Raw genomic sequence first — 144,179 nt, 5'->3', positions numbered from 1 at the left:
TGAATCTAGCAAAGCTAATCCTTTTTGGCCTATTGCAGAGTGTGTTAGTCAGTGGAGTAGCCTATCTGTGTTGCAAGATATACCACCTGTGTATAGAATACCAATTTTTTTACTGCACCTAGTGAAGTAAAATCTTTTGGGCATAGCATCATTCTATTAGTCCATCTATACTGACCTCCATCAGGTTGCAAGCTGAATATATTTTTTTCTGCATCTACCTCTGAAAAAATATTGGGCTTCTAGCTGTGTGTGGGACTTGTTCTATTAATCCATCTATACAGACCTCCATCAGGTTGCAAACTGAATATATTTTTTTCTGCATCTACCTCTGAAAAAATATTGGGCTTCTAGCTGTGTGTGGGACTTGTTGTATTAGTCCATCTATACTGACCTCCATCAGGTTGCAAACTGAATATATTTTTTTCTGCATCTACCTCTGAAAAAATATTGGGCTTCTAGCTGTGTGTGGGACTTGTTGTATTAGTCCATCTATACAGACCTCCATCAGGTTGCAAACTGAATATATTTTTTTCTGCATCTACCTCTGAAAAAATATTGGGCTTCTAGCTGTGTGTGGGGCTTGTTGTATTAGTCCATCTATACTGACCTCCATCAGGTTGCAAACTGAAAATATTTTTTTCTGCATCTACCTCTGAAAAAATATTGGGCTTCTAGCTGTGTGTGGGACTTGTTCTATTAATCCATCTATACAGACCTCCATCAGGTTGCAAACTGAATATATTTTTTTCTGCATCTACCTCTGAAAAAATATTGGGCTTCTAGCTGTGTGTGGGACTTGTTGTATTAGTCCATCTATACTGACCTCCATCAGGTTGCAAACTGAATATATTTTTTTCTGCATCTACCTCTGAAAAAATATTGGGCTTCTAGCTGTGTGTGGGACTTGTTCTATTAATCCATCTATACAGACCTCCATCAGGTTGCAAACTGAATATATTTTTTTCTGCATCTACCTCTGAAAAAATATTGGGCTTCTAGCTGTGTGTGGGACTTGTTGTATTAGTCCATCTATGCTGACCTCCATCAGGTTGCAAACTGAATATATTTTTTTCTGCATCTACCTCTGAAAAAATATTGGGCTTCTAGCTGTGTGTGGGACTTGTTGTATTAGTCCATCTATACTGACCTCCATCAGGTTGCAAACTGAATATATTTTTTTCTGCATCTACCTCTGAAAAAATATTGGGCTTCTAGCTGTGTGTGGGACTTGTTGTATTTGTCCATCTATACTGACCTCCATCAGGTTGCAAACTGAATATATTTTTTTCTGCATCTACCTCTGAAAAAATATTGGGCTTCTAGCTATGTGTGGGACTTTTTCTATTAATCCATCTATACAGACCTCCATCAGGTTGCAAACTGAATATATTTTTTCTGCATCTACCTCTGAAAAAATATTGGGCTTCTAGCTGTGTGTGGGACTTGTTGTATTAGTCCATCTATACTGACCTCCAACAGGTTGCAAACTGAATATATTTTCTTCTGCATCTACCTCTGAAAAAATATTGGGCTTCCAGCTGTGTGTGGGACTTGTTCTATTAATCCATCTATACAGACCTCCATCAGGTTGCAAACTGAATATATTTTTTTCTGCATCTACCTCTGAAAAAATATTGGGCTTCTAGCTGTGTGTGGGACTTGTTGTATTAGTCCATCTATACTGACCTCCATCAGGTTGCAAACTGAATATATTTTTTTCTGCATCTACCTCTGAAAAAATATTGGGCTTCTAGCTGTGTGTGGGACTTGTTCTATTAATCCATCTATACAGACCTCCATCAGGTTGCAAACTGAATATATTTTTTTCTGCATCTACCTCTGAAAAAATATTGGGCTTGTAGCTGTGTGTGGGACTTGTTGTATTAGTCCATCTATACTGACCTCCATCAGGTTGCAAACTGAATATATTTTTTTCTGCATCTACCTCTGAAAAAATATTGGGCTTCTAGCTGTGTGTGGGAATTGTTCTATTAATCCATCTATACAGACCTCCATCAGGTTGCAAACTGAATATATTTTTTTCTGCATCTACCTCTGAAAAAATATTGGGCTTCTAGCTGTGTGTGGGACTTGTTGTATTAGTCCATCTATACTGACCTCCATCAGGTTGCAAACTGAATATATTTTTTTCTGCATCTACCTCTGAAAAAATATTGGGCTTCTAGCTGTGTGTGGGAATTGTTCTATTAATCCATCTATACAGACCTCCATCAGGTTGCAAACTGAATATATTTTTTTCTGCATCTACCTCTGAAAAAATATTGGGCTTCTAGCTGTGTGTGGGACTTGTTGTATTAGTCCATCTATACTGACCTCCATCAGGTTGCAAACTGAATATATTTTTTTCTGCATCTACCTCTGAAAAAATATTGGGCTTCTAGCTGTGTGTGGGACTTGTTCTATTAATCCATCTATACAGACCTCCATCAGGTTGCAAACTGAATATATTTTTTTCTGCATCTACCTCTGAAAAAATATTTGGCCTTCTAGCAGTGTGTGTGACTTTCTCTATTAGTCCATCTATACTGACCTCCATCAGATTGCAAATTAAAAATAATTTTTATCTGCATCTAGCTCTGAAAAAATATTTGGCCTTCTAGCAGTGTGTGGGACTTTCTCTATTAGTCCATCTATACTGACTTCCATCAGGTTGCAAATTGAATATAATTTGTTTCTGCATCTAACCCAGCCAATAGTTTTGGCCTAATACCACAGTTTGGCCACTCAGCTCTGCTCGGTTCCCATCCATTGTTTTTTTGTGCAAACAACTCCAGAGTTGTTAATTAGTTAACCACCAAAATGAGTGGAAAAAGGCCTGCTGCTGGTGGAAAGGGGAATAGGCGTGTTGGGAAGGGGAAAAAAGGTTGTGTCCGTGGGGTAGGTGTTAAAGCAACAGTAACATCTGCAGAAGAAAGACCATCTTCCAGCCAAACTAAAATGTCTACTTCTTTTAGCGGACAATGTGATAAGATCCCTTTCTTACGGCCACGCCAATCGCTATAAATTCCAGATGAGGCACAAAAACAGCAGGTGCTTCAACGGATATCAAGTGCTCCTTTAAGTGGGCTCTCCTCCACATCAACTTCAACATCACAAATACTCCAGTCCTCAAAGGTGTCACCCCAATCGCACTTGCTTCCTCACAGCTCCCAAATCTCCAGCTGCCCGTCTGAGTATGAGGTAGAACAGATGGTTGAGTCTGCAGAGCTGTTTACTCATACTATAGCCTGGGAATCAGAGGTCGACTCCAGCGCTTCTGTGAATCCAGACGAGGAAATGATCTGCACTGATGCCCAGAATCTTTATGAGTCGGATCCAGGACCAGACGCAGAAGGTTCTGACCATAATGTAGACCCTCATTCCCAAACTGTAACTCCTGTTGGTGGAGACAATGAGGAAGACGATGATAAGACTCAAATACCTGATTGGAGCGACAACTTTAGTTTTTTGTCAGGGCAGGAACAGGTTGGCTCTGAGGACGACGGGTGTGATAACGCACAGGGTGATGATGATGAGGTTGGAGATCCCACTTACTGTCAACCCACAGTCAGCCAAGAGATGAGGTCAGCAGAGGAGGTGGAGGAAGATGCTAGTGACGACGAGGTCAGGTTGCGCCTTCCTGGACAGAGACGTAGTACTGGAAGCACGTCAACAACTGCATCCTCAAACACAACTCTGCCTCTCACCACAAGTCGTGGTGGCTCTTCAGGTCGCATGGGTGCTAAGCCTTGCATAGCCTGGGCATTTTTTCAGATCGATAAAGATGACCCAACTCGTGTTATCTGTAACATTTGTCAGCAAAAGCTAAGTAGAGGCCAAAAAATACATAGTTTGAGTACTTCATGCATGAACCGGCACATGGACATGAAGCATAAGTTGCAGTGGGAAGCTCAGTGTGCTACAATGCGGCCTAGCCGGCCGGGCCAACCACCGTCTGCCATATCTTGTGCATCCGCGGCCTCTTCATCCTCTGTGACTGGGGGGACAGCATTTTTTTGGAGGTGGTAATGACGCGCCCCCTGGGCCAGTGTTGTTGGGGATACCCGGAGCCGGATCAGATGGGGGTTGTAGTCTCCGAGTGGCTGTGACCCGGTCCGTGCCCAGGGTGTCAAGCTCAGTGTGTGGCAGTCCTTATGATGTTACTAGATGTTCTTTTGTGTCGACTACGCCACCCGTTGAATTGCGGTCAGTACGGCCGCCGCTGCAGCAGGGTCCACTGAGGCTGATGATGTGAGTGCAGCTTAGGTAGTATAACCCCCAACGGGAGGGGTATAGCCTCAGGGGGTCAGTTGCAGAGGATGGGGGTTGTGGTGGTGCAGCGAGGATGGAAATGAGAGTCAGAGTCGGGCTGTGCAGTTCAGGGTTTGTTTACTTACTGCAGTTGTTCTGATCACTCCGGCCTTAAGTGACCACCCGAGCCGTGCTGCGTCCACCAGGTCCTGGACTCGGCCAACCCCCAGGTGATTCTGGAGCGTGGTCCTGAGCTCCCTTTCTGTCCTGTCCTCTTCTCTGGCCTTCCCCACCAGGGATCCACCTATGTCCGGCTCCCTCGGGCCTCTTGGTGGTAAACCCTTGTCTCTGGGTTCCCTGACCCTATTCCTGGTCTGCCTTCTGGGTGGATTTAGTGGGTGATCGTGGCAGATCGATCCTGCCCACGACCTCCGGTTCCTGGCTAAGGTGTGCTGTAGCCTCTGCCAGCTTGGGATCCGGTACCCTGTTGCCAACTCTTCACCCTCTGGTCTAATTTGGGCTCTTGGAGTTCCTTCTTTCTCCCCCTCTGGGTCTTTCTTTCTCCTCTCTCTCTCTGGGCCTTGGAGCTGCTCTTCTCCTCTGCTCTCTTCCTCTGCAAAGACTGACGTCTCACTGACTGACCCTGATCTAAGATGGTTCCCACCTTATATACTCCCTCTATGTGTGAGCTCAGGTGACCAGCACCCAATGAGCTCCTAGCTTTACCCAGGCTGCTGCCCCTACACTACTGGGATGTTCCACCCCCCTCCCACTCCAGCCAGGAACAGACACTGTCGTACCTGCACATTTCTCTAGTGGGAGTACCATCGGTCTGTTCCTCGGAAATGGGATGTGTGTAGTGCATGCAGCTAACTGAGCTCAGTTCCACACTCCATCCTTACCCGGGAGTGGAATACCACACCTCTGGCTGAGGTGCAATACCCCTGTAGCAGCCGAATCCTCAGGGTGCTACAGTAACACCAGCTGGTGTTGAGCGCTGTCCGACATCGATAGCACCACCTTTGGATCAAGGCAACCTAACATGTCCGCCTGCATCTTCCTCACAGACCGGCAGTTTGCCGGGGACACCCTTATCAACCCCGTCTAAGCACAATAGCCAGCCCTCGGTCCCTCAGATGTGGACAAGTAAAAGACCATTTCCTCCTAGCCATGAGAAAGCTAAGAGGTTGAATTTCACCATCTGCAAGTTCTTGGCTACAGAAATGCTGCCTTTCCGCCTGGTGGACACAGAGGATTTTCGAGACCTTATGTCCGTCGCAGTGCCCCAGTACCAGATGCCCAGTCGGCACTACTTCTCAAAGAAAGGTGTGCCTGCGCTCCACCAGCATGTCGCACACAACATCACCGCTTCTTTGAGAAACTCTGTGTGTGACAGGGTGCATTTCACCACAGACACTTGGACGAGTAGGCATGGACAGGGGCGTTACATGTCGCTGACTGGGCACTGGGTAACTATGGTGACAGCAGGACAAGGGGCTGCTGTCCAAGTCTTGCCGTCCCCACGAGTTGTGCGTCAATCCTCTTTATGTCAAAGTTCCTCCACTGCTTCTGCCTCCTCAACCTCCTCTCGGTCTTCCACCTGCACCCAAAGCCTGTCTGGTCATGCCACAAGCTTTCTAACTGCGCAGAAGGGATCCTGCACACCTCCTTACTATGCTGGCAGTAGGGCTCAACGTCATCAGGCGGTTTTTACATTGAAATGTCTGGGAAATGTGAGTCACACAGCTGAGGAGTTGTGGTCAGCTCTGGAGAACCAATTTCATGAATGGTTGTCTCCACTGGACCTGAAACCAGGGAAGGCCGTGTGTGACAATGCTGCAAACCTGGGTGCGGCCCTTCGCCGGGGCAATGTCACACACATGCCTTGTATGGCTCACATGTTGAACCTGGTTGTCCAGCAATTTTTAGCCCACTATCCCAGACTAGATGGCCTTCTGCAGAGGGCACGGTCGCTGTGTGCTCACTTTCGCCGTTCGCATCCCGCAGCTCAGCGACTTACATCTCTACAGAAGTCGTTGGGCCTGCCACTTCACCGGCTAAAATGCGATGTGCCTACCCGATGGAATTCAACTCTGCACATGTTGCAGCGACTGTGGCAGCACGAGATCCAGAGGTGGGGCAAATCACGCTGGAGGAGTGGTCTCAGATCAGGGACCTATGCACCCTTCTGCACAGTTTTGAAATGGCGACGAAGATGTTTAGTGCTGACGATGCCATTATCAGCATGACTATTCCGGTGATTTACATGCTGGAGCACATGTTAAACAGAATTCGGAGTCAGGTGGTGGCACAAGAGGAGGTGGAGGAAGTAGAGGAGGAGGAGTTGTATGCGGAAGGGCTAACATCTGCAAGGTCCAGACGGTCGGCAGCACCAAGGCGGCAGGCATGTGAGGGTGGGGGAGATGGTTTTACCAGGGCGCATGGTAGCAGCCAAACTAGAGAGGAAGGTGCAGGAGCCCAGGAAGAAGTGGAGGACGAACTGATGGAAGACTCATCAGATGAGGGAGACCTTGATCACATTTCTGCTGTGCGAGGTTGGGGGGAGAGGACAGAGGAAGGAAGCATGATTGTTACCTCGCCACCAACACAACAGGGACTAGATGCTCCTGGATGCGCAACACACATGAGTGCCTTCTTGCTGCACTACCTGCAACATGACCCTCGAATTGTGAGAATTAGAAATAATCCTGACTACTGGGTTGCCACACTGTTAGATCCCCGGTACAAAAGTAAATTTGCAGAAATTATTCCTGCCATAGAAAGGGATGCACGCATGCAGGAGTATCAGCAGAGACTGTTGCAGAATCTTACATGTGCTTTTCCACAAAATACCAGTGGTGCACGTAGTGAATCTCACAGTTCCAACTTGCCAACCGTGGGACCGTCAAGTGTTCAGCACTCAAACCGTAACAGAACCACAGTATCTGCTGGTAACATCAATTTTGCGGAATCATTTCACCACTTTTTTAGCCCATCCTTTGCAAGGCCACAGGAGACAAGAAGTCTGACACATAGTCAACGCCTAGAGACGATGGTACAGGAGTATCTCCAAGTAAACATTGAAGCCACGACTGTGTCACTGGACGCTTGCTCTTTTTGGGCTTCCAATCTGGATAAATGGACGGAGCTAGCCACTTACGCCTTGGAGATCTTGTCATGCCCCGCAGCCAGCGTTCTGTCTGAACGTGTGTTCAGCGCTGCTGGTGGTGTGCTGACAGATAAGCGCACGCGGCTCTCCACTGATAATGTAGACAGACTCACGTTCATAAAGATGAACAAATCATGGATCCGAAACGACTTTTCTACCCCTGTGTCATCCTGGGGAGAGTAAAAGCTTGATGATTGGTTAAAATCACCCTACCAACCGTTTTAAGCTTTCAAATTACTAATCATGTTTATCTGTATCTTGGCTGGAAAATAATTTGGGCTTTGTAGCAGTGTGTAGCACTGATTCTATTAGGCCATCTATAATAAGCTCCACCAGATTTAAAATTACTAATCATGTTTATCTGTATCTTGACTGGAAAAAAATTTGGGCTTTGTAGCAGTGTGCAGCACTGATCCTATTAGGCCATCTATACTAAAGCTTCACCAGATTTAAAATTAATAATAATTTTTAGCTGCATCTAGCCCGGAAAATAATTTTGGGCTCCGAGATGCGCAAGACACATAAGTGCCTTCTTGCTGCACTACCTGCAGCATGACCCTCATATTGTCAGAATTCGAAGTAATCATGACTACTGGGTTGCCACACTCTTAGATCCCCCAAACTTTTCGATCAACCTTTTCATTTTAATAAAGACCAAAAAAATGGTCATTTTTGAAATTATAAGCATTAGCAGGTTGTTAGAAACTGAAATCAAACAGTTTTCAACTCAAAGCTTTATTCTAGGTGATGTTACATTTTCACATAGGACCCCTTGTTCGAAAGGAGCTTCTGAACTCTCTCGTCCATTGAATTTGTCAGGTTTTGGATGGTTTCTGCTTCAATTGTTTTGCATGAGGACAGAATACCCTCCCAGAGCTGTTGCTTAGATGTGAACTGCCTCCCGCCATCATAGACACTCCTTTTAATGATGCTCCAAAGGTTCTGAATGGGGTAGAGGTCAGGGGAGCATGGGGGTCACACCATAAGTTTGTCCCCTTTTATGCCCATATCAGCCAGAGATGCAGATGTTTTATGTGCAGCATGAGATGGTGCATTATCATGCAAAAAAATGATCTTGCTGTGAAATACACGGTTCTTCTTCTTGAACCATGGCAGGAAGTGCTGTTTGAGAAAATCCACATACATTATGGAGTTCATCTTTAGCGCCTTCAGGGATCCTAAAGGGGCCAACAATCTCTCTCCCCATGATTCCAGCCCAAAACATTACTCCACCTCCTCCTTGTTGGCGCTGTAGCCGTGTTTGCGTGGGGTGTCCATCAACCAGCCATCCTCCACTCCATCCATCTGGACCATCGAGCGCTGCACGGCACTCATCCGTGAACAAAACAGTTTTGAAATCAGTCTTCATGTAATGTTAGGCCCACTGGAGCCGTTTCTGCTTGTGTGAAGTGGATAGAGGAGGTCGACAGGATGGCGTATGCACAGCTGCAAACCTCTGAAGGACCCTGCATCTTGTTGTTCGGGGGACGTTGGAGGCACAGGCAGCTTCAAAAACTTGTCTGCTGCTATGACAAGGCTTTTTTGCCGCTGCTCTTTCAACCTGACGTAATTGCCTGTAGGAAAGAGTCCTCAATTTGCCCTTATCAGCACGCACACGTGTGTACTGTGAATCAGCTACATACTTCTTGATTGCCAAGACACTTCATCCTGATCATCGCACAATGTTGATTGTAGTCATGCCTTGACCTAAACACTCCACAATTTGTTGCTTCTCAGCAGCCGACACATCCTTTTTCTTTCCCATTTTGGCAGAAAATGTAGGCTGCTTAATAATGTGAGACAGCCTTCTTAAGTAGTCTTGCCTTTCATTGGACACACCTACCAAACTAATTAGCACAGGTGTCTGCAATTGCTTACAGTGATATAAAGAGCCCTGACACACATCACCATCAATGAGTTTAACTGACAAACAAACAAATTCTTCCCTTATCACTCCTAAACACTTTTTGCATAATAATTTGGAACACAGTGTACATGTGCTTTTCCACAAAACACCAGTGGTTCACGTAGTGAATCTTACAGTTCTAACTTGCCAACCGTGGTCTGTATGGAGTTGTTCAATAAAGGGCCCAAAATTAAGATAACATAGATGGGAGAGGACTCTATGAATAGGAATTCCTAAGTATTTGATACCCTGTGAGGGCTAGGCAAAGGGAAAGTTGGACTGGATGGAATCCTATATGGATTTGGGGAGGGAGACATCGAGGGCCTCAGACTTCGCTGCATTGATTTTAAAATTTGACCATGTAACAAAGTGATCTATTTCAGCCATAACAGCATGGATGGATATATGTGATTGAGTGATATATACTAGGACATCATCAGCAAATAGAAAGCACTTGTACTCGTTGCCTCCCACCTCAATCCACCTAATATTGGGGTTATGGCGAATTGATGAGAGCAGGTGCTCCGTCACTAGGATGTATAAGAGAGGGGACAGAGAACATCCCTGCCTTGTCCCATTGGTGATTGTGAAAGGTGATGAAAATGTTCTGACGCGCCCCCTGGGCCTTGGGACACCCGGAGCCGGACCCTTTTTGGTGGATGCTGGTGGTTGTAGTCTCCGTGGCGGCAACCCGGTTCCGTGGCTCAGGGCGGTCAAACCAGTGGCGGAACTATTTATGTGGTTTTGTTGTTTAAATGTCCGACTACGCCACCCGTGGATTGCGGTCAGAGTGAACCGCCGCTCCAGGGCAGACCGCTGAGGCTGGTGTTGTGGGTGCAGCAGAGCGTAGCATAACTCCCCACGGGAGGAGTATAGCCTCAGGGCAGTGTATGCGGAGGATGGAGGTGATGGTGCAGGGCAGCAGCAGTAACGACACGGAGTCAGTGATGCAGTCCAGGGCCTTTACTCACAGTTCTTATTATCCAGACCACGTCTGCAGGTAACGGCTGCCCACGTCGTACTGTGCTCACCAGGTGAGGGGCTCAGACAACTTTCAGATAACTTTGGAGTGCTTCACAGGACCCCATTTGTGTGTCCTTTGTCTGGCCTTTCTTACCAACCCTTCTGTCCGGCTGCCTCGGGCCTCCTCTTGGTAAACTTGGCGCCAGTTTCCCTGACCCTATGTGGTGCCTTCCTAGCGGGTGTAGCGAGGGGCTGCGCCACATAAAATGTCACAGCCTTCTGTTTCTAGCTGAGGGTCCTTTCCTGCCTCCACTAGTTTCGGGGTCCGGTCTCCCCCTTTGGCCTGACCCCTCCACGCAGGTGGATTCGGGCGTGCGGTGGCGACTCGCCCGTCCGCACCCCTGAGATCCCTTCGTTCCTCATTCCTGGAGCCTTCTCCGCTCCTCTTCCTTCCTTCTCCCTCTTCCAGGCCTGGGCCTCTGTTACTAGGCCCGCCTCCGGAGCAGAGCTCATGCAGAGCCCCTGCTCCCTGCCACTTCTGCTCAGACTTCTCTGCACTGAACTAAGATGGTGCCCACCTTTTATACTCCCTTCTCAATGCACCCAGGAACTGCTTCCTCCCTGCTCCTGCACTACAGGGTTCCCCTTCCTCAGTGTTCCCTCCCCCCACTCTAGCCAGGGACAGGGACTGTCGTGCCCATCTCAGGGGCATATTGGTCGCCCTGCCCCACGGCAATGTGGTGTAATGCATGCAGGTGTCGGGTCCTGATCCACACTACATCATTACCTGAGAGTGAGATATCACACCTCTGGGTGAGGTGCAATACCTCTGTAGCAACCGAGCCCTCAGGGTGCTACAGTTCCATTTATCTTCAGCCTAGGTGACGTATTGCGATACAGGGCTGTGATTTTGGCTATAAAAGGGTCCCCTAGACCCTACCCCAAGCTTTTTAAGAGAATCATATATGGCGTGCCAGGAGACTCTATGGAATGCTTTCTCAGCATCCAACGAGAGTATCTAATTACAAATTTTTAACTGCATCTAGCCCAGGAAATACTTTGTGCCTAGTAGCAGGGTCTGCTAGTCAGTGGATTATCCCGGCTGTTAAGCAAGCTACACCACCTGTAGTTTGGACACTTAATTTTTTCAAAGGAAATGCTTCGGGACCACGGGATACTCAGTGAAGAGCATCAGGAGGCACCCCAAGGCATAGGGGCTCGGACTGGCAGTAGGATGCCTTGCGGTGGACAGCCGAGCTCGATCCTTATAAAAGCTTTTTAACTGCAGCAGCTTTAGTGGACGCTACTGGAGCTGGAATTACGCGGCTGCTGGCATGAGACTTGCCCTCCAATAGATCCTTGTAAATGGATTTAAAGTGTATTTATTCAAATTAGAGAGACAATTTAAATTAAAAAGCTTAGAGCTGCCTCCACCACAGGGGGGCTCGCTCGACCCACCAGCGGACAGGCACCAGTATTGGGAGAGGGGGGCTGTCCGTCAGGGTTCACCGCGGCTCTGGTACAAACCCGGCGACACGGAGGTGGCACGGGCAGGAGCGGACTGAGCGTGTCGGCTTCTCACTTTTTGGATTTTAGAAGGGCATGACATGCCTATATCTGTGTCTTCCCCTCCTTTTACTCCTCCACCTCTTTTCTTTTCGCATGACTATATGTACTTGTCACTTTTCCATGTGTTAGTTGTGTCTTGTGAGCAGTTTGTCAGCTTTTGGACACCTTTGATGGTGTTTTCTATGTGTTTCTATGTGTTTTTGTTTGCCTGCCATTGGTTTTAACGGTGTTCGAAGGTGTTCGATGAACAGTTCGACGAACAGTTCGGCGAACACACGGGTGTTCGACGAACCGAACCGAACTCGAACACTACGGGGGTGGCTCAACACTAATAAGGATCGAGCTCGGCTGTCCTCCGCAAGGCGTCCTACCGCCAGTCCCAGTCCCTATGCCTTAGGGTGCCTCCCCGATGCTCTTCACTGAGTGCTCCGGGGGCCCGAACCATTTCCTTTGAAAAAATTAAGTGTCCAAACTACAGGTGGTGTAGCATGCTTAACAGCTGGGATAATCCGCTGACTAGCAGACACTGCTACTAGCCACAAAGTATTTCCTGGGCTAGATGCAGTTAAAAATTTGGAATTAGATACTCTCGTTGGATGCTGAGAAAGCATTCCATAGAGTCTCCTGGCACAACATATATTATTCTCTTAAAAAGCTAGGGGTAGGGGTCTAGGGGACCCTTTTATAGCCAAAATCACGGCCCTGTATCGCAATACGTCACCTAGGCTGAAGATAAATGGAACATTTACATCACCTTTCATAATCACCAATGGGACAAGGCAGGGATGTCCTCTGTCCCCTCTCTTATACATCCTAGTGATGGAGCATCTGCTCTCATCAATTCGCCATAACCCCAATATTAGGTGGATTGAGGTGTGGAGACACCGAGTACAAGTGCTCTGCATTTGCTGATGATGTCCTAGTATATATCACTCAATCACATATATCCATCCCTGCTATTATGGCTGAAATAGATCACTTTGTTACATGGTCAAATTTTAAAATCAATGCAGCGAAGTCTGAGGCCCTCGATGTCTCCCTCCCCAAATCCATACAGGATTCCATCCAGTCCAACTTTCCCTTTGCCTGGCCCTCACAGGGTATCAAATACTTAGGAATTCGTATTCATAGAGTCCTCTCCCGTCTATGTTATCTTAATTTTGGGCCCTTTATTGAACAACTCCATACAGACCACGGTTGGCAAGTTAGAACTGTAAGATTCACTACGTGAACCACTGGTGTTTTGTGGAAAAGCACATGTACAGTACACTGTGTTCCAAATTATTATGCAAAAAGTGTTTAGGAGTGATAAGGGAAGAATTTTTTGTTTGTCAGTTAAACTCATTGATGGTGATGTGTGTCAGGGCTCTTTATATCACTGTAAGCAATTGCAGACACCTGTGCTAATTAGTTTGGCAGGTGTGTCCAATGAAAGGCAAGACTACTTAAGGAGGCTGTACCACATTATTAAGCAGACTACATTTTCTGCCAAAATGGGAAAGAAAAAGGATGTGTCGGCTGCTGAGAAGCAACAAATTGTGGAGTGTTTAGGTCAAGGCATGACTACAATCAACATTGCCAAGACACTTCATCCTGATCATCGCACAATCAAGAAGTATGTAGCTAATTCACAGTACACACGTGTGCATGCTGATAAGGGCAAATTGAGGATTCTTTCCTACAGGCAATTACGTCAGGTTAAAAGAGCAGCGGCAAAAAAGCCTTGTCATAGCAGCAGACAAGTTTTTGAAGCTGCTGGTGCCTCCAACGTCCCGCGAACAACAAGATGCAGAGTCCTTCAGAGGTTTGCAGCTGTGCGTAAGCCATCCTGTCGACCTCCTCTATCCACTGCACACAAGCAGAAACGGCTCCAGTGGGCCAAACAATACATGAAGACTGACTTCAAAACTGTTTTGTTCACCGATGAGTGCCGTGCAACGCTCGATGGTCCAGATGGATAGAGTGGAGGATGGCTGGTTGATGGACACCCCATGCAAACATGGCTACAGCGCCAACAAGGAGGAGGTGGAGTAATGTTTTGGGCTGGAATCATGGGGAGAGAGATTGTCGGCCCCTTTAGGATCCCTGAAGGGGTAAAGATGAACTCCATAATTTATGTGGAGTTTCTCAAACAGCACTTCCTGCCATGGTTCAAGAAGAAGAACCGTGTATTCCGCAGCAAGATCATTTTCATGCATGATAATGCACCATCTCATGCTGCACATAACACATCTGCATCTCTGGCTGATATGGGCATAAAAGGGGGCAAACTTATGGTGTGACCCCCATGCTCCCCTGACCTCAACCCCATTCAGAACCTCTGGAGCATCATCAAAAGGAGTGTCTATGATGGCGGGAGGCAGTTCACATCTAAGCAACAGCTCTGGGAGGGTATTCTGTCCTCATGCAAAACAATTGTAACAGAAACCATCCAAAACCTGACAAATTCAATGGACGAGAGAGTTCAGAAGCTCCTTTCGAACAAGGGGTCCTATGTGCAAATGTAACATCACCTAGAATAAAGTTTTGAGTTGAAAACTGTTTGATTTCAGTTTGTAATAACATGCTAATGCTTATAATTTCAAAAATGACCATTTTTTTGTTCTTTATTAAAATGAAAAGGTTGATCGAAGAGTGTGGGGGATCTAAGAGTGTGGCAACCCAGTAGTCAGGATTACTTCGAATTCTGACAATCTGAGGGTCATTTGCAGGTAGTGCAGCAAGAAGGCACTCATGTGTCTTGCGCATCTCGAAGCCCCAAAATTATTTTCCGGGCTAGATGCAGCTAAAAATTATTATTAATTTGAAAGCTGGTGGAGCTTAGTATAGATGGCCTAATAGAATCAGTACTGCAAACTGCTACAAAGCCCAAATTATTTTCCAGCCAAGATACAGATAAGCATGATTAGTAATTTTAAATCTGGGGGAGTTTAGTATAGATGGCCTAATAGAATCAGTACTGCACACTGCTACAAGGCCCAAAATATTTTCCAGCCAAGATACAGATGAACATGATTAGTAATTTTAAATCTGGTTGAGTTTAGTATAGATGGCCTAATAGAATCAGTACTGCACACTGCTACCAGGCCCAAATTATTTTCCAGCCAAGATACAGATAAACATGATTAGTAATTTTAAAGCCTAAAACGGTTGGTGAGGTGATTTTAGCAAATCATCAAGCTTTTACTCTCCCCAGGATGACACAGGGGTAGAAAAGTCATTTTGGATCCATGATTTGTTCATCTTTATGAACGTGAGTCTGTCTACATTCTCAGTGGACAGCCGCGTGCGCTTATCTGTCAGCACACCACCAGCAGCGCTGAACACACATTCAGACAGAACGCTGGCTGCGGGGCATGACAAGATCTCCAAGGCGTAAGTGGCAAGCTCCGGCCATTTATCTAGATTGCAAGCCCAAAAAGAGCAAGGGTCCAGTGACACAGTCATGGCTTCAATGTTTACTTGGAGATACTCCTGTATCATCATCTCTATGCGTTGACTATGTGTCAGACTTCTTGTCTCCTGTGGCCTTGCAAAGGATAGGCTAAAAAGGTGGTGAAATGATTCCGCAAAATTGCTATTACCAGCAGATACTGTGTTTCTGTTACGTTTTGAGTGCTGAACACTCGACGGTCCCACGGTTGGCAAGTTGGAACTGTGAGATTCACTACGTGCACCACTAGTGTTTTGGGGAAAAGCACATGTAAGATTCTGCAACAGTCTCTGCTGATAATCCTGCATGTGTGTGTAGCACCCTGAGGATTCGGCTGCTACAGGGGTATTGCACCTCAACCCAGAGGTGTGATATTCCACTCCCGGGTAAGGATGGAGTGTGGGACTGAGCTCAGAAGGCTGCATGCACTACACACATCCCATTTCCGGAGGGCAGACCAACGGTACTCCCACTTAGAAATGTGCAGGTACGACCGAGTCTGTCCTTGGCTGGAGTGGGAGGGGGGTGGACCATCCCAGTAGTGTAGGGGCAGATAGGGGGAGCAGTCTGGGTAAAGATAGGAGCTCATTGGGTGCTGGTCACCTGAGCTCACACATAGAGGGAGTATATAAGGTGGGCACCATCTAAGATCAGGGTCAGTCAGCCACAGTCAGACAGGCAGACAGCAACCAGTCAGCCTGTTGTAGTGAAGACTTTGCAGAGCAGTGGAAGAAAGCAGAGGAGCAGAGCAGCCCCAGGCCCAGAGTGAGAGAGGAGAGAACGAAAGATCCAGAGGGGGAGAAAGAAGGAACTCTGAGAGCCCAAATACAACCACAGGGTGAAGAGTTGGCAACAGGGTACCGGATCCCAAACTGGTGGGGGCTACAGCATACCTCAGCCAGAGACCGGAGGCCGTGGGCAGCATCTGCCACGGCCACCCACCATATCCACCCGGAAGGCAGACCACGCGAAGGGTCAGGGAACCCAGAGTCAAGGGTTTTACCAACAGAAGGCCCGAGGGAGCCGGACTTAGGTGGATCCCTGGTGGGGAAGGCCAGAGACGAGGACAGGACAGAACGGGAGCTCAGAACCACGCTCCAGAACTACTTGGGGGTTGGCCGAGTCCAGGACCTGGTGGACGCAGCACGGCTCGGGTGATCACTCAAGGCCGGAGTGACCGGAACATCTGCAGTAAGTAAAAACCCTGAACTGCACAACCCGACTCTGTCTCTGATTACCATCCTCCCTGCACCTCCACAACCACCATCCTCTGCACCTGACCCCCTGAGGCTATACCCCTCCCGTTGGGGGTTATTCTACCTGGGCTGCACAAACACCATCAGCCTCAGCGGACCCTGCTGCAGCGGCGGCCGTAGTGACCGCAAGTCAACGGGTGGCGTAGTCGACATAAAGAACTTTAGTAACATCAGTAAGGACTGCCACACACTGAGCTTGACACCCTGGGCACGGACCGGGTCACAGCCACTCGGAGACTACAACCCCCATCTGATCCGGCTCCGGGTATTCCCCTAAAGAATATGGCCCAGGGGGTGCATCAACTTTGGCGTAGTCGGCAGGATTACGTGCCCGCAACAACCGGGTACTGCGTGCCTGAAGAAAAGTACACCGTTACCTTAAAAAGAAGTCTCCCGCCGGTTCCGGAGGGTCCCCGCCAACGGACCCCATCACAGGTCGTTTCCCGCCGGTTGTCCGCCATTTGCAGCTTTTTCCCGCCATCCATGGAGTTTCCCGCCACTGGGAGACGATTCCCGCCATTTCCAAAGATTTCCCGCCTTGGAAGAGCGGACGCCATTATGGGCGTGCCAGAGGGTGGCAAGAGGTCACCTCCCATCGTGGGCCAGGTCGAAGAATGGCGCCAAAAGCGGAAACCGCGCCCACCAACAGAGACTGTGATGCTGGAAGTGTCCATCAGCGTGAGAGAACTGCCCCTGGAACTGAAGTTGCCCCGGGACCACCCTCGATGTGGGCGGAGACAGAAGAAGAGAACAAAGATGAGTGTCGCTTGGAGCAGTCTGGAGAGAGCGCACCCGGAGACAAGACGTCTGGAGGGAGAGTCAGGCAGCACCGACCCAGTGGTCAGGAGCCTGATGCGGGCCGCCACTCCAGGCAGCACCGACCCAGTGGTCAGGAGCCTGTTGCCGGTCGCCACTCCAGAAGGCCTGCTGGAGATCCTAGCACAGCTCCCCCGAGACCGGGAGTGTGCACAGACTGCGCTGGAGGGCCTCGCACAGAGGTTGGCCCGGGTACAGCGAGAGACGTTAGCGGAGTGGAGCCGAGAGATGGCCCAGCAGACCGAAACCCGACAGCGGAGCACGCCACCCGAGACGAGGAGACAGACCGCCTCTGAGGATGGCGCAGGAGGACTGAAGGCCGGAGACGGCGCCGAGAAGGGAGCCGAACGAATGGAGGCAGGTAAAGGGGACGTCTCTACCCCAAACCGGGAAACCGCGTACCTGCCCCAGCTCCCCGTCGCAGAGCCCGAAGTATCCCCTGCCGTGCCCGTCGCTGCAACGTCACCGCCGCAGACTAGGCCTCAAACGGGAGCCGCGACCCCTGTGACGTCACACGCCTCGACCCCGAGCGTGACCAAGCAGGAAGTACCATCGGCCTGGTCGCAAGGCCTAGTACCCCCGGGCGCCGCAATACCAACAGCGTCCCCTACCTCCGCGGAGCCACCGGCCTGGTCGCAGGGCCAAGTAACACAGGGCGCCGCCGTCCTTACGGTGCCCTTTACTTTCAAAGTGCCCCAAGCCTGGTCGCAAGGCCTGGGCAACCCGGGCGCCGCTACCACCACAGCGCCCGTAACATCAAGAGTGCCGCACCTGGGTGAAAATCTGTTCGCCCAACATACCTGGCCGGATGGGCAGCCCTTCATCTGGCCCCAGGAGTACTACGAACTAGAACTCCAGAGGGCAAGGCCCATGTGTGAACCCCTGATCCCGGCTCCAAAGCCCGTAAAGAGGATCTCGCCCCCGCTAGCAGAAGCGCAGTTTGAGTGGGACCCCACCGGAGAAGACCTCATGGGGTTCACTCAGGAGACTCGGGCAGCTGCAGCGGAGCGTGCAGAGTGCTGCCGGCAGCAGCTTGAGGTCTTTGAGAGGGAGCGGAGAGAGAGGCGGGTCCGGGAACAGCAAGCCCAAGTCAGGAGCGCGGAGCAGAAGAGCCGGACCAGGAGAGACCCCCGTGCAGCGCATAGTCCCCGAACCATCGGGACTGTAATAAAATTTAATCTGCAGCATGGGTGGGGTTTCATCAGGGATCACCGCACCCCAGGCGACGTCTTCGTGACAAGAAGAGACGTTGAGTCCCACCTACCGGAGGGACACAGAGGTCGTGACCTGTATTTAGGGGACGAGGTCACCTTCACCCGGCACAAGTGTGCCAAAGGACCCTACGCCCTCCATGTGCATCGCCTGACGGAGGAGGAGCTGCGGTGTGAGGAGGAGCAAGAGGACCCGGACGGGTCTGAACCAGAACCTGGAACCAATCACAAAGAAAGAGCAGGAGGACGCCGTCGTTGAGTACGGCAGAGTAGAGACTGTATATAGTTGCCCGTCGGGGCGCAGTGAACCGTTGCTGCTAATATAGTCCCCGTTGGGACCAGAGAACTGAACTGTTAACCCGTGTGTCCCTTAACCCCACTGACCGAGGACTGAGAGCGGTCATTCCTTCCTGATACCTGGCCGAGGACTGAGAGCGGTCATTCCTTCCTGATACCTGGCCGAGGACTGAGAGCGGCCACCTACCCTTTGTATATAGTTGCGCGTCCTAAAGCGCCCCCTACTGGTTTATTAGGAAAGCCGTATTTAATCTGAAAGAGACTGTCGCGCTTTGCCCGGTCACCAGTTGCACAGTGACCGGAGGAGCTAGAAGCAAGAAACGACTACGAGAAAGTTTTATATGAAAAGTTTTATGATGCTGCTAATATATGTTGTTTTATATGTTTTATTATGTTTATATGAAAAAAAAATTGTATGTTTTGGTGTTTTATCTCTTACAGCCCGAGGACGTGCTGTGGTTTACCAGGGGGGAATGTAGCACCCTGAGGATTCGGCTGCTACAGGGGTATTGCACCTCAACCCAGAGGTGTGATATTCCACTCCCGGGTAAGGATGGAGTGTGGGACTGAGCTCAGAAGGCTGCATGCACTACACACATCCCATTTCCGGAGGGCAGACCAACGGTACTCCCACTTAGAAATGTGCAGGTACGACCGAGTCTGTCCTTGGCTGGAGTGGGAGGGGGGTGGACCATCCCAGTAGTGTAGGGGCAGATAGGGGGAGCAGTCTGGGTAAAGATAGGAGCTCATTGGGTGCTGGTCACCTGAGCTCACACATAGAGGGAGTATATAAGGTGGGCACCATCTAAGATCAGGGTCAGTCAGCCACAGTCAGACAGGCAGACAGCAACCAGTCAGCCTGTTGTAGTGAAGACTTTGCAGAGCAGTGGAAGAAAGCAGAGGAGCAGAGCAGCCCCAGGCCCAGAGTGAGAGAGGAGAGAACGAAAGACCCAGAGGGGGAGAAAGAAGGAACTCTGAGAGCCCAAATACAACCACAGGGTGAAGAGTTGGCAACAGGGTACCGGATCCCAAACTGGTGGGGGCTACAGCATACCTCAGCCAGAGACCGGAGGCCGTGGGCAGCATCTGCCACGGCCACCCACCATATCCACCCGGAAGGCAGACCACGCGAAGGGTCAGGGAACCCAGAGTCAAGGGTTTTACCAACAGAAGGCCCGAGGGAGCCGGACTTAGGTGGATCCCTGGTGGGGAAGGCCAGAGACGAGGACAGGACAGAACGGGAGCTCAGAACCACGCTCCAGAACTACTTGGGGGTTGGCCGAGTCCAGGACCTGGTGGACGCAGCACGACTCGGGTGGTCACTCAAGGCCGGAGTGACCGGAACATCTGCAGTAAGTAAAAACCCTGAACTGCACAACCCGACTCTGTCTCTGATTACCATCCTCCCTGCACCTCCACAACCACCATCCTCTGCACCTGACCCCCTGAGGCTATACCCCTCCCGTTGGGGGTTATTCTACCTGGGCTGCACAAACACCATCAGCCTCAGCGGACCCTGCTGCAGCGGCGGCCGTAGTGACCGCAAGTCAACGGGTGGCGTAGTCGACATAAAGAACTTTAGTAACATCAGTAAGGACTGCCACACACTGAGCTTGACACCCTGGGCACGGACCGGGTCACAGCCACTCGGAGACTACAACCCCCATCTGATCCGGCTCCGGGTATTCCCCTAAAGAATATGGCCCAGGGGGTGCGTCATGTGCATCTCTTTCTATGGCAGGAATAATTTCTGCAAATTTACTTTTGTACCGGGGATCTAACAGTGTGGCAACATAGTAGTCAGGATTATTTCTAATTCTCACAATTCGAGGGTCATGTTGCAGGTAGTGCAGCAAGAAGGCACTCATGTGTCTTGCGCATCCAGGAGCACCAAGTCCCTGTTGTGTTGGTGGCAAGGTAACAATCATGCTTCCTTCCTCTGCCCTCTCCCCCCAACCTCGCACAACAGAAATGTGATCAAGGTCTCCCTCATCTGATGAGTCTTCCATCAGTTCGTCCTCCACTTCTTCCTGGGCTCCTGCACCTTCCTCACTAGCTTTGCTGCTACCATGCGCCCTGGTAAAACCATCTCCCCCACCCTCACATGCCTGCCGCCTTGGTGCTGCCGACCGTCTGGACCTTGCAGATGTTACCCCTTACGCATACAACTCCTCCTCCTCTACTTCCTCCACCTCCTCTTGTGCCACCACCTGACTCCGAATTCTGTTTAACATGTGCTCCAGCATGTAAATCACTGGAATAGTCATGCTGATAATGGCATCGTCAGCACTAAACATCTTCGTCGCCATTTCAAAACTGTGCAGAAGGGTGCCTAGGTCCTGATCTGAGACCACTCCTCCAGCGTGATTTGCCCCACCTCTGGATCTCGTTGGCCCAGGCAATACGTCACAACATATTGCACAAGGGCTTGTTGGTGCTGTCACAGTCGCTGCAACATGTGCAGAGTTGAATTCCACCGGGTAGGCACATCGCATTTTAGCCGGTGAAGTGGCAGGCCCAATGACTTCTGTAGAGATGTAAGTTGCTGAGCTGCGGGATGCGAGCGGCGGAAGTGAGCACACAGTGACCGTGCCCTCTGCAGAAGGCCATCTAGTCCAGGATAGTGGGCTAAAAATTGCTGGACAACCAGGTTCAACACGTGAGCCATACAAGGCACGTGTGTGACATTGCCCCGGCGACGGGCCGCACCGAGGTTTGCAGCATTGTCGCACACGGCCTTCCCTGATTTCAGGTCCAGTGGAGACAACCATTCATGAAACTGGTTCTCCAGAGCTGACCACAACTCCTCAGCTGTGTGACATTTCCCAGACATTTCAAAGTAAACAACGCCTGATGCCGTTGAGCCCTGCTGCCAGCATAGCAAGGAGGTGTGCAGGATCCCTTCTGCACAGTTAGAAAGCTTGTGGCATGACCAGACAGGCTTTGGGTGCAGGAGGAGGACCGAGAGGAGGTTGAGGAGGCAGAAGCAGTGGAGGAACTTTGAGATAAAGAGGATTTACGCACAACTCGTGGGGACGGCAAGACGTGGACAGCAGCCCCTTGTCCTGCTGTCACCATAGTTACCCAGTGCCCAGTCAGCGACATGTAACGCTCCTGTCCATGCCTACTCGTCCAAGTGTCTGTGGTGAAATGCACCCTGTCACACACAGAGTTTCTCAAAGAAGCGGTGATGTTGTGTGCGACATGCTGGTGGAGCGCAGGCACACCTTTCTTTGAGAAGTAGTGCCGACTGGGCATCTGGTACTGGGGCACTGCGACGGACATAAGGTCTCGAAAATCCTCTGTGTCCACCAGGCGGAAAGGAAGCATTTCTGTAGCCAAGAGCTTGCAGATGGTGAAATTCAACCTCTTAGCTTTCTCATGGCTAGGAGGAAATCGTCTTTTACTTGTCCACATCTGAGGGAACGAGGGCTGGCTGTTGTGCTTAGACGGGGTTGAGAAGGGTGTCCCCGGCAAACCGCCGGTCTGTGAGAAAGATGCAGGCGGACATGTTAGGTTGCCTTGATCCAAAGGTGGTGCTATCGATGTCGGACAGCGCTGAACACCAGCTGGTGTTTCCACCTACAAACAAAATGATGACCTGCCAATCACGCTGGCTGTTGCGGGTAAAGAGGTGGCAGGTCTGCGTCCCAAAACAGGTGCGACTGCTGTCCCCCCAGTCACAGAGGATGAAGAGGCCACGGATGCACAAGATGTGGCAGACGACGGTTGGCCCGGCCGGCTAGGCCGCATTGTAGCACAGTAAGCTTCCCACTGCAACTTATGCTTCATATCCATGTGCCGGTTCATGCATGAAGTACTCAAACTATGTATTTTTTGGCCTCTACTTAGCTTTTGCTGACAAATGTTACAGATAACACGAGTTATCGATCTTTATCGATCTGAAAAAATGCCCAGGCTATGCAAGGCTTAGCACCCATGCGACCTGAAGAGCCACCACGACTTGTGGTCAGAGGCAGAGTTGTGTTTGAGGATGCAGTTGTTGATGTGCTTCCAGTACTACGTCTCTGTCCAGGAAGGCGCAACCTGACCTCGTCGTCACTAGCATCCTCCTCCACCTCCTCTGCTGACCTCATCTCTTGGCTGACTTTGGGTTGACAGTAAGTGGGATCTCCAACCTCGTCATCATCACCCTGTGTGTTATCACACCCGTCGTCCTCAGAGCCAACCTTTTCCTGCCCTGACAAAAAACTAAAGTTGTCGCTCCAATCAGGTATTTGAGTCTCATCATCATCTTCCTCATTGTCTCTACCAACAGGAGTCACACTTTGGGAACGAGAGTCTACATTATGGTCAGAACCTTCTGCGTCTGGTCCTGTATCCGACTCATAAAGATTCTGGGCATCAGTGCAGATCATTTCCTCGTCTGGATTCACAGAAGCTCTGGAGCCGACCTCTGATTCCCAGGCTATAGTATGAGTAAACAGCTCTGCAGACTCAACCTTCTGTTCTACCCCATACTCAGCTGTGAGACTTGGGAGCTGTGAGGAAGCAAGTGCGATTGGGGTGACACCTCTGAGGACTGGAGTATTTGTGATGTTGAAGTTGAGGTGGAGGAGAGCCCACTTAAAGGAGCACTTGATATCCGTTGAAGCACCTGCTGTTTTTGTGCCTCATCTGGAATTTATAACGATTGGCGTGGCCGTAAGAAAGGGATCTTATCACATTGTCCGCTAAAAGAAGTAGACATTTTAGTTTGGCTGGAAGATGGTCTTTCTTCTGCAGATGTTACTGTTGCTTTAACACCTACCCCACGGACACAACCTTTTTTTCCCTTCCCAACACGCCTATTCCCCTTTCCAACAGCAGCAGGCCTTTTTCCACTCATTTTGGTGGTTAACTAATTCACAACTCTGGAGTTGTTTGCACAAAAAACAGTGGATGGGAACGGAGCAGAGCTGAGTGGCCAAACTGTGGTATTAGCCCAAAAGTACTGGCTGTGTTAGATGCAGATAAAAATTATATTGAATTTGCAACCTGGTGGAGGTCAGTATAGATGGACTAATAGAACAAGTCCCACACACTGCTACAAGCCAAAATATTTTTTCAGAGCTAGATGCAGAAAAAAATTATATTGAATTTGCAACCTGATGGAGGTTAGTATAGATGGACTAATAGAACAAGTCCCACACACTGCTACAAGCCGAAGCTCAAATATTTTTTCAGAGCTAGATGCAGATAAAAATTATTTTGAATTTGCAACCTCGTGGAGGTTAGTATAGATGGACTAATAGAATGATGTTATGCCCAAAAGGTTTTACTTCACTAGGTGCAGTAAAAAAATTTGTATTCTATACACAGGTGGTGTAGCTTGCAACACAGATAGGCTACTCCACTGACTAACCCACACTGCAAGAGGCCAAAAAGTATTTGCTTTGCTAGATTTAGCCAAATGCTGTGAAAAAAACTTGCACAGCACTAAAACAGACCTGCCTGGCAAAAAGTTATAGGAACTGATGTAACCTAGCCCTGAAAAGGACTGCAATTGTAGTGAGCTGGCAGGCTCTGGCTGTTCTGTGATAATTGAAATAGAGCCTGTGACAGAAATGATTACGCAGGATGGTGCTGCCACCTTGTGGCCAGAGGTTGCACCTGCGCAGGGTGTGATGACAGAGAAAAAGACTGAGTCTCCTGTGTCCCACCCTAGAGAGTCACGTGACCAGAGTGAGAAGCAGGAAAAAGCACACGGAGAGTCTGAGAGAGTCTGTGAAAAGAACCAGGATGGTGTGCAGGTCCTCGTGTGTGCCTTAGTGGATACTCTCAACTTGGCTGCGGTTATCTGACATCTTTTCCTCAGAGCTTTCCGCAGCTTCCGCACTGCTGAAGGATTCAGCTGTTACACTCCCCACTACTGGAGTGTGGACTACACAAGGGAATCCTCAGGAGCTGCTATCCGGATCAGAGAGACTGTAAGCGGTACCTCTGGCGAGAGGCCGAAGTATTCCCTCCTTTCAGCGAAATTTGTTGTTCCTGTTTTTTTTTCTTCGGCTGGGACGCCTTCCTGCAGAGACAGACAGGCCTGCGACGGGGGACACATCCTTCTGGAGTAAAGGACTGGTAACGTGTGAGCAGGGAGAAGTGAGGGTCAGCTTATAAGTACACATTATTGCTGTGAACATTTACGGTTGTCATTTATTGTGTTCTGCTGTGTTAAAAATGTATACAAGTAAAGATACGGTTATCAAGATAGAGTCTGTGTGTGGGGATCTTGCTGGGCCAGATCATAGATACCAACGCGCGGCCTTGCCCGCGGTCACTTCACAATTATAATTAGTCTTTACTCCCAACCTATCTATTTAAGAGCACAGACCTGGCTGATAAAAGTCGTAGGAAATGATGTAACCTAGTCCTTAAAAGGACTGCAATCACAACTATTCCCTACTCCCAAGCTATCTGTAGATTTGTGCGAAAATTGACTTCAAATTAACAAAGTATAGTGCACACCGCAACAGCGGTGCCGTCTAACACGCAGCTGCAGCAGTGAGAAAATGGTGGCGACGGGGAAAATGGCTGGGTCTTATAGGGCAAGGACATGTGACATACACTGCCAATGACACATGCCCTTGCTTGTGTGAAAAAAAGCAGTTCGCTCCGTGTGGGCGCTGCTGATAGGCTGACAGATTGCACCACCCCACTGTAAATGCGGGAAAGAGAAAAAAAATGGAGATCTTCATTATTTCTGCAGAGATCCACCCCCTGCCCCTCCCCCCGCCCCGCTGTACACTCAAACTGCGTATTAACATTAAGTTTCATCATTACTGAGAAAAAATCCAGTTATGATTTTGGTGCACGAACAGTTATCGAACATAACCTCGAACAGCCGAATTTTTTTCAAATCGTTCGGGTTCGCCGAACGGCTCAAACACCACTCAAAACAGCTCGAATTTGAGATTGGCGAACTGTTTGACTCGAACACCGCTCATCTCTAGCCCCTGCTGGTCCTCGTCTTTGTCAGACCAGTCGAAGGTGGTACGTCCGTACACCCACTCGAGTGCAGGGGCAGGTGGCTCTGGAAGGGGGCCGAGCAGCAGGTCTGCGGCATGGGAGCCCGGAGTTACAGGTTCTGGGCCCAAGAGCTGCTCTAGGGCGAACGCGCCCGGGGAAGGAGGATTCTGCAGGAGGCCCAGGAGCAGGTCAGCGCTTTCAGCACCCGGGACAGGGAGACTCTTCTTACCTCCTCCCGCGGCCGCTCCTGTGCTGCACGCTGCCTCCTAGCGCTCATCAGACTCCACCGGGGCTGGAACACTGCTGGTGTCACACAACGCTCTCTGCTGCCGAGCAGCAATCTTCTTTAGCAACTCCTCCTTCCATCTCGCGACTGCTGCCTGCTGGGCCTCCTCCATTCTGCAGCTCAGCTCGTGCACCTCAGCTTGGAGGAACTCGGTGTCCTCCGGGGACAGCTTAGAGATCACCCCCTGCAGGGTAAAGGGAGTCTCGGGCTGCTGCAGGCCATGGGCGGGAGCTCGGTCCTGACCTCCGTCCATGTCGGCTTCCGGGTGCGGTCTGTCTGGTCTGCTGGAGACCACACCCTGTCTCCCCTGTTTCTCTCCTCCTCATCTCTCCTTTTGGGGGCGGTTCCATGGCAGCTTGCTGTCGGTCACTCCTAGGGGCGGTCCCCCAACTTTGATGGACATATCTATAGACATGGCCACTGCTGCTTGGGGCGGGTCCCGCTTTTGGCGCCATTCTGGAACCCGGCCCACGATGGGAGGTTCTTTGTTGTCCTTGATCAAGCACATAATGGCGCCCGTTCTTCTGGGGCGGGCGCCACATTCAGTATCAAACACAGTCTCTAGGCGCGCAATACCCGGTGATAATGGGTGGGTTCATATCCTGTTTGTGACGCCAAGCATGACGCGCCCCCTTGGCCGTGTGGTACTCGGTGCCGGGCCGTTCGTTGCTAGGGGAGATGTCACAGTGGTGGTGACCCGGTCCGTGACCCAGGGCGGTCATTCAAAAGGGGATTTTTATAGGGGATTTATGTACAAAGTTTGTGACGCCACCTGTGGTATGCGGCTAAAGGGAGCCGCCGCTGCGGAGCAGGTCCTCTAGAGCTGATGTTAGTGCAGCAAAGCTGGTGTGGCTCTCCACAGGTAGAGCTTAGCTCCAGGGCAGTGTAGATGTTATAGGGTTATAGGTGATGCTGGGCGTTGTAGTGCAGGGGGTGATGGCGCAGACAATAATCACAGAGACAGTGGGGTGCAGTCTTCCAAGTTTACTCACAGTTGTTAAGTTCCTCAGGTTACAGGTTCCGGACTACAACCTCCCACGTCATGCTGCGTTCACCAGGCCGGTGTTCAGCAATCCCTCAGGTATTGCAAGAGTGTCGGACAGGACCCCTTTCTATGTGCCTTTCTCAGTCGTCTTCCTGCGCTGGCTCTCGCCCTCCTGCCCTGTGCCTCACAATCAGTGTCCCAATCCGGTAGCCTCGGGCCTTGTCGGGCGACCTGCAGCCCCCTGGACCCTCTGTGGCCACCTTCTCGGCGATATAATTGTGGTTGTGGCCACTGCACCTTGCAAGTACAGCAGCCTCCGGTTCCTAGCTTAGCCTTGTAGTTCTCCACTAGTTTAGGGGCCGGTCCCCTCTGCGGCTCGATCCCTCCACCGCCGGGCAGATTCGGGTGAACGGGTGGCCTCCAGCACTGCCCGTAACCCTAGGATCTCTTCTGTTCCTGAAGCCTTTCTCCTGCTTCCTCTCCTCTTCCTTCAGTCCTGGGCCTCTCCCCAGGCCCGCTCTGGAGCAGAGCTCGTGCAGAGCCTCTGCTCCCCTCACTTTCCTCCTCTGACTGACTTGTCTTTCTCTCCCCACTTCCCAAGATGGTTCCCTCTTTTATATCACTCCCTCACAAGTGCTCCCTTGATCTACATCCTCCACCCACACCCACTACATGGTTCCCCCTCACTCGGTTCTCCTCCACTCCAGCCAGGGACCAGGGACTGTGCTCTCCCGTAGGAGCAATCTCACCCTGTCCTACTGAAGTGGACGTGTTAGATGCAGGTGTTAGGGTCCCAGGCAGCACTCTATCCTTACCTGAGAGTGGGATACCACACTTCTGGGTGAAATGCAGTACCTCTGTGGTGACTGAACCCGCAGGGGCGCCACATACCCCCAGTAGAATGTAAGCTCTTATGGTCAGCAGAGTTCTCTCTCTCTCACTCTCTCATAGAGCATAAGCTCTTATGGTAAGGAATGTCCTCTCTATCCCCTGTTGAGTGTAAGCTCGTATGATCAGTGAGGTTCTCTCTCTCCTGTAAAGTGTAAGCTCTTATGGTCAGCGGTGTCCTCTCTCCTGCAGAGTGTAAGGTCTTATGGTTAGCGGGTCCTCTCTCCCTCTCTCCTGTAGAGTGTAAGCTCTTATAGTCAGAAGGGTCCTACCCTTCTCTCTCCTGTAGAGTGTAAGCTCTTATGGTCAGAAGTGTTCTCTCCTTCTCTCTCTTGCAGAGTGTAAGCTCTTATGGTCAGCAGAGTTCTCTCTCTCACTCTCCCATAGAGCATAAGCTCTTATGGTCAGGAAGGTCCTCTCTGCCTTTCTCCTGTGGAGTATAAGGTCTTATGATCAGCGGGGTCCTCTCTCTCTCCTGTAGAGTGTAAGCTCTTATGGTCAGCGAGGGTCCTCTCTCGTTTTCTCCGGTAGAGTGTAAGGTCTTATGGTCAACGGGGTCTTCTCTCTCTCCTGTAGAGTATAAGTTCTTATGGTCAGGAGAGTCCTCTCTCTCTCCTGTAGAGTGTAAGCTCTTATGGTCAGCGGGGACCTCTCTCTCTCCTGTAGAATGTAAGCTCTTATGGTCACCTGGTCCTCTCTCCCTCTCTCCTGTAGAGTGTAAGCTCTTAAGGTCAGCAGGGTCCTCTCTCTCTTCTGTAGAGTATAAGCTCTTATGGTCAGCGGAGTCCTCTCTCTCCCATAGAGTATAAGCTCTTATGGTCAGAAGGGTCCTCTCCTTCTCTCTCCTGTAGAGTGTAAGCTCTTATGGTCAGAAGGGTCCTCTCCTTCTCTCTCCTGTAGAGTGTAAGCTCTTATGGTCAGTGGGGTCCTCTCCTTTTCTCTCCTGTAGAGTGTAAGCTCTTATGGTCAGCAAGGTTCTCTCTCTCTCACTCTCCCATAGAGCATAAGCTCTTATGGTCAGGAAGGTCCTCTCTATCTCCTGTTGAGTGAAAGGTCTTATGGTCAGCGGAGTCCTCTCTCTCCTGTAGAGTATAAGCTCTTATGGTCAGGAGGGTCCTCTATCTCCTGTAGAGTGTAAGCTCTTATGGTCAGCGGGTCCTCTCTCCCTCTCTCCTGTAGAGTGTAAGCTTTTATGTTCAGCGAGGTTCTCTCTCTCTCCTGTAGAGTGTAAGCTCTTATGGTCAGTGGGGTCCTCTCTATCTCCTGTAGAGTGTAAGCTCTTATGATTTGCAAAGTAGTAACTAGAGCTATGGCTGTAGGGAGAAAGTGAAATGATATTCTCCCTGCAGCCGCTCGCTTCCAGTTACTGTCATAATTTTAATCAAAATAATGCAAAAGCCATCCCACCACATCATGGTGACCCTATTTGGGACAGTCCTAACTCTAATATTTAAAACATTACCGTTTGTCAAGTGACATGCATGTGGATAAAGGCTAAGAAAGACTGAGCCCAGCTAGTAGACACACTGACAGGATGAATAGAGTTTCCAGCTCAAAGAAAAGGCAGCCACACCTTTATATGTACAGCGTACACACTAACTGAAAAAATAAATAAATAAATAAACTGGGATATAAATTGGTGTGCATGCGGCATGTAATTGCATGTTCACACATAGCCACTAAACAGAAAAAAACAAAGACAGAAACAAATACCCTGAAATAAATAAACAGCAATACTGCATGAAAATAATAAAGGGTACTTAGTTAACATAATTTTGATCAAAATAATGCTAAAGATTTTTTTTGTTTATTTGCCATGTGTGAACATGCACTTACATGCCGCATGCACACCAATTTATATCCCAGTTCATTTTTTTAGTTTTTTTTCAGTTAGTGTGTACTCTGTACATATGTTCCCCATGTCTGTGTGTCTACTAGCTGGGCTCAGTCTTTCTTAGCCCTTGTCCACATGCATGTCACTTGACAAACAGTAAGGTTTTAAATATTAGAGTTAGGACTGTCCCAAATAGGGTCACCATGAAGTGGTGGGAAGCCTTTTCATTATTTTGATCAAAATTATGTTAACTAAGTACGGTATGTTATTTTCATGCACTATTGCGGTTTATTTATTTATTTCAGGGTATTTGCGTATTATGTTTCTGTCTTTGTTTCTTTCTGTTTAGTGGCCATGTGTGAACATGCACACCAATTTATATCCCAGTTAATTTTTTTAGGTTTATATCTGCAGGTAAGTAGCGTTTCTGGAGGTAACAGGTACACCTTTAAAGGGGGTCTGTCAACAGGTTTTTGCCACCTAGAGAGCAGACCCTGATTCCAGCGATATGTCACTTACTGGGCTGTCTTGCTGTAGTTTTAATAAAATCACTTTTTTATCAGCTGAAGATTATTGCTAGTTTTCTGCCTGCTCTGACATTTTGCTTATAATCTTCTCTATCTGTCCCTGAATTTGGACTGTGGACTACACTTTGCATGCTACATATTTCTAAACAGTTATTGACTATGGAGAATAGATATTGACCGTCACTTCATCCACCTAGTCATCACTCAGCTAAAGTACAACATGAATGGCAGGCAGCCAAGGAAAGCAAAACAAACCCCAAGAAAGTCTAAGAAAGTCTGATCACAGCAATCCAGGGATCCACTACCTTACACATCAGACTTCACACTCTTGTCCCCACACCCATCATTACATCATATTTCTGTGTCCTATTCTTTGCTTGCTCCACGATCCAGAATTGGGCGCTGAGCACTTTCGTTTCCAGTTTTAGCGTTGCGCATGAACACTTGGTACAATTACTTCTACTCAATGTATCGTGATCAAAGTTTGTCTTACTATGCAGTGGACCAAAAATATTCATGCTCATCTTAAAAGCTATTGCTTAGAAACCATTGATTAGGGATGGCATCCCTTTAAACATGGTTTGCTGAATGCTATTTTGATCGTCCAAGTTTGGAATTTTTTTTATGACTTTCTCATTTGCAGTTTAAAAATGTAAGATTTGATAGAAATGACTCCATTCCATTTCCAGAGTCAGTGCAGCGATGCGGCATGGTGGGTGATCCTGAACTTATGTGACAGATCTGTCAGCTGAGTTTAGGTAGATATGTTCACTGAGCGAAGTGGAAATCCTACTGTAAAGATGAATCCAAACTGCTTGTCTAAATCCTTATATCACATGTATGTACTGTAGAATTAAATGGTAACTCTACCTCTTCCTTTGCCATTCCAATATTAACGTGCACCTTTTTCTGTTTACACAACTTTTTGGGCCAAAAAAAGATAAAGACTAGGTTTTAGTTAGGGGGCGCCCATGGACTGTAACCCCCAACTACTAACTAGAAAAAAATGGGCACCTGGCCTTTTTGGTTCTTTTTAATCTCTGTAGGTTTCAATTGTAGAAATGATGATATGCCATAGCATGGTGACTTTTCAGATCCTATTAGAGTTTATCAACTTTACCAAGGAGAAAAAGACATTGTCCATACGTAATGTATTTGGCCCAATCATTGTGTTTCCAATGGTCGACAAAAAAAAAAAAAAGGTCATAGTGCTCCAAAGAATAGATTATATTGGAGCCAAAAATTGTTTGGAATAATGGAAATTAAATTTGTACGTTCAATTTAAACAAGAAAAATCCACTTTAAAACTTAGTGTACACCTACCCAAAAGTGTATGGATAGCTGTAAACGGTGCTATGACAGTTGATCTCCCACAATCAGTTGAATAACAAGTAAACATGGGTCGCACCTAACTATGACCACCATCAGCAATATGAAAATCTTCATTTGGTCTCTAATTATCCTCTACTCTTCCATTTGGTCTCCTGGAGAGCTGAAATTGTAACTGACCCTTTCCCTTCCATCATCCATTGGACTCCTGAGATGAAGTGGCCCTGAAGCTCTCGCCAAGCCTCATAAGTGCTATTATGCCAGCTATCCTGATAGTTGTGTGTCAGTTCACCAGAGTGATATGATTGTGTAAATCTGCATCCACACCAGTATAACACTGTACTTGTTGAAAGACTGTACATATATATTTTGATGTAAGGTTTTAACTCTGTGAATGATTTAAAATGCATTGTATTACATTGATTATATAAGGAGAATAAGCAGTTAATGTATTGATAAGAAGTTCAGTGCACGGTGCTAAGGGGTAGTGACTGCAGCAGAGTGAAGGATGAAGTTTGCCCAGCAACCAACGGAGATAGTTGGCGATTGGTCTAGCTCCAGTGTGGGAGGGGCTTAGTTACTGTGCTCAGGGGAATTCCCAGTGGGCAGTTGAAAAGTATATGACAGGAATAAGTGGAGCGGCCATCTTGGGGGTAGTCTGGAATATGTCCTGAACAGAAGAGGATTCGCTGTAAGGGAATTCAGCAGCATCTGCTTGTGAGAACACCCCATTGACACCAAGAGAAGCGTCATATTAGAGCTGAACTTGCTCACGACCGGAATCTGTCCAAGTTTTAGGAAAATCCTGTCAGAAATGCTGTCCAGAGACGATAAGGGCCGGGACCTACAGTGAAGAAGTGTTGAACACCACTGAGAAATTAAGCTACAAGCATCAATGATACCGCTCATCTAACAGTGAGTAACTGTTCACGCATAACATGACATTTTGGCTTGAAAATATTCAAGGCTAAGATATAACCTGTAGTTAGTTAGTTATTTAGGTATATTAACTGCTTCACACAACGTTTGTTGCTAATACTAGCGTCCAGAAGTTTCAGACTCGCTGCCACGGTATATGTTGGTTTAATAGCTAAGAAAATCCCAATCCACTATGAGGTGCCGACACGGCACGCAACGGACTCCGGACCACACAAGAACTCCATTTTGTTACAGGAGAAAGTTTCTGCACAACATTTTAGTACTGGACAGTTATTCAACTGCGTACGACTATGTTTACGGCTAAACGTTTGTTTTGGGTATTTTCGATACAGTTGAGGACGGACTGTTCCTCTGTAAACACCACGGGAAGGGAAAGGGAAATTTGGTTAGGAAAATAGAGGAAATATTTGTAAGATTGTAAAACCTCAGTGTTGTACCGCAGGATAGCCTGTACGTTACATGCAGAAAATTAATTCAATTCTTAAGGTGTAAAACGGTAATTGGCGGCCAGTTTAGACCGGTACACCAGCAGGCAAATCTATAAAAAAAATTGTAAATACAGATTGCTTAGGTGCCACACTGTATAGCACAGAGGTTCTAACTGTTGACTAATGTTTGCATAATATTTAAATGTTTTTGTATTGTCCGGGTGAAAATATACACTTAAATAAGTAAAATAGTTATTTTGGGATCAAACTGTGAAAGAGTTGGTTTTCTCACCCGTGCTTCCGCCGTGTCCTGAAGAACACTCCCGGTACACTACTTACAGTTGCATCATTACTCACAATATGCTGCTTTCCAGGAACAAGAAGCGTAGAAGGATCTTGAGGTATAGATGGCACTGCATGCTTGCAAACTTTAAAAAATTGTTTTCTGCAAGACGTGAGAATAGCCCAAAATTTTTTTTGCTTGACGCAAACCCACTGCTTTTTCAAAGACCGCACCTCCTTCACACAGGTCAACTACAACTGTCAGTTTGCAGTGAAACACTTAAACTTTACTTGCACAGGAAGAATGGATCACTTTTTACCACTTTGCTTATCTTCCCACTGTGCTTGTTAAGGTCTCCATTAGTGTTGAGTAGAGATGAGCGTTGTTCTACTCGAACTGTTCGCCAATCTCAAATTCGAGCTGTTTTGGGCGGTGTTCGAGCCGTTCGGCGAACACGAACAATTTGAGAAAAATTCGGCTGTTCGAGGTTATGTTCGATAACTGTTCGTGCACCAAAATCATAACTGGATTTTTTCTCAGTAATGATGAAAATTAATGTTAATACGCAGTTTGAGTGTACAGCGGGGTGGGGGGAGGGGCAGGGGATGGATCTCTGCAGGAACAATGAAGATCTCCATTTTTTTTTTTCTCTTTCCCGCATTTGCAGTGGAGAGGTGCAGTCTGTCAGCCTATCAGTAGTGCACACACGGAGCGAAGTGCTTTTTTTCACACAAGCAAGGGCATGTGTCATTGGCAGTGTATGTCACATGTCCTTGCCCTATAAGACCAAGCCATTTTCCCCGTCGCCACCATTTTCTCACTGCTGCAGCTGCGTGTTAGACGGCACCGCTGTTGCTGTGTGCGCTATACCTTGTTAATTTCAAGCCAATTTTCGCACAAATCTACAGATAGCTTGGGAGTAGGGAATAGTTGTGATTGCAGTCCTTTTAAGGACTAGGTTACAGCATTTCCTACGACTTTTATCAGGCAGGTCTGTGCTCTTAAATAGATAGATTGTGGGAGTAAAGACTAATTGTAATTGGAGTCCTTTTCAGGACTAGGTTACATCAGTTCCTATCAGTTTTTGCCAGGCAGGTCTGTGCCAGTGCTGTGCAAGTTTTTTTCACAGCATTTGGCTGAATCTAGCAAAGCTAATCCTTTTTGGCCTATTGCAGAGTGTGTTAGTCAGTGGAGTAGCCTATCTGTGTTGCAAGATATACCACCTGTGTATAGAATACCAATTTTTTTACTGCACCTAGTGAAGTAAAATCTTTTGGGCATAGCATCATTCTATTAGTCCATCTATACTGACCTCCATCAGGTTGCAAATTGAATATAATTTTTTTCTACATCTACCTCTGAAAAAATATTGGGCTTCTAGCTGTGTATGGGACTTGTTCTATTAATCCATCTATACTGACCTCCATCAGGTTGCAAACTGAATGTATTTTTTTCTGCATCTACCTCTGAAAAAATATTGGGCTTCTAGCTGTGTGTGGGACTTGTTGTATTAGTCCATCTATACTGACCTCCATCAGGTTGCAAACTGAATATATTTTTTTCTGCATCTACCTCTGAAAAAATTTTGGGCTTCTAGCTGTGTGTGGGACTTGTTCTATTAATCCATCTATACAGACCTCCATCAGGTTGCAAACTGAATATATTTTTTTCTCCATCTACCTCTGAAAAAATATTGGGCTTCTAGCTGTGTGTGGGACTTGTTGTATTAGTCCATCTATACTGACCTCCATCAGGTTGCAAACTGAATATATTTTTTTCTGCATCTACCTCTGAAAAAATATTGGGCTTCTAGCTGTGTGTGGGACTTGTTCTATTAATCCATCTATACAGACCTCCATCAGGTTGCAAACTGAATATATTTTTTTCTGCATCTACCTCTGAAAAAATATGTGGCCTTCTAGCAGTGTGTGGGACTTTCTCTATTAGTCCATCTATACTGACCTCCATCAGGTTGCAAACTGAATATAATTTTTTTCTGCATCTAGCTCTGAAAACATATTTGGCCTTCTAGCAGTGTGTGGGACTTTCTCTATAAGTCCATCTATACTGATCTCCATCAGGTTGCAAATTAAAAATAATTTTTATCTGCATCTACAGTACCTCTGAAAAAATATTTGGGCTTCTAGCTGTGTGTGGGACTTGTTCTATTAGTCCATCTATACTGACCTCCATCAGGTTGCAAATTGAATATAATTTTTATCTGCATCTAGCTCTGAAAAAATATTTGGCCTTCTAGCAATGTGTGGGACTTTCTCTATTAGTCCATCTATACTGACCTCCATCAGGTTGCAAATTAAAAATAATTTTTATCTGCATCTAGCTCTGAAAAAATATTTGGCCTTCTAGCAGTGTGTGGGACTTTCTCTATTAGTCCATCTATACTGACCTCCATCAGGTTGCAAATTAAAAATAATTTTTATCTGCATCTACCTCTGAAAAAATATTTGGGCTTCTAGCTGTGTGTGGGACTTGTTCTATTAATCCATCTATACAGACCTCCATCAGGTTGCAAACTGAATATAATTTTTTTCTGCATCTAGCTCTGAAAAAATATTTGGCCTTCTAGCAGTGTGTGGGACTTGTTCTATTAGTCCACCTATACTGACCTCCATCAGGTTGCAAATTCAAAATAATTTTTTGTCTGCATCTAGCTCTGAAAAAATATTTGGCCTTCTAACAGTGTGTGGGACTTTCTCTATTAGTCCATCTATACTGACCTCCATCAGGTTGCAAACTGAATATATTTTTTTCTGCATCTACCTCTGAAAAAATATTGGGCTTGTAGCTGTGTGTGGGACTTGTTCTATTAATCCATCTATACAGACCTCCATCAGGTTGCAAACTGAATAAAAAATTTTTCTGCATCTACCTCTGAAAAAATATTTGGGCTTCTAGCTGTGTGTGGGACTTGTTCTATTAGTCCATCTATACAGACCTCCATCAGGTTGCAAATTGAATATAATTTTTTTCTGCATCTAACCCAGCCAATAGTTTTGGCCTAATACCACAGTTTGGCCACTCAGCTCTGCTCGGTTCCCATCCATTGTTTTTTTGTGCAAACAACTCCAGAGTTGTGAATTAGTTAACCACCAAAATGAGTGGAAAAAGGCCTGCTGCTGGTGGAAAAGAGAATAGGCGTGTTGGGAAGGGGAAAAAAGGTTGTGTCCGTGGGGTAGGTGTTAAAGCAACAGTAACATCTGCAGAAGAAAGACCATCTTCCAGCCAAACTAAAATGTCTACTTCTTTTAGCGGACAATGTGATAAGATCCCTTTCTTACGGCCACGCCAATCGCTACAAATTCCAGATGAGGCACAAAAACAGCAGGTGCTTCAACGGATATCAAGTGCTCCTTTAAGTGGGCTCTCCTCCACATCAACTTCAACATCACAAATACTCCAGTCCTCAAAGGTGTCACCCCAATCGCACTTGCTTCCTCACAGCTCCCAAATCTCCAGCTGCCCGTCTGAGTATGAGGTAGAACAGATGGTTGAGTCTGCAGAGCTGTTTACTCATACTATAGCCTGGGAATCAGAGGTCGACTCCAGCGCTTCTGTGAATCCAGACGAGGAAATGATCTGCACTGATGCCCAGAATCTTTATGAGTCGGATCCAGGACCAGACGCAGAAGGTTCTGACCATAATGTAGACCCTCATTCCCAAACTGTAACTCCTGTTGGTGGAGACAATCAGGAAGACGATGATAAGACTCAAATACCTGATTGGAGCGACAACTTTAGTTTTTTGTCAGGGCAGGAACAGGTTGGCTCTGAGGACGACGGGTGTGATAACGCACAGGGTGATGATGATGAGGTTGGAGATCCCACTTACTGTCAACCCACAGTCAGCCAAGAGATGAGGTCAGCAGAGGAGGTGGAGGAAGATGCTAGTGACGACGAGGTCAGGTTGCGCCTTCCTGGACAGAGACGTAGTACTGGAAGCACGTCAACAACTGCATCCTCAAACACAACTCTGCCTCTCACCACAAGTCGTGGTGGCTCTTCAGGTCGCATGGGTGCTAAGCCTTGCATAGCCTGGGCATTTTTTCAGATCGATAAAGATGACCCAACTCGTGTTATCTGTAACATTTGTCAGCAAAAGCTAAGTAGAGGCCAAAAAATACATAGTTTGAGTACTTCATGCATGAACCGGCACATGGACATGAAGCATAAGTTGCAGTGGGAAGCTCAGTGTGCTACAATGCGGCCTAGCCGGCCGGGCCAACCACCGTCTGCCATATCTTGTGCATCTGCGGCCTCTTCATCCTCTGTGACTGGGGGGACAGCAGTCACACCTGGTTTGGGGCGCAGACCTGCCACCTCTTTACCCGCAACAGCCAGCGTGACTGGCAGGTCATCATTTTCTTTGGAGGTGGTAACACCAGCTGGTGTTGAGCGCTGTCCGACATCGATAGCACCACCTTTGGATCAAGGCAACCTAACATGTCCGCCTGCATCTTCCTCACAGACCGGCAGTTTGCCGGGGACACCCTTATCAACCCCGTCTAAGCACAATAGCCAGCCCTCGGTCCCTCAGATGTGGACAAGTAAAAGACCATTTCCTCCTAGCCATGAGAAAGCTAAGAGGTTGAATTTCACCATCTGCAAGCTCTTGGCTACAGAAATGCTGCCTTTCCGCCTGGTGGACACAGAGGATTTTCGAGACCTTATGTCCGTCGCAGTGCCCCAGTACCAGATGCCCAGTCGGCACTACTTCTCAAAGAAAGGTGTGCCTGCGCTCCACCAGCATGTCGCACACAACATCACCGCTTCTTTGAGAAACTCTGTGTGTGACAGGGTGCATTTCACCACAGACACTTGGACGAGTAGGCATGGACAGGGGCGTTACATGTCGCTGACTGGGCACTGGGTAACTATGGTGACAGCAGGACAAGGGGCTGCTGTGCAAGTCTTGCCGTCCCCACGAGTTGTGCGTCAATCCTCTTTATGTCAAAGTTCCTCCACTGCTTCTGCCTCCTCAACCTCCTCTCGGTCTTCCACCTGCACCCAAAGCCTGTCTGGTCATGCCACAAGCTTTCTAACTGCGCAGAAGGGATCCTGCACACCTCCTTACTATGCTGGCAGTAGGGCTCAACGTCATCAGGCGGTTTTTACATTGAAATGTCTGGGAAATGTGAGTCACACAGCTGAGGAGTTGTGGTCAGCTCTGGAGAACCAATTTCATGAATGGTTGTCTCCACTGGACCTAAAACCAGGGAAGGCCGTGTGCGACAATGCTGCAAACCTGGGTGCGGCCCTTCGCCGGGGCAATGTCACACACGTGCCTTGTATGGCTCACGTGTTGAACCTGGTTGTCCAGCAATTTTTAGCCCACTATCCCAGACTAGATGGCCTTCTGCAGAGGGCACGGTCGCTGTGTGCTCACTTCCGCCGTTCGCATCCCGCAGCTCAGCGACTTACATCTCTACAGAAGTCGTTGGGCCTGCCACTTCACCGGCTAAAATGCAATGTGCCTACCCGGTGGAATTCAACTCTGCACATGTTGCAGCGACTGTGGCAGCACCGACAAGCCCTGGTGCAATACGTTCTGACGTATAGCCTGGGCCAACGAGATTCAGAGGTGGGGCAAATCACGCTGGAGGAGTGGTCTCAGATCAGGGACCTATGCACCCTTCTGCACAGTTTTGAAATGGCGACGAAGATGTTTAGTGCTGACGATGCCATTATCAGCATGACTATTCCGGTGATTTACATACTGGAGCACATGTTAAACAGAATTCGGAGTCAGGTGGTGGCACAAGAGGAGGTGGAGGAAGTAGAGGAGGAGGAGTTGTATGCGGAAGGGCTAACATCTGCAAGGTCCAGACGGTCGGCAGCACCAAGGCGGCAGGCATGTGAGGGTGGGGGAGATGGTTTTACCAGGGCCCATGGTAGCAGCCAAACTAGTGAGGAAGGTGCAGGAGCCCAGGAAGAAGTGGAGGACGAACTGATGGAAGACTCATCAGATGAGGGAGACCTTGATCACATTTCTGTTGTGCGAGGTTGGGGGGAGAGGACAGAGGAAGGAAGCATGATTGTTACCTCGCCACCAAAACAACAGGGACTTGGTGCTCCTGGATGCGCAACACACATGAGTGCCTTCTTGCTGCAGTACCTGCAACATGACCCTCGAATTGTGAGAATTAGAAATAATCCTGACTACTGGGTTGCCACACTGTTAGATCCCCGGTACAAAAGTAAATTTGCAGAAATTATTCCTGCCATAGAAAGGGATGCACGCATGCAGGAATATCAGCAGAGACTGTTGCAGAATCTTACATGTGCTTTTCCACAAAATACCAGTGGTGCACGTAGTGAATCTCACAGTTCCAACTTGCCAACCGTGGGACCGTCAAGTGTTCAGCACTCAAACCGTAACAGAACCACAGTATCTGCTGTTAACATCAATTTTGCGGAATCATTTCACCACTTTTTTAGCCCATCCTTTGCAAGGCCACAGGAGACAAGAAGTCTGACACATAGTCAACGCCTAGAGACGATGGTACAGGAGTATCTCCAAGTAAACATTGAAGCCATGACTGTGTCACTGGACCCTTGCTCTTTTTGGGCTTCCAATCTGGATAAATGGCCGGAGCTAGCCACTTACGCCTTGGAGATCTTGTCATGCCCCGCAGCCAGCGTTCTGTCTGAACGTGTGTTCAGCGCTGCTGGTGGTGTGCTGACAGATAAGCGCACGCGGCTCTCCACTGATAATGTAGACAGACTCACGTTCATAAAGATGAACAAATCATGGATCCGAAACGACTTTTCTACCCCTGTGTCATCCTGGGGAGAGTAAAAGCTTGATGATTGGTTAAAATCACCCTACCAACCGTTTTAAGCTTTCAAATTACTAATCATGTTTATCTGTATCTTGGCTGGAAAATAATTTGGGCTTTGTAGCAGTGTGCAGCACTGATTCTATTAGGCCATCTATAATAAGCTCCACCAGATTTAAAATTACTAATCATGTTTATCTGTATCTTGACTGGAAAATAATTTGGACTTTGTAGCAGTGTGCAGCATTGATCCTATTAGGCCATCTATACTAAAGCTTCACCAGATTTAAAATTAATAATAATTTTTAGCTGCATCTAGCCCGGAAAATAATTTTGGGGCTCCGAGATGCGCAAGACACATAAGTGCCTTCTTGCTGCACTACCTGCAGCATGACCCTCATATTGTCAGAATTCGAAGTAATCATGACTACTGGGTTGCCACACTCTTAGATCCCCCAAACTTTTCGATCAACCTTTTCATTTTAATAAAGACCAAAAAAATGGTCATTTTTGAAATTATAAGCATTAGCAGGTTGTTAGAAACTGAAATCAAACAGTTTTCAACTCAAAACTTTATTCTAGGTGATGTTACATTTTCACATAGGACCCCTTGTTCGAAAGGAGCTTCTGAACTCTCTCGTCCATTGAATTTGTCAGGTTTTGGATGGTTTCTGCTTCAATTGTTTTGCATGAGGACAGAATACCCTCCCAGAGCTGTTGCTTAGATGTGAACTGCCTCCCGCCATCATAGACACTCCTTTTAATGATGTTCCAAAGGTTCTGAATGGGGTAGAGGTCAGGGGAGCATGGGGGTCACATCATAAGTTTGTCCCCCTTTTATGCCCCATGATTCCAGCCCAAAACATTACTCCACCTCCTCCTTGTTGGCGCTGTAGCCGTGTTTGCGTGGGGTGTCCATCAACCAGCCATCCTCCACTCCATCCATCTGGACCATCAAGCGCTGCACGGCACTCATCCGTGAACAAAACAGTTTTGAAATCAGTCTTCATGTAATGTTTGGCCCACTGGAGCCGTTTCTGCTTGTGTGAAGTGGATAGAGGAGGTCGACAGGATGGTGTATGCACAGCTGCAAACCTCTGAAGGACCCTGCATCTTGTTGTTCGGGGGACGTTGGAGGCACCAGCAGCTTCAAAAACTTGTCTGCTGCTATGACAAGGCTTTTTTGCCGCTGCTCTTTCAACCTGACGTAATTGCCTGTAGGAAAGAGTCCTCAATTTGCCCTTATCAGCACGTACACGTGTGTACTGTGAATCAGCTACATACTTCTTGATTGCCAAGACACTTCATCCTGATCATCGCACAATGTTGATTGTAGTCATGCCTTGACCTAAACACTCCACAATTTGTTGCTTCTCAGCAGCCGACACATCCTTTTTCTTTCCCATTTTGGCAGAAAATGTAGGCTGCTTAATAATGTGAGACAGCCTTCTTAAGTAGTCTTGCCTTTCATTGGACACACCTGCCAAACTAATTAGCACAGGTGTCTGCAATTGCTTACAGTGATATAAAGAGCCCTGACACACATCACCATCAATGAGTTTAACTGACAAACAAACAAATTCTTCCCTTATCACTCCTAAACACTTTTTGCATAATAATTTGGAACACAGTGTACATGTGCTTTTCCACAAAACACCAGTGGTTCACGTAGTGAATCTTACAGTTCTAACTTGCCAACCGTGGTCTGTATGGAGTTGTTCAATAAAGGGCCCAAAATTAAGATAACATAGATGGGAGAGGTCTCTATGAATAGGAATTCCTAAGTATTTGATACCCTGTGAGGGCCAGGCAAAGGGAAAGTTGGACTGGATGGAATCCTATATGGATTTGGGGAGGGAGACATCGAGGGCCTCAGACTTCGCTGCATTGATTTTAAAATTTGACCATGTAACAAAGTGATCTATTTCAGCCATAACAGCATGGATGGATATATGTGATTGAGTGATATATACTAGGACATCATCAGCAAATAGAGAGCACTTGTACTCGGTGCCTCCCACCTCAATCCACCTAATATTGGGGTTATGGCGAATTGATGAGAGCAGGTGCTCCGTCACTAGGATGTATAAGAGAGAGGACAGAGAACATCCCTGCCTTGTCCCATTGGTGATTGTGAAAGGTGATGAAAATGTTCTGTCGCGCCCCCTGGGCCTTGGGACACCCGGAGCCGGACCCTTTTTGGTGGATGCTGGTGGTTGTAGTCTCCGTGGCTCAGGGCGGTCAAACCAGTGGCGGAACTATTTATGTGGTTTTGATGTTTAAATGTCCGACTACTAGTGTTGAGCCACCCCCGTAGTGTTCGAGTTCGGTTCGGTTCGTCGAACACCCGTATGTTTGCCGAACTGTTCGTCGAACTGTTCGTTGAACACCTTCGAACGCCATTAAAACCAATGGCAGGCAAACAAAAACACATAGAAACACACAGAAAACACATAGAAAACACTACAAAGGTGTCCAAAAGCTGACCAACTGCTCATAAGACACAACTAACACATGGAAAAGTGACAAATACATATAGTCATGCGAAAAGAAAAGAGGTGGAGGAGTAAAAGGAGGGGGAGACACAGATATAGGCATGTCATGCCCTTCTAAAACCAAAAAAGTGCGAAGCCGACACGGCCAGTCCGTTCCTGCCCGTGCGACCTCCGTGTCGCCGGGTTTGTGCCAGAGCTGCGGTGGACCCTGACGGCCAGTCCCCCTCTCCCAATACTGGTGCCTGTCCGCTGGTGGGTCGAGCGAGCCCCCTGCTGTGGAGGCAGGTCTAATCTTTTAAATTTAAATTGTCTCTCTAATTTGAATGAATACACTTTAAAACCTTTTACAAGGATCTGTTCGAGGGCAAGTCTGATGCCAGCAGCCGCGTAATTCCAGCTCCAGTAGCGTCCACTAAAGCTGCTGCAGTTAAAAAGCTTTTATAAGGATCGAGCTTGGCAGTCCACCGCAAGGCGTCCTACCGCTAGTCCCAGCCCCTGTGCCTTGGGGTGCCTCCCCGATGCTCTTCACTGAGTGTCCCGGGGGCCCGAAGCATTTCCTTTGAAAAAATTAAGTGTCCAAACTACAGGTGGTGTAGCTTGCTTAACAGCTGGGTTAATCCGCTGACTAGCAGACACTGATACTAGGCCCAAAGTATTGCTTGGACTAGATGCAGTTAAAAATTTGTAATTAGATACTCTCGTTGGATGCTGAGAAAGCATTCCATAGAGTCTCCTGGCACGCCATATATTATTCTCTTAAAAAGTTTGGGGTAGGGGTCTAGGGGACCCTTTTATAGCCAAAATCATGGCCCTGTATCGCAATCCATCAGCTAGGCTGAAGATAAATGGAACATTATCATCACTTTTCATAATCACCAATGGGACAAGGCAGGGATGTCCTCTGTCCCCTCTCTTATACATCCTAGTGAAGGAGCACCTGCTCTCATCAATTCACGATAACCCCAATATTAGGTGGATTGAGGTGGGAGGCACCGAGTACAAGTGCTCTGCATTTGCTGATGATGTTCTAGTATATATCACTCAACCACATATATCCATCACTGCTGTTATGGCTGAAATAGATCACTTTGGTACATGGTCAAATTTTAAAATCAATGCAGCGAAGTCTGAGGCCTTCGATGTCTCCCTATCCAAATCCATACAGGATTCCATCCAGTCCATCTTTCCCTTTGCCTGGCCCTCACAGGGTATCAAATACTTAGGAATTTGTATTCATAGAGACCTCTCCCGTCTATTTTATCTTCATTTTGGGCCCTTTATTGAACAACTCCATAGAGATCTTACTTATTGAACGGTGAAGGATTTTTCCTGGTTCGGCAGAATAAATATACTAAAAATGAACGTCCTACCTAAACTCTTATACCTATTCCAAACCATTCCCGTGGTAATTCCCTCAAATTTTTGGAAAAGACTAAGCCGTAGCTTTTGCAGATTTATCTTGGCAAGTGGGCGTCCACGAATTCGGGGGGACGTTCTGATCAGACACAAACAAAAGAGGGACCTTAGCCTTCCGGATTGTAGAAAGTATTACATGGCAGCAGTACACGCTAGAATCCTGGACTTCTTCCATCATTCGGAGGGGAAATTGTGGGTCAAAAGAGCTCAATCCATTTGTCCTAAAGCTCTTACCACTCTCCCATGGTGCCCCCATTTAATTGTCCCCTCTCTTGGCCTCATGTCATATTGTACTTATGCCACTGCTTTGGCTTTGAGATCACCAAAAAAAAGCTTATCCTCAATCGACCCCCAGGGCCCCTTGCTCCCAATTTCAGATAATCCAGATTTCCCACCAGGACTATCTGCAAATAGATTTCTCGGTTCAAATAAGTCATCTCCAATACTTCGCTGCTCCCCCTCAATGACTTGTTACAGGGAAGAGCCACTTCCCCGAAGGCTAATTTTGAATATAGCCAGTTACAACACTTCTATTCAACTGTGAAGAAGCGCACACATCTTCATAGAGATCTCACAAACTTTGAAAAATTGAGCCTATCATTGTCACCCCCTACACACTCCATCTCCCTACTGCATAATCTCCTCATTGCCCAGGTAACTGACAATAGGCCAGGATTCTGCGGTGCATGGGAAAGGGAACTGAGGAAGTCCTTCTCTGACTCACAATGGGATAAATGTTTCTTCCTAACACATAAAACCTCATTAGGGTCCAAAGTTCAGGAAACCTCCTTCAAAATTATCTCTAGATGATACCGGGTACCAGCAGTCCTTCATAGATGGTATCCAGTGGTCTCAGATAGATGTTGGAGATGTGGGGAGGGGGAAGGGACAATGTCACACATATGGTGGGCATGCCCTATAATAAATGCATTTTGGGCAAAGGTGGTTCCCATGATTGAGAAAATAACTGGTTTGACTATCCCTAATACGCCAGAAGCCCTCCTTTTATCAATGTTACCAATAAGTAAACGTAGTTATAAAAGGTCATCAATAGGCTACCTAATACAGGCGGCTAAGAATGTCATTCCACGACACTGGAAATGCAGAGACCCACCCACTGTGGAGGAATGGTTTGCGGAGATCTTCCTCCTTAATAGGATGGAGCATCTGATTGCCATCTCACCGGCTGATGTTGATAGATACTGTGTGATTTGGAGGGATTGGATTGATTTGCAAAACTCTGACGCCTACCATCTAGCCCCCAACTAAAGTTATCCGTGATGTGGGCACAACAATGATCATAATTGCACTCTATTGATTGGTGGTCTGCCGTGGTCCGCTCCCTCTCTCTCTATCTTTCATATGGAAAAATACATGATTGATCTGGATATTGATGGAAAACCCTCCCTGTACCCCCCAATGTACTGTCGTTATGCATAGATTTATAGTTATACTACCCCTTTTACTATGTATATTGTATTTTCTTGTACTTTTTCAACACAAAAATAAAAAATAAGCTTGAATTTGAAAAAAAAAATTGTAATTAGATCTACAGGCGGTGGCTACTCCGCTGACTAGCAGACACTGAAGCTTTGGAGCAGACCTCTGATTCCCAGGCTATAGTGTGAGTAAACAGCTCTTCAGACTCAACCATCTGTGTTACCCCAAGCCATAGTGTATGTAGTTTCTTACGGTTAAAAGGGGGGCAGAGACCCGACCCACCTGGAATTGACGATGGCAACGTCATGTAAAACACAGCAAGGGGACTCCAAAAAGAGTCTCCATTTTTTCCCAAAATTGTGGCACAGACACCACTTAAGTGGCATCAATTGTCCCAGAGTTGCATAAAATGGTTGATGAGGTGATTTTCCAAAATACTCAAAATGACACAGGTGGGGCAGATGGTGGTTGGCCCGGCCCGCTAGGCCGCATTGTACCACAGTGAGCTTCGCACTGCAACTTATGCTTCATATCCATGTGTCTGTTCATGCATGAAGTACTCAAACTATGGATTTTTTGGCCTCTACTTAGCTTTTGGTGACAAATGTTACAGATAACATGAGTTGGGTCATCCTCATCGATCTGAAAAAATGCACAGCCTATGCAAGGTTTAGAGCCCATGCGACTCTGCTACTAGCAATACTATCAAATGATTGGCAGGGTTAGATGCTGAGTGTCTGGGTTTGGTTGGGGGTCCCCACAGTCTGCCTAGGCTAGATGCAGTTAAAAATTATTATTAGATACACAGGCGGTGCAGCTTGCTTCGCAGCTGGGCTAATACGCCCAATGTATTGGTAGACTCTATACTAAATAAGGAAGGATTCACTGACAGTGGTGGCCCCTCCGTGGGCCGTGGCGATTGGTGGAGATTTGGTGGATGATTATAGGAGAAAGCTCCTTAATAGAGAAAGTTGGTGGATTTATACTTTAAATACACGTGTACCAGCGGGTTTAAACATCAGACATGATTTGATGTATCATTATGAGTGATCATTTATAGATTATTATTATATATATGTTCCTTTTTTCTTCTTTTCTTTTTCTTTTGGATTATTTACATCTATATGCATTGTTTCTATGCTATACGATTTTAACATGGTATGTGTGTTTAAATTTCTGATTAACTCAGCCTTGAACAGGTGCATAGCAGGACATGACATATAAATACCACTTCCTTGCTGTTTTTTTGCTATGCAATGATTAAGAACCTTTAGTTCGAAACCCGTTTGCTGTTCTTCTCCAAGGTGGACTTTTAAAATATTTTTTATATGACCCAATAAAAAGTGGATTTTAGAAGATTTGTTCAGCTGGATATTCCTGGTTCCTCATGTTCGTCTGGTAGCACTCCTGGCTCCGTGCTGTTGATCTTCTAGGTGGGTGAGCTGATTTTTTCCTTTCTTTTTCTGCCATGTGGCGATTGGTCATCCACTTTCGCTGCCCCTTACTCAACTAATTCACAAACATCTCCCGTCGGTTTGGAGTCCCATTATGCCCAACCAAAAACATAGGCCCCACAACTAAAAAAAATCGTTCTTAGGCATCGAAATCAACACCACAGCAAGGTTGTTCCGCCTCCCATGGGAAAAAATACCAAAACATTACACCTGATCTAGTTTTTTTGCGCAGTATGGAAAGTAACACTACAGCAGATGCAAGTATTACTAGGTCTCCTCATGTTTGCGAGCCGGGTGATGCCAGTCGGAAGGGTTTTTTCTCTTCATTTATCTCCCGCAACAAAAGGGGCATCTAAACCGAGTCATACAATCAGAATCAGCAGACAGCTACGGGCAGACTTAGAGGTGTGGAAAACCTTCTTATAATCATTCAACGGTCACAGCAGAACAGTCCAACATTCAACTAAGATTATTCACTGGGGCGGCAGAATCAGGCGGATATGCAGCGATACTAAATAACCAATGGTGCACAAGCTTATGGCCACCGTATTGGGCAGAACAAGTGCTAACATAAAAACAGACAGTCCTGGAACTGTTTCCAATAGTGGTAGCAATAGAAATATGGGGCGCGCCTGGCTAACAAAAATATACTCTTCATAACAAAAAACACCAGCCTAGCGCACTTCATTAATAATATGGCATCATCGTCTCTCCCAGTGCTAGGCCTACTACGCCGGCTAGCATTCCTGTGCCTAAAACACAATGTATGGGTCCGCGCTAGCCACGATGCTGAGGGGTCTAACGCTGCTGCTAACGCTTTATCACAATTCAATTGGCAGATTTTCACAGAGCTCCTCCCCAACGCCCACCCATCAGGCAACAGTTTCCCAGCCTCCCTGTGGGATCTAGTGGAGAATAGTTGATGCCATTAATCAGAGCGTCAGTTGCCCCGTCGATGTGACAAGCATACGGTAAGGCATGGGAACAGTGGACACGACTTGTAGCAGGCAGACGGGTTGACCAATGTGAACAAGCCAGATTACAAGTCACCATAGAATTTCTCCACCAGCTAATGATGAGGGGCATATCAGGGGCGTCAGCAGAGCGGTGGCTGACCGGAGTAGCATTTCACTTCCAACTACTGAATTGGGGACATGTGACAAAGATATTCATCATCAAACAATCCATAATAAAAGGGTGGAAAAGGGGTCAGCCAAGTCAGGAGTATAGACGTCCCATCCCGTGTCACTAAAACTGATTTCTCACATCATATCCCTAACTCCATTAACATGATACTCACAATTCGAAGCAACACTACTGTCTACTGCATTTGTGATCGCCTTCTTCGGGGCGCTATGCATAAGCGAATTAGTCCCTCAATCCAAAATTAACACCAGTGGAGGCTTATTACACCAGGACGTAGTCATAGCCAATAATGCAATACGTCTACACATACGCCAATCGAAAACGGTTCCAGCGGGCAGGGGCACTTGGGTACTTCTACAACACACAAATGGTATGCTGAGTCGGGTAACAATAGTAAAAATTTCTTCCTATCACACATTGATGAAACGCCATTATCAAGATACCAGTTCCAAGCTATATTTAATAAATGCATAACATCGGCAGGGAACCACCCCAAAGATTATGGGACACACTCATTCCGCCACGGAAGCAGCAAGAGCAGGACTGTCAGAAACGGAAGTTCAGAGGATAGGGAGATGGTGATCCACGTGTTTGGCGAGATACATAAGACCGGACTTGTTATCCTAACGTGGTTTGTTTCATTTACAAGTGAAGCCAACAGTGTGGGTGATAGGCCACTCGTATATATATTGTGCAGAAAAAAGGGCGAAAGTCTGCCCAGGCAGGAGGAAATTGAGTTTCATAACACATATTTGAACTGGAGAGGTATTAGAGGCCTGCAATGGCCACAGGTACTAATGGAGGTAATCAAGGTAGGGTGGGAGGCAAGAGGTCCGGTCATCTTAGTTATACAGGCCGGGGGAAACGACCTGGGTTATTACAAGAGCGCATAACTAATGGCAATAATGAAACTAGACACTGAGCGCTTCAGAGAATTTTTCACAAAAATAGTCAGAGATTGTGCCGAGCGCAGTATGGCAAGGTGCCCGAGACATCACGGCCATCGAACGGACAAGGTGGCTAATAAATATTTGGATGGCAAAATTTATAAGAGACAGAGGCGGACAACTGGAAGGAGATAAAGCAGGCCTCATACGGCCCGACTGTGTTCACTTAATGGGTATTGGACTGGACATATTCCTGTCAGGACTCCAGGACGGAGTGAAGCAAGCGTTAAGAGTGATGGATGGGGGTCAGAGTCCTGCATACGAGTACGCAGGATCCTCCGTGGCATGGAAATAGAAAGGACATGTTGGAGAGTTACACTTGTTGGCCAACTTGCCGTTGTGGAGACTCGAGACACAGGGCATGCTGCAACAAGCTGAATTATTTTAGAAATAAAATGCCTTTCTAATGTAATGAGTATAAACAGTTAATAAAGCTGTGACTGATCCTCACCCATCCAGTTGTAAGAGTTACATGACTGTATTGTCAATGAAAGGGGGGCGGTAGGGGGCTGAGCGTCTAGGTTTGGTTGGGGGTCACCACAGTCTGCCTAGGCTAGATGCAGTTAAAAATCATTATTAGATACACAGGCGGTGCAGCTTGCTCTGCAGCTGGGTTACTACGCTGACTAGCAGACACTGAAGCTTTGGAGCAGACCTCTGAGTAAACAGCTCTTCAGACTCAACCATCTGTGTTACCCAAGTCATAGTGTATATAGTTTCTTACGGTTAAAGGGGGGGGAGACCCAACCCACCTGTAATTGACGATGCCAACGTCACGTAAAACACAGCAAGGGGACTCCAAAAAGAGTCTTCATTTTTTCCAAAAATTTGGGGCACAGACACCACTTAAGTGGCATCAATTGCCCCAGAGTTGCTTAAAACGATTGGTGAGGTGATTTTAACAAATCCTCAAGCTTTTACTCTCCCCAGGATGATACAGGGGTAGAAAACTTCTTGCGGATCCATGATTTGTTCATCTTTATGAACGTGAGTCTGTCTACATTGTCAGTGGACAGCCGCGTGCGCACACCACCAGCAGCGCTAAACGCTCGTTCATAGAGAACGCTGGCTGCGGGGCATGACAAGATCTCCAAGGCGTGAGTGGCGAGCTCCGGCCATTAATCCAGATTGGAAGCCCAAAAAGAGCAAGGGTCCAGTGACGCAGTCATGGCTTCGATGTTCACTTGGAGATACTCCTGTACCATCGTCTCTAGGCGTTGACTATGTGTCAGACTTCTTGTCTCCTGTGGCCTTGCAAAGGATGGGCTAAAAAAATGGTGAAAGGATTCCGCAAAATTGCTGTTACCAGCAGATACTGTGTTTCTGTTACGGTTTGAGTGCTGAAGACTCGACAGTCCCACGGTTGGCAAGTTAGAACTGTGAGATTCACTACGTGCAACACTGGTGTTTTGTGGAAAAGCACATGTAAGATTCTGCAACAGTCTCTGCTGATACTCCTGCATGCGTGAATCCCTTTCTATGGCAGGAATTATTTAGGCAAATTTACTTTTGTACCGGGGAACTAAGAGTGTGGCAACCCAGTAGTCAGGATTATTTCGAATTCTGACAATTCGAGGGTCATGTTGCAGGTAGTGCAGCAAGAAGGCACTCATGTGTGTTGTGCATCCAGGAGCACCAAGTCCCTGTTGTGTTGGTGGCGAGGTAAGAATCATGCTTCCTTCCTCTGCTCTCTCCCCCCAACCTCGCACAACAGAAATGTGATCAAGGTCTCCCTCATCTGATGAGTCTTCCATGCCCATCGCCAGTTCGTCCTCCACTTCTTCCTGGGCTCCTGCACCTTCCTCACTAGTTTGGCTGCTACCATGCGCCCTGGTTAATCCCTCTCCCCCACCCTCCCATGCCTGCCGCCTTGGTGCTGCCAACCGTCTGGACCTTGCAGATGTTAGCCCTTCCGCATACAACTCCTCCTCCTCTACTTCCCACCACCTGACTCCGAGTTCTGTTTAACATGTGCTCCAGCATGTAAATCATCGGAATAGTCATGCTGATAATGGCATCGTCAGTACTAAACATCTTCGTCGTCATTTCAAAACTGTGCAGAAGGGTGCATAGGTCCCTGATCTGAGACTACTCCTCCAGTGTGATTTGCCCCACTTCTGGATCTCGTTGGCCCAGGCTATATGTCAGAACGTATTGCACCGTTGCTGCCACATGTGCAGAGTTCAATTCCACCGTGTTGGCACATCGCATTTTAGCCGGTGAAGTGACAGGCCCAACGACTTCTGTAGAGATGTAAGTCACTGAGCTGCGGGATGCGAATGGCGGAAGTGAGCACACAGCGACCATGCCATCTGCAGAAGGCCATCTAGTCCGGGATAGTGGGCTAAAAATTGCTGGACAACCAGGTTCAACATGTGAGCCATACAAGGCACGTGTGTGACATTGCCCCGGCGAAGGGCCGCACCCAGGTTTGCAGCATTGTCTCACACGGCCTTCCCTGGTTGCAGGTACACTGGAGACAACCATTCATGAAACTGGTTCTCCAGAGCTGACCAGAACTCCTCAGCTGTGTGACTCACATTTCCCAGACATTTCAAAGTAAAAATCGCCTGATGACGTTGAGCCCTGCTGCCAGCATAGTAAGGAGGTGTGCAGGATCCCTTCTGCGCAGTTAGAAAGCGTGTGGCATGATCAGACAGGCTTCGGGTGGAGGTGGAGGACCGAGAGGAGGTTGAGGAGGCAGAAGCAGTGGAGGAACTTCGAGATAAAGAGGATTGATGCACAACTCGTGGGGATGGCAAGACTTGGACAGCAGCCCCTTGTCCTGCTGTCATCATAGTTACCCAGTGCCCAGTCAGCGACATGTAACGCCCCTGTCCATGCCTACTCGTCCAAGTGTCTGTGGTGAAATGCACCCTGTCACACACAGAGTTTCTCAAAGAAGCAGTGATGTTGTGTGCGACATGCTGGTGGAGCGCAGGCACACGTTTCTTTGAGAAGTAGTGCCGACTGGGCATCTGGTACTGGGGCACTGCGACGGACATAAGGTCTCGAAAATCCTCTGTGTCCACCAGGCGGAAAGGCAGCATTTCTGTAGCCAAGAGCTTGCAGATGGTGAAATTCAACCTCTTAGCTTTCTCATGGCTAGGAGGAAATGGTCTTTTACTTGTCCACATCTGAGGGACCAAGGGCTGGCTATTGTGCTTAGACGGGGTTGAGTAGGGTGTCCCCGGCAAACTGACGGTCTGTGAGGAAGATGCAGGCGGACATGTTAGGTTGCCTTGATCCAAAGGTGGTGCTCTCGATGTCGGAGAGCGCTCAACACCAGCTGGTGTTTCCACTTCCAAATTAAATTATGACCTGCCTACTGGCTGTTGCTTGTAAAGAGGTGGCAGGTCTGCATCCCAAAACAGGTGTGACTGCTGTCGCCCCAGTCACAGAGGATGAAGAGGCCGCGGATGCACAAGATGGGGCAGATGGTGGGTGGCCCGGCCCGCTAGGCCGCATTGTAGCACAGTGAGCTTCCCACTGTAACTTATGCTTCATATCCATGTGACGGTTCATGCATGAAGTACTCAAACTATGGATTTTTTGGCCTCTACTTAGCTTTTGGTGACAAATGTTACAGATAACACGAGTTGGGTCATCCTTATCGATCTGAAAAAATGCCCAGGCTATGCAAGGCTTAGAACCCATGCGACCTGAAGATCCACCATGACTTGTGGTCAGAGGCAGAGTTGTGTTTGAGGATGCAGTTGTTGGCGTGCTTCCAGTACTACGTCTCTGTCCAGGAAGGCGCAACCTGACCTTGTCGTCACTAGCATCCTCCTCCACCTCCTCTGCTGACCTAATCGACTGGCTGACTGTGGGTTGACAGTTAGTGGGATCTGCAACCTTGTCATCATCACCCTGTGTGTTCTCACACCTGTCGTCCTCAGAGCCAACCTCTTCCTGCCCTGACAAAAAACTCAAGTTGTCGCTCCAATCAGGTACTTGAGTCTCATCATCGTCTTCCTCATTGTCTCCACCAACAGGAGTTACAGTTTGGGAACGAGGGTCTACATTATGCTCAGAAGTGAACCTTCTTCATCTGGTCCTGGATCCGACTCATAAAGATTCCTGGCATCAGTGCAGGTCATTTCCTCGTCCGGATTCACAGAAGCTCTGGAGCCGACTTCTGATTCCCAGGCTATAGTATGAGTAAACAGCTCTGCAGACTCAACCATCTGTTCTACCCCATACTCAGATGGGCAGCTGGAGACTTGGGAGCTGTGAGGAAGCAAGTGCGATTGGGGTGACGCCTCTGAGGACTGGAGTATTTGTGATGTTGAAATTGAGGTGGAGGAGAGGCCACTTAAAGGAGCACTTGATATCCGTTGAAGCACCTGCTGTTTTTGTGCCTCATCTGGAATTTGTAGCGATGGGCGTGGTCGTAAGAAAGGGATCGTATCACATTATCCACTAAAAGAAGTAGACATCTTAGTTTGGCTGGAAGATTGTCTTTCTTTTGCAGATGTTTCTGTTGCTTTAACACCTAGCCCACGGACACAACCTTTTTTTCCCTTCCCAACATGCCTATTCCTCTTTCCACCAGCAGCAGACCTTTTGCAACTCATTTTGGTGGTTAACTAATTGACAACTCTGGAGTTGTTTGCACAAAAAACGATGGATGGAAACCAAGCAGAGCTGAGTGGCCAAACTGTGGTACTAGCCCAAAAGGATTGGCTGGGTCAGAAGCAGTAAAACAATTTTATTAGATGCACAGGTGGTGGAGCTTGGTATAGATGGCCTAATAGTTACATAGTTACATAGTTTATAAGGCCTAAAAAAGACAAGCGTCCATCCAGTTCAGCCTATTTCTTGTGCACTGTAGCTATTCCGCAGCGTTGATCCAGGGGAAGTAAAAAAAAAAACATGCGGTATAGGCCAATTTACATCATTGAGGAAAAATTCACTTCCCGACACTAATCTGGCAGTCAGATTAAAATCCCTGGATTAATTAACTATCACTAAGCATAAAATGTAATTTTATTGTTCTCCAGAAAGGCATCCAGGCCTCTCTTGAACTCATTAAGTGAGTTGGACATCACCACTTCCTCTCCCAGAGAGTTCCAGAGTCTCACGGCTCTGACCGTAAAGAATCCCCTTCTATGCTGGTGCAGGAACCTCCTTTCCTCCAGACGCATAGTGTGCCCCTTCGTCTTTGTCACCATCCTTGGTATAAACAGGTCATGGGAGAGATCTCTGTACTGCCCCCTGATGTATTTATACATGTTTATGAGGTCTCCCCTAAGCCTTCTCTTTTCCAACGTAAATAGGCCTAATTTTGACAACCTCTCTGGGTATTCTAGTCCCTCCATTCCCTTTATTACCTTAGTCGCCCTCCTTTGTACCCTCTCTAGCTCCAATATGTCTTTCCTGAGCACCGGAGCCCAGAACTGTGCACAATATTCTAAGTGCGGCCTTACCAAAGCTTTATACAGAGGAAGAACAATGTTCTCATCATATGCCCCTATTCCTCTTCTGATGCATGCCATGACTCTATTTGCCTTCACAGCTGCTGCCTGACACTGGGCACTCCAATTTAATTTGCTATTAACCAAGACGCCCAGGTCCTTCTCCATGTCAGATTTCCCCAATGGTTTCCCATTTAATATGTATGGGTGACTGCTGTTTTTCTTTCCCATGTGCATGACCTTACATTTATCGGCATTGAACCCCATTTGCCATTTTTTAGCCCAACTCCCCAATTTATCCAAATCTTCCTGTAGCTGTGCCCTGTCCTCATCTGTATTAACTACTTTACAAAGTTTAGTATCATCTGCAAATATTGCTATTTTACTATGCAACCCTTCCACTAGATCATTAATAAATATATTAAATAATATAGGGCCCAAGACAGACCCTTGAGGCCCCCCGCTAGTAACCCTGACACACCCTGAGCTTACTCCATAGATAACCACCCTTTGCTTTCTATCACTCAGCCAGCTATTTACCCACTTGTACACATTATCCCCCAGACCAAGCATTCTCATTTTATATACCAACCTTTTGTGTGGCACGGTATCAAACGCTTTGGAGAAGTCAAGGTATACAACATCCACTGACTCTCCCCGGTCCAGCTGTGAGCTCACCTCCTCGTAGAAGGCGATCAGGTTTGTTTGGCAGGAGCGATCCCTCATGAATCCATGTTGATATGGAGTTAGACAGTTATTATCATTAAGATATTCTACAATAGCATCTCTAAGAAATCCTTCAAACAATTTACCCACAACAGACGTTAAGCTGACTGGTCTATAGTTCCCAGGGTCACTTTTAGACCCCTTTTTGAATATTGGTACCAAATTTGCTTGGCGCCAGTCTAGTGGGACAGTCCCTGTCCATAAAGAGTGCTTGAATATAAGATACAGCGGTCTGTCTATCACATTACTTAATTCTTTTAGTACCCGGGGGTGTATGTCATCTGGGCCTGGTGACTTGTCTATTTTGATATTATTTAGGCGTTTCTGAACTTCCTCCTGGGTTAGGTGGGTGATATTTAGCGGAGGGTTTACTTTATCACTCTGCATTTCCTCCCATAAATTGTTTTCTTTTGTGAAAACAGTGGAGAAGAAGCTATTGAGTAGGTTTGCTTTACCCTCATCGCCCTCTATGATTTTACCCAGGTTATTTTTCAATGGGCCAACTCCATCAGTTTTAATCCTTTTACTGTTTATATAGATAAAGAACAGTTTGGGATTCGTTTTACTTTCCTTGGCAATTAGTCTCTCTGTCTCCTCTTTTGCTATTCTTATTTGTTTCTTACAGATTTTGTTTTTTTCCCTATAAGATATTAGCGCTTCCTCGCTGCCTTCTTGTTTAAGTTTACCGAAAGCCCTTTTTTTGTTTTTCATTGCCCTCTTGACTTCCTTATTTAGCCACATTGGCTTCCTCCTATTCCTAGCTCTTTTATTCCCATAAGGTATGTACCTTCTACAGTGACTATGTAGGACTGTTTTGAAAATTTCCCATTTTCTATCCGTGCTCCTATTACTAAAGATACTATCCCAGTCTATAAGGTGAAGGGCATCTCTTAGCTGATCAAACTTTGCCCTCCTGAAGTTCAGTGTTTTTGTGACTCCCTTGCTGGGCACCCTACTGAAGCACATGTGGAATTGTATAATGTTGTGGTCACTATTTCCCAGGTGCCCCCCGACCTGCACCCCAGTTATTCTTTCTGGCCTGTTAGTTAATATTAAGTCTAAAAGGGCCGTCCCTCTAGTTGGTTCCTGCACAAGTTGTGACAAATAATTGTCTTTGATAATTGACAGAAACCTGTTTCCTTTCTGAGATCTACAGCTTTCGGTTTCCCAGTCTATATCGGGGTAGTTGAAGTCCCCCATAATAATCACCTCGTTATTTTTTGCTACTTCGTCTATTTGTCTCATTAATAGACTTTCCGTGGCTTCTGCTATATTTGGTGGTTTATAACAGACTCCTATGATAATTTTATTATTGTTTTTTGCCCCATGTATCTCCACCCATAAGGACTCGACCTCCTCATTTCCCTCCCATACATCCTCCCGTATTGTAGGCTTTAGACACGTCTTTACATATAGACAGACTCCACCCCCTTTCCGATTTCTTCGATCCCTTCTAAACAGACTGTAACCCTGTAAGTTAACTGCCCAGTCATAGCTTTCATCTAACCATGTCTCGGTTATTCCCACTATGTCATAGTTACCTGTAGATATTTCTGCTTCCAGTTCATCCATCTTGTTTGTCAGGCTTCTGGCATTTGCTAGCACGCAGTTTACACGATTTTGTTTTGTTCCAATCTTCTCCCTGTGGATTGTATTAGAAATTTTCTTACCTCCCTTCCAAGTATCTTGTCTTGGACCTTCTTTGTCGCACTTCATATCTTTCATAATAGAATAGAATGAGTACCAAACACTGCTACAGGCCCAAAATTATTTTCCAGGCAAGATGCAGCTAAAAATTATTAGTAATTTAAAAGCTGGTGGAGCTTAGTATAGATGGCCTAATAGAATGAATACCACACACTGGTACAGGCCCAAAATTATTTTCCAGGCAAGATGCAGCTAAAAATTATTAGTAATTTGAAAGCTGGTGGAGCTTAGTATAGATGGCCTAATAGCATGAGTACCACACACTGCTACAGGCCCAAAATTATTTTCCAGGCAAGATGCAGCTAAAAATTATTAGTAATTTGAAAGCTGGTGGAGCTTATTATAGATGGCCTAATAGAATGAGTACCACACACTGCTACTATCCCCAAAATTATTTTCCAGGCAAGATGCAGCGAAAAATTATTAGTAATTTGAAAGCTGGTGGAGCTTAGTATAGATGGCCTAATAGAATGAGTACCACACACTGCTACTATGCCCAAAATTATTTTCCAGGCAAGATGCAGCTAAAAATTATTAGTAATTTGAAAGCTGGTCGAGTTTAGTATAGATGGCCTAATAGAATGAGTACCACACACTGCTAATATGCCCAAAATTATTTTCCAGGCAAGATGCAGCTAAAAATTATTAGTAATTTGAAAGCTGGTGGAGCTTAGTATAGATGGCCTAATAGAATGAGTACCACACACTGCTAATATGCCCAAAATTATTTTCCAGGCAAGATGCAGCTAAAAATTATTAGTAATTTGAAAGCTGGTGGAGCTTAGTATAGATGGCCTAATAGAATGAGTACCACACACTGCTAATATGCCCAAAAGGTTTTACTTGGCTAGGTGCAGTAAAAAATTTGTATTACATACACAGGTGGTATAGCTTGCAACACAGATAGGCTACTCCACTGACTAACACACACTGCAAGAGGCCCAAAAGGATTTGCTTAGCTAGATTTAGCAAAATGCTGTGAAAAACACTTGCACAGCACTAAAACAGACCTTCCTGGCAAAAAGTGATAGGAACTGATGTAACCTAGCCTTCAAAAGGGCTGCAATTACTAGTCACTACTCCCAACCTATCTGTCTATTTAAAAGCACAGACCTGCCTGCTAAAAGTCGTAGGAAATGCTTTGACCTAGCCCTCAAAAGGGCTGCAATTAGAACTAGTCCCTACTCCCAAGCTATCTGTCTATTTCAGATAAAATTTGCTTGCAACTCACACAGTTATACTGTAGAGCGTGCACACAGCAGCAGCGGTGCCGTCTAACACTCAGCTGCAGCAGTGAGAAAATGGTGGCGACGGGGAAAATGGCTGGGTCTTATAGGGCAAGGACATGTGACATACACAGCCAATGACACATGCCTTGCTTGTGTGAAAAAAAGCACTTCGCCCCGTGTGTGCGCTGCTGATAGGCTGACAGACTGCACCTCCCCACTGTAAATGCGGGAAAGAGAAAAAAAAATGGAGATCTTCATTATTTCTGCAGAGATCCATCCCATGCCCCTCCCCCCACCCCGCTGTACACTCAAACTGTGTATTAACATTGATTATCAGCATTGCTGTGAAAATGTGAAAAAATCCAGTTACGATTTTGGTGCACGAACAGTTATCGAACATAACCTCGAACAGCCAGATTTTTTTCAAATCGTTCGGGTTCGTCGAACGGCTCGAACACCGCCCAAAACAGCTCGAATTTGAGATTGGCAAACAGTTCGATTCGAACACGGCTCATCTCTAGTCTCCATACCCATTATTCTAAGGTTGGTCGAATGTGCTGATATTGATGGATTCGGCCGACAATCTAATGTGTATGGGTGCAGCATTCCTGAGAGACAGGTGAGTATCTAGGGGGCAGGTGGGTGCATTTTCCCTAAGCGCAGTTGGCAGGGGGATGCTGTTGGGCTGCATTATGCGGCAGTCCTATGGGTCTCCCTGGTGGCTGCATTTTGCTGCTCCCTTAGTGGGAGTTGGCAGTTCTTTGAACCAACTGTCAAGCTGATAGCCAGCTCAGAGAAGGTGCAGTGCATCAGCTCCCAGCAATCAATTGTACTCACGTTTTTCAGATACAAGTACAAATGAAGACCTGGCCACTAGCACTTCAGGAAGAAGTCAGTAGCGTGATCAGATCAGCTGATCACACTGCTGGCATCACTCACAGGCACTGTAGAGGTGCATACAATGTTGATTGTAATTGCTCCAGTGGAGCTGAAGCCACCAAAAATTTATTGTAATAGGGAGGAATTTGAGGATAAAGTATGGAGAGAGAGCGAAGGGATGGGTGCTGACACTGTATGGAGAGTGAGGGGGGATGGGTGCAGATGCAAAATGGGGAGTGAGGGAGGGAGGATGGGTGTAGACACAGTATAGGGAACGAGGGTGGGTGGATGTGTGCGGACATAGTAGTGGGAGTGAGGGGAGGATGGGTGCAGATGCAGTATATGTTCGAAGGAGCCCCCGGTGGGTGCAGACACAGTATTAGGAGTGATGGGTGGGAAGGGTGCGGACACACTATTGTGAGCGATGGGGGGGAAGGGTGAAGACAGTATGGGGTGTGAGTGGGGATGGGTGTAGACACAGTATTGGACGTGAGAGGAAGAAATGTGCAGACGCAGTATGGGGGGTGAGGAGGGATGGGTGTGGACACCGTATTAGGAGCAAGGAAGAGGGGAAAGAGTGCAGACACAGTATTTAGAGCAAGGTTGTGGGATGAGGCTATGGGTGCAGTATGAGGAGCAAAGCGGTATGTGTGTGGACACAGTATGGGGAGCGAGGTGTGGATGCCTGCAGACACAGTATAGGGAGTGCGGGGGGATGGGAAGGGTGCAAGCATAGTATGGGGAGTGTATGAGGAAACAGTATGAGGGAAATAATGGGTGCGGACACAGTATGGGGAGCGAGGGGGGATGTATGGGGAAACAGTATGAGAAAGAAGGATGGGTGCGGATACTGAGCAGGGAGCGAGGGGCGCGGATGTGTGCGGACACAGTATGGGGAGTGAGGGAGGGATGTATGAGGAAACAGTATGAGAGGGGATGGGTGTGGACACAGTATGGGGAGCGAGGGGCAGGGATGGGTGCGGACACAGTATGGGGAGTGAGCTGGATGTGTGAGGAAACAGAAAAGACACTGAGGTAGTAAATATGTAAGGAGACAGTATGAGGTAGGGGGAACATGTGTGAAGAGACTATTGAGGGTAAAAATGTGAGGAGACAGTATAGGGGAGAAAAGTGTGAGGGGGCACAGAATAGAGATTGGGTAGTGTGGGAGTCAGTCTGGATAGGGGGAAGCTTGGGGAAACAGTATGCCAAGGAGGGAGAATGTAATAAGGGGTCACAGTATAGAGGCTGAGCACTATAGGGGGACATAGTGTGAGAAGACAGTGTGAAGAGGGGGTCCAGTATGGAAAGGAGAGGGCAGACTGTGGAGGGTATGTACTATAAGAGAGACAGTGTGTGGAAGTCATATTTTGTGCAGGGAATACAGTAAGTGGCAATAATTTATTCAGGGGCTCAGCATAGGGCAGATATTTTTATTCACAAGTAGTGTTGAGCCACCCCCGTAGTGTTCGAGTTCGGTTCGGTTTGTCTAACACCCGTGTGTTCGCCGAACTGTTCGTCGAACTGTTCGTCGAACACCTTTGAACACCGTTAAAACCAATGGCAGGCAAACAAAAACACATAGAAACACATAGAAAACACCTTCAAAGGTGTCCAAAAGCTGACAAACTGCTCAGAAGACACAACTAACACATGGAAAAGTGACAAGTACATATAGTCATGCGAAAAGAAAAGAGGTGGAGGAGTAAAAGGAGGGGGAGACACAAATATAGGCATGTCATGCCCTTCTAAAATCGAAAAAGTGAGAAGCCGACACGTTCAGTCCGCTCCTGCCCGTGCCACCTCCGTGTCGCCGGGTTTGTGCCAGAGCCGCGGTGAACCCTGACGGCCAGCCCCCCTCTCCCAATACTGGTGCCTGTCCGCTGGTGGGTCGAGCGAGCCCCCCTGTGGTGGAGGCAGCTCTAAGCTTTTTAATTTAAATTGTCCCTCTAATTTGAATGAATACACTTTAAATCCATTTACAAGGATCTATTGGAGGGCAAGTCTCATGCCAGCAGCCGCGTAATTCCAGCTCCAGTAGCGTCCACTAAAGCTGCTGCAGTTAAAAAGCTTTTATAAGGATCGAGCTCGGCTGTCCACCGCAAGGCATCCTACTGCCAGTCCCAGCCCCTATGCCTTGGGGTGCCTCCTGATGCTCTTCAGTGAGTATCCCGTGGTCCCGAAGCATTTCCTTTGAAAAAATTAAGTGTCCAAACTACAGGTGGTGTAGCTTGCTTAACAGCCGGGATAATCCGCTGACTAGCAGACACTGCTACTAGGCACAAAGTATTTTCTGGGCTAGATGCAGTTAAAAATTTGTAATTAGATACTCTCGTTGGATGCTGAGAAAGCATTCCATAGAGTCTCCTGGCACGCCATATATGATTCTCTTAAAAAGCTTGGGGTAGGGGTCTAGGGGACCCTTTTATAGCCAAAATCACGGCCCTGTATCACAATACGTCACCTAGGCTGAAGATAAATGGAACTGTAGCACCCTGAGGGCTCGGTTGCTACAGAGGTATTGCACCTCACCCAGAGGTGTGATATCTCACTCTCAGGTAAGGATGGAGTGTGGATCAGGACCCGACACCTGCATGCATTACACCACATTGCCGTGGGGCAGGGCGACCAATATGCCTCTGAGATGGGCACGACAGTCCCTGTCCCTGGCTGGAGTGGGGGGAGGGAACACTGAGGAAGGGGAACCCTGTAGTGCAGGAGCAGGGAGGAAGCAGTTCCTGGGTGCATTGAGAAGGGAGTATAAAAGGTGGGCACCATCTTAGTTCAGTGCAGAGAAGTCTGAGCAGAAGTGGCAGGGAGCAGGGGCTCTGCATGAGCTCTGCTCCGGAGGCGGGCCTAGTAACAGAGGCCCAGGCCTGGAAGAGGGAGAAGGAAGGAAGAGGAGCGGAGAAGGCTCCAGGAACGAGGAATGAAGGGATCCCAGGGGTGCGGACGGGCGAGTCGCCACCGCACGCCCGAATCCACCTGCGTGGAGGGGTCAGGCCAAAGGGGGAGACCGGTCCCCGAAACTAGTGGAGGCAGGAAACGACCCTCAGCTAGAAACCGGAGGCTCTGACATTTTATGTGGCGCAGTCCCTCGCTACACCCGCTAGGAAGGCACCACATAGGGTCAGGGAAACTGGCGCCAAGTTTACCAAGAGGAGGCCCGAGGCAGCCGGACAGAAGGGTTGGTAAGAAAGGCCAGACAAAGGACACACAAAGGGGGTCCTGTGAAGCGCTCCAAAGTTATCTGGGAGATGTCTGAGCCCCTCACCTGGTGAGCACAGTATGACGTGGGCAGCCGTTACCTGCAGACGTGGTCTGGATAATAAGAACTGTGAGTAAAGGCCCTGGACTGCATCACTGACTCCGTGTCGTTACTGCTGCTGCCCTGCAATATCACCCCCATCCTCCGCATACACTGCCCTGAGGCTATACTCCTCCCGTGGGGAGTTATGTTACGCTCTGCTGCACCCACAACACCAGCCTCAGCGGTCTGCCCTGGAGCGGCGGTTCACTCTGACCGCAATCCACGGGTGGCGCAGTCGGACATTTAAACATCAAAACCACATAAATAGTTCCGCCACTGGTTTGACCGCCCTGAGCCACGGAACCGGGTCGCCGCCACGGAGACTACAACCACCAGCATCCACCAAAAAGGGTCCGGCTCCGGGTGTCCCAAGGCCCAGGGGGCTCGTCAGAACATTTTCATCACCTTTCACAATCACCAATGGGACAAGGCAGGGATGTTCTCTGTCCCCTCTCTTATACATCCTAGTGACGGAGCACCTGCTCTCATCAATTCGCCATAACCCCAATATTAGGTGGATTGAGGTGGGAGGCACCGAGTACAAGTGCTCTCTATTTGCTGATGATGTCCTAGTATATATCACTCAATCACATATATCCATCCATGCTGTTATGGCTGAAATAGATCACTTTGTTACATGGTCAAATTTTAAAATCAATGCAGCGAAGTCTGATTCCCTCGATGTCTCCCTCCCCAAATCCATATAGGATTCCATCCAGTCCAACTTTCCCTTTGCCTGGCCCTCACAGGGTATCAAATACTTAGTAATTCCTATTCATAGAGACCTCTCCCATCTATGTTATCTTAATTTTGGGCCCTTTATTGAACAACTCCATACAGACCACGGTTGGCAAGTTAGAACTGTAAGATTCACTACGTGAACCACTGGTGTTTTGTGGAAAAGCACATGTACACTGTGTTCCAAATTATTATGCAAAAAGTGTTTAGGAGTGATAAGGGAAGAATTTGTTTGTTTGTCAGTTAAACTCATTGATGGTGATGTGTGTCAGGGCTCTTTATATCACTGTAAGCAATTGCAGACACCTGTGCTAATTAGTTTCGCAGGTGTGTCCAATGAAAGGCAAGACTACTTAAGAAGGCTGTCTCACATTATTAAGCAGCCTACATTTTCTGCCAAAATGGGAAAGAAAAAGGATGTGTCGGCTGCTGAGAAGCAACAAATTGTGGAGTGTTTAGGTCAAGGCATGACTACAATCAACATTGTGCGATGATCAGGATGAAGTGTCTTGGCAATCAAGAAGTATGTAGCTGATTCACAGTACACACGTGTGCGTGCTGATAAGGGCAAATTGAGGACTCTTTCCTACAAGCAATTACGTCAGGTTAAAAGAGCAGTGGCAAAAAAGCCTTGTCATAGCAGCAGACAAGTTTTTGAAGCTGCTGGTGCCTCCAACGTCCCCCGAACAACAAGATGCAGGGTCCTTCAGAGGTTTGCAGCTGTGCATACGCCATCCTGTAGACCTCCTCTATCCACTTCACACAAGCAGAAACGGCTCCAGTGGGCCAAACATTACATGAAGACTGATTTCAAAACTGTTTTGTTCACGGATGAGTGCCGTGCAGCGCTCGATGGTACAGATGGATGGAGTGGAGGATGGCTGGTTGATGGACACCCCACGCAAACACGGCTACAGCGCCAACAAGGAGGAGGTGGAGTAATGTTTTGGGCTGGAATCATGGGGAGAGAGATTGTCGGCCCCTTTAGGATCCCTGAAGGCGCTAAAGATGAACTCCATAATGTATGTGGATTTTCTCAAACAGCACTTCCTGCCATGGTTCAAGAAGAAGAACCGTGTATTTCACAGCAAGATCATTTTTTTGCATGATAATGCACCATCTCATGCTGCACATAAAACATCTGCATCTCTGGCTGATATGGGCATAAAAGGGGGCAAACTTATGGTGTGACCCCCATGCTCCCCTGACCTCTACCCCATTCAGAACCTCTGGAGCATCATCAAAAGGAGTGTCTATGATGGCGGGAGGCAGTTCACATCTAAGCAAAAGCTCTGGGAGGGTATTCTGTCCTCATGCAAAACAATTGAAGCAGAAACCATCCAAAACCTGACAAATTCAATGGACGAGAGAGTTCGGAAGCTCCTTTCAAACAAGGGGTCCTATGTGAAAATGTAACATCACCTAGAATAAAGTTTTGAGTTGAAAACTGTTTGATTTCAGTTTCTAATAACCTGCTAATGCTTATAATTTCAAAAATGACCATTTTTTTGGTCTTTATTAAAATGAAAAGGTTGATCGAAAAGTTTGGCGTATCTAAGAGTGTGGCAAAACAGTAGTCATGATTACTTCGAATTCTGACAATATGAGGGTCATGTTGCAGGTAGTGCAGCAAGAAAGCACTTATGTGTCTTGCGCATCTCGGAGAGCCAAAATTATTTTCCGGGCTAGATGCAGCTAAAAATTATTATTAATTTTAAATCTGGTGGAGCTTAGTATAGATGGCCTAATAGGATCAGTGCTGCACACTGCTACAAAGCCCAAATTATTTTCCAGCCAAGACACAGATAAATATGATTAGTAATTTGAAAGCTTAAAACGGTTGGTAGGGTGATTTTAACCAATCATCCATCTTTTATTCTCCCCAGGATGACACAGGGGTAGAAAAGTCGTTTCGGATCCATGATTTGTTCATCTTTATGAACCTGAGTCTGTCTACATTATCAGTGGAGAGCCGCGTGCGCTTATCTGTCAGCACACCACCAGCAGCGCTGAACACACGTTCAGACAGAACGCTGGCTGGGGGGCATGACAAGATCTCCAAGGCGTAAGTGGCTAGCTCCGGCCATTTATCCAGATTGGAAGCCCAAAAAGAGCAAGGGTCCAGTGACACAGTCATGGCTTCAATGTTTACTTGGAGATACTCCTGTACCATCGTCTCTAGGCGTTGACTATGTGTCAGACTTCTTGTCTCCTGTGGCCTTGCAAAGGATGGGCTAAAAATGTGGTGAAATGATTGCGCAAAATTGATGTTACCAGCAGATACTGTGGTTCTGTTATGGTTTGAGTGCTGAACACTTGACGGTCCCACGGTTGGCAAGTTGGAACTGTGAGATTCACTACGTGCACCACTGGTGTTTTGTGGAAAAGCACATGTAAGATTCTGCAACAGTCTCTGCTGATACTCCTGCATGCGTGCATCCCTTTCTATGGCAGGAATAATTTCTGCAAATTTACTTTTGTACCGGGGATCTAACAGTGTGGCAACCCAGTAGTCAGGATTATTTCTAATTCTCCCAGTTCGAGGGTCATGTTGCAGGTAGTGCAGCAAGAAGGCACTCATGTGTGTTGCGCATCCAGGAGCACCAAGTCCCTGTTGTGTTGGTGGCGAGGTAACAATCATGCTTCCTTCCTCTGTCCTCTCCCCCCAACCTCGCACAACAGAAATGTGATCAAGGTCTCCCTCATCTGATGAGTCTTCCATCAGTTCGTCCTCCACTTCTTCCTGGGCTCCTGCACCTTCCTCACTAGTTTGGCTGCTACCATACGCCCTGGTAAAACCATCTCCCCCACCCTCACATGCCTGCCGCCTTGGTGCTGCCGACCGTCTGGACCTTGCAGATGTTAGCCCTTCGGCATACAACTCCTCCTCCTCTACTTCCTCCACCTCCTCTTGTGCCACCACCTGACTCCGAATTCTGTTTAACATGTGCTCCAGCATGTAAATCACCGGAATAGTCATGCTGATAATGGCATCGTCAGCACTAAACATCTTCGTCGCCATTTCAAAACTGTGCAGAAGGGTGCATAGGTCCCTGATCTGAGACCACTCCTCCAGCGTGATTTGCCCCACCTCTGGATCTCTTTGGCCCAGGCTATACGTCAGAACGTATTGCACCAGGGCTTGTCGGTGCTGCCACAGTCGCTGCAACATGTGCAGAGTTGAATTCCACCGGGTAGGCACATCGCATTTTAGCCAGTGAAGTGGCAGGCCCAACGACTTCTGTAGAAATGTAAGTCGCTGAGCTGCGGGATGCGAACGGCGGAAGTGAGCACACAGCGACCGTGCCCTCTGCAGAAGGCCATCTAGTCTGGGATAGTGGGCTAAAAATTGCTGGACAACCAGGTTCAACACGTGAGCCATACAAGGCACGTGTGTGACATTGCCCCGGCGAAGGGCCGCACCCAGGTTTGCAGCATTGTCGCACACGGCCTTCCCTGGTTTCAGGTCCAGTGGAGACAACCATTCATGAAATTGGTTCTCCAGAGCTGACCACAACTCCTCAGCTGTGTGACTCACATTTCCCAGACATTTCAAAGTAAAAACCGCCTGATGACGTTGAGCCCTACTGCCAGCATAGTAAGGAGGTGTGCAGGATCCCTTCTGTGCAGTTAGAAAACTTGTGGCATGACCAGACAGGCTTTGGGTGCAGGTGGAAGACCGAGAGGAGGTTGAGGAGGCAGAAGCAGTGGAGGAACTTTGACATAAAGAGGACTGACGCACAACTCGTGGGGACGGCAAGACTTGGACAGCAGCCCCTTGTCCTGCTGTCACCATAGTTACCCAGTGCCCAGTCAGCGACATGTAACGCCCCTGTCCATGCCTACTCGTCCAAGTGTCTGTGGTGAAATGCACCCTGTCACACACAGAGTTTCTCAAAGAAGCGGTGATGTTGTGTGTGATATGCTGGTGGAGCGCAGGCACACCTTTCTTTGAGAAGTAGTGCCGACTGGGCATCTGGTACTGGGGCACTGCGACGGACATAAGGTCTCGAAAATCCTCTGTGTCCACCAGGCGGAAAGGCAGCATTTCTGTAGCCAAGAGTTTGCAGATGGTGAAATTCAACCAGTCACAGAGGATGAAGAGGCCGCAGATGCACAAGATATGGCAGACGGTGGTTGGCCCGTCCGGCTAGGCCGCATTGTAGCACACTGAGCTTCCCACTGCAACTTATGCTTCATGTCCATGTGCCGGTTCATGCATGAAGTACTCAAACTATGTATTTTTTGGCCTCTACTTAGCTTTTGCTGACAAATGTTACAGATAACACGATTTGGGTCATCTTTATCGATCTGAAAAAATGCCCAGGCTATGCAAGGCTTAGCACCCATGCGACCTGAAGAGCCACCACGACTTGTGGTGAGAGGCAGAGTTGTGTTTGAGGATGCAGTTGTTGACGTGCTTCCAGTACTACGTCTCTGTCCAGGAAGGCGCAACCTGACCTCGTGGTCACTAGCATCTTCCTCCACCTCCTCTGCTGACCTCATCTCTTGGCTGACTGTGGGTTGACAGTAAGTGGGATCTCCAACCTCATCATCATCACCCTGTGCGTTATCACACCCGTCGTCCTCAGAGCCAACCTGTTCCTGCCCTGACAAAAAACTAAAGTTGTCGCTCCAATCAGGTATTTGAGTCTCATCATCGTCTTCCTCATTGTCTCCACCAACAGGAGTTACAGTTTGGGAATGAGGGTCTACATTATGGTCAGAACCTTCTGCGTCTGGTCCTGGATCCGACTCATAAAGATTCTGGGCATCAGTGCAGATCATTTCCTCGTCTGGATTCACAGAAGCGCTGGAGTCGACCTCTGATTCCCAGGCTATAGTATGAGTAAACAGCTCTGCAGACTCAACCATCTGTTCTACCTCATACTCAGACGGGCAGCTGGAGATTTGGGAGCTGTGAGGAAGCAAGTGCGATTGGGGTGACACCTTTGAGGACTGGAGTATTTGTGATGTTGAAGTTGATGTGGAGGAGAGCCCACTTAAAGGAGCACTTGATATCCGTTGAAGCACCTGCTGTTTTTGTGCCTCATCTGGAATTTGTAGCGATTGGCGTGGCCGTAAGAAAGGGATCTTATCACATTGTCCGCTAAAAGAAGTAGACATTTTAGTTTGGCTGGAAGATGGTCTTTCTTCTGCAGATGTTACTGTTGCTTTAACACCTACCCCACGGACACAACCTTTTTTCCCCTTCCCAACACGCCTATTCCCCTTTCCACCAGCAGCAGGCCTTTTTCCACTCATTTTGGTGGTTAACTAATTCACATCTCTGGAGTTGTTTGCACAAAAAAACAATGGATGGGAACCGAGCAGAGCTGAGTGGCCAAACTGTGGTATTAGGCCAAAACTATTGGCTGGGTTAGATGGAGAAAAAAATTAAATTTGATTTGCAACCTGATGGAGGTCAGTATAGATGGACTAATAGAACAAGTCCCACACACAGCTAGAAGCCCAAATATTTTTTCAGAGGTAGATGCAGAAAAAAAATATATTCAGTTTGCAACCTGATGGAGGTCAGTATAGATGGACTAATAGAGAAAGTCCCACACACTGCTAGAAGGCCAAATATTTTTTCAGAGCTAGATGCAGAAAAAAATTATATTCAGTTTGCAACCTGATGGAGGTCAGTATAGATGGACTAATAGAACAAGTCCCACACACAGCTAGAAGCCCAAATATTTTTTTAGAGGTAGATGCAGAAAAAAATTATATTCAGTTTGCAACCTGATGGAGGTCTGTATAGATGGATTAATAGAAGAAGTTCCACACACAGCTAGAAGCCCAATATTTTTTCAGAGGTAGATGCAGATAAAAATTATTTTTAATTTGCAACCTGATGGAGGTCAGTATAGATGGACTAATAGAGAAAGTCCCACACACTGCTAGAAGGCCAAATATTTTTTCAGAGCTAGATGCAGATAAAAATTATTTTTAATTTGCAACCTGATGGAGGTCAGTATAGATGGACTAATAGAGAAAATCCCACACACTGCTAGAAGGCCAACTATTTTTTCAGAGCTAGATGCAGAAAAAAATTATATTCAGTTTGCAACCTGATGGAGGTCTGTATAGATGGATTAATAGAACAAGTCCCACACACAGCTAGAAGCCCAATATTTTTTCAGAGGTAGATGCAGAAAAAAAATATATTCAGTTTGCAACCTGATGGAGGTCTGTATAGATGGATTAATAGAACAAGTCCCACACACAGCTAGAAGCCCAATATTTTTTCAGAGGTAGATGCAGAAAAAAAATATATTCAGTTTGCAACCTGATGGAGGTCAGTATAGATGGACTAATAGAGAAAGTCCCACACACTGCTAGAAGGCCAAATATTTTTTCAGAGCTAGATGCAGAAAAAAATTATATTCAGTTTGCAACCTGATGGAGGTCAGTATAGATGGACTAATAGAACAAGTCCCACACACAGCTAGAAGCCCAAATATTTTTTCAGAGGTAGATGCAGATAAAAATTATTTTTAATTTGCAACCTGATGGAGGACAGTATAGATGGACTAATAGAGAAAGTCCCACACACTGCTAGAAGGCCAAATATTTTTTCAGAGCTAGATGCAGATAAAAATTATTTTTAATTTGCAACCTGATGGAGGTCAGTATAGATGGACTATTAGAGAAAGTCCCACACACTGCTAGAAGGCCAAATATTTTTTCAGAGCTAGATGCAGATAAATATTATTTTTAATTTGCAACCTGATGGAGGTCAGTATAGATGGACTAATAGAGAAAGTCCCACACACTGCTAGAAGGCCAAATATTTTTTCAGAGCTAGATGCAGAAAAAAATTATATTCAGTTTGCAACCTGATGGAGGTCAGTATAGATGGACTAATAGAACAAGTCCCACACACAGCTAGAAGCCCAAATATTTTTTCAGAGGTAGATGCAGTTAAAAATTATTTTTAATTTGCAACCTGATGGAGGTCAGTATAGATGGACTAATAGAGAAAGTCCCACACACTGCTAGAAGGCCAAATATTTTTTCAGAGCTAGATGCAGATAAAAATTATTTTTAATTTGCAACCTGATGGAGGTCAGTATAGATGGACTAATAGAGAAAGTCCCACACACTGCTAGAAGGCCAAATATTTTTTCAGAGCTAGATGCAGATAAAAATTATTTTTAATTTGCAACCTGATGGAGGTCAGTATAGATGGACTAATAGAGAAAGTCCCACACACTGCTAGAAGGCCAAATATTTTTTCAGAGCTAGATGCAGAAAAAAATTATATTCAGTTTGCAACCTGATGGAGGTCAGTATAGATGGACTAATAGAACAAGTCCCACACACAGCTAGAAGCCCAAATATTTTTTCAGAGGTAGATGCAGATAAAAATTATTTTTAATTTGCAACCTGATGGAGGTCAGTATAGATGGACTAATAGAGAAAGTCCCACACACTTCTAGAAGGCCAAATATTTTTTCAGAGCTAGATGCAGATAAAAATTATTTTTAATTTGCAACCTGATGGAGGTCAGTATAGATGGACTAATAGAGAAAGTCCCACACACTACTAGAAGGCCAAATATTTTTTCAGAGCTAGATGCAGAAAAAAATTATATTCAGTTTGCAACCTGATGGAGGTCAGTATAGATGGACTAATAGAACAAGTCCCACACACAGCTAGAAGCCCAAATATTTTTTCAGAGGTAGATGCAGTTAAAAATTATTTTTAATTTGCAACCTGGTGGAGGTCAGTATAGATGGACTAACAGAGAAAGTCCAACACACTGCTAGAAGGCCAAATATTTTTTCAGAGCTAGATGCAGATAAAAATTATTTTTAATTTGCAACCTGATGGAGGTCAGTATAGATGGACTAATAGAGAATGTCCCACACACTGCTAGAAGGCCAACTATTTTTTCAGAGCTAGATGCAGAAAAAAATTATATTCAGTTTGCAACCTGATGGAGGTCTGTATAGATGGATTAATAGAACAAGTCCCACACACAGCTAGAAGCCCAATATTTTTTCAGAGGTAGATGCAGAAAAAAATATATTCAGTTTGCAACCTGATGGAGGTCAGTATAGATGGACTAATAGAGAAAGTCCCACACACTGCTAGAAGCCCAAATATTTTTTCAGAGATAGATGTAGAAAAAAATTATATTCAATTTGCAACCTGATGGAGGTCAGTATAGATGGACTAATAGAATGATGCTATGCCCAAAAGATTTTACTTCACTAAGTGCAGTAAAAAAATTGGTATTCTATACACAGGTGGTATATCTTGCAACACAGATAGGCTACTCCACTGACTAACACACTCTGCAATAGGCCAAAAAGGATTAGCTTTGCTAGATTCAGCCAAATGCTGTGAAAAAAACTTGCACAGACCTGCCTGGCAAAAACTGATAGGAACTGATGTAACCTAGTCCTGAAAAGGACTGCAATTACAATTAGTCTTTACTCCCACAATCTATCTATTTAAGAGCACAGACCTGCCTGATAAAAGTCATAGGAAATGCTGTAACCTAGTCCTTAAAAGGACTGCAATCACAACTATTCCCTACTCCCAAGCTATCTGTAGATTTGTGCGAAAATTGGCTTGAAATTAACAAGGTATAGCGCACACAGCAACAGCGGTGCCGTCTAACACGCAGCTGCAGCAGTGAGAAAATGGTGGCGACGGGGAAAATGGCTTGGTCTTATAGGGCAAGGACATGTGACATACACTGCCAATGACACATGCCCTTGCTTGTGTGAAAAACAGCAGTTCGCTCCGTGTGTGCACTGCTGATAGGCTGACAGACTGCACCTCCCCACTGCAAATGCGGGAAAGAGAAAAAAAAATGGAGATCTTCATTATTCCTGCAGAGATCCATCCCCTGCCCCTCCCCCCACCCCGCTGTACACTCAAACTGCGTATTAACATTAATTTTCATCATTACTGAGAAAAAATCCAGTTATGATTTTGGTGCACGAACAGTTATCGAACATAACCTCGAACAGCCGAATTTTTCTCAAATCGTTCGTGTTCGCCGAACGGCTCGAACACCGCCCAAAACAGCTCGAATTTGAGATTGGCGAACAGTTCGATTCGAACACCGCTCATCTCTATTCACAAGCATTATAATCACGCTGCTGTTTTTAAAGGCATTGTGTCGGGATGTACTGCAGAAGACCGGAGAAGATGGACAACTAGCTGAAAAGTCATTGTGGCATCTGGACAAGATGAAGAGAATGATTCCAATCAGAAACTACGTCATCTAGATGGTACCTAGATATACATTTTTATTTGAGATACTGAATAATTCTCATCAGTACTGTGGTTCCTTTATGGTCCGCAGTTTGTTGATGACTGATAACAACAACTCTCAGCATCTCCTTACCATTGTTAAGGATAAGGACATATTGCGAGTTGTAGGTTCATGCGATACAAATGTATTTGGGTCTGACCTGAAATTACAATTAATGTACCATGAACTGATGGTGGTTCTGGTGATGTATTCATGTACTCATAATTGTTCTGGTAATTTATTCATTTAATGATGATGATTCTGGTGATGTATTTCTGTTCTCATGGTGGTTCTGGTGCTGAATTCATGTGCTAATGGTGATCCCTGTGATGTATTAATGCACTAATGATGGTCCTGATGATGTATTCATGTGCTGATGGTGGTTCTGGTGATGTATTCATGTATTGATGCAGTTTTAGCAATCTACTTCTGTACGTCTAGTGATTCTGGTGATGTGTTTCTGTAGTGCTGGTGGTTCTGATGATGAACGTCTATACTGTTGAAGGTTGTGATGCTGTGTTTCTGTACTTATGGGGGTTCCACTGATATATTTCTGTACTGATGGTGGTTCTGGTTATGTATTCTTGTGCTGTTATTGGTTCTGATCCTGTACACATGCAACAATCCATGACTCGTAAGATTACATGTTACATGTCCATGCTAATAAAGTGTTGTTGTGCTATCTGACAAGTTAAGGGTTATTATGTTTTTATTCATGTTAGGAGGATTAAAGGCGATGTCCAAGTTTGTGATGAAAATCTGCAGTTAATCTATGTGACTGCAGACTTTTGAATTATCACAGCGCACGCTGCACACTGTCAGGATTCTCTGGTGCCGGCGTTGAGAGACGGAGGTCACGAAACCGGAAGTATGCAATTTACATACATGAGGTCATGTGCCGATTAGACATGTGTGGCATCGCTCAATGATAATGAATTGAGAAAGGCCGGATACATCTAGTCGGAATGTGGCCGTAAGTTTGCAAATCGCATACTTGCGCTCACATGACCATTTACTCTTGCCGCCATCATGGGAGAACTCTAAAAGTGTGTAGTGCATGCGTGGTGAGAATCCATAAGCCTGCAGTCACCTAAAGTGAGTGCAGACTTTCATCACAAAGATGGACAAGCCATTTAATTATAAAATGAAGCCCTGTAGCATGCCAATCCTAACAGGATTGCAGGTTCCAGCAGTCATCACATGGCCACTTCACTCATATGTGATTTTCAAACTTATGGCCACATGACAACTAACTTTTCTTCTTGCTTCTCTCAGTTTTCACTGAACATTGAGAAAAATATGGAGAGCATATGAAGAGTGGTCACATGACGACTACTCAAACCGCATGAGTGGTGGATCCGGCATAGCCGATTTCAGACTACCTATCCTTTTGTTTTGTAAGAGATAAGTTGCCAGCAGAGATGTTCAGCAGTGGATCTCTAAAAGAGAACACTGGCGCAGTCAGCAGAGCGAACACTTTTGTGTTTGGGAGAGTTGACTGAGGCAGTTGCTGGCCGAATGATCGATGGAGCGATCATTCAGCTTATACCTATCTAAAATGTATGGGAGGATTTACAGTCTTTTTGGATCACATAAACTCCTACTGGACTTGCATAGATAGCACTGCACTTGGCCTCAGGGCAGTGTCCACATTGGCTGCCAAACTTTAGCAATCTCTCCCTTACACCTCACCGGCTTGAGTGCCAAAAACAAGATTCAGGTCCACTGGTGCAGTCTCATGGTGGCTCCTCTGGACAATGCGCCACTTGTCCATTCAATCTTCAAATCACTTCAACTCAGCCTACACTTCATGATGGCAGTGCTCAAGTCAAGTTGTTCTATTTTTATGGACTGTCCAGAAATTCAAGCATGGTTGGCAAACCTGGCAGAGGATTTAAGAGAAACATGACACAGATATAAATGAGGCCCCTTTAGCTACTGCTTGACAAAGTCATTCTGAAGCACTGGTGACAAGATATCCTAGTGCTTCCATCCCATGACTTTGACTATGGTTTCCACTTTTTATATTCTAATATTGTAACATCTGTGGAGATCACATTGCCATCAAAGAACATACTGTACTAGTCTACTGTATCAAGTTGTCATGAAAGAGAGAAATGGAAAGTATTGCCGGAAAATTTTAGCTGTACGTCTTTTTTAGAGACCATGCCATTTGGGCCAAAAAACCTTCTGGAGTTAATGGTTATCATGAGGTTTCATTCGGTTTTGGCAGGAACCAGGAGATTTGTCGACTCTTCCAGGAGTCCACACTTTTTTGGGGATCCTCCTGGACAATGGGTCCCGTCTCTCAAAGAAACTCATGGCAGCCAATTAGGCTGTTTGTATGATAAGTACGCCCTTGTGTACAAGCATTGACAAGATACAGTACAGACCAAAAGTTTGGACACACCTTCTCATTTAAAGATTTTTCTGTATTTTCATAACTTTGAAAATTGTACATTCACACTGAAGGCATCAAAACTATGAATTAACACATGTGGAATTATATACTTAACAAAAAAGTGTGAAACAACTGAAAATATATCTTATATTCTAGGTTCTTCAAAGTAGCCACCTTTTGCTTTGATGACTGCTTTGCATACTCTTGGCATTCTCTTGATGAGCTTCAAGAGGTTGCCACCGGAAATGGTCTTCCAACTATCTTGAAGGAGTTCCCAGAGATGCTTAGCACTTGTTGGCCCTTTTGCCTTCACTCTGCGGTCCAGCTCACCCCAAACCCTCTCGATTGGGTTCAGGTCTGGTGACTGTGGAGGCCAGATCATCTCCATCACTCTCCTTCTTGGTCAAATAGCCCTTACACAGCCTGGAGGTGTGTTTGGGGTCATTGTCCTGTTAAAAATTAAATGATGATCCAACTAAACGCAAACCGGATGGAATAGCATGCCGCTGCAAGATGCTGTGGTAGCCATGCTGGTTCAATATGGCTTCAATTTTGAATAAATCCCCAACAGTGTCACCAGCAAAGCACCCCCACACCATAACACCTCCTCCTCCATGCTTTACGGTGGGAATCAGGCATGTAGAGTCCATCCATTCACCTTTTCTGCGTTGCACAAAGACACGGTGGTTGAAACCAAAGATCTCAAATTTGAACTCATCAGACCAAAGCACAGATTTCCACTGGTCTAATGTCCATTCCTTGTGTTCTTTAGCCCAAACAAGTCTCTTCTGCTTGTTGCCTGTCCTTAGCAGTGGTTTCCTAGCAGCTATTTTACCATGAAGGCCTGCTGCACAAAGTCTCCTCTTAACAGTTGTTGAAGAGATTTGTCTGCTGCTATGCTGCTAGAACTCTGTGTGGCATTGACCTGGTCTTTAATCTGAGCTGCTGTTAACCTGCGATTTCTAAGGCTGGTGACTCGGATAAACTTATCCTCAGAAGCAGAGGTGACTCTTGGTCTTCCTTTCCTGGGGTGGTCCTCATGTGAGCCAGTTTCTTTGTAGCGCTTGATGGTTTTTGCAACTGCACTTGGGGACACATTCAAAGTTTGCCCAATTTTTCGGACTGACTGACCTTCATTTCTTAAAGTAATGATGGCCACTCGTTTTTCTTTACTTAGCTGCTTTTTTCTTTCCATAATACAAATTCTAACAGTCTATTCAGTAGGACTATCAGCTGTGTATCCACCAGACTTCTGCACAACACAACTGATGGTCCCAACCCCAATTATAAGGCAAGAAATCCCACTTATTAAACCTGACAGGGCACACCTGTGAAGTGAAAACCATTTCCGGTGACTACCTCTTGAAGCTCATCAAGAGAATGCCAAGAGTGTGCAAAGCAGTCATCAAAGCAAAAGGTGGCTACTTTGAAGAACCTAGAATATAAGACATATTTTCAGTTGTTTCATACTTTTTTGTTAAGTATATAATTCCACATATGTTAATTCATAGTTTTGATGCCTTCAGTGTGAATGTTCAACTTTCATTGTCATGAAAATACAGAAAAATCTTTAAATGAGGTTGTGTGTCCAAACTTTTGGTCTGTACTGTATATTTCACATGTAGAGATGAGTGATTCGCTTCAAGGCAACCTGAATTCACCTCGAATTTAAAAAAAAACAGATTTTCCTGAATCTGAATATTTTTGTGGTTTCATTTGGCAGCTGGCCACCATTTGGCTGTATTAAAAAGGATCCAAAAGAGGTTTAAAGAAAGGAAAAAAAAGGACTCTGGCCCTTTTCTGTATTCTTAAACCTAATCATTGGTGCGGCCTTCATTAAGCCATCTTTGGTATCTTCTGATGAACCAGCATCTTTGCCGTCTCTTGCAGTCACTGTAAAAGAACGAGATGTTGTAGCATCGGCGTCTCTGCCCCCTGCCAGGCAGAGACGCCGTCCCTCTCACCTCCCCGCTCCCCGCGCGGCTTCCTCCTGCGCTCCTCTTCCTGATGGCCGGCGCGTGCAGCTTCCCGGGCACTGTGCTTAGGGCGTGAGCACGTGCGCTCCATCTCTCTTAAAGGGGCCGCGCATGCCGTCCTAAGGAGTCTCCGGCCAATTGCCCGAGGACCTCCCATATATAAGGCACTTCCTCCAAAATGGAGGTGCCCGAGCAATAGTTGTTGCACAAGTATTCTTACCTCTGCTTCAGCCCTCAGGTCCAGTTGCCAGCCTGATTACTGTTCCAGTCCGCCAGCCTGACTACTCTCCAGCCTGCCAGTCTGTCTTCCGTTCAACCCGCCAGTCTGTCTATGGGCAAGCCCTCCAGCTTACCAGGAAACACCTGCCAGTTACCTGTCTGCTACCTGCCATGCCTGCTAGCCTGCTCACCTGGGAGCACTCGCCTGTTACCTGCCTGTTACCTGCTAGCCTACCTGGAGGCTCTGCCATCACTTGCCATGACCACCTGCCTGCTAACCAAGAGACTTCAGCCTGCTTGGCCGTCACGTGCCGTGACCACCTGATAGCCTACCTGGAGGCTCCTGCCGTCCCTTGCCGTGACCACCTGTCTGCTAACCTAGAGACTTCAGCCTGCTCTGCCGTCACGTGCCGTGACCACCTGTCAGCTAACCCAGAGACCTCTGCCTGCTTGCTGTGCCCCTCCGCTATACCGGTCAGTCCCAGTCATCTGACTCCTGGGAGCCACCTGCTCTCTTACAAGGTCGTCCCCAGAGTAGCACCTGGTCCCTCTGCTCAGTCCCTCCCTGGTCATGGAGTCGTTAGCCGCCGTACGACCAGGGTCGGTCTGAGTTGATACTTAGTTACACCCCTCTGGGTCCCTCCTTGCACCATGGCACAGAGGTTCCACCACCCTGACCCATAACAGTTTGCTCGGGCCATGGAACCCGGTGGCCCCCAGAACCCCGCTATCTTCGACCTGCACCAGGAGGTCTTACGTCAGAGGACTCAACAGGAGTTGGTCCTGTCCTTCCTGCAGTCTGTTAAACTCTCGCCTAGGGGCATTGTCCGATCCGTCTTTGTCCATCTCTGGTCAGGCACCACCTGCTTCCGCAGCACCACTACCTAGTCCTATTATGGTATCCGGCTTTGGACCCCGGCTCTCGGCACCTCCACGTTTTGCTGGCAACCCCGCCTTAGCTCGAGGTTTCATAAACCAGTGCACCCTGCACTTTGAACTCTTGGCACATCAGTACATCTCCGACCGGGCCAAAGTGGCATTCATCATGTCCCATCTCACTGGGGAAGCACTGGCATGGCTAAATCCCCTGTGGGAGAGAGGGGATCCCCTGGTGTCCGACCTGTCGTCTTTCCTCGCTGCTTTCCGGAGAGTCTTCGATGAACCAGGGCGAAAAACCTCTTCAGCCTCCTCTCTGCTACGTCTCCGCCAAGGGAGTCTCACCGTGGGTCAATATGCCATACGGTTGCGTATCCTCGCTTCTGAGCTTTCCTGGGATATCGAGGCTCTAGTGTCCGTCTTCTGGGAGGGTCTTTCCAGTCGGATTAAGGATGAGCTAGCCGGTCGGGACATTCCTGCCACTCTGGATGACCTGGTGTCACTCGCTACCCGGATTGACATCTGGTTCCAAGAACGCACCAAAGAGACCACCCGGGAGAGAAAGCTCCTCCGCCTTGCTTCCACTTTTCAGAGACCTGCCTCTCAACCAGTCACTCCCCGGGCGCACTCGCCTGAACCCATGCAGATCGACCAGACCAAGATGGTCAAATCTCGCCAAGAGTCACGTCGAGCCGAGGGGAGCTGTTTCTATTGTGGCAGTAAAGAGCACCTGATCCGTTCCTGCCCGGAGAGGCCGGGAAACTTCAGTGTCTAGGACTGCTCGGAGAGGTCATCCTACGCAAAAGTAAGCCCTCTCCATCCCTGACTTTGTCTGTCTCTATCTCTTGGGGAGAGAGCCGTCTCTTTGAAATTGCTCATCTGGATTCTGGAGCTGCTGGAAACCTCATTTCCCAGTCCCTGGTAGAGAGATACCAAATTCCCACCAAATCTCTTGCTGAACCATTGTCCGTCGCCTCCGTGGATGGAAGACTCCTTCCGGTGACCAGCCTTCTCGTCACTGAGCCCCTTACCCTGCAGGTGGGAATGCTACACTGGGAGAAGATCTCCTTCCATGTTCTGTCCGGACTCTCTGACCCCCTATTGCTAGGTCTACCCTGGCTCCAGATACATGAACCTGTGCTGAACTGGCAATCCGGTGAAGTACTCCGGTGGGGGCAGGACTGCCATAGGACCTGCCTGGTTCCGGTTCGCCCTGCTCGTCCACCACATACCCCAGCAAATTTACCCGGTCTTCCGGCTCCTTACTGGTCCTATGCGGATGTCTTCGGTAAAAAAGAAGCAGAGACACTGCCACCCCATAGGCCATATGATTGCCCGATCGACCTGGTACCTGGCGCAACTCCACCCCGTGGGCGTATTTACTCGTTGTCGGCGGCCGAAACCCGGGCCATGTCTGAATACATTGAGGAGAATCTGGCTAGTTGATTCATCCGGAAATCTACCTCCCCGGCTGGAGCCGGATTCTTCTTTGTCAAGAAGAAGGATGGCTCGCTACGCCCCTGTATTGATTATAGAGGACTCAATCAGATCACGGTAAAAAACAAATACCCCCTGCCGCTCATCTCCGAGTTGTTTGATCGCCTTAAGGGCGCCAGGATCTTTTCCAACCTGGATTTACGTGGAGCGTATAACCTGGTCCGTATCCGTTAAGGAGACGAGTGGAAGACGGCATTCAATACCCGTGACGGTCACTATGAATACCGTGTGATGCCCTTCGGTCTCTGCAATGCTCCAGCCGTCTTCCAAGAATTGATCAATGACATCTTCCGTGACCTTCTCTACTCCTGCGTGGTGGTATACCTGGACGATATCTTGATCTTCTCTCCGGATCTTCCCACACACCGGAGGGATGTTCGTCAGGTCCTGCTTAGGCTTAGGCAGAACCACCTCTATGCAAAATACGAGAAGTGCCTCTTCGAGCAGACCTCTCTTCCATTTCTGGGCTATGTCATCTTCCAGACAGGCTTACGAATAGATGCTGAGAAGCTCTCTGCTGTCCTTAAGTGGCCCTGTCTGGAGGGGTTGAAGGCGATTCAGCGATTCCTGGGCTTCGCCAACTACTATCGTCTCTTCATCCCGCACTTCTCTTCCCGGACTGCTCCCATATCTGCGCTCACCCGTAAGGGAGCAAATCCCAAGATATGGTCGCCCGAAGCTGAGGAGGCCTTCCTTTCCTTAAAGCAAGCCTTCTCCTCTGCCCCAGTACTGCACCGTCCGGACTGTAACAAACAGTTCTTTCTGGAGGTTGATGCTTCCTCCTCTGGAGCCGGAGCGGTGCTCACTCAAAAATCTTCATCCGGGAGAATGGTAACCTGCGGCTTCTTCTCCAAGCTCTTCTCCTCGTCTGAGTGCAACTACTCCATCGGAGACCGTGAATTGTTAGCCATTAAGTTGGCACTGGGAGTGGCGTTTCCTGCTTGAAGGGGCTCTATACCCGGTGATCATCTATACGGATCACAAAAATCTAGCATATCTCCAAAATGCCCAAAGACTCAATCCGCGTCAGGCCCGGTGGTCTTTGTTCTTCGCCCGCTTCGACTTCGTCCTACATTTCCGCCCGGCGAACAAGAACGTCAAAGTTGACGCCTTGTCCCGATCCTTCCTGTCCTCCGATCAAGAGGAGAAGCCTATGCACATCATCGACCCCTCCAAGGTGATGAATGTGGCCCCCTTGGATCTGACTCGTCTTCCACCCGGTAAGAAGTTTGTAGCAGTACCAGATCGTAAGAAGGTTCTTCACTGGGGTCATTCATCTAAACTAGCCGGCCATGCTGGCCAGAAGAAGACCTTCCTGCTCATTTCCCGGCATTACTGGTGGCCTACCCTGCGCAAGGATGTGGTGGACTTAGTCTCAGCCTGTTCGTCTTGTGCCCGCAACAAAGTTTCCAGACACCTTCCAGCCGGCCGTCTCTTGCCTCTTCCCGTACCTGCTGCCCTGTGGCAACACATTGCTATGGACTTTATTACAGATCTCCCTGTCTCTGCTGGTTGTACAGTCATTTGGGTGGTCGCTGACCTCTTTTCTAAATTGGCTCACTTCATCCCTCTGCCTGGTCTCCCCTCTGCATCAGAGCTAGCTTAGGACTTCTTCCTTCACATCTTCCGTCTCCATGGCCTACCCCTCCACATCGTGTCAGATCGAGGGGTTCAGTTCACCTCCCGTTTCTGGAGAGCTACGTGTAAGCTGCTGGATGTCACCCTGGATTTCTCCTCCGCTTACCATGCACAGTCCAACGGTCAAGTGGAGCGGATCAACCTTCGGCACTTTGTTAACGCTCACCATATTGATTGGGAGGATCTCCTGCCATGGGCTGAATTCTCCTACAATAACCATGAGAGCGAATCGTCTTCCAAGTCTCCGTTCTTTGTAGTCTATGGTCAACGTCCCCGGATTCCGTTTCCCGTCTCCGCTTCTCCGCTTCTGTGGGCAACCCTGCCGCGGAGTCTCTGGTCAGCGAATTTTCCACCATTTGGGAGAGTACTAGGTCCGCACTTCTTCAGTCCTCCGAGCGGATGAAGAGACATGCTGGCAAGAGACGTCTGGATCCGCCTCAATTCCATCCGAGAGACAAGGTTTGGCTCTCCTCCAAACACGTTCGGCTCAAAATACCCTCCTACAAGTTGGGCCCTATGTTCATGAAGTCCTTAAACAGATCAGTCCAGTGACCTACAAGTTGAGACTCCCAGCCACCTTACGGATTCCCAACTCCTTCCACGTATCTCTCCTCAAACCAGTTGTCTTTAATTCTTTTTCCAATAATCCAGGTTCTTCCCCTGCTCCTGTTTCCGCTGAGGACATTTTTGAGGTAGAGAATATTCTGGCCACCAAAAGGGTAAGAGGTAAAACCTTTTTTCTGGTGGATTGAAAGGGGTTTGGCCCAGAGGAGAGAACTTGGGAACCCAGGGAGAACATCCATGTCCCTCTTCTCCTTGAAAATTTTTTGTCTGGCCTAAAATAGAGGGGGCGTAAAGGGGGGGGGGTACTGTAGCATCGGCGTCTCTGCCCCCTGCCAGGCAGAGATGCCGTCCCTCTCACCTCCCCGCTCCCCGCGTGGCGTCCTCCTGCGCTCCTCTTCCTGCTGCGGCCGGCGCACGCAGCTTCCCGGGCACTGTGCTTAGGGCGCGCGCGCGCTCCCTCTCTCTTAAAGGGGCCACGCGCGCTGTCCTAAGGAGTCCCCGACCAATTGCCGGAGGACCTCCCATATATAACGCACGTCCTCCAAAATGGAGGTGCCCGAGCAATAGTTGTTGCACAAGTATTCTTACCTCTGCTTCAGCCCTCAGGTCCGGTTGCCAGCCTGACTACTGTTCCAGTCTGCCAGCCTGACTACTCTCCAGCCCGACAGTCTGTCTTCCTTTCAACGCGCCAGTCTGTCTATGGGCAAGCACGCCTGCTTACCAGGAAGCACCTGCCAGTTACCTGTCTGCTACCTGCCGTGCCTGCTAGCCTGCTCACCTGGGAGCACTCGCCTGTTACCTGCCTGTTACCTGCTAGCCTACCTGGAGGCTCTGCCGTCACTTGCCGTGACCACCTGCCTGCTAACCAAGAGACTTCAGCCTACTTGGCCGTCACGTGCCGTGACCACCTGTTAGCCTACCTGGAGGCTCCTGCCGTCACTTGCCGTGACCACCTGTCTGCTAACCTAGAGACTTCAGCCTGCTCTGCCGTCACGTGCCGTGACCACCTGTCAGCTAACCCAGAGACTTCTGCCTGCTTGCTGTGCCCCTCCGCTATACCGTTCAGCCCAGTCATCTGACCCCTGGGAGCCACCTGCACTCTTACAAGGTCGTCTCCAGAGTAGCACCTGGTCCCTCTGCTCGGTCCCTCCCTGGTCACGGTGCCGTTAGCCGCCGTACGACCAGAGTCGGTCTGAGTTGATACTTAGTTACGCCCCTCTGGGTCCCTCCTTGCACCACGGCACAGAGGTTCCACCACCATGACCCGTAACAGATGTCATCATTGACCTAGTCAATGCAGCAGATGCCTGGTACTGCAAGACATCAATAAAGGCCAGTAAGCACCATACCACTTTCCACACTGAAGAAGGCAGGTGAGGGCCAGGTAAGGTGGGTGAATAATATTTTTTTATTATTTTTTTAACCTCTTCCCACGCCAATACTCAGACTGGTGAGGGCTGGGTGAGTAACAATTTTTATATATTTTTTTAATTTTTTTAACGACCTTCCCATGAATGATCAGAAGGATTTACATGACTGGACGTCAGCAGGACGATAAGGTGAGACAGGTGAGAGCTGGGTAAGTGTAGTTTTTTTTTTGAATTGTACATTGTGTTCTGGTGTCTGGAGAGACCTTACAGCAATGTGCATTTGATACGTATCCAATAAATTCAATGCAAATCTAATCTCCTGGCCAAATTTGAGTAAATCGCCAAAATTGAATTTCGGCAGATTTGCTCACAATTACTCACATGTAATTCTGCAGATATTTTTGTTAAAGGTCTCCACCTCTGCTCTAAGTTGAGCTACAACATAGAAGTAAATTGTATTAAGACCATCTATAAATGGCTATACTATGACCCGCAATAAATACTCTCACGTCACAGCCGGGAAGCAGTCATTTCTTGGTGACCTTCCGCTCTTCCGCGCCTGCACTGTAAATCCTCATCTAATAAATACTCTGAGACCTGCTATAACTCCTACGTAAGGAAGAAAAATGGAAGAACAAATGTGATTTGGATGGGTGACATTTGCGTCAACGGCCATACAAACTAATTATTTGCCAATGAAATCAAAATTTAATCAGATCCAACATATTTGACCATTCAGTTATTAACGGGATAATGGTCAAGCGGGTGACGGTGGAAGAGTCCTTAACTCATTCTACAAATGATAGTAATAACAACACAGTGTGAAGAGCCGGCACCCCGAGTAATGAATGTACAGAGCTGTTCCTCCTGGCTGCTCCTGTAGATGCATTTATTTTTCTCATTATCTTACACACAATCTCTCAGCTATTGTCTGTCACTGTGGCTCACTCAGAAAGCTTCAGAAAGTGCTAAAGATGTCAAGACGCGATAAGCTTCATTTATTTTTATAACCGTCATCAGCACTTTCTTTTTTGCTTAAAGGCCTATAATAGAATCCACTGATTGGAATCAGTACCATATCAGAATATAGATATGATAGCGCATTTCTTTGAAGGTGAATGGTGGACTGAAGGACATATTACCTATTTCAAGGATGATAGTTGGCACGCTTAAATAAAAAAAAATTAATTATGTTTTTTTATTCCTCCTATTGATTTAATACTCTGGTCTGCTTTACAAAGCATTCCAAAAAAGAACAAGCATAAGGGGTGTATGTAGTATAATACGATGTTACACAAAGATACACTGACTGATGCTGCATGCTGTCCGTATACTTTGACTGTTTGAAATCAGCAGGAAGACGATGAGGCTCACAGAATAACATAGGGAAACTGAGTTGATCACTTAGCACAATTTTCCATCCTTTATGGCTGGCACCCTTTGATCTGGTTCACATCAATTTTCACAAGTTACCGGGTGAATTAATCCATCATCACCCAATCTCAGATGCTAATCATCTCTGCAAACTGCTATTTGTTTCTTCTATCTACATTTAATTCCAGACTCAAACGTACAGCTGACCTTTTGTCAACTGAAAGCATAACAAACTCTTCTCTGATACTGTTCACACTACAAATGCTGCTGCAACAGAATGCATTTTCTCTTTAAACAAGCTCGCCTGTACACCACATGTTGCCAGTGGCTATCCATTTATTTGCTGATTAACCCTTCTTCTGCTATAGCCAGAACAAATTCTCCTCTTGAGCTGCTCACATTAAAAATGCTACAGCAAGTCCTGATCTGACTATACATCTTCAGAAGGGATGAGCAGATCCATGGAAGTTTGGGTTCTGGTACCCGACCCGAATTTTATTCCAAAGTTCGGTTCGGGTACCAGAACTGTACTTGAACTTGAATCAGAACCTGAACCCCTTTGAAAACATTGGGCAAGTCTGTAGTTGGCCCCAAGATGGAGGAGGAGGATATGTGCAGATATTGCAGGACTGTGAGCAGCTCCAGAACATGTGCAACTTGTACATGCTTTACTTAAAGGGGTATTCCCATCTCCCAGATCATATCCCAATATGTAGTAGGTGTAACAATAATAATATTAGCAATACCTCAAATTAGAAATGTAGTATAGTTTATCTGATTCACTATGTCTCTTCCCTCATGTGCAGGCATTGCATGACTTGGGTATCCATGGTTATGACCATTGATATAGCGACTGTTAGCCAGTTGCTAGTGGTCGTAACCATGGATACTTAAGGTCCTGCAATACCTGGACATGATAAAAGAGACATAGCGAATCAGAAAAACTATACTACATTTCTAATTGGCAGTATTTGCTAATATTATTATTATTACACCTACTACATATTGGAATAGTATCTTGGAGAGGGGAATAGCCCTTTAATGTGTATGTTTCCATAAAATCTTAAAGTGTATATGTGCCTAATTTTTGCATACATATATACTGTGTTTAAGCATATGAGTAAATATGTTTATGTAATATATGCAGTCAAAAGTGTTGGCACCCTTGAAATTTTGTTTTTTTGGGGGGAAATGATATCCAATTTGCCTTTTTTCTTTGTTTTTTTTTTAGTTGGTCCAATACACACAAAGGAAATAAACATGTGTATAACACAACATGTGTAATTGTAAAAATTTTCTGGGAGAAATACTTCATTTTCTGGAATTATTTCAAGGGGGGCCATGACTATATGTAATATGCATCTGTGTGTAAAATGTATATGTGTGTGTAATGTGTGTGTGCGCATCTAATTTGTACATGTGCATGCTGAATATATATGCGTGCCTAATGTATATATGTTTAATATGTATGTACGGTGTATTTTGTGTAAAATGTATGTGTGTAATATGTATTTGTGCATCGCGTTTGTATAAGTGCATGCTTAACCTGTTCACGCCATATGACGTATATTTATGTCATATGTCATGTCCCTGACTTTGATGCGGGCTCTGACGCTGAGCCCACATCTTTCCCCACACATGACAGATGGTTTATTCAGCTGTCATGTGCCTTTAACAGAAGCACGTGGATCGGTGCTCCACCAGCGGCTGTTAACTTTTTAAATCCCGCTGTCCATCTCGACAGGGCGCCTATCATTTGACACTCCCATCGACGCGCCCGTGATTTGATCACATGGCATCAATGGGTGCCATTAAAATACTCCTGTGAACGCAGGCTCGTGGCCAGCGTTCATAGGGAATCGTAATTTCTGCTAAACATAGCACATGTATAGCACAGGAGATTGGTCGATTGCTATTCAAATCTCCTAAGGGGACTATTAAATAAAGCAAAAAGTGGAAAAAAAAGTTTTTAAAAGTATGAAAAAAATTAAAAAAATGCAAAAGTTCAAATCACACCCCCATTTGCCCCATTGAAAATAAAACAATTAAAAAAAATAAAAAAATACACATATTTGCTATCTCTGTGTTCAGAAATGTCCAGTCTATCAAAATATAAAATAAATGAATTAGATCGTTAAACAGCGCAACGAGAAAAAAATTGAAACACCAGAATTACATTTTTTTCACCGTGGCAACATTGCTATAAAGTGCAATAAGAGACAATCAAAACATCATATTTACCCCACAATGGTATCAATAAAAATGTCAGCTCAGGGCGCAAAAAAAATAAGCACTAACTCAGCCCCAGATCCTGGAAAAATGGAAATGCTATGGGTCTCGGAAAATATTGACAAAATCAAAAACTTTTTTCATACAAATTTTTGAATTTTTTTTCACCATTTAAATAAAAAATAAACTGTACATGTTTGTTATCTGCATACTCGTACTTAACCGGCAGAATCGTATTGCTAGGTCAGTTTTACCATAAAGTGAACATGGTAAATAAAATGCCCAAAAAACAATTGTGGAATTGCATTTTTTTTTGCAATTTCACCGCACATTTTTTTTCCTGTTTTTTTGTACACTATATGGTAAATTCAATGGTGCCATTCAAAATTCCATCTCATCCCAGAAAAAAACAAGTCCTCATATGGCTATATTGACAGAAATGTAAAAAATGATGGCTCTTGTAAGAAGGAGAGGAAAAAATGAAAATGAAAAAAAGGGAAATGGCCCAGGGATGAAGGGGTTATTGTGTACGTGTGCCTAATGTGTATGTATGTATGTGTTGCATATATGTATATGAGAGCAAAATGCTTTTATGTTCTTGGAATATGCATGTAATTTCTGTGTGCGCATGTGCAGCCTTGCTCCATTCATTGACTATTGGACTGTACTAAGTAGTCGAGCCCAGCATGGTACTCAACAGTCCTATAGATAAAAGATAATTAGATTTTTTGGGCATAACCCTTTAATAATAGGGAAAGATTTGCACTGAGTTTGGAGGAGCTACCTTACCTATAGGTTCTTCACCAGGGGAATAGCGCTAGATGTAACAACACCAGCCCTAACTTCTGAGAGAGGTGCGAATATTCTTCTTACACATACGAGGGCACCAACATATACAGCTTTTGATTTCTAGCTTGTCTTGAATACTCTAAAGCTGGAGCATAGGAAGACCTTAAAACCTTGGAGGCTTTACTAAATTCCAATTAGTTAATATAAGTGATGTGAGTGATCTTGGGAATTACTGTGATTGTCAGTTATAGGATCAGGAAGGATTTGTTCTCTTTCAAGTGTAACTGACAGATATCTTGTAGGTGGTCTTGTTTCAGTCTTTCTGCATCAATACAGCTGCGCTTTGCAAAAATGCTACGTGACTTCCTCATGTCTTACATCAATCTCACTAATCATGTAACCATGTAACAGCGATTGTTTTTCATCCAGTTTTGTAAGTTGCTCCAAAAATTACTCAGCGTGAAAAGTTAAAACAAAAAGTTATTTTAAAGTTTTACGTATATATTTTACTTTTCCTCCTTTTTGTAACTCAAACTTTACAGAGCAAGCCCTACTCGGAACGACGTCTCTTTTTCTTTTCTTGCGCAGCATACACCGAGGGCAAGGTCAACAATTATTAGCAATATAGCCTAGCATATGTATACCAAATTCAAAATGTATTTGTCACTGATCCAAATTTTTTTTCTATTCTCAACAGTTAGCTCTCATAATACACTGTGTTCCAAATTATTATGCAAATAATATTTTCTCAGATTTTCCCAAATTACCTATATGAATTGCAGTCATTGTAATTTTCCAGTCAAATAACTATTAGAGTACAATTGAAAGGTTTTTGTACAAACTGCCTATGATAACAGTATATTTTTAAAAAATAAAAAACTCAAACTGCATTCAAAATGCATGTTCCAAATTATTATGCACAGCGGAGTTTTCAATCTTTTCATTTTAATAAAGAACAAAAAAATGGTCATTTTTGAAATTATAAGCATTAGCAGGTTATTAGAATCTGAAATCAAACCGTTTTCAACTCAAAACTTTATTCTAGGTGATGTTACATTTGCACATAGGACCTCTTGTTCGAAAGGAGATTCTGAACTCTCCGTCCATTGAATTTGTCAGGTTTTGGATGGTTTCTGCTTTAGTTGTTTTGCATGAGGACAGAATACCCTCCCAGAGCTGTTGCTTAGATGTGAACTGCCTCCCGCCATCATAGACACTCCTTTTGATGATGCTCCAGAGGTTCTCAATGGGGTTGAGGTCAGGGGAGCGTGGGTGGCACACCATAAGTTTGTCCCCTTTTATGCCCATAGCAGCCAGAGATGCAGATGTGTTATGTGCAGCATAAGACGGGGCATTATCATGCATGAAAATGATCTTGCTGCGGAATACATGGTTCTTCTTCTTGAACCATGGAAGGAAGTGCTGTTTGAGAAACTCAACATACATTATGGAGTTCATCTTTACCCCTTCAGGGATCCTAAAAGGGCCGACAATCTCTCTCCCCATGATTCCAGCCCAAAACATTACTCCACCTCCTCCTTGTTAGCGCCGTAGCCGTGTTTGCATGGGGTGTCCATCAACCAGCCATCCTCCACTACATCCATCTGGACCATCGAGATCATTTCATGCATGATAATGCCTCGTCTCATGCTGCACATAACACATCTGCATCTCTGGCTGCTATGGGCATAAAAGGGGACAAACTTATTGTGTGCCACCCATGCTCCCCTGACCTCAACCCCATTGAGAACCTCTGGAGCATCATCAAAAGGAGTGTCTATGATGGCGGGAGGCAGTTCACATCTAAGCAACAGCTCTGGGAGGGTATTCTGTCCTCATGCAAAACAATTGAAGCAGAAACCATCCAAAACCTGACAAATTCAATGGACGAAAGAGCTCAGAAGCTCCTTTCGAACAAGCGGTCCTATGTGCAAATGTAACATCACCTAGAATAAAGTTTTGAGTTGAAAACTGTTTGATTTCAGTTTGTAATAACCTGCTAATGCTTATAATTTCAAAAATGACCATTTTTTTGTTCTTTATTAAAATGAAAATGTTGAACACTCTGCTGTGCATGATAATTTGGAACATGCATTTTGAGTGCAGTTTGAGTTTTTTTTTTTTTAAATATACTGTTATCATAGGCAGTTTGTACAAAAACCTTTCAATTGTACTCTAATAGTTATTTGACTGGAAAATTACAATGACTGCAATTCATATAAGTAATTTGGGAAAATCTGAGAAAATGTTATTTGCATAATAATTTGGAACACAGTGTAGTCTGGCATTTTCGGTCACTTTCTAGATTATATTGTGTATCCTGGGGGTAGGGATCTCGCCTTTTTCTATAGCAAAAGGGTTAGAGTTAAAGGCAACACCTCTACTATGAAGTGTGAGGTAGAAAACATGGAATCACACCAGTTATATTAAGTGATGCAAACATCGACTCCCTCACTCTGCACAGTGACTACAGCACATGGCATAGAACATGCATGCAAATTTATTTATTTAACGGCCTTTGGCTTGATCTTGAGCCATGGAGACTTGATGGATAAACGCTCTGTAGGAAAATCGATCTAGTACAAGCCTAGATAGGTCCATCAGGGTCTTCTCTGCCGTTTTCTTGATAGTGTCAAACCATCGGGTTGCTGGTCTTCCTCTTCGACTTGTTCCTTCTATTCTTCCAACCATGATGTCCTTCTCCAGTGATTGCTCTCTTCATATGATGTGTCCAAAGAAGGCAAGTTGTAGTGTGGAGGTTTCACCAATTTAAGATACACCAGGTAGCTGCTCTCCTCCAAATTAAAGACGTCCGAGTGCATGCAAAGAAGCTAATTAACCAAATTTGCTAATCTGGTTGAAAAACTTCACTCAGAGACTGAACCACGCAAAATGGCATACTTTATTACGTAGACATGGGGTTATATAGTATTCTACGTCTAGGTGGGATTAGTAAAAATCATTTATTTTTCTGATAACTTGGCACACTGCAATTTGCTCATCCATGTATCTCTTGGCCTCAGTAACACCTTAGGAATTCTGATGGGAGGGGTGAGTTTGTCTCTTAGCGCCATCTTTGCCAACTCGACATGAATCTCTCTGTTATCAGCCATGCACATGCATACATCATTCTTAGGAAATCATTTAGTTGTTCATGTCTACAATAAGAATAGAAACTGTTAGTTATTAGTGTTGAGCGAACATGCTCGACACTGCTCGGTACTCGCCCGAGCATCACGCTACTCGGGATGTTCGGCGAGCACCGAGCATTTCCGGGTTACTCGGGCGGGAGCTCGGGTCTCCGCCCTGCATGTTTGGCGCTCTTTACAGAGCCAATGAACATCCAGGGATTGCCAGCCAGTCACTGTAATGCTGCAGCCATGTTGGTTGTGGGCATTACAGTGATTGGCTGGCCGCACAGCGTCACCTCGAGTATTTAAAACCGGGCGCCGCCATCTTGGACACAGTCGCTCCGGATTAGACAGTATAGGGACAGCGCTGCTGATTTAGGGAGAGATATAAACTGCAAAATAGTTAGTGTAGGGTCTGTAAAGGCTGCCAGAACAAACAAACAGTCCTTTTCAGGACTAATATCCATCCCTAATACCAGGCAGGCAGGCTGTATAGGAGACACAGTGGTTATACCAGCAAATGCTGCATTACAGTCCTGTGTGCTCCTGTTGCTGAAATTGCTGGACTTAGCATCAGGTGTCGGGGGCCAGGAAAAATCCTTTTTTTTTCATCTAAATCCTCCTTTTTTTTTTCCTCCTTCACACTGTACAAATACCCGTCTTATTAACCTTTTGGTGTGTCCCCCCCTCCCCCAAAAAAGCATGTCTCTGATTTTTCAGACACAAATATAACTGTTGAAAATAGTCTGGTGTAGGCTAGAGAAACAGAAGTGTTGTTTTGCACTTCCACGGTTCATACCTCTGTATTATCCATTTTGGGCCATTTGTATCTAAAAAAAAAACAGTTTGAGTGTGTTGCTCACTGTTCAGCCGCAAATCTATATATTTAAAAAAGTCTGGTATACCTCAGTAAACAATAACTGTGGTTTTGCCATCCCACGGTAAAAAATCTCTATTATTCAGGTTTTGGTATATTTTCTGTAAAGAAAAACAGTAGTGTCTCCTGACTGTTGTGACACAAAAATATATCTGTTGAAAATAGTCTTGTGTAGGCCCGACATCCCAGTGTGGTTTCGCAGTTCCACGGGTCAAATCGCTGTACTATCCAGTTTTGGGCCTTTGGTATCTAAAAAAAAAGCAGTTTGAGTGTGTCGCTCACTGTTCAGCCGCAAATATCTCTATTTAAAAAAGTGTGGTATACCCCAGTAAACAATAACTGTGGTTTTGCCATCCCACGGTAAAAAATCTCTATTATTCACCTTTTGGTAGTTTTTTCCGTAAAGAAAAACAGTAGTGTCTCCTGACTGTTGTGACACAAAAATATATCTGTTGAAAATAGTCTTGTGTAGGCCCGACATCCCAGTGTGGTTTCGCAGTTCCATGGGTCAAATCGCTGTACTATCCAGTTTTGGGCCTTTGGTATCTAAAAAAAAGCAGTTTGAGTGTGTCGCTCACTGTTCAGCCGCAAATATCTCTATTTAAAAAAGTGTGGTATACCCCAGTAAACAATAACTGTGGTTTTGCCATCCCACGGTAAAAAATCTCTATTATTCAGCTTTTGGTAGTTTTTTCCGTAAAGAAAAACAGTAGTGTCTCCTGACTGTTGTGACACAAAAATATATCTGTTGAAAATAGTCTTGTGTAGGCCCGACATGCCAGTGTGGTTTCGCAGTTCCATGGGTCAAATCGCTGTACTATCCAGTTTTGGGCCTTTGGTATCTAAAAAAAAAGCAGTTTGAGTGTGTCGCTCACTGTTCAGCCGCAAATATCTCTATTTAAAAAAGTGTGGTATACCCCAGTAAACAATAACTGTGGTTTTCCTCTTCCACGGTTCTAATCTACTCTTTATTACCCTTTTTCCATTGATAGTGCAAGTGTAAGCTATTTTACTTCATTTACAATGGGCAAGGCGCGTGGCAAGGGAAGTGTAAGGCTATGTGCCCACGTTGCGGACCTGAAGCATATTTTTTACGCTTCTCCCTGGCGGGAAAATTGCATGCGGATATTACATGCGGTTTTCCCGGCAGGTAGAAGCGTTTGTGAGGCGTCTTTGCATGCATTTCCGCATGCGGGTTATCAAGCACTTCTCCAAGCATCACTTGGAAAAGTGCTTGACAACTTGTTCAGAATGGTAAAAATTAAAAAAATAAACTTTATACTCACCTTCCGATGCATTCTCTGCCCCGTCCGGAGTCTTGAGCGGCTCACGCTGTTGTGTGCAGGACCTGCGGTGACGTCATTGAGTCATGTGGTGGGTCACATGACTCAATGACGTGGCAGGTCCTTCAGACAACAGCGCGACGGAGGGAAAACATCAGAAGATAAGTATAAACTTTATTTTATTCTTTTTTTTCCTTTTTCTTTGGTACCCAGGTCTGGATGAGAGTCTCCTCTCCTCCAGACCTGGGTACCATCCGCACATTGATTCCGCTGCGCTTCCGCAAAATTAATGAACATGCTGCGGATTTTTGACCGCAGCACATACGCTGCGGAAAAATCCGCAGCATGGGCATTGACATTGCGGAATGCCATTGGGGACCATGGGGTGCAGATATACATGCGTTTTTCAAGCGTTTACGCTGCGGAAATTCCGCAGCATATACGCTTGAAAAATGCTACGTGGGCACACAGCCTAAGTGGACGTTCTGGTGATGGTTCGTGCAGAGGACGGGGCCGTGGCCAAGGTGAAAATGTGCCACAACCAACAGCCACATCTTCTCGCTCCCACTTCTTGACCGAATTACCAGGGAAGCACAGAACAACACCAGTATTGAGAACTGATCAGTGTGAACAGGTTATTAATTGGATAGCAGATAATACTTCCAGTTACCTGGGCACCACCACCTCCGGTCTGTCTTCCACACGGTCAACTCTTAGTAGCCGTGAGTCTCGACCGCATACTCCTCCTCACCCTGATGCTCATTCCTCCCACCATGCCGAGTGTTGTCAGACAGCAAGTGATCCCACACTTGGACACTCTGAAGAGCTGTTCACTGGTCCATTTCCATATTTGGGCCCCTCGCCTGATACGCTTGAAGTGGTGGAAGAGGAGATCCCATGTTGCGATGCCCAAATATTTGAACAGCCACGGCCACAGGAAGTCGACGTTGGCAATCTGTCACAAGAGGTGGACGATGACGAGACACAATTGCCAGGAAGTGAGGAGGAGGATTTTGGTGCGCAAGTGGAAGAGGAGGAGGTGGTGGATGATCTAGTAACTGACCCAACGTGGAAGGAGGACATGCAGAGTGAGGCCAGCAGCACACAGGGGGAGGGAGGCAGAGTACCCCAACAGGCAGGAAGAAGCAGTGTGGTGGCCGCAGACAGAAGGCAGGCAACCGTTTTCCGTAACACCAACACGAGGGACGTTGCCAGTACAAGCGGTAGGTCTTCCAGAGTCTGGAATTTTTTTAAAGACTCTGCTGATAACCCCAAAAAAGCCATATGTTCCACCTGCCATGCCAGCATCAGCAGGGGTGACAAAACTACCAGCCTGACCACCACCAGCATGATCAGGCACATGGCAGCAAAGCACCCGACTTTGTGGGGCGAAACCCAGGGTCCACGACCAGTGTCAGCGGGTGTCACCACTGCTTCTTCCACTGTTGTGCGTGCAATAGAACCCCCTGTTGTGTGTGCAAGGCAATCCCCTGTCCATACTGCATGTAAAGATGCCCCCTCCTCTCAGTCTTCACTTGTTATGGCAGTTTCTCAAAACAGTATCAACGTCCACGTCCACGTCCCACCGCAGCGTTCAATTGTCCATATCCCAGACCTTTGAACGAAAGCGGAAATTCGCAGATAACGCCCCACAGGCCACAGTCCTAAATTCGCACATTTCACGACTGCTTGCGTTGGAAATGCTGCCTTTTAGGCTGGTGGAGATGGAATCCTTCCGCAATCTTATGGCGGTGGCCGTCCCTCGGTACTCGGTCCCCAGCCGACACTATTTTGCCCGGTGTGCCATCCCCGCACTACACAAGCACGTGTCCCAATGCATCTGCCGTGCCCTCAACAACGCAGTTACTGGGAGAGTCCACCTGACAACGGACACGTGGACAAGTGCTTGTGGCCAGGGACGGTACATCTCTCTGATGGCACACTGGGTAAACATAGTGGAAGCCGGGACCCAGTCGGACCTTGGGACGGAACACATCCTCCCCACACCGAGGATTTTGGGCCCTATGTCAGTCACAGTTGCCCCCACAGTGTACAGCTCCTGCGCATCCTCCTCCTCCTCCTCATGTTCAGCCTCCATCTCAGATATCACCACATCAGTTACAAGCTGGAAGCATTGCAGTACTGCCTCCGCCAAGAGGCAACAGGCTGTGCTGAAACTCATAAGCTTAGGTGATAAACCTCACACTGCTTGTGAGTTGTGGACAGCTGTGAAAGAGCAGGCAGATCTGTAGCTGAGACCGCTGAACCTACATCCCGGCATGGTCATGTGTGACAATGGCCGTAACCTGGTGGCGGCTCTGAGGCGAGGTGAGATCACACACGTACCATGCCTGGCTCATGTGCTTAACCTCGTGGTTCAGCGGTTTCTTAAACCGTACCCCGAGTTGCCAGATCTGCTCGTGAAAGTACGCCGCCTGTCAGCTCATTTTCGCAAGTCGGCTACAACTTCCGCCCCCCTTGCTGTGTTGCAGCAGCGTTTGCAGCTTCCAGAACACCGACTGGTGTGTGATGTCCCCACACGTTGGAACTCTACCCTCCACATGTTGCAAAGGATTTGTGAGCAGAAGAGAGCAGTTGTGGAGTACCAGCTGCAACAAGGCCGTCGATATTCAGGTCAGACTCCACACATAAGACCTCAGGAGTGGACCTGGATGTCTGACATATGTACCATCCTGACAAACTTTGAGGAGGCCACCAAGATGGTGAGTGGCGATGACACCATCATTAGTGTCAGCATCCCACTTGTCTGTCTTTTGCAACGCTCTCTGCAGAGAATTAAAGAGGAGGCATTGCAGCCAGAGTATGATGAGATGGATCAAGAAGCCGTAGCAGGCGATTACACACAGCCCAGCCTCATCTCATCCCAACGTGCATTGGGGGACAATGAGGGAGAGGAGGAGGAGGAGGAAGAACAGGAGCTGCTATCATGCGTTGTAGACGGTAGTACCTGTACAAGTGTCATACCGTCTGTTCAGCGTGGGTGGCCTGAGGACAGGGGGGAGGAGGAAGAGGAGGAGGAGGAGGAGGAGGAGAGCATGGTGAGTCGTCATCTTGGTGAGGACACGGAAATCTTGCCCGTTACCAGTCTGGCACGCATGGCTGACTTTATGTTACGCTGCCTTAACCGTGACCCTCGCGTTGTCAAAATGTTGGGTGACAGTCATTACTGGTTGGTGACACTTGTAGACCCCCGCTACAAGGAGAACTTTCACTCTCTTATTCCTGAGGTGGAGAGGTCTACAAAAATGGGGCAGTACCAGAAGGCCCTTGCTGCAGTACTCTTAAAAAAATTCCCATCTGAACACGCTAGCGGCAGAGGTCACAGTTCGTTGCCTAACCAAGGCGTACAGGCGAGAGAGATGCAACTCCAATCCAGCAGAGGCAGGGGAACACTGTCAATGTTCTGGGACAGTTTTCTGACATCCGCCCAGCTTACAGGCCCTGAGACGCGGGGTACTCTCACAAGGAGTGGAAAGTTTCAAAAGATGGTGAGGGAGTACCTTGCCGACCGTACCAGCGTCCTCCGTGATTCCTCTGTGCCTTTTAATTATTGGGTATCCAAGCTGGACAGTTGGAATGAACTCGCTCTGTACGCCTTGGAGGTCCTGGCCTGCCCTGCAGCTAGCGTGTTATCGGAGCGTGTTTTTAGTGCCGCTGGGGGAATTATAACTGATAAGCGCACTTACCTGTCAACTGACAATGCTGACAAGCTGACCCTTATCAAAATGAACAAGGGCTGGATTGGGCCAGACTTCTCATCACCACCAAATGACAGCAGAGTAACAAAGTCAAATCCACTGTGTTATTTCGGGAGGTGTATTCACATGCACCGCTTCACACCCACACATGGGTATACGCTTCCTCGTTTCGGCTGTTTTATCTTCTTCTCCTTATCCTCAGCCTCCACCACCACTATACCACCAGGGTGCCAGCATTGCAAGTTCCTCCGTCCTTATTTTTGGCAGCTTTTGCTTGCAAGGCATAAGCAAATACTATGGGAGACCCACTCCCCAATAATGGGACTTATGTTTGTAATATGCTGTACTGCATGGCTCTTGTAAGGGGCATTGCAAGTTGCTCCGTCCTTATTTTTGGCAGCTTTTGCTTGCTAGGCATAAGCAAATACTATGGGAGACCCACTCCCCAATAATGGGACTTATGTTTGTAATATGCTGTACTGCATGGCTCTTGTAAGGGGCATTGCAAATTGCTCCATCCTAATTTTTGGCAGCTTTTGCTTGCAAGGCATAAGCAAATACTATGGGAGACCCACTCCCCAATAATGGGACTTATGTTTGTAATATGCTGTACTGCATGGCTCTTGTAAGGGGCATTGCAACTTGCTCCGTCCTAATTTTTGGCAGCTTTTGCTTGCAAGGCATAAGCAAATACTATGAGAGACCCACTCCCCAATAATGGGACTTATGTTTGTAATATGCTGTACTGCATGGCTCTTGTAAGGGCATTGCAAGTTGTTCCGTCCTAATTTTTGGCAGCTTTTGCTTGCAAGGCATAAGCAAATACTATGGGAGATCCACTCCCCAATAATGGGACTTATGTTTGTAATATGCTGTACTGTATGTGACGTGCCCCCTGGGCCGTGTGTACACGTGTGTGGGATACCCGGTGCCGGGTCTCTGGGGTCTGTAGTCTCCGTGGCGGTGACCCGGTCCCGTGGCTCAGGCTGGTCAAACCAATGGCAGTCTTTCTTAGGTTTTGAGGTTAATTGTCCGACTGCGCCACCCGTGGATTGCGGTCAGGGAGTACCACCGCTGCGAGGCAGACCGCTGAGGCTGGTGTTGTGTGCGCAGCAGAGAATGGGATAACTCCCCACAGGAGGAGTATAGCCTCAGGGCAGTGAGTGTGGATGATGGGGGTGATGGTGCACGAGCGCAGCAGGAACGACTCAGAGTCTTTGCAGTGCAGTTCAGGGTCTTTACTGATGATTATAAGGTAGACCCTCCCGGGAGAACTGGCTAGCATAAGAGGCCTGGTCAGTCTGTGAGCAAGCAGGAGTTCCCCTGGCCATGTGGAGTTGTAGGCCTCCCCGTCTGTCTGCACTCTTCCTGGCTACCTTGCTGTAAGCGGGTAGAAGTAGCCCAATTCCCTGAGTGTACCGTGTAGTGCTCACCCGTATGGCTGGTGACTTGGGGCCTTCTGTTAGCCTCCGCTCCACGACGGCGGTGCTGATCCCTTGCTTGTGACTGAGCCTCCGGGCTTCTATGGCCAGAGGACCTGAAATCCCCTGCCGGCTGGTTTCTGCTGCTGGATATATAAGTCCTCACAGCCTCGGACTCCTGTGTCCGGTTCCTATTGTCTTCTGCCAGGGTGAGCTCTGCTCAGCTTCCAGCCCCTGGTCTTTAGCTCCTAGCTCCTACAGAGCTCCTTGCTGTTACTTTCCCTTGCTCTCACTCTGACTCTGACTGTTCTCTGTTCTCTGACTCACTCAACCCCGCCCCAGATCCAGTTTATAAGGGCAGAATTTTCCCCTCCCAGGACTGGGGCAGGAGGATGTTGCATGTTTAAGGGATCCTGACCAGGAAACCGCCCACTTGCTCTCCGACGTAATATCTCTATTACTGTGGTGACCAGACCCCTGGGGTGCCACACATGGCTCTTGTAAGGGGCATTGCAGTTCCTCATAATTTTTGGAAAGCCTTCCATTCACTGCTTAGGCCCACAGTGCACAGGAGACCCAGTTGCTATAAATGGAAAAAAAGGTTTAGTTAACACCATCTGACCTCCATGTCATTTCCAAGGGGCATTGGAGTGCCTCGAAATTTTTGGTAGGCATTGCACTCACTGTATGCCCTATAACTGTGTAGCCGAACCGCTCCTTTTGTTACAGAAACATATCCTACAAGACATATCTGGTTGACTGGCCTGATATTGATGTGAATGGTCCCTGTTCCTCCTGCTCTTTCTCCTTTGCCAGTACCTCATCCATCATTTATCACCTGAAGCTTTGTTTTAACGGGAGTCATAGAACTTGGATAGTAGCAGGAAAACATCCAGCAATCCTCGGAGGAGGTAGGATATGCGCCAAAACGCTGACCACCTCAGGCCTAGCCGCTACTACATACATGCGCTTGCATTACAACAAAACAAAGCAGATGCTAACTTCTATCATCCTCATCATGCTCCTCACCTTGGCACTCTCAACTCCCCTGATGGAGAAGCCAGGGCCCACCGGAGGAGTCTGATAGTCCGGTGGGCTCGGCCAATGCTGCCCTAAAGCAGGCCAGGCTAAGAAAAGTGTGGGAAAGGTTACCGGGACAAATAGGGGTGGCTGGGGACCGAGTATGGACACCCGGCCACCCCCTGGAGGCTGGGGATCAAGCGGGGACACCCGGCCACCAGGCGGCTGGGGACTGAGTATGGATACCAGGCCGCCGACACAGCCATGGTGTGGTGGCCAGATTCCGCCTCCACATGCCTAAAAGGCCCAATTTAAAGTGCAAGCAAGCAGTATGGTATTGCAGCCTGGGGGTGGGTGGGTGGCAGGCTGCATATTTGCGCTTGCATTGCAAGGAATGGGAGAGGTACAATTGAACACTGCCCTGAGACAAGGACTTGAATGGGGATAGTTGCAAGTCTGCAATGACAGGTGCAAGGTGGGAGGCATCTTCGCATGTACCATGAACAGGGGTTTGGCATGCACACACTACAGCGGAATAGGCTCTCCTTCCCACTAAATGCACTGGGGAGGGCACAGGTAATGTTTTGGTATACGCGCTTAATCTTATGTATAAGGCACACCAGGACAAATAGGGGCGGCTGGGGACTGAGTATGGATACCTCGCTGCCGAATCAGCCATGAGGTAGTGGCCAGCTTCGGCCTCCTCCAAACTAAAAGGCCCCATTTCAAGTGCAAGCTAGCAGTATGGAATTGCAGTCTGGGGGTGGGTGGGTGGCAGACTGCACACTTACACTTGCATTAAAAGAAAACATAGCAGATGCTAACTTCTGTCATCATCATCATGCTCCTCACCTTGGCACTCTCAACTCCACCGATGGAGAAGTCAGGGCCCACCGGAGGAGTCTGGTTCTCTGGTGGGCTCGTCCAATGCTGCCTAAAGCAGGCCGGGCTAAGAAAAGTGTGTGGGGGGATGTTCCAAGGAGAAATAGGGGCGGCTGGGGACCGTTTATGGACACCCGGCTGCCCCCAGGCGGCTGGGGACCGTGTGTGGACACCCGGCCGCGGGGCGGCTGGGGACCGAGTATGGACACCCGGCCGCCGGGCGGCTGGGGACTGAGTATGGATTCCAGGCCGCCAACACAGCCATGACATGGTGGCCATATTCCGCCTCCACATGCCTAAAAGGCCCAATTTCAAGTTCAAGCAAGCAAGCAGTATGGTATTGCAGCCTGGGGGTGGGTGGGTGGCAGGCTGCATACTTGCTTTTGTATTGCAAGGAATGGGGGAGGTACAATTGAACACTGCCCTGGGACTAGAACTTGCATGGGGATAGTTGCAAGTCTGCATCTTCTGATGCGGCAAGGATCACTTATGATGGGCACACTTTTAGACAGTGACCTGGGAGTCAGAGATGCTTCCAGGGGTCTTCCCCATGCTGTTCCCATGTCTTTTCAGCACTTTATGCATGTGTCACACAGCACATGGCCAGATAAGGTTGTAAAATGTTAAAATGACATTTCCCGGTGAATGCATTTGTCATAATTGAAAGCAATACAAAAGTGCAAAAATGCATAAAAAATGCTACTTGTGAACATAGCCGAAGGTGTGGAGGAGTATTTTTGATTTTGGTCATTTATTTTAACTTATACACAAGTCTTTTCCCTGGAAAGGATGTTCCTTAACATATTTCACAGGAAAAAAGTTTCACTTTAGTTTTTGAACGTTTTATTGTGAGCCCGTAAAAGTGGCTTAATACCTCTGACCACGTTGTTGACAGCAGTGACCTGGGGGTCAGAAATGCTTCCTGGGGCGATCCCCATGCTGTCCCCATGTCATTTGAGCACTGTCACTATCGTTTTGGCACTTGTTAGGCTTTTTAAAGACTGCCGGGGGTGCCACCGCAAAAATGCTCGAGTCTCCCATAGACTAACATTGGGCTCGTTGCTCGGGTCGAGCACCCGAGTATCACGGCGAGCTCGGCCCGAGCTTCGAGCACCCGAGCATTTTAGTGCTCGCTCAACACTATTAGTTAGATATTCATTAACTATTAACATAATCCATGTGCATATACACATTTTCATACATACATACACATAGATTATTCCTTCATCTCTATATTAATTCACACTGATTAGGTAATCTATTAAAAGAAACTAATTGATTTTCTATAATATATATATTTTACCTTGACAGACCCCCCTAAAATCAATTATTTGCTTTTAATATCCATATGCTAAAAATCAGAAGGGGAGAAGGAATTGACCCTATGTTAAGACTATTCTGGAACCCTACGATGTGACAGGCGCCCTGTCCTTTTTAGACGGACCCACCGACGTTCCTAAATCTAAATCAAACGAAGACCTACAGGAAAGGGATGGAGACCCTAAAAGATCTAGTGACTGGGTAATCGAGGGCCACCCCTAACACAGAAATATGGATATTAACTTTACAAACTCATTTACTTCCGGTAATCTCTCTGGTACAACACCTTTGTTCTAAGGGAAACAGTTTGTTCATAGACCTCTTCATTAGATTCTTCGGACAAGATGCTGACAGGTACTACTGCATCTACTGTTTTGTCAATTAACCTCTTGACACAGGGAATCACACAGATCAGCAATGCACTAATTACACTGTGTTCCAAATTATTATGCAAATAATATTTTCTCAGATTTTCCCAAATTACCTATATGAATTGCAGTCATTGTAATTTTCCAGTCAAATAACTATTAGAGTACAATTGAAAGGTTTTTGTACAAACTGCCTATGATAACAGTATATTTTTTAAAAAAATTAAAAACTCAAACTGCACTCAAAATGCATGTTCCAAATTATTATGCACAGCAGAGTTTTCAACATTTTCATTTTAATAAAGAACAAAAAAATTGTCATTTTTGAAATTATAAGTAGTGTTGAGCCACCCCCGTAGTGTTCGAGTTCGGTTCGGTTCGTCGAACACCCGTGTGTTCGCCGAACTGTTCGTCGAACACCTTCGAACACCGTTAATACCAATGGCAGGCAAACAAAAACACATAGAAACACATAGAAAACACCTTCAAAGGTGTCCAAAAGCTGACAAACTGCTCAGAAGACACAACTAACACATGGAAAAGTGACAAGTACATATAGTCATGCGAAAAGAAAAGAGGTGGAGGAGTAAAAGTAGGGGGAGACACAAATATAGGCATGTCATGCCCTTCTAAAATCCAAAAAGTGAGAAGCCGACACGTTCAGTTCGCTCCTGCCCGTGCCACCTCCGTGTCGCCGGGTTTGTGCCAGAGCCGCGGTGAACCCTGACGGCCAGCCCCCCTCTCCCAATACTGGTGCCTGTCTGCTGGTGGGTCGAGCGAGCCCCCCTGTGGTGGAGGCAGCTCTAAGCTTTTTAATTTAAATTGTCTCTCTAATTTGAATGAATACACTTTAAATCCATTTACAAGGATCTATTGGAGGGCAAGTCTCATGCCAGCAGCCGCGTAATTCCAGCTCCAGTAGCGTCCACTAAAGCTGCTGCAGTTAAAAAGCTTTTATAAGGATCGAGCTCGGCTGTCCACCGCAAGGCATCCTACTGCCAGTCCCAGCCCCTATGCCTTGGGGTGCCTCCTGATGCTCTTCACTGAGTATCCCGTGGTCCCGAAGCATTTCCTTCCTTCCAGGTGGTGTAGCTTGCTTAACAGCCGGGATAATCCGCTGACTAGCAGACCCTGCTACTAGGCACAAAGTATTTCCTGGGCTAGATGCAGTTAAAAATTTGTAATTAGATACTCTCGTTGGATGCTGAGAAAGCATTCCATAGAGTCTCCTGGCGCGCCATATATGATTCTCTTAAAAAGCTTGGGGTAGGGGTCTAGGGGACCCTTTTATAGCCAAAATCACGGCCCTGTATCACAATACGTCACCTAGGCTGAAGATAAATGGAACTGTAGCACCCTGAGGGCTCGGTTGCTACAGAGGTATTGCACCTCACCCAGAGGTGTGATATCTCACTCTCAGGTAAGGATGGAGTGTGGATCAGGACCCGACACCTGCATGCATTACACCACATTGCCGTGGGGCAGGGCGACCAATATGCCTCTGAGATGGGCACGACAGTCCCTGTCCCTGGCTGGAGTGGGGGGAGGGAACACTGAGGAAGGGGAGTCGCCATCGCACGCCCGAATCCACCTGCGTGGAGGGGTCAGGCCAAAGGGGGAGACCGGTCCCCGAAACTAGTGGAGGCAGGAATCGACCCTCACCTAGAAACCGGAGGCTCTGACATTTTATGTGGCGCAGCCCCTCGCTACACCCGCTAGGAAGGCACCACATAGGGTCAGGGAAACTGGCGCCAAGTTTACCAAGAGGAGGCCCGAGGCAGCCGGACAGAAGGGTTGGTAAGAAAGGCCAGACAAAGGACACACAAAGGGGGTCCTGTGAAGCGCTCAAAAGTTATCTGGGAGTTGTCTGAGCCCCTCACCTGGTGAGCACAGTACGACGTGGGCAGCCGTTACCTGCAGACGTGGTCTGGATAATAAGAACTGTGAGTAAAGGCCCTGGACTGCATCACTGACTCCGTGTCGTTACTGCTGCTGCCCTGCACCATCACCCCCATCCTCCGCATACACTGCCCTGAGGCTATACTCCTCCCGTGGGGAGTTATGCTACGCTCTGCTGCACTCACAACACCAGCCTCAGCGGTCTGCCCTGCAGCGGCGGTTCACTCTGACCGCAATCCACGGGTGGCGTAGTCGGACATTTAAACATCAAAACCACATAAATAGTTCCGCCACTGGTTTGACCACCCTGAGCCACGGAACCGGGTCGCCGCCACGAAGGCTACAACCACCAGCATCCACCAAAAAGGGTCCGGCTCCGGGTGTCCCAAGGCCCAGGGGGTGCAACAAAACATTTTCATCACCTTTCACAATCACCAATGGGACAAGGCAGGGATGTCCTCTGTCCCCTCTCTTATACATCCTAGTGACGGAGCACCTGCTCTCATCAATTCGCCATAACCCCAATATTAGGTGGATTGAGGTGGGAGGCACCGAGTACAAGTGCTCTCTATTTGCTGATGATGTCCTAGTATATATCACTCAATCACATATATCCATCCATGCTGTTATGGCTGAAATAGATCACTTTGTTACATGGTCAAATTTTAAAATCAATGCAGCGAAGTCTGAGGCCCTCGATGTCTCCCTCCCCAAATCCATATAGGATTCCATCCAGTCCAACTTTCCCTTTGCCTGGCCCTCACAGGGTATCAAATACTTAGGAATTCTTATTCATAGAGACCTCTCCCATCTATGTTATCTTAATTTTGGGCCCTTTATTGAACAACTCCATACAGACCACGGTTGGCAAGTTAGAACTGTAAGATTCACTACGTGAACCACTGGTGTTTTGTGGAAAAGCATATGTACACTGTGTTCCAAATTATTATGCAAAAAGTGTTTAGGAGTGATAAGGGAAGAATTTGTTTGTTTGTCAGTTAAACTCATTGATGGTGATGTGTGTCAGGTCTCTTTATATCACTGTAAGCAATTGCAGACACCTGTGCTAATTAGTTTGGCAGGTGTGTCCAATGAAAGGCAAGACTACTTAAGAAGGCTGTCTCACATTATTAAGCAGCCTACATTTTCTGCCAAAATGGGAAAGAAAAAGGATGTGTCGGCTGCTGAGAAGCAACAAATTGTGGAGTGTTTAGGTCAAGGCATGACTACAATCAACATTGTGCGATGATCAGGATGAAGTGTCTTGGCAATCAAGAAGTATGTAGCTGATTCACAGTACACACGTGTGCGTACTGATAAGGGCAAATTGAGGACTCTTTCCTACAGGCAATTATGTCAGGTTAAAAGAGCAGCGGCAAAAAAGCCTTGTCATAGCAGCAGACAAGTTTTTGAAGCTGCTGGTGCCTCCAACGTCCCCCGAACAACAAGATGCAGGGTCCTTCAGAGGTTTGCAGCTGTGCATACGCCATCCTGTCGACCTCCTCTATCCACTTCACACAAGCAGAAACGGCTCCAGTGGGCTAAACATTACATGAAGACTGATTTCAAAACTGTTTTGTTCACGGATGAGTGCCGTGCAGCGCTCGATGGTCCAGATGGATGGAGTGAAGGATGGCTGGTTGATGGACACCCCACGCAAACACGGCTACAGCGCCAACAAGGAGGAGGTGGAGTAATGTTTTGGGCTGGAATCATGGGGAGAGAGATTGTCGGCCCCTTTAGGATCCCTGAAGGCGCTAAAGATGAACTCCATAATGTATGTGGATTTTCTCAAACAGCACTTCCTGCCATGGTTCAAGAAGAAGAACCGTGTATTTCACAGCAAGATCATTTTTTTGCATGATAATGCACCATCTCATGCTGCACATAACACATCTGCATCTCTGGCTGATATGGGCATAAAAGGGGGCAAACTTATGGTGTGACCCCCATGCTCCCCTGACCTCTACCCCATTCAGAACCTCTGGAGCATCATCAAAAGGAGTGTCTATGATGGCGGGAGGCAGTTCACATCTAAGCAACACCTCTGGGAGGGTATTCTGTCCTCATGCAAAACAACTGAAGCAGAATCCATCCAAAACCTGACAAATTCAATGGACGAGAGAGTTCAGAAGCTCCTTTCGAACAAGGGGTCCTATGTGAAAATGTAACATCACCTAGAATAAAGTTTTGAGTTGAAAACTGTTTGATTTCAGTTTCTAATAACCTGCTAATGCTTATAATTTCAAAAATGACCATTTTTTTGGTCTTTATTAAAATGAAAAGGTTGATCGAAAAGTTTGGGGGATCTAAGAGTGTGGCAACCCAGTAGTCATGATTACTTCGAATTCTGACAATATGAGGGTCATGTTGCAGGTAGTGCAGCAAGAAGGCACTTATGTGTCTTGCGCATCTCGGAGCCCCAAAATTATTTTCCGGGCTAGATGCAGCTAAAAATTGTTATTAATTTTAAATCTGGTGGAGCTTAGTATAGATGGCGTAATAGGATCAGTGCTGCACACTGCTACAAAGCCCAAATTATTTTCCAGCCAAGATACAGATAAACATGATTAGTAATTTTAAATATGGCGGAGCTTATTATAGATGGCCTAATAGAATCAGTGCTGCACACTGCTACAAAGCCCAAATTATTTTCCAGCCAAGATACAGATAAACATGATTAGTAATTTGAAAGCTTAAAACGGTTGGTAGGGTGATTTTAACCAATCATCAAGCTTTTACTCTCCCCAGGGTGACACAGGGGTAGAAAAGTCGTTTCGGATCCATGATTTGTTCATCTTTATGAACGTGAGTCTGTCTACATTATCAGTGGAGAGCCGCGTGCACTTATCTGTCAGCACACCACCAGCAGCGCTGAACACACGTTCAGACAGAACGCTGGCTGCGGGGCATGACAAGATCTCCAAGGCGTAAGTGGCTAGCTCCGGCCATTTATCCAGATTGGAAGCCCAAAAAGAGCAAGGGTCCAGTGACACAGTCATGGCTTCAATGTTTACTTGGAGATACTCCTGTACCATCGTCTCTAGGCGTTGACTATGTGTCAGACTTCTTGTCTCCTGTGGCCTTGCAAAGTATGGGCTAAAAAAGTGGTGAAATGATTCCGCAAAATTGATGTTACCAGCAGATACTGTGGTTCTGTTACGGTTTGAGTGCTGAACACTTGACGGTCCCACGGTTGGCAAGTTGGAACTGTGAGATTCACTACGTGCACCACTGGTGTTTTGTGGAAAAGCACATGTAAGATTCTGCAACAGTCTCTGCTAATACTCTTGCATGCGTGCATCCCTTTCTATGGCAGGAATAATTTCTGCAAATTTACTTTTGTACCGGGGATCTAACAGTGTGGCAACCCAGTAGTCAGGATTATTTCTAATTCTCACAATTCGAGGGTCATGTTGCAGGTAGTGCAGCAAGAAGGCACTCATGTGTGTTGCGCATCCAGGAGCACCAAGTCCCTGTTGTGTTGGTGGCGAGGTAACAATCATGCTTCCTTCCTCTGTCCTCTCCCCCCAACCTCGCACAACAGAAATGTGATCAAGGTCTCCCTCATCTGATGAGTCTTCCATCAGTTCGTCCTCCACTTCTTCCTGGGCTCCTGCACCTTCCTCACTAGTTTGGCTGCTACCATGCGCCCTGGTAAAACCATCTTCCCCACCCTCACATGCCTGCCGCCTTGGTGCTGCCGACCGTCTGGACCTTGCAGATGTTAGCCCTTCCGCATACAACTCCTCCTCCTCTACTTCCTCCACCTCCTCTTGTGCCACCACCTGACTCCGAATTCTGTTTAACATGTGCTCCAGCATGTAAATCACCGGAATAGTCATGCTGATAATGGCATCGTCAGCACTAAACATCTTCGTCGCCATTTCAAAACTGTGCAGAAGGGTGCATAGGTCCCTGATCTGAGACCACTCCTCCAGCGTGATTTGCCCCACCTCTGGATCTCGTTGGCCCAGGCTATACGTCAGAACGTATTGCACCAGGGCTTGTCGGTGCTACCACAGTCGCTGCAACATGTGCAGAGCTGAATTCCACCGGGTAGGCACATCGCATTTTAGCCGGTGAAGTGGCAGGCCCAAGACTTCTGTAGAGATGTAAGTCGCTGAGCTGCGGGATGCGAACGGCGGAAGTGAGCACACAGCGACCGTGCCCTCTGCAGAAGGCCATCTAGTCTGGGATAGTGGGCTAAAAATTGCTGGACAACCAGGTTCAACACGTGAGCCATACAAGGCACGTGTGTGACATTGCCCCGGCGAAGGGCCGCACCCAGGTTTGCAGCATTGTCGCACACGGCCTTCCCTGGTTTCAGGTCCAGTGGAGACAACCATTCATGAAATTGATTCTCCAGAGCTGACCACAACTCCTCAGCTGTGTGACTCACATTTCCCAGACATTTCAAAGTAAAAACCGCCTGATGACGTTGAGCCCTACTGCCAGCATAGTAAGGAGGTGTGCAGGATCCCTTCTGCGCAGTTAGAAAGCTTGTGGCATGACCAGACAGGCTTTGGGTGCAGGTGGAAGACCGAGAGGAGGTTGAGGAGGCAGAAGCAGTGGAGGAACTTTGACATAAAGAGGATTGACGCACAACTCGTGGGGACGGCAAGACTTGGACAGCAGCCCCTTGTCCTGCTGTCACCATAGTTACCCAGTGCCCAGTCAGCGACATGTAACGCCCCTGTCCATGCCTACTCGTCCAAGTGTCTGTGGTGAAATGCACCCTGTCACACACAGAGTTTCTCAAAGAAGCGGTGATGTTGTGTGCGACATGCTGGTGGAGCGCAGGCACACCTTTCTTTGAGAAGTAGTGCCGACTGGGCATCTGGTACTGGGGCACTGCGACGGACATAAGGTCTCGAAAATCCTCTGTGTCCACCAGGCGGAAAGGCAGCATTTCTGTAGCCAAGAGCTTGCAGATGGTGAAATTCAACCTCTTAGCTTTCTCATGGCTAGGAGGAAATGGTCTTTTACTTGTCCACATCTGAGGGACCGAGGGCTGGCTATTGTGATTAGACGGGGTTGATAAGGGTGTCCCCGGCAAACTGCCGGTCTGTGAGGAAGATGCAGGCGGACATGTTAGGTTGCCTTGATCCAAAGGTGGTGCTATCGATGTCGGACAGCGCTCAACACCAGCTGGTGTTACCACCTCCAAAGAAAATGATGACCTGCCAATCACGCTGGCTGTTGCGGGTAAAGAGGTGGCAGGTCTGCGCCCCAAAACAGGTGTGACTGCTGTCCCCCCAGTCACAGAGGATGAAGAGGCCGCGGATGCACAAGATATGGCAGACGGTGGTTGGCCCGGCCGGCTAGGCCGCATTGTAGCACACTGAGCTTCCCACTGCAACTTATGCTTCATGTCCATGTGACGGTTCATGCATGAAGTACTCAAACTATGTATTTTTTGGCCTCTACTTAGCTTTTGCTGACAAATGTTACAGATAACACGAGTTGGGTCATCTTTATCGATCTGAAAAAATGCCCAGGCTATGCAAGGCTTAGCACCCATGCGACCTGAAGAGCCACCACGACTTGTGGTGAGAGGCAGAGTTGTGTTTGAGGATGCAGTTGTTGACGTGCTTCCAGTACTACGTCTCTGTGCAGGAAGGCGCAACCTGACCTCGTCGTCACTAGCATCTTCCTCCACCTCCTCTGCTGACCTCATCTCTTGGCTGACTGTGGGTTGACAGTAAGTGGGATCTCCAACCTCATCATCATCACCCTGTGCGTTATCACACCCGTCGTCCTCAGAGCCAACCTGTTCCTGCCCTGACAAAAAACTAAAGTTGTCGCTCCAATCAGGTATTTGAGTCTCATCATCGTCTTCCTCATGGTCTCCACCAACAGTTTGGGAATGAGGGTCTACATTATGGTCAGAACCTTCTGCGTCTGGTCCTGGATCCGACTCATAAAGATTCTGGGCATCAGTGCAGATCATTTCCTCGTCTGGATTCACAGAAGCGCTGGAGTCAACCTCTGATTCCCAGGCTATAGTATGAGTAAACAGCTCTGCAGACTCAACTATCTGTTCTACCTCATACTCAAACGGGCAGCTGGAGATTTGGGAGCTGTGAGGAAGCAAGTGCGATTGGGGTGACACCTTTGAGGACTGGAGTATTTGTGATGTTGAAGTTGATGTGGAGGAGAGCCCACTTAAAGGAGCACTTGATATCCGTTGAAGCACCTGCTGTTTTTGTGCCTCATCTGGAATTTGTAGCGATTGGCGTGGTCGTAAGAAAGGGATCTTATCACATTGTCCGCTAAAAGAAGTAGACATTTTAGTTTGGCTGGAAGATGGTCTTTCTTCTGCAGATGTTACTGTTGCTTTAACACCTACCCCACGGACACATCCTTTTTTCTCCTTCCCAACACGCCTATTCCCCTTTCCACCAGCAGCAGGCCTTTTTCCAATCATTTTGGTGGTTAACTAATTCACAACTCTGGAGTTGTTTGCACAAAAAAACAATGGATGGGAACCGAGCAGAGCTGAGTGGCCAAACTGTGGTATTAGGCCAAAACTATTGGCTGGGTTAGATGGAGAAAAAAATTATATTCGATTTGCAACCTGATGGAGGTCAGTATAGATGGACTAATAGAACAAGTCCCACACACTGCTAGAAGCCCAAATATTTTTTCAGAGGTAGATGCAGAAAAAATATATATTCAGTTTGCAACCTGATGGAGGTCAGTATAGATGGACTAATAGAGAAAGTCCCACACACTGCTAGAAGGCCAAATATTTTTTCAGAGCTAGATGCAGGCAAAAAATTATTTTGAATTTGCAACCTGATGGAGGTCAGTATAGGTGGACTAATAGAACAAGTCCCACACACTGCTAGAAGGCCAAATATTTTTTCAGAGCTAGATGCAGAGAAAAATTATATTCAGTTTGCAACCTGATGGAGGTCAGTATAGATGGACTAATAGAACAAGTCCCACACACAGCTAGAAGCCCAAATATTTTTTCAGAGGTAGATGCAGAAAAAAATTATATTCAGTTTGCAACCTGATGGAGGTCTGTATAGATGGATTAATAGAACAAGTCCCACACACAGCTAGAAGCCCAATAATTTTTCAGAGGTAGATGCAGAAAAAAAATTATTTTTAATTTGCAACCTGATGGAGGTCAGTATAGATGGACTAATAGAGAAAGTCCCACACACTGCTAGAAGGCCAAATATTTTTTCAGAGCTAGATGCAGAAAAAAATTATATTCAGTTTGCAACCTGATGGAGGTCAGTATAGATGGACTAATAGAACAAGTCCCACACACAGCTAGAAGCCCAAATATTTTTTCAGAGGTAGATGCAGATAAAAATTATTTTTAATTTGCAACCTGATGGAGGTCAGTATAGATGGACTAATAGAGAAAGTCCCACACACTGCTAGAAGGTCAAATATTTTTTCAGAGCTAGATGCAGATAAAAATTATTTTTAATTTGCAACCTGATGGAGGTCAGTATAGATGGACTAATAGAGAAAGTCCCACACACTGATAGAAGGCCAAATATTTTTTCAGAGCTAGATGCAGATAAAAATTATTTTTAATTTGCAACCTGATGGAGGTCAGTATAGATGGACTAATAGAGAAAGTCCCACACACTGCTAGAAGGCCAAATATTTTTTCAGAGCTAGATGCAGAAAAAAATTATATTCAGTTTGCAACCTGATGGAGGTCAGTATAGATGGACTAATAGAACAAGTCCCACACACAGCTAGAAGCCCAAATATTTTTTCAGAGGTAGATGCAGATAAAAATTATTTTTAATTTGCAACCTGATGGAGGTCAGTATAGATGGACTAATAGAGAAAGTCCCACACACTGCTAGAAGGCCAAATATTTTTTCAGAGCTAGATGCAGATAAAAATTATTTTTAATTTGCAACCTGATGGAGGTCAGTATAGATGGACTAATAGAGAAAGTCCCACACACTACTAGAAGGCCAAATATTTTTTCAGGGCTAGATGCAGAAAAAAATTATATTCAGTTTGCAACCTGATGGAAGTCAGTATAGATGGACTAATAGAACAAGTCCCACACACAGCTAGAAGCCCAAATATTTTTTCAGAGCTAGATGCAGATAAAAATTATTTTTAATTTGCAACCTGATGGAGGTCAGTATAGATGGACTAATAGAGAAAGTCCCACACACTGCTAGAAGGCCAATCATTTTTTCAGAGCTAGATGCAGAAAAAAATTATATTCAGTTTGCAACCTGATGGAGGTCTGTATAGATGGATTAATAGAACAAGTCCCACACACAGCTAGAAGCCCAATATTTTTTCAGAGGTAGATGCAGAAAAAAAATATATTCAGTTTGCAACCTGATGGAGGTCTGTATAGATGGATTAATAGAACAAGTCCCACACACAGCTAGAAGCCCAATATTTTTTCAGAGGTAGATGCAGAAAAAAAATATATTCAGTTTGCAACCTGATGGAGGTCAGTATAGGTGGACTAATAGAGAAAGTCCCACACACTGCTAGAAGGCCAAATATTTTTTCAGAGCTAGATGCAGAAAAAAATTATATTCAGTTTGCAACCTGATGGAGGTCAGTATAGATGGACTAATAGAACAAGTCCCACACACAGCTAGAAGCCCAAATATTTTTTCAGATCTAGATGCAGATAAAAATTATTTTTAATTTGCAACCTGATGGAGGTCAGTATAGATGGACTAATAGAGAAAGTCCCACACACTGCTAGAAGGCCAAATATTTTTTCAGAGCTAGATGCAGAAAAAAATTATATTCAGTTTGCAACCTGATGGAGGTCTGTATAGATGGATTAATAGAACAAGTCCCACACACAGCTAGAAGCCCAATATTTTTTCAGAGGTAGATGCAGAAAAAAAATATATTCAGTTTGCAACCTGATGGAGGTCAGTATAGATGGACTAATAGAGAAAGTCCCACACACTGCTAGAAGGCCAAATATTTTTTCAGAGCTAGATGCAGAAAAAAATTATATTCAGTTTGCAACCTGATGGAGGTCAGTATAGATGGACTAATAGAACAAGTCCCACACACTGCTAGAAGCCCAAATATTTTTTCAGAGCTAGATGCAGAAAAAAATTATATTCAATTTGCAACCTGATGGAGGTCAGTATAGATGGACTAATAGAATGATGCTATGCCCAAAAGATTTTACTTCACTAGGTGCAGTAAAAAAATTGGTATTCTATACACAGGTGGTATATCTTGCAACACAGATAGGCTACTCCCCTGACTAACACACTCTGCAATAGGCCAAAAAGGATTAGCTTTGCTAGATTCAGCCAAATGCTGTGAAAAAAACTTGCACAGCACTGGCACAGACCTGCCTGGCAAAAACTGATAGGAACTGATGTAACCTAGTCCTGAAAAGGACTGCAATTACAATTAGTCTTTACTCCCACAATCTATCTATTTAAGAGCACAGACTTGCCTGATAAAAGTCGTAGGAAATGCTGTAACCTAGTCCTTAAAAGGACTGCAATCACAACTATTCCCTACTCCCAAGCTATCTGTAGATTTGTGCGAAAATTGGCTTGAAATTAACAAGGTATAGCGCACACAGCAACAGCGGTGCTGTCTAACACGCAGCTGCAGCAGTGAGAAAATGGTGGCGACGGGAAAAATGGCTTGGTCTTATAGGGCAAGGACATGTGACATACACTGCCAATGACACATGACCTTGCTTGTGTGAAAAACAGCAGTTCGCTCCGTGTGTGCGCTGCTGATAGGCTGACAGACTGCACCTCCCCACTGCAAATGCTGGAAAGAGAAAAAAAAATGGAGATCTTCATTATTCCTGCAGAGATCCATCCCCTGCCCCTCCCCCACCCCGCTGTACACTCAAACTGCGTATTAACATTAATTTTCATCATTGCTGAGAAAAAATCCAGTTATGATTTTGGTGCACGAACAGTTATCGAACATAACCTCGAACAGCCGTATTTTTCTCAAATCGTTCGTGTTCCCTGAACGGCTCGAACACCGCCCAAAACAGCTCGAATTTGAGATTGGCGAACAGTTCGAGTAGAACAACGCTCATCTCTAATTATAAGCATTAGCAGGTTATTACAAACTGAAATCAAACAATTTTCAACTCAAAACTGTATTCTAGGTGATGTTACATTTGCACATAGGACCGCTTTTTCGAAAGGAGCTTCTGAACTCTCTCGTCCATTGAATTTGTCAGGTTTTGGATGGTTTCCGCTTCAATTATTTTGCATGAGGACAGAATACCCTCCCAGAGCTGTTGCTTAGATGTGAACTGCCTCCCACCATCATAGACACTCCTTTTGATGATGCTCCAGAGGTTCTCAATGGGGTTGAGGTCAGGGGAGCATGGGTGGCACACCATAAGTTTGTCCCCTTTTATGCCGATAGCAGCCAGAGATGCAGATGTGTTATGTGCAGCATGAGATAACGCCATTTATTCTATGGCGCTTTACATGTGATAGGGATATACATAGCAAAAACATTTACATCATCTTAACAAAACGAGTCAGCGACTGGTACAGGAGGAGAGAGGACCCTGCCCGCGAGGGCTCACAGTCTACAAGGGATGGGTGAGGATATAGTAGGTGGGGGTAGAGGAGGTCATGCAGTAATGTGGTGGGGCGGTGGTTACTGCAGGTTGTAGGTTTGTCGGAAGAGGTAGGTCTTCAGGTTTCTTTTGAAGGCTTCCATGGTAGGCGAGAGTCTGATGAGTTGGGGTAGAGAGCTCCAGAGTAGGGGGGATGCGCGGGAGAAATCTTGTATGCGATTGTGTATGAGATAAGACGGGAGTAGAGAAGGAGATCTTGTGAGGATCGGAGGTTGCGTGCAGGTAAGTACCGGGAGACTAGATCACAGATGTATGGAGGAGACAGGTAGTGGATGGCTTTGTATGCCATGGTTAGGGTTTTGAACTTGAGTCTCTGGGCAATGGGGAGCCAGTGAAGGGATTGACAGATGGGAGAGGCCGGGGAATAGCGGGGGGACAGGTGGATTAGTCGAGCAGCAGAGTTTAGGATAGATTGGAGGGGAACAAGAGTGTTGGAAAGGAGGCCACAGAGCAGGAGGTTGCAGTAGTCAAGGTGGGAGATGATGAGGGCATGCACTAGTGTTTTTGCAAAGTCTTTGCTGAGAAATGCACGGGGACGGGAGATATTTTTGAGTTGGAGTCGGCAGGAAGTGGAAAGGGCTTGGATATATGGTTTGAAGGAGAGATCAGAGTCCAGGGTTACCCCAAGGCAGCGAGCTTGTGGGACTGGGGAGAATGCACAGCCATTGACGTTGATGGATAGGTCAGATGGAGGATATGAATGAGAGGGTGGAAAGATGATGAACTCTGTTTTATCCATGTTGAGTTTTAGAAATCTGGCAGACAAGAAGGATGAGATGGCGGACAGACATTGTGGGATTTTGGTCTTTGATTTGGTCTTTGATTATGGACTCAAATCCCGCCTTCACTTGGTCTCGGGCCTTGAATTCGTCTGGCACCCCCGTAAGCACTTCGAGAACATCAATACATATATGTGGGTCAAAACTGCCTTTGGGGTTAACTTCTCTCTTGGCCCTGTATGTACCTGCAAATGTAGCCTTTATTTCCTCTTTGGATTCCTGGGACTCTGATATAAGGTAAACAGACATTATTGCTTTAGTTAAGGCACATTCCCCAGTCCATTTGCCCTCCAGTCTAATCCTAATCTTCATGTCACCACATTGAAGGAAGTGTTGTACCAGAAAACTGGAATATCATTCTCTTTAGTAATTATTGCTTGGAATGGACGTGTTACCGTAACAAAGGCTTCCCCCCCAGCTACTGTCATCAGAAAAAGGAACATCAGGGTTGTGGGTCTGAGACCGCCTTCTTGCAATGGGATGCGTGGACCCATGATGTTCGGCCTTCGACCTTCACAGCCGTAGGTGATGTAAGTGACTCGCCCCCTGGGCCGTGGGGTACCCGGAACCAGGCTTCTGTACGGTGCTGGGGGTAGTAGTGGCAACTCGATCCCGTGGCTCAGGGTGGTCAGACCAAATTGTGGCAGTCTATCAATCAGTGCTTTAAGTGTCCGACTATGCCACCCGTGGATTGCTGTCAGGGATAACCGCCGCTGCAGGGCAGGCCACTGGGGCTGGTGTTGGTGTGCAGCACAGAGGTAGGATAACTCCCCACGGGAGGAGTGTGGCCCCAGGGTAGTGTAGGTGGATGTTGAGGGTGATAGTGCAGGCCGCAACAGTAAGAGTTCAGAGTCCGCTTCAAACAGTTCAGGGTCTTTATTGTAGATATTATTAATGACCCAACAGTAGTACCGGTTAGGAATGGGCCTGGGTGTCTGAGAGCACTCGGGGAACCCCACTGGTCAGGGTGAGTGTGTAGGCCTACCGTTCTCTCTATGCTCTTTCTGACTATCCCCCTCTTCGTGGTGTAATAGCCCACGTCCCTGAGCTGGCCGTGTACTTTGCCTGTATGGCTTGCGACTCGGGCCTTGGGTACCTTTTGATTTCTCCGTGCTGTACCGGTCCCTCTGTGTGGGGGAGCATCCAGGCTTCTTAGGCCAAGGGACGTGAAATCCCTCGCAGGTTGGTTCTCTGCTGCTGGGCTTATAACCCTGACAGCCTCGGACCCCAATGTCCGGTTGTGTGATTCTCTCATCCAGGATCGGCTCTCGTCACCTCTGTCCCTGGCTCGCAGTCTCTCCTCTGCCTCACGGACTCCTCAGCTGCCGCTGACCTGTCCCTTTTCTCTGAGAACCCTTCTGGTCACTTCAGAAGTGGGTTCTGGTCTCTCTAACCCTGCCCCCAGTTCCAGCTTTTATAGGGGCAGCCAGCTCCCCCTACTGGCCTGGGACAGGAGGTGCTGCATGCTAATGGTCCCTAACCAGGGAACCTCCCTCCTGCTCTCAGACACAGAATATTGTTTGTGGCATCCAGGCCTGGGGTGACACATTCCCCCCTAGTAAAATTTAGTACTCCGGACTAAACACATTTTTTTTTTTTTTTTAGGAAACACAAATACAGGGTATAAACAATAATATAACATATATACAAGTACATTTTGTCCTTAAGGTCACGGCGCTTCCGCGACCGGGTGTCCATATCACCCAATAAGGTGACGTTTTGAACGGTGCGGGGACCTGTCTCCATAAACCCCAAGTTCCTGGCTTTGGGCGTGGCGACAAGGCTGAGCTACCTACTTTGGGCCACAAGGGGGCCACGCCGGAAAGGTTTTTCTTCTGTGGCCATCTTCGCAAGAGGGCACCAAGTGCAACTATCTACAAGACAGTTCCGGCCATTCAGTGTCCATGACCTGTCAGTCCATTGAACTAGGAAAAACTGGAAAAACATTATTAATAACCAGGTAACAAACATTAAACATTTGCAATATACAGGTAAATATATACTTTGCATTTAGATTCTCCAGCGAGCTGGTATTTGACCCCTAGTGTTCCGGGTTGACCTGTGTAACCCACTGTCTGGTAGTGGTCTAACCTGGCCTTCCCCACTAGCATTTAGGGTACAGCTACTAGTTGGGTTTACAGGCAGTGCAGGCAGCTGTCTGTGGGTCCTTTGGCTTACCACAGGCATGGCAGGCTCACTGTCAGCAGAGGGTTGACTCTCCTGGGCTGCTGGCATGGGTTCTTCTGCCTCCGGGGCTGCTTGTTCCTCTTGTTCTTCCTGCTCTCCTGTAGGCTCCTGCTGGGTTGGTTGAAAGAAGTGTAGGACGGGTACCACTATTGCGTCGTTTATCCGAGTCCAGGACCGGGGAAACTCCCCGAGGATGGTGCTGACCGTTTCTTCTTTGTCCCCTGCGGGCTCAAGGTCATCTTGATCTTCACTTGCACTCTGCAGTTGCTCGGGGCACCGTTTTAGGTGGTCTCTGGAGACGGTGCTAGTGGTTTCTCCTCCATCCTTGGTAATTACACATACCTTCGGGTTGTTGTGGTCGGACTGCAGTACTGTGTACGGGTCGCTCTCCCACTGGTCATCTAGCTTGTGAAGCCTTCTCTTCCGCTTCAGGACCTGCTCACCAGGTTCCAGGGGACCAGCAGGGGCGTGTTGGTTGAAGAGCCTCTCTTGCTTTTCTCTCGCTTGAGCCAGACTCCTCTCCACACTCTCCTGTACCTTCTTGTACTGTAGCCGCCGTTCCGTATCCCAGTCCGCGTCTGTTGAGGTGTCCTCGGGTGTCAGAACTCCCTTCTCCAGGTCTACCGGCAGCTTACCTGGTCTTGCTCGCATCAGGTAAGCCGGGGTGCCATTTGTAGCATTCACCGGGATATGGTTGTATAAGTCTATCAGGTCTGGCAGCTTCTCCAGCCACAGGCTGCGTTCTTCCAGGGGCAACGTCTTGAGATCAATGACGATATTATTCATTTTCTCACACAGCCCATTGGTTTGCGGGTGGTAAGGCGTTGTCCGAATCTTCTTACAGCCGTAGAGGTTGCAGAACTCCTGGAAGACTTCAGCCTCAAATGCTGGACCTTGATCTGTCAAGACCTGTTCCGGATACCCATGTGGATGGCAGAAGTGTTGTTGGAAGGCTCTGGCCACTGTTTGGGCTGTCAAGTCTTTAACAGGAACCACCACCAGGAACCGGGAGTAATGGTCCACAATCGTGAGGGCATAGATGTAGCCGGACCGGCTTGGAGCCAACTTCACATGGTCTAGCGCTACCAGCTCCAGAGGCTGCCTGGTAATGATGGGCCTCAATGGAGTCTTCTGGCTGGCATGGTCCTTCCTTCTGAGGCTACATGGGCCGCAATCTCTGCACCAACTTTCTATGGCCCCTCTCATTCCTATCCAGAAGAACCGCTCCCTTAACAGGAACTCCAGTTTCTTCCACCCAAAGTGTCCTGCTCCGTCATGGTAGGCCTCCAGGACCATAGCCGCATCTCGCCTGGGAACTACTACTTGCCAGGTTAACTCGTGTGTCTGGTGGTTGACAAGCCTTCTGCACAGTTTACCTTCATAGAGAAATAGTCTGCTCTTCTCCTTCCACAGCTGTTTAGCTTCCTCAGGGGCATCTGGATCTGGATAGGCATCTGCCTGAGTCAGAATTTCCTTCACCAAGCGAACTGCAGGGTCACTATCCTGCATTTCAGCCCAGCCATGGTGAGGTAAGGGATTGAACATGACAGTGGTCGAGTCTTTGTCTCTTACACGGTGGGAGTACTGGGTGGCCCCATACTGGTGGAATGCAGGGAGCTCTATTTCCTCTAGCTCGTCTGGATCTTCTCCCTCATCGGGCAAGTGGGGCATTCTCGATAGGGCATCTGCATTGGCATTGGCTCGGCCTGTCCGGTACTTGATGGTGAAGTCATAGTTTGATAGCCGGGCCATCCACCGCTGCTCTAGGGCACCAGGTCTCGCAGTTTCCAGGTGCGTCAACGGATTGTTGTCCGTGTACACAGTGAATTTCGCAGAGGCAAGGTAATGCTTGAAACGTTCCGTTATGGCCCACTCCACTGCCAAGAACTCCAGCTTAAAGGAGCTGTAATTCTCCGGGTTTCTCTCGGTGGGCCTCAGCTTCCGGCTGGCGTATGCGATCACCCTTTCTCTGCCCTGTTGGTTCTGTGACAGTACGGCTCCCAGCCCCACATTACTGGCGTCTGTGTGGAGAATAAAAGGCTGGCCATAATCGGGGTAGGCCAGGATCTCATCCCCCGTGAGGGTCATCTTCAGCTGGCGGAAGGACTCCTCTTCCGGCTTGTCCCACTTGAAGGGTGGCTTTTGGCTTCTGGTCTTAGATTGTCCTATCAGGAGGTCCTGCATAGGGGCTGCCATCTTGGTGAACCCGGGGACGAACCTTCGGTAGTAGCCTACCAACCCGAGGAACTGCCTCACTTCTTTTATGTTAGAGGGGCTTGGCCAGTTCTTTATTGCCGTGATTTTGTCAGGGTCGGGGGCTACTCCTTCTGCACTCACCACGTGTCCCAGGTACTGTACCTTCGGCTTTAACAGATGGCACTTGGAGGGTTTCACTTTCATGCCAAAGCCTGCCAGGGCCTCGAACACCTCGGCCAGGTGATTTAGATGGTCCTTGTAAGTCTTCGAATAGACAATAATATCATCCAGGTAGAGTAGGACTGTTTCAAAATTCCTATGTCCTAGGCAGCATTCCATCAGCCTCTGGAAGGTCCCTGGTGCATTGCAGAGCCCGAACGGCATACAGTTGAATTCACTGAGTCCCATCGGGGTGGTGAAGGCGGTCTTCTGCTTGTCAGCCTCTGCTACAGGAACCTGCCAGTACCCGCTAGTAAGATCCAAAGTAGAGAAGAAGTTAGCTGATTTTAGTGCGGCCAAAGACTCCTCTATCCTAGGTAACGGGTACGCGTCTTTATGGGTGATACAATTGACCTTTCTATAGTCCACGCACATTCTCATGGTACCGTCTTTCTTTTTTTACCAAAACTAAGGGAGCTGCCCAGGGGCTACAGCTATCTCTAATGACCCCAGCTTCTTTCATTTCTCTCAGCATGCCCTTTGCGTTCTGATAATGTGCAGGGGGTACAGGTCTGTGTCTCTCTTTTATTGGTGGGTGGCTCCCCGTGGGGATGTGGTGTTCCACTCCCTTTACTCGGCCGAAGTCTAGCGGGTGCTTACTAAAGATTCTCTCGTACTTCTGAACCACCCGGTAGACTCCTTGTTTTTGGTGCAGGGGAGTGGAGTCAGAACCCACATGGAGTTTCTGGCACCAGTCCTCCTTGTGTTTCTGGGAGCCATTATCCTCCACCGGTGGAGATGGAGGCAAGGGTTCCACGACCCTGATTGCATTGTGTTCAACAGCAAACAATTTGGCTAATGTAGCGTACCAGGGCAATTGTAGTTCCCTTTCCCCAATGTTTAGAATGCGAACGGGCACCCTCCCATGGCGGACATCAACCACCCCCGGGCTGTCAAAACGGTGGGCCTGCTGTCTGAGTACACGGGTTCTACCATGGCTTGGTAGTCTCTTCCTCTTAACTCGATTGCAGTCCGACACCAGATCATCATTTCGCTCTTGGGAGGCATGGCGATGGGGAACGGGTCTCTCATCCTTACGCTACCGATCTCACCACGAGACAGTTCTACCTGTTGTCGTCACATCAGAGCTCTTATCTCTTTCTGGAGGACCCTCTGTTGGCTGGAGCTAGCATTCATCGCCACCTGCTGTAAAATTACTATTATCTCTGAAAGACAATTTTCAATCACGTTAGTACCCAAAGTTATTTTAGGGTGACTTTCACGACGGTCAATGTCCACAATAATCATCCCCTGTGCCGGCAGTTCAACTTTACCAATCTTGATGGTCACCTCTTTGAACCCCACCTGCGGCACGGGCTGGCCAATGCTGGCGATGATGCTCAAGTCATTGGATAGCGGGTTATGTCAGTGTCACTCCAATACTGCTTAAAAAGTACATAGGGGATGGTAGTTACTTGTGACCCGGTATCCAGCAGTGCACTCATGGGGATACTGTCCAGCACTATGGGTAAAACTGGGCGCCCCTCTACGTACTTATCACGCCAATTAGACGGGCCTGGTGACCTTATGCCTGGGGGTTGGCCCTCTGCCCCAGGTTGGACCCGTTTAAAGTACAGTACCTGGCTATGTGTCCTGGCTGGTTGCAACGGCGGCAAATCGGCTGTCCATCCTCAGCGTAGTGGTCTGTGGGCCTCCCTCTGAACGACGGGATCCTCCTTTGCTGACGCCACTGGACATCCTCCGGACTGGAAGCCAGCTTGATTGGTCCTGACGGTTCCATCTGCAACGACTATACGGTCCTGGTCAATGCAGCAACACTCTTTGTTAGTTCTTGGACCTGATGGTGCAGGTTTGCAGGCAGGGATGGGTTTAGGGCCTGCACATCAGCCCCCACAAAGTCTGCAGGGTAGGGCGCTGCCTCCTGGTGGTAAGTGATGGCAGGGCGTCGGGAAGCTACAGCGCCACCTGGTGCGGGTTCTCGGAGCACCCAGTTGGCCCTATCTTTAAACTGTGCAAAAGTCAAATCGGGGTTCTGTAGGGCCATGAGGCGCAGCTGGGTTCTGTGGGCCCTGGACAGCAGACCTTCTATGAACTGGTCAGTCAATAGTTTATCTGTATCCTGCACGCTGCCAGGGTCAGCTTGTTTGATTGCTCTCAGGGCTTCTTGCATGTTTAAGGCATAGTCTCTGATACTATCTTTGGCTCGCTGCTTACATCCATAGAACCGCATTTTGATTTCTGCTGAGGTTTGGGTATCAAAGGTGTCCCGTAGACGGGTCAGAACCCCCCTTACAGTCCTTTTCTCCTCCGCTGTCCAAGACTTTACCTCCCGCTGGGCCGCACCAGTTAACTGCCCTATCAGTATTACTTTCTGTTCTTCTGTCAGGGGATAAACTTTGAACAAGCTATACAGCCTTTCTTTAAAGTCGCCCAAGGTATGCGACTCGCCGGCATACTGTGGCAGCCTGGCCGCTCCGGGGATATAGGGCATGGAAAACGGCATCACAGCTGCAGTGGCTACGCTGGTGGTAGAGGGTCCCTGCGCGTCCGACATCTTCCTCCCCCCTAGTTAACCGTGGCCTACCTTCCGGCGATCCTCTTCTGTAGGCCGCGGTTCCGCTTGCGATGCTCTGGGCGAGGACCTTGCGTCGCTCAGTGATGACGTCTGCGTTCGCTGGATCTCCTTCCAGGACCTTGCGCAGCGTCTCAGCGTAGGGCGGGGCTTCAGGTCTTGCGTGTTTTTTGACGTACACGCCCCTCTTCTTCCCGCGCGGCATCCCGAAGATGGCGCCCGATGGCGGGAAACGGCTCCGGATGGCGGGAAATGGCCCCGAATGGCGGGAAACTTCACTCAGGTATGTATAAAGTCTTTTTCAGGCACACAATACCCGTTTGTGGCGGGTTTGTCACAATCCTACCGACTACGCCAAAGCTGACTCGCCCCCTGGGCCGTGGGGTACCCAGAACCGGGCTTCTGTACGATGCTGGGGGTAGTAGTGGCAACCCGATCCCGTGGCTCAGGGTGGTCAGACCAAATTGTGGTAGTCTATCAATCAGTGCTTTAAATGTCCGACTACGCCACCCGTGGATTGCGGTCAGGGATAACCGGCGCTGCAGGGCAGGCCACTGGGGCTGGTGTTGGTGTGCAGCACAGAGGTAGGATAACTCCCCACGGGAGGAATGTAGCCCCAGGGTAGTGTAGGTGGATGTTGGGGGTGATAGTGCAGGCCGCAATAGTCAGAGTTCAGAGTCCGCTTCAAACAGTTCAGGGTCTTTATTGTAGATATTATTAATGACCCAACAGTAGTACCGGTTAGGAATGGGCCTGGGTGTCTGAGAGCATTCGGGGAACCCCACTGGTCAGGGTGAGTGTGTAGGCCTACCGTTCTCTCTATGTTCTTTCTGACTATCCCCCTCTTCGTCGTGTAATAGCCAACGTCCCTGAGCTGGCCGTGTACTTCTCGCCTGTATGGCTTGCGACTCGGGCCTTGGGTACCTTTTGCTTTCTCCTCGCTGTACTGGTCCCTCTGTGTGGCGGAGCCTCCAGGCTTCTTAGGCCAAGGGACCTGAAATCCCTCGCAGGTTGGTTCTCTGTCCGGTTGTGTGATTCTCTCAGGCAGGACCGGCTCTCGTTGCCTCTGTCCCTGGCTTGCAGTCTCTCCTCTGCCTCACGGACTCCTCAGCTGCTGCTGACCTGTCCCTTTTCTCTGAGAACCCTTCTGGTCACTTCAGAAGTGGGTTCTGGTCTCTCTAACCCTGCCCCCAGTTCCAGCTTTTATAGGGGCAGCCAGCTCCCCCTACTGGCCTGGGACAGGGGGTGCTGCATGCTAATGGTCCCTAACCAGGGAACCTCCCTCCTGCTCTCAGACACAGATTATTGTTTGTGGCATCCAGGCATGGGGTGACACATAAGCAACACTTGGTAGGGTCCTTCAAATCTGGCATCCAAAGTGCCTCACACGTGATTCTTTATCCAGACAATATCTCCAGGCTGGATGCTGTGAGTACCTGGTTCAAGATCTGAGTCTGGAATAGAAGAGTACACTGTAGCATGTGTTAATTTTAACTCTTTAGGAAGTCCGACAACAAAATTCACAAGCTTATCATTCCCTGAATTAAGCTGCTGTGGGTAATATCGACCCATTCTAGGTGGCCCTCCAAACAAGATCTCATATGGTGTGAGCCCTGTGGGTTGTCTAGGGATATTTCGGACTGAGTATAGGGCAATAGGCAGCATGTCAGGCCATGAAAGTGACAATTCTTTACTGGCTTTAAGAATTTTGTTTTTCAAAGTGCCATTCATCCTTTCAACTTTGCCACTACTTTGAGGATGATAAGCAGTATGCAGGCCCAAATACGCCCCAATCATCTCCCAGATTGATTTGGTAACTTCTGCAGTGAAGGCGGGTCCTTGATCACTTTCAATCACTTCTGGAATCCCGAATCTGCAGATAAGTTCTGCCAGAAACCTTTTCACTGTAGTTCTAGCGGTCATGTTGGCTACTGGGTATGCTTCTGTCCAGCCGGAAAACATATCCACCACCACCAGAACATATTCATATCTTCCACTCTTGGGTAATTGCATATGATCAATTTGGATTCTCTGGAAAGGATACTGTGACTTTGCAAGTTTCTTCTTTGGCACATGTTCTGTTCTTCCGGGATTACAAGTGCTAAAAATCTCACGGCTCCTTGTATAGTTTGTAGCAAGAACTGAGATCTCGGGTGCAATATAGTTTATTGATAGCTGAAATCATCTGATTCTTCCCTCTATGTACCTTTCCATGAGCCCACTGAACCACTGCAGGATATAGTGCTCTTTGCAGACATATTCTTCTTCCCACTCTCCAGATTCCGTCATTACAAAACATTCCTCCCCGTCCGAACCATCCTTGTTTTTCTTCTTCTGTTACCACATTCTGCCGGTCCACTAAAGTCCTGTGTGCCGAATTCTCTTCCAGTCTTTGCTCCTCTTCATCTTCCTCCTCTTCTACTTCCAACCCCAAATTTCTCATTCTCGTTTCTTCCTCATCCCTTTGTTGTCTCTGACTTCTGGTTAGCACAAACACCTCCGTACCCCTCGAAACCTCTGCTTCCTCTGGAAATATTGGTTCTATAGCTGCGGCTTTTGCTGTAATGTCAGCCAGATGATTCCCCTTGGCTTCTTCCGAATTCAGTTTCCCATGAGCCTTAATTTTGATCACAGCCACTTGCCTAGGTAACTTCAGAGCTTCTAACAGACTTCTCACTGCTGCTGCATTCCGGATTGGAGCTCCACTGGCTGTCTTGTAGCCCCTCAGGGCCCATATCAGGCCAAAGTCGTGGGCAATCCCGAATCCATACCTCGAGTCCATGTAGATATTGGCCACTCGACTTGCAGGCTTTGGTCAGAGCATACAGTTTGGCCTCTTGAGCTGACATATAAGATGGCAGTGGTCCAGCAGAAACAACAGTTGGTGGGGACACCCCTGCATATCCGGTATGGTAAGTTCCGTATTCATCTGCGTATCTGGACCCGTCAGTATACAGTATCAGATCCGCTTCAGGCAGAGGCTGTTCAGAGACAGTAGGTAGGTGAGAGGTTTCTGCCTTCATGACCTCAAGGCAATCATGGTCACTCGAATCAGGGTATTTATGGTCTTCTGAGGACCCCCCCTAAGTCTTCAGAGGAGTCCCCCCCTTGACAGAGGAAGCAGAGTGGAGGGGTTCAAGACTGTACATCGCCGATTAGCTATATTTTCTGGTAAAAGGAGCTCACATTGGATTCTGACACGACGTTGCATAGATAGATGGTTGTGCTGGGTTTGTGAAAGGATAGCTTTCAAATCATGAGGGGCCAGTATAGTTGTAGGATGGCCAAGTACAACACCTGCTGTTCTGTGGAGGAGTTCTGCAGCTGCCAGCACTGCTTTGAGACATGTTGGAGCTGTTTGCGCCACTGGATCTAATTTACTGGAATAATATCCAATGGGTCTCATGTGGCCTCCATGTTTTTGTGCCAGAATTCCTGAGGCATGGCCACACGCTTCAGAGACAAATAGAAAGAATGGAAATTCATAGTTGGGAATCCCCAGTGCAGGGGCTGAAATGATGAGTTCTTTCAACTGGTCCATTGCATCTTCAGCTTCTTGGTCAAAATGCAGGTCAAGCTCAGAAGAGTGGACCCGATCATGAGAGGTGACGCGTTAGGGATCCACTGCCTGCAGTATGTGACCATTCCCTGGAAAGCTTGGAGTTGTTTGACAGTTCTCGGGTTCGGGATGTCACGAATGGCAGTTTTCCGCTCTTCAGTGAGATGCTTGGTACCTTGGGATATGCAATGACCCAAAATCACAACTTTGGTACAACACCATTGTAGCTTTCGCAGAGTAACTTTGCATCCGATGGTGGCCAGAAATTGGAGCAAAGAATAGCTGAACCTGTGGCAAGTTTGGTCATCGAGACAACAGAGGAGTAGATCATTGACATATTGTATCAATGTGACTTCAGGGTTCTCACTCTTCCAGGGTTGGAGACAGGTAGTTAAGGCCAGTGTGAAGTGATGAGGGGAGTTCTGAGCTCCTTGAGGCATAACGGTCCAGGTGTACTGTACTCCCCTGTGTGTAAAACAAAAAGATACTGACAGTCTGGATGCAGAGGCACACTGAAGAAGGTATTTGCCAAGTCGATTACTGTAAAATGCGTTGCCTCAGGGGGAATTTCACTGAGTAATGTATGTGGATTCGGCACCACTGGGGTCTCCAGGATTGTAACTGCATTCACAGCTCTCAGATCTTGCACCATCCTAAATGTATCCGGTTCTCCTCTTGCAGTTTTCTTCTTCACTGGAAACTATGGAGTATTAGCAGAAGAAACACAGGGAATTAATGCTGCTTTCTTGAGTAATTCTTGGATCTGGGCATCTAATGACGCTTCTTGGGCTGCTTTCAGTGGGTACTGTGGAAGTCTGGGAATCCGTGCACCTTCTTTCAGGAAAACTTGGACTGCTGGGACAGGCAGCCGGCCTATATCATCAGGACCTTGAGACCAGAGTTCAGGTGGTATACAGTCAAGATAATGCTGTGGTATGGCGGGTATTGCAAATTGGATGACACACAATGGGAGGGCATGTACCTTTGTTTGTTCCTCTAATGATAACGGAGTAGAGACATCTAGATGCATTCCATTCTCATCATATGATATGTGAGCATTTAACTTCTGGAGTAGATCTGCTCCCAACAAATTAAGTGGGCAGGTGTCAGAAACGAGCAATCTGGCCAGCAGCTTCTGTTCTTTCCCAATAGGCAATGGAAATGTTAGTGGGGATGAGTGTGGTTTTCCATCCACTCCCGCACATGAAAGGAAATCATCAGATAGTGATTGATAGGGTAAATCTCTTGACCGTATTACTGATCTGGCTGCACCCGTGTCTACTAGAAAAGGTAAAGTTCTGTCCCCTACATCAATTTTGACAGTAGAAATCAGTCCTGATTTAGTGGGGACATTTTCCACTGTCCTATGTGGGGTAATTCTGGTCTTCCCCTGCAAACCGGCGTGGTGGGTCCCTGTTGTTCTTCTGAGGATATGGGCCATCACGATATTGTGGATCCCTGGATTTTGGTACATCTGTTATGGTGGTTGGTCTCTGTAATTCTGCATAGGTTCTCTTGGCATTGTCTCATACTCTCTCTGTGGTGGCTGCCGGGATAGCTGTCTATACTCCTGGTGGGAGTGTGGGGGTCGTGATGACATTCCACTCGTCCTCCAGTCACTCCGAATTCAAACTATGAGCATGGGTCAACCATTCAAAGAATGAGTCAGACAACAAGCTGGTTCAAACTCAGAGCATGCTCAAAAGACTACTACAGACAACGTTCTCAGCAATGTTCTGTGTTTATTCCTACATACACAAACCTAAATACACTACATAATGGGGAGGGGATAGGGGTTGTCCGGGGCGGGGTAAGCCATGAAAGTCCAGTGTCTGGCCACTCCTGATTGGTCCACATCTCCTTATCTCAGTCTCTGGGCAGATATTGCAGCCGTCAGCTTATAATCTTGTTTCGTTTCTCTGAAATAAGTCTTGGCAACACTGGAACTGTCTTAGTTTAAGTTTCGATTTGAATAATACGTAGCAAGGAAAGCTTATTGTTATATGACACAAAATGGTGGTTAGTACATTAGCAAAAAAGCGTATAAAAGTTACAAAAGTATAAAAGTTACAAATATATATATTCTCTTTTACCCCGACATTCCCCCCTAAACACTAAGCTTTCCTTTGCTTCGGGGCCTTTGAGACTGTCCATGTGTGGGGAGAGGGGAGGTGGATTTCTTCACCCAATCATCTTAGAAACTGCCCCCTTATGGGACGCCCCCAGACAATCGAGCCCTATCCTGGGTGACACATGGAGTTCTCCCAACTGTCCCTAAACTAAATCTCTCAATTGAACTTTGTCATGGGGGGGGCTGGTCAGGCTTGTTAAAAAAAATGTATTTCTCCATATCTTCTCTTGATTCAGAGAGGTCCCGGAGGTTGGGACAGCATTGGTTATATTTTTCCTGTATAAGGGGATTATGCAGCACAGGACCACCAGGCCCAATACTAGTAGACCTCCCATTACTAGACAAACTTGTTGGAGGAATCCCTTGAGCCCTCCCAACCAACCTGAGAAGAAGGAGGTATCTACCCCTATATAGTAGCTGTCCACCCTGGGACAGACAGTAAACATATGGAAAGGATATAGAAGAAGGTAGTCATCTTTTATAGACTCGTTCTGTCTCTCTTGCAGTGGGAGGCGTGAATCCAGGTGCTCTTGTCCTTAAGCTTCAGAGCCGTCGGGGTGGTGAGAAGCACAGTGTACGGTCCCTCGAACCGCGGCTGGAGGCAGTCTTTCCGGACAAACTTCTTCACATACACTAGATCGCCTGGGATGAAATCATGTACTGCATCACCTGTAGATTCTGGGAGAGAAGCAGATACTGGAGAGCGGGTGTTAGTCAATTCTCTAGACAAGGCAATCACAAATTTTACTACTCTATCATGTGTTTCAGACAACTCTTGGGGCCTAATCTCTCCTATCTTGGGTGGGGTCCCAAACAAAATTTTATAGGGAGTCAGCCCATGTTTGGCCTGAGGAGTGTGTGTGATATGATACAATACTATAGGGAGTAGGTCGGGCCAGGGGAGGGGATGATCTTGGGTCATTTTCAAGAGCTGGGTCTTGAGTGTGGAATTCATTCTCTCCACTTTGCCTGAACTGGCAGGATGGTATGGAGTGTGGAGGCCCAAATCTGTTCCCAACATGTTCCAGAGTTCTTTGTAGATATTTGCTGTGAAAGCTGGTCCTTGGTCCGATTCTATGACTTGGGGAACTCCAAATCTGCAGGCAATTTCGGTGATCAGTTTCTTGGCTGTGACTTTAGCAGTCATGTTGACAACCGGGTAGGCCTCGGGCCAGGCTGAGAACATATCCACGGCTACCAAAACGTACTCGTATTTTCCTGCTTTAGGCATTTGGATATGGTCGACTTGTATTCTCTGCCAAGGGTAGTCTGGTTTAGCCAGGTGTTGGAGAGGGACCCGTGCCGTACACGTTGGGTTGCAGGTAGCGCAGACAGAGCAGGATTTTGAGTACGCAGTCACAGTGGAAAAGATTCCGGGCACAAAGTACAGTTTCTTGATACATGCCAAGGCTTGATTCTTTCCTCTGTGTGTAGGCCCGTGAGCCCATGCTGCCACAGCTGAGTACATGCGTCTAGGCAAGCAAGGCTTCCCATCCACTTGGTAAAGAGTCGAGTTGACCTTTGAATTTTTGCGACCTGCCAGCACGGCTCCTGCCGCTTTCCATTGCTTGACTTCTTCAGTGGGGGTCTTCCTTTATTCCTCACACAATTTTTCTTCAGGCATCCTGACCCCCCTGGATTCCACTCGTGTCTCCGCTGGACTTGTATGGTCTTCCGCCGACTGTTCTTTGGCTCTTGCTCTAGTGAGCGCCACAGCTACGGTTTGCAGGGTCTCCCCCATCTCTTCTTCCTTTTCCTGCCACTTTGATGACACATTCTCCACTGCTGCAGTCTTGGCTGCTTGGTCAGCCAGGTGGTTGCCCCTGACTTCTCTGGATTCTAGTCTTCCATGAGCCTTGACCTTGATAACAGCAACCTGAATGGGTAGTTCCAGGGCCTTCATTAGGGCCTTAATCCATGAGACATGTTTCACTGGTGTACCTGCAGCTGTGATGAATCCTCTAGACTTCCACAAGAGTCCAGAATCATTGCAAATTCCATGTCCATACCTGGAATCGGTATATATATATTCGCCTTTGTTCCTGCTGCCAGGTGGCAGGCCTCTGTGAGAGCCACAAGTTCAGCTTCTTGTGCAGACATGTATGGTGGTAGAGCTTCAGCCTTGAGGACTGTTAGGTCCGTTGTGACAGCATATCCCGTGTGGAACTTCCCTTGAGAGTCTGCGAAACGGGATCCATCAGTCCATAGGTGCAAGGCAGGGTCTGCGAGCGGATGTGCCACCATATTCTCTGGAGCAGAAGTCTCTTCCTGCAAAATTTTTATACAATCATGAGGTTCCACCAATGGACCTTCAACCTCTTCACCTTCCCCCCTAGAAGGTGGAAACAAAGTGGCAGGATTGATAGTCAGACATCTGATAAATGTTATATTGGAGGGCAACAATAGGGAACACTGCAGCCGCAGGTGTCTTTGGTTGGTGAGATGTTTCGGAGATGTTTGTTGCAGAACAGCTGAGAGATCATGGCCGGCCTGTATAACTAGATCATGTCCAAGGACGATATCAGCTGACTTGTCAAGGAGGATGTGAGCAGCGTGGACCGCCTTAAGGCACGTGGGGGCAGTTCGGGCGACAGGGTCCAGGCGGGCTGAGTAGTAGCCCAAAGGCCGATACTTATGATCATAGTGTTGTGCCAGAGGCATGACCTTCCGATTCCGAGACAAAAAGGTGAAATGGCTGAGTATAGTCTGGTAAGCCCAAGGCCGGGGCAGAGACAACAGCCTGTTTAAGGCGGTCAAAACATAGTCTGTGTTGATGAGAAACACGTGGATCTTCAGCATGAAGCCAAACTGAGCCTTCATTATTGAGACAGTTGTACAGAGGTTGCATGAGCTTTGAGGCATCAGGGATCCATTGCCTGCAGTAAGTGATGAGGCCAAGGAAAGTCTGCATAGCGGAGTAGGTGGTTGGGAAAATGATATCCATGATGGCTTGTTTTCTTTCTTCAGTCAGATGTTTAGTACCTTGTGATATACAATATCCGAGGAAAATGACCTTGGGCAGACACCATTGGACTTTGCCTTTCGAGACTTTACAGTTAGCTGAGTGAAGAAACCAGAGAAGGGATGCTGACATCTCTGGCAAATTTTCTTCAGTGCCACAGAGTAAAAGATCATCCACATACTGTAGAAGGGTGACCTGAGGGTTCTCTTGAACCCATGGCTCCAGAATAGACTTCATAGAATGAGTGAATTGGTTAGGAGAGTTCTGGGCTCTTTGTGGAGTCCTGGTCCATGTAAGCTGTGCTCCTTGAAAGGTGAAGGCAGAAAGAAACCACGAATCTTCATGTAAGGGTATACTGAAGAAGGCGTTGGCCAGATCTAACACCGTAAACAAGGTGGCCGTTGGAGGCACCTGAGACAAAAGGGTGTTTGGGTTGGGTACCACTGGAGTTTCTAAAATGGTAGCTGCATTGACGGCTCTGAGATCCTGAACCAACCGGTATCTTGGAGGCTCTCCCGGAGCGGTTTTCTTTTTTTACAGGAAAGAGGGGTGTATTGCATGGAGATACACATCTGACAAGGACTCCTGATTCCAGGAGGGAAGCGATTTGGGTACCCAAGCTTTGTTCTTGTGCAGCCTTGAGGGGGTATTGTGGCAACCGTGGGTACCTGTGTCCAGGCTTGAGGTGTACTCGGACCGGGGGAACCTGCAGTAGGCCAACGTCCTCTGGCCCACTGGACCACAGAGAATGAGGGAACTGTGAGGTATCAAGAAGAGTGTGAGGTTGTATGGTCATCATCATGAGAGGGAAGGCTTTAAGAACACAGCGGTCTTCAGTCCCTTGTTCGGAAAGAGGGTCCCGCAAAAGAAGCTCCATACCATGGTTTCCGAAAGTAATTGTTGCCTTCATCCGCTCTAAGAAATCGGCTCCCAACAGATTGACAGAGCAAGTTTCAGAGACCAAGAATCTTGTGAGTAAACGGTCCTGCAGACACAGGGACTGTGAGTGGAGAAGAAATATGTTGGCCTTCCACCCCAACACAGGTGAGGGTATCCGGTGATAGGGATACAGAAGGAGGGAGCTGTGCAGAGGAAATGACAGATGTGGCCGCCCCAGTGTCCACCAGGAACTCCAGTGGTTGATGGTCCACCTGTAAAGTGACAGTCCCACAGGCGGCCGTGAGATGCGTAGCCGGAAAAGTGGACACTGGTTGACCGAGCCGTCATTGGCGTGGATGAGATGGTTCACGGGAAGGTCCATGGTTGTGTGGACCATCACGGAACGACCGGTCATGGTACTGTCTGCGAGTTGGACAGTCTCTGAGGATGTGGTGAAGGCTACCACACTCCCAACACAACATTCGTCCTTCAGGATCACGAGATGGTCTTTTGTTTCTGGATGGTCCCCTGTCATCTCTTCTGTCTTGTCTTCTATATGTGGGAGGAGTATCATCACCTGTGCCTTTAACCATTACCCACTTGATTCCATGTTGGTTGCCAGGGGGTGGGTAGCTTTCTTGAGCTTGATATACCATGGCAGGAGCGGCTTTCTTCTTTGGCTTAGTATCCTTTTTCATTTTTAGCATTGATTTTTGGAAAGCTTTAACGATGTCCACCACGTCGTTGAAGGAAGAAGAACGAATCTCGGGCCGTACTCTCAGGACTTCATCTCTGAGAGCGTCTTGTAGGCCATCTACTAGGGCCTGAACCAACAGGGCGGCCTGCGTCTTGACGTGAGGACTGTATCCGAGATCCTTAAAATGCATGCTGAGTCTTGCAGCATATCTTTCCACTGATTCATCAGGGTCTTGTTGAACATCTTGTACAGACCCAGCTTGATCTGACAAGCGATCCTGAGCCCAGACTTTTAACTGTTTCATGTATTCTAGGCCGGATTCATACGTACTAAGGGATCCTGCTTTTGTGGAATCCATGGCCTTTTGAAAGCTCTCCGTTTTCGGCTAAGTGAGCCTGGCATTCTGCAGCCAGAGTAGAACCAGCAGCAAGGGAAATTTTGCGAGCCAATCCTCCAACATGGCTCATACAGGTGTTTGCAGGGTTGACTATGGCCCCCACCCGATGTGTAAGGATGTCACCATAGCCTATTGACAGAGTGACAGGGCGTCCTGATGGGTCTACTAGATTACGGGAGCGGCAGGGGTCCCAGACTTCTGAGAGGCTGGGGGGTGGTGTTCTTTCAGCAGTTGCTTGGAGCAAGGGCCGGAGTACGGGTAATGGATGTGGGGTGGAGGATGCCATAGGAGACGTATGGGGTAAAGGAGGGGGGGCTGGAGTATCTTGAGCCCATCCCTCATCTGGCTCCATATCGTCTTGAGTAACAGTATGTTGGCGGAGGGAGAGCAGTCTGGCCTGAAATTCTGGGGAGTTGAGGAGGATATCCCCAGGGTTGTGAGTGACTCCCATAGGAAACAGGGGAAGCGTCTCAGCATCGTGGACTGGAGCAGAGGGTGTCACATTAGTTTCAGATGGGTGCTCTGGGACTGCGGGCTTTTCCACCTGTGCTGGTGGCTGGTAATATGCACCGGACGGATGTAGTAGTGGATATAGGCCGGATTGGGGCTTTCCGGGCCTCCCACAACAAGTAAGAGGTGTAGCAAGATGGCCGTGGGAGGGAGGAGGGGGGAGTGGGGGTGGGATTGTTCTTGGGGGCAGGGAAAGGTGTAGTAACAGGCATCAACGGGGTTACGGCCAATTTAGGGTCACATAACAAATCACATTCTGCAGCTTTCATGTATCCGAACAAAGGCTCGGCATTCTCTGTTCCCCCCTGCACCATCTACTCTAAAATGTGTCTGAGCCTGGTGCAGGAGTCCTAAATCACTCAACTTTCCCTTTCTCTGTGTAACACATTCTTTCTACACTGAAAACTAAAGCCTGCCTGTACTGGATAAGCTTATCATGTTATACAAATTCCTAACATTCTTCTTGCCTTCTTGCCTTCCCGTAACTCCACTAATTGGCTAACCCCCACAGCACCGTCCGGCAACTTGTGAAGTCTCTCAGATTTGAATATACGCAACATTTTCCTATAGAATGCAATGATCTGTCGCGACTCAGATCACTGGTGCAGCCGACAGGTCGCCACCCGTCAGTGTAGAGTACCTCTCAATACACTGATGAGATAGAGAGACACCTCTCAATCTATCCCTTCCCTAACCTTGAATGGCGACTTTACAGTACGACTCACCACGGCACCCTGACTGACAGCAGAACCCCTCCTTATGAGGTTTCTCTGTATAAGACGAAGAGTACCTCTCAATCCGTCTTCTTTCCTACCACGGCACCACCCGTCAGTGTAGAGTACCTCTCAATACACTGATGAGATAGAGAGACACCTCTCAATTTATCTCCTTTGCTAACCTTGAATTTAGAGCAGTCTCTGTGTTAAACGAAGAGCACTCCTCAATTCGTCACAGATTCTTTCTCCCTTACACTACAATTCAGGAATGCTTTGAAACCTCGACTATCAATCACGGGAGGCAGCTATCTAAGAAAAGTACAGTGACCGGGGGAGGAGGAGGTGGTGTTCACACGAGCACGCGCAGGCATGCGACGTCACTCGTTTTAACACTTGCTGGTTCAGGACGTGGTGCGGGACGCCTGAGGTTTCACCACTCGACCGGTCACCCACCCAGATCCAACCTGACAGCCCCACAGAAACCGCTGCGGCTGACACACAGGCAAGTGAGACATATAAAATACATCTCAACTTACCGTGTTCGATGGAGGTTGATCAGGCCTCAAATTCAGCCACCGCGGTCACCACCAGGGAAATCAGCGATATGGGTCCGGGAGGGCGGCGTACCGCTAGCCATGCCGCACGTTGAGCGCCATTTGTGGGGGTCGTGATGACATTCCACTCGTCCTCCAGTCACTCCGAATTCAAACTATGAGCATGGGTCAACCATTCAAAGAATGAGTCAGACAACAAGCTGGTTCAAACTCAGAGCATGCTCAAAAGACTACTACAGACAACGTTCTCAGCAATGTTCTGTGTTTATTCCTACATACACAAACCTAAATACACTACATAATGGGGAGGGGATAGGGGTTGTCCGGGGCGGGGGAAGCCATGAAAGTCCAGTGTCTGGCCACTCCTGATTGGTCCACATCTCTTTATCTCAGTCTCTGGGCAGATATTGCAGCCGTCAGCTTATAATCTTGTTTCGTTTCTCTGAAATAAGTCTTGGCAACACTGGAACTGTCTTAGTTTAAGTTTCGATTTGAATAATACGTAGCAAGGAAAGCTTATTGTTATATGACACAAAATGGTGGTTAGTACATTAGCAAAAAAGCGTATAAAAGTTACAAAAGTATAAAAGTTACAAATATATATATTCTCTTTTACCCCGACTGGAGTACCATGGATTCCCTTGGTAGCGTGGAGAATCTCTTCTTTCAAATTGCGGGTTGTAGGAGAGTGGCATCGAGCCATAGAAAGGATTCCTTCTATTCTCTGGACATCCTCTTCTGAAATGACCTGGTTGGTTACAACGGTAAAAGATTGGTTCCCTTAGTCTTAAACTCGGTCCTCTGTACATTTGTGGAGGACGAATCCACTGTGGGGGTGAGCGGTATAGTTGTTGTGGGTATCCTGGGGGATATGGCAAATGTTCTTGTTGATTATCTGCAGGTTGATAGACTGCTAGAGCAGCTGGAGCAGCAACAGGAGTCGGTGTAGGTTCTGGAGTAGGCCTTGGTACAGCATTCAATTGTTTCTCTATAGCTTTAGCAATGAGGAGTACCTTTCGTGGAGATATGTACACATATTCTGGTCTGGAGTCTGTAAGCTTCTCTGAAATTTCCTCTCTGAGTCCCCTAACAAATGAAGTGACTAGCAGATTCTGTTGGATCCACTGATCTTCATCGAACCCTTGATCCTTGAACAGAGTATAGATTCTGGTGTAAAATTTTTCGACATTCTCCCCTGATTCTTGAGTACAGTCCACTACACTGGTTGATGAGTCTATGAGCCGCTCCTTGACCCACTGCTGAAGTTGTTGGCAAAAGGCTCCTCCTGATGATTGGTAAGTCTCCTTGTCTGTCACTTGGCTGTCATTCAGAGCTGCTTGAATTATTGGCCAAAAAGCATCTCCCGTTTTAAAGCTAGTGATTTCATGAAGATCTTTCCAAGTGGCTGAATAAGTTTGTTGAATTTGTCTGATTCTTCTGTAGAACGCCATAGGGTGTCTGTCTGGGTCAGGTAGTTGACTAATCACTTGATAAACTTGCGAAGGTGTGAATGTCACATATCTATTATGGCAATCTGGCACTGGAGATTCTGACTTAGAATATGTTGAGGGAGATACCGGCAACACAGCAACAAGAGGTGGGCTTGTTTGTCCAGGAAATAGTTCATTTGGGTTATCTTCTGAGGTCATCTGGTGGTTGAGTGGATCTGATCTATCTGTGTGATTTTCCACAGCTTGGGTGAGAATTTGAGATTTATGATAGTCATTGCTGATTAGTCTTATCTCCTCCAATGTAGTTAGTCCTCTATACTCCCGTATAGCTTGGACTATTGCTTGGGCACAGGCTTGCATAGGAAATCCATACATTCCCTAACTTATAGCAGGAAGAGCAATAGAAGTAAGGTTCCTTGTTCCAGCATAGTTCAGAATATTGTTGATTGTAGCTCTAAGTTGTGACACACACTGATCATGATGATCTTCATGATACACTGGACCTACTGCATGAATGATAAGCCTGCATGGTAATCTACCTGGTCTGGTGGCTACCAGGTCTGTGAAATCAAACTGTCCATTTAGGAAGCAACACTGATTGGCTATCAATTTCACATGCGGTTATGCAAATGGAATAGACAATAGATGGAAATTATTGGCAATTATCAAGACACACTCAATAAAGGAGTGGTTCTGCAGGTGGGGACCACAGACCACATCTCAGTACCAATGCTTTGCTTTCTGGCTGATGTTTTGGTCACTTTTGAATGTTGGTTGTGCTTTCACACTCGTGGTAGCATGAGACGGACTCTACAACCCACAGAAGTTGCTCAGGTAGTGCAGCTCATCCAGGATGGCACATCAATGCGAGCTGTGGCAAGAAGGTTTGCTGTGTCTGTCATCGTAGTGTCCAGAGGCTGGAGGCACTACAAGGAGACAGGCCAGTACACCAGGAGACGTGGAGGGGGCCATAGGAGGGCAACAACCCAGCAACAGGACCGCTACTTCCGCCTTTGTGCAAGGAGGAACAGGAGGAGCACTGCCAGAGCCCTGCAAAATGACCTCCAGCAGGCCTCAAATGTGTATGTGTTTGCACAAACGGTTAGAAACTGACTCCATGAAGGTGGTATGAGGGCCCAACATCCACAGATGGGGGTTGTGCTCACAGCCCAACACCGTGCAGGACGCTTGGCATTTGCCACAGAACACCAGGATTGGCAAAGTCGCCACTGGCACCCTGTGCTCTTCACAGATGAAAGCAGGTTCACACTGAGCACATGTGATAGACGTGACAGAGTCTGGAGACCCTGTGGAGAGCGATCTGCTGCCTGCAACATCCTTCAGCATGACCGGTTTGGCAGTGGGTCAGTAATGATGTGGGGTGGCATTTCTTTGGAGGGCCGCACATGTGCTCGCCAGAGGTAGCCTGACTGCCATTAGGTACCGAGATGAGATCCTCAGACCCCTTGTAAGACCATATGCTGGTGCGGTTGGCCCTGGGTTCCTCCTAATGCAGGACAATGCTAGACCTCATGTGGCTGGAGTGTGTTAGCTGTTCCTGCAAGATGAAGGCATTGAAGCTATGGACTGGCCCGCCCGTTCCCCAGACCTGAATCCGATTGAGCACATCTGGAACATCATGTCTCGCTCCATCCACCAACGTCACGTTGCACCACAGACTGTCCAGGAGTTGGTGGATGCTTTAGTCAAGGTCTGGGAGGAGATTCCACAGGAGACCATCCGCAACCTCATCAGGAGCATGCCCAGGCATTGTAGGGAGGTCATATAGGCACGTGGAGGCCACACACAATACTGAGCCTCATTTTGACTTGTTTTAAGGACATTACATCAAAGTTGGATCAGCCTGTAGTGTGTTTTTCCACTTTAATTTTGGGGGTGACTCCAAATCCAGGCCTCCATTGGTTAAGAAATTTGATTTCCATTGATGATTTTTCTGTGATTTTGTTGTCAGCACATTCAACTTTGTACAGAACAAAGTTTTCAATGAGAATATTTCATTCATTCAGATCTAGGAAGTGTTATTTGAGTGTTCCCTTTATTTTTTTGAGCAGTGTATATATTTTACCTTGACAGTAGCTTGGTGATCCTTACTTTGAGTGACATGTCTGACTTGATTTGTTCCAAGATTGATTTGTTTGTTCTTCTTGCCATCCTTTGTATTGATAACATCCTTCTCCAGCACCACATTTCAAAGGCGTCGATTCTTCTTCTGCCTTGTTTCTTTATCATTCAGGTTTCATATGCATATGTTACCACAGAAAAGACCAAACTATGTATTAGCGGTGTCTGAAGACCTTATCCAGTGACTTCATTGATGATTTATCCATAGCTATTCTCCTATTGACTTCCGGTGTCGTCGCAGCATCTTGAGTGTTCATCGATCTGAGTAGGTTGAAGTGCTTTACAACTTCCAGTTCGCTGTCATCCATCTCAATTGTGTCCTGGTTGTTAGAGATGAGCGTTGTTCTACTCGAACTGTTCGCCAATCTCAAATTCGAGCTGTTTTGGGCGGTGTTCGAGCCGTTCGGCGAACACGAACAATATGATAAAAATTCGGCTGTTCGAGGTTATGTTCGATAACTGTTCGTGCACCAAAATCATAACTGGATTTTTTCTCAGTAATGATGAAAATTAATGTTAATACGCAGTTTAAGTGTACAGCGGGGTGGGGGGAGGGGCAGGGGATGGATCTCTGCAGGAACAATGAAGATCTCCATTTTTTTTTCTCTTTCCCGCATTTACAGTGGGGAGGTGCAATCTGTCAGCCTATCAGCAGCGCACACACGGAGCGAAGTGCTTTTTTTCACACAAGCAAGGGCATGTGTCATTGGCAGTGTATGTCACATGTCCTTGCCCTATAAGACCAAGCCATTTTCCCCGTCGCCACCATTTTCTCACTGCTGCAGCTGCGTGTTAGACGGCACCGCTGTTGCTGTGTGCGCTATACCTTGTTAATTTCAAGCCAATTTTCGCACAAATATACAGATAGCTTGGGAGTAGGGAATAGTTGTGATTGCAGTCCTTTTAAGGACTAGGTTACAGCATTTCCTACGACTTTTATCAGGGAGGTCTGTGCTCTTAAATAGATAGGTTGTGGGAGTAAAGACTAATTGTAATTGGAGTCCTTTTCAGGACTAGGTTACATCAGTTCCTATCAGTTTTTGCCAGGCAGGTCTGTGCCAGTGCTATGCAAGTTTTTTTCACAGCATTTGGCTGAATCTAGCAAAGCTAATCCTTTTTGGCCTATTGCAGAGTGTGTTAGTCAGTGGAGTAGCCTATCTGTGTTGCAAGATATACCATCTGTGTATAGAATACCAATTTTTTTACTGCACCTAGTGAAGTAAAATCTTTTGGGCATAGCATCATTCTATTAGTCCATCTATACTGACCTCCATCAGGTTGCAAATTAAAACTAATTTTTATCTGCATCTACCTCTGAAAAAATATTTGGGCTTCTAGCTGTGTGTGGGACTTGTTGTATTAGTCCATCTATACTGACCTCCATCAGGTTGCAAACTGAATATATTTTTTTCTGCATCTACCTCTGAAAAAATATTGGGCTTCTAGCTGTGTGTGGGACTTGTTGTATTAGTCCATCTATACTGACCTCCATCAGGTTGCAAACTGAATATATTTTTTTCTGCATCTACCTCTGAAAAAATATTGGGCTTCTAGCTGTGTGTGGGACTTGTTGTATTAGTCCATCTATACTGACCTCCATCAGGTTGCAAACTGAATATATTTTTTTCTGCATCTACCTCTGAAAAAATATTGGGCTTCTAGCTGTGTGTGGGTCTTGTTCTATTAATCCATCTATACTGACCTCCATCAGGTTGCAAACCGAATATAATTTTTTTCTGCATCTAGCTCTGAAAAAATATTTGGCCTTCTAGCAGTGTGTCGGACTTTCTCTATTAGTCCATCTATACTGACCTCCATCAGGTTGCAAATTAAAACTAATTTTTATCTGCATCTACAGTACCTCTGAAAAAATATTTGGGCTTCTAGCTGTGTGTGGTACTTGTTGTATTAGTCCGTCTATACTGACCTCCATCAGGTTGCAAATTAAAAATAATTTTTATCTGCATCTACAGTACCTCTGAAAAAATATTTGGGCTTCTAGCTGTGTGTGGGACTTGTTGTATTAGTCCATCTATACTGACCTCCATCAGGTTGCAAACTGAATATATTTTTTTCTGCATCTACCTCTGAAAAAATATTGGGCTTCTAGCTGTGTGTGGGACTTGTTGTATTAGTCCATCTATACTGACCTCCATCAGGTTGCAAACTGAATATATTTTTTTCTGCATCTAACCCAGCCAATAGTTTTGGCCTAATACCACAGTTTGGCCACTCAGCTCTGCTCGGTTACCATCCATTGTTTTTTTGTGCAAACAACTCCAGAGTTGTGAATTAGTTAACCACCAAAATGAGTGGAAAAAGGCCTGCTGCTGGTGGAAAGGGGAAAAGGCGTGTTGGGAAGGGGAAAAAAGGTTGTGTCCGTGGGGTAGGTGTTAAAGCAACAGTAACATCTGCAGAAGAAAGACCATCTTCCAGCCAAACTAAAATGTCTACTTCTTTTAGCGGACAATGTGATAAGATCCCTTTCTTACGGCCACGCCAATCGCTACAAATTCCAGATGAGGCACAAAAACAGCAGGTGCTTCAATGGATATCAAGTGCTCCTTTAAGTGGGCTCTCCTCCACATCAACTTCAACATCACAAATACTCCAGTCCTCAAAGGTGTCACCCAAATCGCACTTGCTTCCTCACAGCTCCCAAATCTCCAGCTGCCCGTCTGAATATGAGGTAGAACAGATGGTTGAGTCTGCAGAGCTGTTTACTCATACTATAGCCTGGGAATCAGAGGTCGACTCCAGCGCTTCTGTGAATCCAGACGAGGAAATGATCTGCACTGATGCCCAGAATCTTTATGAGTCGGATCCAGGACCAGACGCAGAAGGTTCTGACCATAATGTAGACCCTCATTCCCAAACTGTAACTCCTGTTGGTGGAGACAATGAGGAAGACGATGATAAGACTCAAATACCTGATTGGAGCGACAACTTTAGTTTTTTGTCAGGGCAGGAACAGGTTGGCTCTGAGGACGACGGGTGTGATAACACACAGGGTGATGATGATGAGGTTGGAGATCCCACTTACTGTCAACCCACAGTCAGCCAAGAGATGAGGTCAGCAGAGGAGGTGGAGGAAGATGCTAGTGACGACGAGGTCAGGTTGCGCCTTCCTGGACAGAGACGTAGTACTGGAAGCACGTCAACAACTGCATCCTCAAACACAACTCTGCCTCTCACCACAAGTCGTGGTGGCTCTTCAGGTCGCATGGGTGCTAAGCCTTGCATAGCCTGGGCATTTTTTCAGATCGATAAAGATGACCCAACTCGTGTTATCTGTAACATTTGTCAGCAAAAGCTAAGTAGAGGCCAAAAAATACATAGTTTGAGTACTTCATGCATGAACCGACACATGGACATGAAGCATAAGTTGCAGTGGGAAGCTCAGTGTGCTACAATGCGGCCTAGCCGGCCGGGCCAACCACCGTCTGCCATATCTTGTGCATCCGCGGCCTCTTCATCCTCTGTGACTGGGGGGACAGCAGTCACACCTGTTTTGGGGCGCAGACCTGCCACCTCTTTACCCGCAACAGCCAGCGTGATTGGCAGGTCATCATTTTCTTTGGAGGTGGTAACAGCAGCTGGTGTTGAGCGCTGTCCGACATCGATAGCACCACCTTTGGATCAAGGCAACCTAACATGTCCGCCTGCATCTTCCTCACAGACCGGCAGTTTGCCGGGGACACCCTTATCAACCCCGTCTAAGCACAATAGCCAACCCTTTGTCCCTCAGATGTGGACAAGTAAAAGATCATTTCCTCCTAGCCATGAGAAAGCTAAGAGGTTGAATTTCACCATCTGCAAGCTCTTGGCTACAGAATTGCTGCCTTTCCGCCTGGTGGACACAGAGGATTTTCGAGACCTTATGTCCGTCGCAGTGCCCCAGTACCAGATGCCCAGTCGGCACTACTTCTCAAAGAAAGGTGTGCCTGCGCTCCACCAGCATGTCGCACACAACATCACCGCTTCTTTGAGAAACTCTGTGTGTGACAGGGTGCATTTCACCACAGACACTTGGACGAGTAGGCATGGACAGGGGCGTTACATGTCGCTGACTGGGCACTGGGTAACTATGGTGACAGCAGGACAAGGGGCTGCTGTCCAAGTCTTGCCGTCCCCACGAGTTGTGCGTCAATCCTCTTTATGTCAAAGTTCCTCCACTGCTTCTGCCTCCTCAACCTCCTCTCGGTCTTCCACCTGCACCCAAAGCCTGTCTGGTCATGCCACAAGCTTTCTAACTGCGCAGAAGGGATCCTGCACACCTCCTTACTATGCTGGCAGCAGGGCTCAACGTCATCAGGCGGTTTTTACATTGAAATATCTGGGAAATGTGAGTCACACAGCTGAGGAGTTGTGGTCAGCTCTGGAGAACCAATTTCATGAATGGTTGTCTCCACTGGACCTGAAACCAGGGAAGGCCGTGTGCGACAATGCTGCAAACCTGGGTGCGGCCCTTCGCCGGGGCAATGTCACACACATGCCTTGTATGGCTCACGTGTTGAACCTGGTTGTCCAGCAATTTTTAGCCCACTATCCCAGACTAGATGGCCTTCTGCAGAGGGCACGGTGGCTGTGTGCTCACTTCCGCCGTTCGCATCCCGCAGCTCAGCGACTTACATCTCTACAGAAGTCGTTGGGCCTGCCACTTCACCGGCTAAAATGCGATGTGCCTACCCGGTGGAATTCAACTCTGCACATGTTGCAGCGACTGTGGCAGCACCGACAAGCCCTGGTGCAATACGTTCTGACGTATAGCCTGGGCCAACGAGATTCAGAGGTGGGGCAAATCACGCTGGAGGAGTGGTCTCAGATCAGGGACCTTTGCACCCTTCTGCACAGTTTTGAAATGGCGACGAAGATGTTTAGTGCTGACGATGCCATTATCAGCATGACTATTCCGGTGATTTACATGCTGGAGCACATGTTAAACAGAATTCGGAGTCAGGTGGTGGCACAAGAGGAGGTGGAGGAAGTAGAGGAGGAGGAGTTGTATGCGGAAGGGCTAACATCTGCAAGGTCCAGACGGTCGGCAGCACCAAGGCGGCAGGCATGTGAGGGTGGGGGAGATGGTTTTACCAGGGCGCATGGTAGCAGCCAAACTAGTGAGGAAGGTGCAGGAGCCCAGGAAGAAGTGGAGGACGAACTGATGGAAGACTCATCAGATGAGGGAGAGCTTGATCACATTTCTGTTGTGCGAGGTTGGGGGGAGAGGACAGAGGAAGGAAGCATGATTGTTACCTCGCCACCAACACAACAGGGACTTGGTGCTCCTGGATGCGCAACACACATGAGTGCCTTCTTGCTGCACTACCTGCAACATGACCCTCGAATTGTGAGAATTAGAAATAATCCTGACTACTGGGTTGCCACACTGTTAGATCCCCGGTACAAAAGTAAATTTGCAGAAATTTTTCCTGCCATAGAAAGGGATGCACGCATGCAGGAGTATCAGCAGAGACTGTTGCAGAATCTTACATGTGCTTTTCCACAAAATACCAGTGGTGCACGTAGTGAATCTCACAGTTCCAACTTGCCAACCGTGGGACCGTCAAGTGTTCAGCACTCAAACCGTAACAGAACCACAGTATCTGGTGGTAACATCAATTTTGCGGAATCATTTCACCACTTTTTTAGCCCATCCTTTGCAAGGCCACAGGAGACAAGTAGTCTGACACATAGTCAACGCCTAGAGACGATGGTACAGGAGTATCTCCAAGTAAACATTGAAGCCACGACTGTGTCACTGGACCCTTGCTCTTTTTGGGCTTCCAATCTGGATAAATGGCCGGAGCTAGCCACTTACGCCTTGGAGATGTTGTCATGCCCCGCAGCCAGCGTTCTGTCTGAACGTGTGTTCAGCGCTGCTGGTGGTGTGCTGACAGATAAGCGCACGCGGCTCTCCACTGATAATGTAGACAGACTCACGTTCATAAAGATGAACAAATCATGGATCCGAAACGACTTTTCTACCCCTGTGTCATCCTGGGGAGAGTAAAAGCTTGATGATTGTTTAAAATCACCCTACCAACCGTTTTAAGCTTTCAAATTACTAATCATGTTTATCTGTATCTTGACTGGAAAATAATTTGGGCTTTGTAGCAGTGTGCAGCACTGATCCTATTAGGCCATCTATAATAAGCTCCACCAGATTTAAAATTAAAAATAATTTTTAGCTGCATCTAGCCCGGAAAATAATTTTGGGGCTCCGAGATGCGCAAGACACATAAGTGCCTTCTTGCTGCACTACCTGCAGCATGACCCTCATATTGTCAGAATTCGAAGTAATCATGACTACTGGTTTGCCACACTCTTAGATCCCCTAAACTTTTCGATCAACCTTTTCATTTTAATAAAGACCAAAAAAATGGTCATTTTTGAAATTATAAGCATTAGCAGGTTGTTAGAAACTGAAATCAAACAGTTTTCAACTCAAAACTTTATTCTAGGTGATGTTACATTTTCACATAGGACCCCTT

Source organism: Phyllobates terribilis, unplaced genomic scaffold (genome assembly GCF_046119375.1).
Source record: "Phyllobates terribilis strain yellow unplaced genomic scaffold, ASM4611937v1 Scaffold_2__4_contigs__length_985480577, whole genome shotgun sequence".
Lineage (NCBI taxonomy): Eukaryota > Metazoa > Chordata > Amphibia > Anura > Dendrobatidae > Phyllobates > Phyllobates terribilis.
This window is presented reverse-complemented; position numbering follows the sequence as displayed.